Raw genomic sequence first — 138,248 nt, 5'->3', positions numbered from 1 at the left:
TGTCACAACTGTGTCTTCACGGCTGGAAGGCCACATGCAGGTCGTGGCTGTGAAGACCCCGGCCATGCCACTGACAGGCCAGGCCAGTGACTGGACACATCCGAGACTGTTTCCTCATGGGTGGGGCCGACTCAGAAAGCGCTCAGCCACCGAGAGCCGTTACTGCTGCACGCGTCTGACTCATGCACCCGACCCTTCTCCAGTCGTACGGGGCCATGCACAGCTCTTTGCCACTTACTGCCCAGGTGTGGGTGCAGATCCCAGGAGGCTCCATTTTGTTCTTTCTAATTGATGCGAAAATTCCATGACACAGAGAGTAAGATTTCGCTTTCCATTTCCTTTTGGAGGAAACGGGGGCGGTTTGACAATTTCTAGAACAACACACCGCCCAGGAATCAGCAGAGTGAGGGGCTTCCGGGAGGGTAGATGCCTAAGAGAGGGGTCATAGGAGCAGGGAGAGGTTTTTGGCGCGCGCGCGCGCGTGTGTGTGTGTGTGTGTGTGTGTGTGTGTGTGTGTCTTGGTTTGGGAGCCACTGCCAGCAATACTCAGGGCTTACTCCTGGCTCTGTGCTCGAGGATCACTCCTGTCAGAGCTCAGAGGACCTTTTGGGGTGCTGCAGATCAAACCCGAGTCAGCCATGTGTAAGCACCCACTGTACTATTGCTCCGGCCCCCGAAAGTTTTATAGACACTGATAAGATGCTCTTTTCACAAGGTTGTGTCAGCTGTGGTACCTCCTCCCCGTATCCCTTCATCTGCTTCTTTTTTGTGGGGAGGGAAGGGAAACACACCCAGGGATGCTCAGAAATTCCTCCTGGCTCTGTGTTCAGAGAGCGCCCCTAGAGGGGCTCTGGGGACCACTTGGGGTGCCGCGTGGAAAGCCATTTCCCCCCTTCTATCCTACCTGTTAGCCCCTCCACCCCTGTATTTCCTTAAAATACTTAAATATTCAAGTATATTCAAGCACTGTTTGTTCAGTGCATCCATCTTGAATCTGTGTGTGTGGTGTGAGTGTGTGTGTGTGTGTGTGTGTGTGTGTGTGTGTGTGTGTGTGTTATGTGAGGCGGGAAGACCCGGTTGCCCAGACAGTCTGCAGTGATTGATTCAACCTCCCTGGCTGCCTGGCGGTGCCCTTTGCCAGCTGCGTGGCCCTGAGCTTCCTTGTTGCGACTGGCAAGGGACGGTGTCTGCTGGTGTTGACTGAGGGAGCAGCTGGCGACTCAGTGCAGCGAGCGGGAGAACCTGCTGATAAACGCGGGAACTTGCCATTGGATTCTCCTTTGGTTTTTCAAACCAGCCTCATTTTTCAGTTCTTTCCCACCCAGGTAACGTGCTGGAGGGTGACACAGAGTCTTGTGGCAAATACCAACCCCCCCAACCACCACCAATCTAAACATCGTTTATCGCTCCAGCAAGTCCCTTTTATGCTGCTTTGCAGTTCCCCACATCTCCTCAGCCCATGATTTTTAATTTGTTTTTGGGATCATACCCATCAGTGTTCAGGACGTATTCCTGGCTCTGTGCTCAGAGATCAATCCTGGTGCTCCGGGGTCCATCTGGGGTGCTGGGGACTGAACCTGAGTCAGCAGCATGCAAGGGAAATGCCCCACCTGCTTGTTGTCCTGTCGCTCCAGCCCCCTCACTGTCATTATTGTTGTCTGCATGCTTGCGGTATCCAGACAAGCATCATTGTATCACTGTATCACTGTCATCCGGTTGTTCATTGATTTCCTCGAGCAGGCACCAGTAATGTCTCCATTTGTCCTAGACCTGAGATTTTAGCAAGTGCCACATTGGAGGCTCTTTCAGGGTCAGGGGAATAGGACCCATCATTGTTACTGGGTTTTGGCATATCGAATATGCCACAGGGAGCTTGCCAGACTCTGCCGTGCGGGCAGGAAACTCTCGGTAGCTTGCCAGGTTCTCTGAGAGTGAGAACTAGACTATAAGAGGTCTAGTTCCAGGACCTTGGTTTTATAGTATCTGGATCTTGGCCGTTGATGGGATTACATGGTGCCAGGGCAGTTGGTGGATGTAACTGTCTAGCTATTGGAAGATGAAGGATCCGGGTGGAGGAGGCCCAGTCCTGATCCAAGCAGGCTTAGAGATATGCATATGCAGAGAAATAAATAACCTGGCTGAGGAAGAAGGATGGTCAACTTCCCCTCAGGGAAAGGGCTTCTCTCTTGAGGCTAACGAAAGCCTCCCCAGACCTGTTTGGTGAAAAGAGGTGGGTCACCCACACTGTGTCTCCCTAACTTCAGGCAGAGAGTTCTGGTCTCACACGTTTGTTCTTTTTTTCCCAAGTCTAGAAATCAAATCTGCCCAATGTTGGCTTAAAGTTTTCTTTGAGACGTATGACTCTTTTGTACCATGGTTCAGAATGATTGTTTTTCACAAGATGGCACCATATCTCTGGGTCACATAATTAATGAGAGGCAAGTCATGAGGACAAAACCCAAAATTACCTCTCAAGATAAGGACAAGAGAGAGGAAGTGTTAAGGATGTTCAATGAGCTCACAGAAGCAAGGGGGAGATAAAACACAGGAAAGTACGAGAAAACAATAATCAGAAATGACAAAACGACAATTAGAAATGGCCAAAACTAAAGCATTTAGGAGGTGGAATGAAAAACTCAGGGGAGGGGCTGGAGTGATAGCACAGCAGGTAGGGCGTTTGCCTTGCAAGCCGCTGACCCGGGTTCGATTCCCAACATCCCATATGGTCCCCTGAGCACCACCAGGAGTCATTCCTGAGTGCATGAGCCAGGAGTAACCCCATGTGCATTGCTGGGTGTGACGCAAAAAAAAAAAAACCAAACCACCTCAGGGGAAGGCCTCTGCAGCTGATGATAAAATGAACAAATTCCAAGATGAGAAGTAGAAAATCTCTAGAAAACAGCAGAAAGATTGGTGGGGTGGGCACGAGGGGGACACCTCAAAATAAAAAAAGAGCAGAATGAACTTTGGGACAAATCCACGAGGCAAAACAAGAAATCGTCGGAATGCTGGTGGACCAGGAAAGGCAATTCCAATGAAGAAGCAACAGTCAAAGAAATCGCTGAGAAGATCCAGAGTTGAAGAACGCAGGCACCCAGACTTAAGAGGCCCAGAGGGTACCAGCTGAAAGAGACCCACCCTGCACGGCTCACTGGTATGTCCTGGCACCCCCCGTCCGTTTCTGCTCCAGCCTCAGTTTCCCTGCTGGTGAACCAAGAGGAGACAACCCGTCTCCTGCCTCCAGGTGGGGTGTTCAGAGTCACACCCCTACAAATTGTGTGACATGGGGGACTGTGGTGCCTGAGGTTACCCCCAGGACTCTAAAAGACAGGCGGTGGGGGGAGGCAGAGGAAGGATGAAGCAAAGCCGACTTCCTGGAACCCACATGCTGCTGTACCCCCAGGGCTTCCGAGGGCGGTGTTTGTGGCTTCCCAAGGAGGAGGAAGGGGTGCACGCCAGTGCAAGAGGACGGTGCCTGGGGCCACCCCAGAAGGCTTTGAGCCCCCCTTGGCCTTCCTCCCCGGGGTTGGAGCCCAGGTCTGCCGTGTGCAAAGCCAGAGCCTCACCCGCTGGACTCTCCGTCTCTTCCGTCCCACATGCAACAGTCATAACACGGCTCAGGTGGGCTCCATTGGGCGCATTCTGCACCAGGAACTCTCCTCATGTCTGACAACTAAGTAATACATGGCATGTCCTCTCAAATCCACGAACCAGCCACTTACTGGGATCATCCCCACAGACAGCAGGAAACTAAGCACAGAGAGGTGTGTGTGGGAGGGGGCACACCTGGGGTGGGGGGACCCCACCAGCCAGCTTGGCTTGAGTTCATGCTCCTACCCAGCTTGCACACAGCCTCCTCGAAAGCCAAGCGAGGTGGAGGAGGAGGGGGAAGACGAGGAGGGGAGGAGCAGGAGGAGGAAAAAGAGGAGGAGGAGAGGAGGAGGAGAAAGAAGAAGAGCAGGAGGAGGAGGGAAGGAGGAGGAGGAAGATGAGGAGGAGAAAGGAGGAGAAGGAGGAGGAGGAGGAGGAGGAGGAGGAGGCGGCTCGGACACCGTACAGGGCACAGACACACACAGGACAGGATGCTGGGGCTGGAGGGATGGCACAGAGGGCAGGGCACTTGCCTTGCACACAGCTGACCCAGGTTCTAGCCCCAGCACCCCATGTGGTCCCCAGAGCCCACCAGTGATCCCTGAGCTCAGAGCCAGGAGTCATCCCCAAGCACTGCTGGAGAGTGGCCTCAAAACAAAACAGAAAAACATAAGAGAAGATACTGAGAAGTAGCTGAAAAACTTTCCCTTTGAGATTATTAGCAAGAGTTGGTGAGGGAAGGGAGACCCCGTTGCTGGTGCCATGAGCACAAGCCTCGAGAGATGAGGCATGGAGTTCGATTCCCGGCACCACTCATAAGAAGACGAATAACAGCAACAAAATTTGTCCTATACTAGCTGCCAGCCACCACCATGCTGAGACCACTCTCCGCACACATGAAGGTACTGGCAGAGGGACAAAGCCACGCGGGTTCCGGGGCCGAGACCTCCAAGCCTATTCGAATTGGAGTCGAGCATCTTCCACCCAGATCCTCCAAATTCCAGTAGGCGGGGGTCACACCCACCACCTGGCCCCCTGGCGCCGTGTAATCCCATCAGCGGCCAAGACTCAGAGACTATAAAATCCAGATCCCGGACGAGAACAGTGCAGTCTCTGCCCCCGCGCCTGGGTGTCATCTTATTGCCTCATTCCTACTTTGGACAAACTTGCAGGCTATCGAATGTAGCCTGCCCACAGGGCAGAGTCTGGCAAACTCCCCGTGGCCTACCAAATATGCCAAATACCAGTAACAATGATGGGTCTCATTCTCCTAAAGAGCCGTGAATATAATCTCAGGGCTAGGATGAAAGAGACGTTACTGGGGCCTGCTCGAGGCAATCGACGATTAACAGGATGATGAAATGAAAAAATGAAAAACTAGCTGCCAACCCAGAACACATTTAAAAAAAAACAAAAACAAAAATCAATACTAAAAACCTCATTATGCAATACCATAGGGGACATCACTAGAAAATGTTTTTTTTTTTAAAAAATGACTGGCAGGGGTCTGAGAGATAATGCATTTGAGGCACTTGTCTCACACGCAGACAACCCAGGTTTGACCCCTGATACCACATAGGGGCCCCCAGGAGTAATACTAGGAGAACAAGAAGACAATGAAACAGAGTTGTCACTTCCAAGAGCACCTCAGGAGAAGATTGTGGCTTCCTCGTTGGTGTTCCGTCTCCCTCTCGCTCTCTCAGGACTTAGGTTTCCTGTGAAACCCGACCAGGTCATCAACTCAACAGAAACATCATGAACGGCTTTAAGGAGAAGCACCCTACTTAGGCCTCACACACAAAACGTAATGAATGTGTGTTGTGTTAACCACTAAGTATTGCGGCAATCTGTTACACATCCACAGGTACGTAACACTGCAATTACTACTCAGCAAACCTCCCCGGAGAACTAGTCCAAACATGATTTACCATCCTTCCAAAGACATCAAGCGCAGAGAAATAAATCTAGCCAGAAAGGTGCAGCCTTCAACTCTGAGTCTCAGGGTAGAGTGAGTCCTTGCATGGCGGGGATGAAATGAGAACACTCGCCAAAGGTCACCTCTACTGGTGGTCCTGCGTTAGGAATGGGGGAACCCTGAATTGAATTGGCACTTAGACTCCTGAGCAAGGTCCTTCTGGGTTTAAACAAACCAACCAACCAAAAGCCAGCCAGGCACAGTGTTTGCAGGTAGCTGGCAAACCCCAACTGTGAAAAGCTATAAAACTTCCCCAGCAACTCAGAGGCTGTCCTGACTTTCAGGCAGGGAAAGTCAAAGTTTATCAGCTCAGACTGTATTAAGCTGAAGGATTTCTGTTCTCCAAAAGGCTTCAGCATGGGAGTGGCAGGTGGGGGGGGGCGGGGGGAGCCCTGCGGCTCAAAGGGTGGGAACACAAACTCCTCCTGGTCTAACAGGAGACCCAGCAGGACACTCCCCCAGGCTGAGGGGATGGGAATTTGCCCAGACACTACTGCTAACTGAAGATTCTGATCCCCTGGAACCCAAAAGTTCTACCCCCAGATAGAGATTGGACAGGATAATGTGAGATTATGCCCCACTGCCTACAGATCCCTGACAATCGCCCCAGGCTTGGCTGGAGCCATAGCAAACAGGGGAGGGTGTTTGCAGGCAGCTGACCCAGTTCGATCCTCGGCACCCCATCGGGTCCCCCAGCACGGCCAGGTGTGACTCATAAGTGCAGAGCCAGGAACAACCCCTGAGCATTGCCAGGTGTGGCCCCAAAACTACATAAATCGAGGAATTCATTTAATGAAATAATGAGGGGATGAATGGGACCAGAGAGACGATGGGAGGGTCCAGGCGCTCACCAAGGCCACAGCTGCCATGGGGGTCCAGCTCCTAACACGGCATGTGGCCTCCCCCAGCACCATCCGGCATGGCCCCAGAGTACAGAGCTGGGTGTGAAACCCCCAAATAAAACGAAATAAAAGAAATGGGATTTCAGTCCTCCTGTGGCTCCGTGATGTCGCTGAGAGCCGGCTGACACTTGAGCCCCCCTGGAGAGCTGCCGTGTATGTGTGTGTGTGTGTGGTGTGTGTGTGGTTGTGTGTGTGTGTGTGTGTCTCCGCTGCCCATGGTGCCCTGTGGTTTTTCTAAGTGGGCAAAGTGCATCTTTTCTCTCATTTATTATGCAGAAGCTCCTGGCTACTGCGGGTCTGGCTCAAGTTCCTTCTGGAAAACTCGTGGCCATCTGTCCTCAGCCGTACCGTTCTCCACGGCTGCTGAGCTCTCTCTGGTGCCCCCACAGGTAAGACTGTCTCTGGCTCTTCCATACTATCCGCCCCCTTCTCTCCCGGTGCCGCATCCTCACTGGTCAAAGATCTTCCAGCTCCCTGATTTCCACATCCACGTCTCCCTATTCATTGAGTTTTTGGTTTGGGGGCCACACCCAATGATGCTCAGAGGCTTCTCCTGGCTCTGCACTCAGGAATTACTCCTGGCAGTTGCTCAGGATACAGTATGGGATGCTGGGAATTGAACCCGGGTTGGCCATGTGCAAAGCAAATGCCCTCCCCGCTGTACTATGGCCCTGGCCCCAGATTCATTTTTCGGGGGTGGTGGTGGTGGGAGCCTGAGTGAGAGCTGAGTTGAGAAGTAGCAGGTTGACAGCAGCCAGAGAGATGAGGAAGACGACCCCCCAGGTGTGCGCAGTCCCTGACAGGAGCAGAGAGACGCAGGGGAACACAGACAGCACCTCTGAAAATAAACGCAGCAATGCTCAAATCTGGAAGGAAAAAAAAAATACAGGGCTGAAGCGATGGCTCAGTGGGGAAGGTGTTTGCAGGTGGGAGTCAGTCCCCTGGCCGTCTTGGAGATTTTGCTTCACTCCACAGAGGATCTTACTTGGGGGGTGGGGGTGGGGCCCTCGTCCTCTGGGTTTGCTTTATTAGAGGGGACCTCGAACAAGCCCTCCTGCACTCATTTGTGGAATATAAAATAACGTGATATGAGACAGACACCCAAGAACAGTAGACACAAGGGCCAGGAGGATTGCCCCATAGCTGGGAGCCTGTCTCATGAGCTGGGGGAGAAGGCAGCTGGGATAGAGAAGGGATCAGTAAGTCAGGGAGGGTTGGAGGGATAGCTCAGGATGGGAGACGTGTGCTGAAAGTAGATAAAGGACCAAACGTGAGAGCCTCTCAGTATCTGTATTGCAAACCATAATGCTCAAAAGTAGAGAGACTATAGGGGAAACTATCAGCCATGGAGGCAGGGGGGAAGGTTGGGATGGAGAGAGTATGGTGGTGGAGAATGTGCACTGATGGAGGGATGGGTGTTTGATCACTGTGTGATTGAAACTCAAACATGAAAGCTTGTATCTGTATCGCATGGTGATTCAATAACAAAAAATTATAAAAAAAAATTAAAAAGAACAAGTCCTCAATAGGTTAGTCTCAGAATAGACACAGCTTCCCACCGTCACACCCCAGAAAAAATCATGAGCGAGACCACTGCAGGGCCACGGCCTGGAGAGTAGCTCCCAGCACCCCAAGCCTCACTGCTGATGCTTTGGGGCCACACTTGGCAGTGCTCAGGAATCACTCCTGACTCTGTGCTCAGGGTTTACTCCTCTACCTGCTGTACTGTCTCTCCAGCCTTGCAGCCCACAGGGTGAGGCCCGGGAGAGTGAAGCTTCATATCCTCAGCCCCAGGGCAGAGCCAGAGAGCAACGGGCCCCTACAACTGGGGTGAGGGACTAATGGGAATGGAATACAGCAGGCCATCATGTGCTCCCCACTGTGAGTCCCAGACAGAGGGGTGTACAGGAAAGCAACTCCCGGCTCTGGGGGATGGGCCGGGGATTGGAACTGAGAGCAAGCACCTCCCTGGGTTGGGGGTCAGGAGAGGAGCTCTCAGAGAAGGACTGGGGCCCAGGGCTGGGCATGGGCTGAGCCACTTACTGAGCCCTGAGGGGCTGTCAAAGGACCTGAGGCTGAAGGTGATTCCCTGTGCAGGGCCTGGGGAAGAAGAAGGGTGGAGGGGCCCGGGCCAGCCCCCTCCCCACCTTTGTCTCCATTGGTGGGAGGGGGTGCGGAATTAGTAGTGAGAGGGATGGAGACAGGTGCCAGGTGGAGGGTTCCCTCAGGCTCTCGGGTAAGCTAAGGCTAGAGCTAGGCGTGCAGGGGGTTCTATGAGGAGACCCCCAGGAGAGAGACTGAGGCGGGATCCTGGGCCAGGCTGGCGTGGCGGGGATGCCATCAGCCTCACTCCTCACAGGCCTGGTGGCGTCCATCCGGGGCTGGTCCCTGAGCTGAGTCAGAAACGTGTGGACCTGAGAGTGCCAGGCAGCAGGTGTGGACTGGCCTGGAGGGTTGGGGGAACGCGTTTCCTGCACCCCATTTCTACACTCCTTTCTAACAGGGCTACTAACCAAGAACAATAAAGAAGGTGGCAGGACCCTGGGGCCAGAAAGGGAGCAACAGCACAGTGGGGAGGACGCTTGCCTCACGTGCGGCTGACCCAGTTCGATCCCTGGTATCTCAGACAGTTCCCCAAGCACCACCAGGAGTGACAAGCCCTGAGCACAGAGCCAGGAGTAACCCCTGAGCATGCCAGGTATGCTCCCCGCTCCCCCCCCCCAAAAAAGAGGCAGAGCCTTTTTTGGCCAAGTGTGACCCTGGGATCCAGCCGGGCCCTGAGGACCCAGAGGAAGAGAGAGGTGGAGAGATGAAGCCACTCCTGGCTACACCTGAATCCAGGATTTATTTTACTGTGTACCTCCCAATTAGTTACTCTCTATTTTACCCAACAACCCTACTTTCAACACCCTCCCTGACACAGGTACAGATGTGTGCCTGCACGTACACACATGTGCACACACAGCCCGTGGCTCTCCCAAATAACAGCCATAAAAGAACGTGGGATGCCGAGTCAAATTCACCAGGGCACCCCAGATGCAGCAGGTGCAGTCTCCCCGCCTACTCCAGATGGAATCCTGGGACCAAGAGCTTCCACAAGCAAGCAACCCCCCTCCTGCGCCCCCCCCCACCCACATGTGGGTTCCAGGACTAAATCTCCAGGCTGCAGGGCGGCAGAGGACCGGGCTGTCCCTCCCCAGGTCCCCACCCACCCAGTAGACTGTCTGTCACGCCCACAACTTCCCTCTGGGTGCCATATCTTAGCCCACCAACAGCCCTGGCCCAGAGACTCCCAATTGAATCCAAAATGGGTTAGTGTCATACAGAGATGTCTCTGGAACCCAACCATTTACAATCTAGAAATTTACACTTCTATACCCGGCCGTGCGAGCTCCCGTGATATTCAAAATGGGCAATGGAAAAAAAATAAGTTATTTCGCATCTGCCCCTGGCAGGTAGGCTTGAATGGTGGTGGGAAACTTCAAGCAAAACATAATGCTCAGGGGCTGGAGTGATTAGCACAGTGGGTAGGGCGTTTGCCTTGCACATGGCTGACCCGGGTTCGATTCCCAGCATCCCATATGGTCCCCTGAGCGCCGCCAGGAGTAACTCCTGAGTGTAGAGGCAGGGGTAACCCCTGTACATTGCCAGGTGTGACCCAAAAAGCCGAAAAACAAAAAAGAAAACCCATAATGCCCAAAATGAGAGAGAGAGAGAGAGAGAGAGAGAGTGTGTATTGGGGAAATTGTCTGCCATAGAGGCAGAGTGAGGAGGACCAAGATGTGGGTGGTGGTGGAAAATGTGCACTGGTGAAGAGATGGGTGTTACCATCATTGTATGGCTGAATCTTCAGCATGAAAGCTTTGTGACTCTATGGTGATACAATAAAACATAAAAGTAATGTGAAGTTCATGCCCAATTCAATTAGCTTAATCAATGGCTGAATAAATAACAGTACTCCTACATTATTAAATAAATAAAATGACATGCATATTCCCAGCCTCAGGCATCTGCATTCACTCGTCACTTTAACCAAGCCCCTCCGGGACTCCCAGCCCCCGTCGGTGGCCCCCACACTGCACTGGCCCCATCTTTACCAGCCATCTGGAAGCCTGCTCTGCCAAGATTGTGAGGGGTGCTGCCACACATCCCACCCCACAGCCCAGGAGCATTTCCAGGAAGTGGTCCCTGCCCAGAGCCCACCCCAAACAGGCCTGGGGCCACTTGTTGGGCTGTTTCCTGGAACCCCAGAGCCAGCCTGAGTCAGGGCAGCCACATCCTCCCTGAGCTTGGCGTGTGGGGCTGTGGGGCTGTGGCTCGGGGTGGGGGGTGCAGAGGTGGGCGGCAGGAAGACCCCACCTCACGGGGCTGCAGGCCCCGCCTGGGCCACCCCTCCTAGCACTGCCTGGGAGAGATGCCAGAGGCTCCCTGATCCTCAACATAGGACCGGGTCTCCACCTGAGGCATTGCCCTGCTCAGGGGGGTGCGGTGGGGGGCTCTGTGTGCAGCCAGACGGGGAAAGGGACCTGAGCCTGGGGGAGCTTCCAGAGAAGCCCCATGGGAAGGCATCAGAGGGTTTGGGGGACTCAGGTCTTGGGAGCAGACACCGCCCCCTGCAGGCCACACGGTGTGGGACAAGGCCAACAGGGCTGGAGCAGAGGCGGCCACTCTGGGACGTGCGGCAGGAGTTGACAAAGTCAAGGGACAGCGGGATGTGCCTAGCCAGCAGCTAGGCCTGGCCATCAGACCAGCCAGCCTCCGAGACTCACGAGCGGTGAGCAGACACCTCGTACGAGCAAGACTCCCACCGCCACCACCAGTGGCCACTCACTCAGCACTAACTCTAGGCTGGACTTCTCCCTATGGCGGACTCTGCTTGTCCCAAAGCTGCTGGGCAAACCCAGGCATCGTACACGCAAGCCAGGTGCTCGACCGCTAAGCGACATCACGGCTCAGAGAAGGGTTGTTTTATTCCATCTTCCAGATCGGCGCTTCCAAGAGTCAGAGAAATAGTTTGGGGCTTAAGGGGCTGTGGCTTGGCATGCGCCAACCCCAGTTTGATCCCCAGCATGATAGGTGGTTTCCTGAGTATCACCAGGAGTGACCCCTGAACACAGAGCCAGGAGTAAGTCCTGAGCACTGCCAGGTGTGGCCCCAGAAAGCACAAACCACACAGGTGATTCCGGCTGGAGAGACCACAGGAGGTAAGACCTTTCCCACGTTGCTTCTACCCCAACCCTAGCTCCGTGCCCGATACCGCATGGGGTTCCCCAAGAAGCACCCGGGGCCACTCCTGGCCGGAGACGCCTCTGAGCACAACCAGGTGTGGTCCCAAAGTTCTAAGGGAAAAAATTAGACAAGTTTCTGTCACTCCCCTTATCCAGGTGGGAAACTGAGTCACAGAGACACTTTACGGAGGAGAGAGCTGGCGAGAGGCAACTGCAATCAGAAAGCTGGCCCCGGAGTCCACACTGCTGGGCACTGACCAAGGGCTGTTAGGTCAGGCGTTGAACAGAGGCTTCGGCTGGGACGATCTGGTTCCGATTCCTGCACGGTGGGAATTCCTGCTCTGGGCCCACAGCCAGGGCAGGCTGCGCAGTCAACCTCCGTTAGCCCCAGTCATGACCCTGAGCTGCCAGGGATGCGCAGAGCACAAGCCCCTGAGTAGAGCAGGCGTTTGAAGGGAGAGAAGCCAGTCCCTCCGCACCCCCCGCCCGCCCCCCGCAGATGCAGCCCAGGACGTGGTGGGTCAGAGCCCGGATCAGAGCACTGATCGCCGCGGTCGCAGACGCAGGTTCCCTCTGCGCACGGGCCGACTGCGCCCCCTGCTGGGTCACCTGGAGAAGGCACTGAGCGCTTCGCTGGGTTTGAGACCCAAGGCAAGGGCAAGAGATCCTCGGAGCTGAGTCGCTGAGGCTTGGGATTTAGAACACACACCCTCCCTTCTCCCAAGGGGGCCTCGATGGCTGGAGTGATAGCACAGCGAGTAGGGCGTTTGCCTTGCACACGGCCGACCCGGGTTCGATTCCCAGCGTCCCATATGGTCCCCCAGCACCACCAGGAGTGATTCCTGAGTGCAGAGCCAGGAGTAACCCCTGTGCATCGCCGGGTGATACCCAAAAAGAGAAAAAATTAAGCCAAGGGGCCTCTAGCTGTGGGCATGGCACAAAAGGCTGGGGCACCTGCTTTACAGGGTTTGACTGACAGAGCTGAGTAGCCCTCAAGCCCTGCCAGGGAGTGACCCCCAAACCCAACACCAACATAGGCTCCAGGACCACTAGCTGTGACCCAAACGACAGAAAGGCACAAAGGGCCTCAGGCATGGCCGGAGGGACCTGAACAGAGTCCTGGAACAAGGATCTCCAGAATAAAAAGCAGTCTGACCCTCCCCAGGGGGTTCGGGGAGCTGTGTCTGAGACCCACCCCCAGATGGGAAGCAGAGGAAACAGGGTAAGCCTTGTTGGGGAATCCCCCCTCTCAATCGACCCTCTTCGTCCTCATTCCCCAAGTCCTTGGAAGCACTGTGCTTAGTGGAACCGAGCATCCAGTTCTGCCATCCCCGCCCCGGAGGCCAACAGCCTTGAGAAGTGACAGGTCAGGGCAGGGTTTTGAGTCTATTCGAAGGCGCGCTCCTGACTCCAGGCCGGCGGGGCCCGGCACTGAGGAGGGTGTGCTGCACCCACTTCACCCCATGGTGGGTCAGGTCTGTCCCAGAGCAAAAAGCCAAGGCCCCTTCAGCCCGGGGAAGCCTCAAAGGGAGCCGGGTCCCCGCAGGGCACGGCGGGCTTCGAGTGTCAGCAGCTGGACAACACCTCTGGGGGCAGAAGCTGGCATGAGACAGTGGCTGAGGCCTCGAGGTTTGGGCTACTGAATAATCCGGGAGGTGCTGACCGTCTCCATCTCCGTCTTGGCCTTGGCCTCCGAGTGCCACCTCTGGCAGCAGAACCACAGGAAGAGGAAGAAACCTGTGGGGACAGGGCCAGTCAGCTGGAGCATCAGGGCCTCCTGTGGGTGGGGGGTGGGGAGGGGGCAGGAGGAATCCTCAGATCCCCTCACAGGGAAGGGCTGGAAAGTTGTGGGGAGCTCTCAGTGAACCCCTGGAGTGCAAACTCCAAGGCAACACCACCCCAGACCAGTTTGGCTGCTAGCTGACTGTGGGCTTAGTACCCTCTCTCTCTCTCACACACACACACACACACATTCTCAAAAACACACATTCTCTCTCACACGCACATTCTCTCTCACACACATTCTTTTTGTTTTGTTTTGATTTTTGGGGGCCGCACCTGACAATGCTTGGGGGTTACTCCTGGCTCTGCAGTAAGGAATCCCTCCTGGCAGTGCTCAGGGGATCATATGGGATGCTGGGGATCAAACCCAGGTAGGTCACATGCATGCAAGACCAAGACATACCCACTGTACTATCGCTCCAGCCCCCCTCCCCCCCCCACACACTCACACATTTTCTCTTACAGGAGATCCTACAGAGCCGAGGAGGGAGCTGCAGAGAACTGGTGGTCTGAGCCCACCCTCGAGACCTCCCTGAAGTTCTCCCACCCTTGGTCTCTCATACACATTCTCTCACACACACATTCTCTCTCATACACATTCTCTCACATTCTCTCTCACACACATTCTCTCTTTTACATTCCCTCTCACATATTCTCTCTCACACACATTCTCTTACATTCTCTCACACACATTCTCTCTCTCACACACATTTTGTCAAACACATATCCTCTCTCACACGCACATTCTCTCACACACATTCTCTCTCACACCCTTTCACACAAATTTTCTCTTACATTCTCTCTCACATTCATTCTCTCTCACACATTCTCTCACACACACTTTTTCTCACACTCATGCATTCTCTCACACACATATACTATCTCACACACATCCTCCCATATTCTCTCTCACATATTCTCTCTCACATTCTTTCTCACACATATATTTCAAAATAGACCATGTGGTAGGCCACAAAATATACCTCGATAGAATCAGGAAGATAGAAATAGTATCAACAATCTTTTCAGACCACAATGCACTGAAGATATAAGTGAATCACACACAGACACGGAGAACCAAATCAAACACCTGGAAATTAAACAACTCAATGTTGAACAACGAGTAGGTCAGGAAGGAAGTCAAGGATGAAATCAAAAGATACCTGGAAACAAATGAGAATAAAGACACGAGTTACCAGAACCTATGGGATGCAGCTAAAGCCGTGTCAAGGGGAAAATTTATAGCTCTGCAAGCATTTCTCAGGAAGGAAGAAAGGGCCCACATAAACAATTTGACTTCACAGCTCAAGATCTTAGAAAAGGACCAACAAAAGGAGCCCAAACCAGGCAAAAGGAAAGAGATCATAAAACTTAGAGCAGAAATCAGCGACATGGAAACCCCCCCCCCAAAAAAAAACAATCTAAAAGATCAATGAAACCAAGAGCTGGTTCTTTGAGAAAATAAACAAGATAGATAAACCACTAGATAGACTCACAAAGAAAGAGAGAGAGAGAACCCTAATAAACCAAATCAGAAATTAGAAGGGGGATATCACAACAGAAACCAAAGAAATTCAAAAGATCATCAGAGACTACTTTGAAAGTCTCTATGCCACAAAACAAGAGAACCTAGAAGAAATGGATAAATTCCTGGATTCCTATAATCTCCCAAGACTGAATCTCTCACACATATTCTCTCTCACATTCTCTCTCACACACATTCTCTCTTACATTCTCTCTCACATACATTCTCTCTCACACATACACATTCTCTCACACACACATTCTCTTTCACATTCTCCCTCACACAGATACTATCTCACACACATTCTCTGTCACACACATTCTCTTTCACACATTCTCCTTCACACACATTCTCTCTCACATACATTCTCTCTCCCACATCCTCTCTCACACACATACTATCTCACATACATCCTCTCACACACATTCTCTGTCTTTGTCTCTGTCTCTTTCTCTCTCACACACTCACACACTCTGATCTCCCCACACCCTTCATCACCCCCCGACTTACCATAAAGCGAGTTGATGATGGTGAAGAGGAAGAGCTGGGGCACCAGAAAGACGCCGAAGGAGAAGAAGCCCAGGATCCAGGTGGTGCCCAGCAGCACGGTGAGGCCCAGCACGGTGACCGCGTCCCGCCGGGCCTGTGCACCCAGCGCCTGCTCCTGGGCCCGCAGCCTGTGCAGGATCCTCAGCGCCCAGCCCAGCACCACCAGGTTGAAGAGGCACGTGACGCCCCCGTAGCCTATGACCAGGACGGCGTGCACCTTGGGACTGCACACCCAGCACCTGCGGACAGTGGCAGCCCAGTGACTCCCACAGGGGTTCACAGTCCCCCCGCCCAGACCCTGGCCGCGCAGCCCTGCCCAGGGGCCACTGTGCAGCACGGCGGGGATTGTGGTTCCTGAGTCGCCCCCTTCCAAGCTCCACTGGGCACCACTCACACTCCAAGGCACTGCACATCACTGCCTGCAGGGGGCGCCCCTGTGAGCGGATTGAGGAGCAGAGACCCACAGTGCCAAGGAGGGAGCTGCAGAGAACTGGTGGTCTGAGCCCGCCTTGGTCTGAGACCTCCCTTGGGTCTTGAAGTCCCTTCTAGACAGGCGCCATCCACAGTTCCCCAGACTCTGTACCGTGTGCTTTTGTGCATCAGCCCGCATGGTCCTCAGAGAGACTCAACAAGCCTGACACAGCATGGGCCCATCCTAGAGATGAGCAAACTGAGGCTCTGGACAACTACGTGAGCCAGGTCAGACTTGAGACCGTGAACCCAGAACCGATGCCTGCAACTGTCACCACCGGCTTCAGGGGGAGACCTTGACACAGCAGCCGTAGACTCCACCCGAGGGGTTGGGGGTGGTCATGCCCGCCAGGGACAGCTGGGCAGTGTGATTTAGCCACCTTCAAGCCAGGGGATTGGCGGGTTTCTGGGTTCAGCAGCCTTTAAAATCAGTGCTGTGTTTCAGAATTCGTCACCTCTCACCTGTCAGGTGCTGTTATCAGAAAGGCCAAAAAAACAAAAAAAAATTGAAAGTTGCCAAGGACACAGAGGGCAGGATGGTGGAGCCAGGAGACTGGGGTCCCAGTGGGGGTGTGGCTCAGCCCCTGGAAGCACAGCACCTCCCCACCACCACCCCCCCACACACACACAACACACCCTGTCCCAAGCCAGGACAGCCCCCCACCGGACACACTCACAGGGACACATTGCGGGAGGCAGAGCTGTTGCCCTGGCTGTCGGTGAAGGGCACCATGTAGCGCCCGTACGCGGACTTCTCGATGCTAAGGACCAGCAGCACCAGGAAGGCCGGGAGCCCTGGGGAGCGGAGACCGGAGGGGATCTGGGCCAGCCCAAAGCTGCCCGTGCCCCATCCAGGGGAGGTTGAGGCAGCAGGGTCCTGGTGGGCTGGTAGTGGCCGAGGCAATGGGTACCACTCTCTCCCCTTCCTCCTCCTCCTCCTCCTCCTCCTCCTCCTCCACCTCCTTCTCCTTCTCCTCCTCCTCCTCCTCTCTCCCTCACTCTCCCTCCCCCTCCCCTCCCCCTTTCCTTCCCCCTTCCCCTTTTTCCCTCCCCCACCCCCTCCCCATCTCCTCTCGCCTTCTCCCTCTCCCTCTCTCTCTGGGAGCCAATGGGGCAAAGGCTTGGAGGGGCAGGAGAGAAGATATGCTAGAGGGGCTAGCATGGTGGCAGAGAGACCAGACACGGTGGTGCATGAGGGGGCCATGGTAGGGGGGAAGTGGCAGTGATAAAAGGGTGATGGAGTGATGTGGACGGGGAGGGGGGGGGCAGATCCATGGCGGAGGTGATGGTGGTGTAGAGGTGATGGAGGTAAAGGGGGAGGTGGTTCATAGGAGCTAGACGTGGAGGAGGAAGTGATATGTAGGAGGGGCAGACATGGTGGAGGTGAAGGTGGTCATGGAGGTGGGCGGAGGTAACGTGTGGAGGTGGACAGGAGGAGAGGGTGATCGTGAAGGTGGGATGGAGGAGAGGTGTTGGAGGAAGCCATGGCGGTGACACCGTTGATGAGCCGGAGGGGAGGTGATCTACGGGAGGCAGCGTGGAGGAGGTGAGGGTGATGACAGAGCTGGGAATGGTGGAGGTGAGGACAGGGACGGCCGGGCTAAAGCCCGTGACTTGGGGAGCAGCGCTGGGTGTGGGCAGGGAGGGCGGCCAGCGGTCCTATGGATGATGAGGTACGACAGGTGGGGGTGGACGCCCAGTCTGGCTGGAGCCCTCCGGACACCCAGGGGTGGGGGGCGGCACTCACCCCAGCCCACCACGCAGAGCTTGAGCACGTAGCGGCGGAAGTAGCTGTTGTAGACGCGCCCCAGGAGGATGCAGAGGTTGAAGCCCTCGATGGCCATCCAGGAGAAGCAGCTGAGCAGGGCGCCGTGCAGGACGGCGCCCAGGACCGTGCACATGATTTCGGACTCCTGGTATGTGGCCAGCACCGAGCTCAGCAGGAAGGAGACGTTCAGGAGCAGCACGGAGCCGTGCAGATTCATGTGGATGCTCGTCAAGGACTCACCCTGCTTCCTGCGGGCGCGAGCGTGGCCCTCCGTGGTCTGGGCACACCCCCGGGCAGTGCCACCCCCCCCCCACACACACACACGCGGTCAACGGCCACCAGCAAGGCCGGTGTCCTGCCACCCGGCCACCACCCTCTGACAAAGCCTCCCCCCTCTGGGAAAGAAGCGGGGTCCTGTGCAACTCCTCCCCCCCTCCGGGGAACCTGGTACGGAAATGCAGCAGCGCCGTGACCAGCGAAGACACGATGGAGATGCTGCAGCCCACGATGCTGATGTAGAAGAGAGGCTCGAGCACTTCCACGGGGCCCGGGGTGAGCTGCTACGGGAGGGAAGGGGGCATGGGGGAGGGGCACTAGACGCGCGTCCGCGTCCAGGCTCCCTCCCAGGCAACTGCCCTGCCATCCTAGCATCGTCTCGGCCATGTGACAGCGCCACTCCCCGCAACTACCACCCCCCTTCAGCTGTGAGGACCGCCCTCCCTCCCTCTCTGCACAGGCTCCCCCCAGCAGTCTCCCCTGCATGTGGTCAGGAGCACCCAGCCTGGCTGGCCAGAGCCCGCCCTCCTCCCGCCTGGTGATTGGCCAAGGGGCGGGCATGAGTCATGCATGAGCCAATGAGACTCCACGCAAGTCTCTGGCAGTCTTGGGTTAAGGGAAGCTCATTTTTAAGCCCAAATGCCGGTCAGATAGGAGTCTAGAGCTTCGAGGTGTCATTACTCCCCCAGGGGGAGACATCCCCCCACCAGCCCAAAGCGAACACAAGTCTGAGGGCCAGGACACAGCTCCGGGGTCAAGGAAACATGATTTGCACGTGCCAGGACAGGACCTGGGTTCCACGCACTCCATGACCCCTTTCCAGCACTGCCAGGTATGGCCCTGGGGGTCCCTAGCACCGCTGGGCCCAGGTGGTGCTGCTCTACTAGGTCCCAGCAGTGGACCCTCCAGCCCAGTTAGCCTGGTACTGCCAGAAGTCTTGCCCCAAGGACTCTGGAGCACTTCCCATCAGAAGGACACAATGGTGAGACAGGATCCGGGCGCCACAGAGCTCCTGAATCAAACCAAGACTGGGGTCCTTACAGTGGGGGAAGTTGTGGGGGCCACACCCCGGGGTGCTCAGGGGTCACTCCTGGCAGTACTGCACAGCAAAGCCAGGGAGGCTGAACACAAGGCAAGCACCGAACCTCTGTGCGCTCTCTCTCTCTCTCTCTCTCTCTCTCTCTGGGCCGTTGCTTTCTTTTCTCAAAAGCCCATTTGAGGGGCTGGAGTGATAGCACAGTGGGTAGGGTGTTTGCCTTGCACGCGGCCAACCCGGGCGCGATTCCCAGCATCCCATATGGTCCCCTGAGCACTGCCAGGAGCAATTCCTGAGAACAAAGCCAGGAGTGACCCCTGAGCATCACCAGGTGTGACCCAAAAAGCAAAAAAAAAAAAAAAGCCCATTTGAGCTGGATGTTCTGTCCCTTGTATCAACCTTTGTCCATGGCATGGTTGTTCCCCGCCCCCCCAACACACACACACACACACACACACACACACACACACACACACACACACACATACCAGCTAGACGCACACTTACCATGAGAACTGCAAAGTAGCTGAGGTGGTAGCAGCGACAGAGTACTTGGGACTGGGAGGAGAGCTCGGTGTCACAGCCCTCGGGGCTCCACTCCCCCCAGTAGTCTTGGCTGTCTTTGGACTCGTTCCAGAACACACAGGTTACTGTGTAGCGTTCCTGGGGGGAGATACTAGAGTTGGGTGGAACCCAAGGGGTGCAGGGGAGCAGGGAGGGGGGTTGGAGGGGGCAGTGTCTGAATGCAATGAGGTCTAACAGACTCAACTAACTGGCCCTTCGTCAACATTCCCCAGGACTCTGAGGGTGACTGAAGGCTGTCTTGGAGCTTCTCTGAGCCTCAGTTTATTCCTCTGCAAAATGGGGTCAGGTATTCCTCGGTCCCTCACAAGAACCATAGACAATCCAAAGGTGACAACGCCCATCTCTGGTCTCTCTGGTAGGTGCTCTGTAACCAGCCGTCGAGGGTGGCACATGGGAACACTACCCAAGCCCATTGACTGCAATGGGCACATGAGCACACATGCAACTTCAGTTGAGCACCACAACCCAGGTGTGCAAGCCTCCCTCCGCTGGTACCACAGCATCGGTGCAAAGGGAAGCGACAGGATAAAAACAAACAAGAGAGGGAGCTGGAGCGATAGCACAGCAGGTAGGGCGTTTGCCTTGCACGCGGCTGCCCCAGGTTCGACTCCCAGCATCCCATATGGTCCCCCGAGCACCGCCAGGACTAATTCCTGAGCGCAGGACCCAGGAGTAACCCCTGTGCATCGCCAGGTGTGACCCCAGAAAGAAAAAAAAAGCAAAAAATAAAAACCAAACAAACAAGAGAGACTCCCGCTGTCCAGTCTCCTCTCAATCCCAGGGCGAGCAGCACCAGTCCAGGCCCGACTCCACGGGGAGTAGGAAATGAGGAGGAAGAACTCAGAGGCCGGGGGTGGGGGTGAGGGAGTCTGGGTAAGGTGGACTAGGAGCACAGAGGCTCTGGGGTTTTTCAGCAATATCAGGGCCAGACGCATTTCAGGCATCAGACTTGTGCCCATAACAGCCCTTCTTCATTCGAGGACCCGCCCCTCCACCGCCCCTCCACCAATGGCAGCGCCAGAAATCAGGCCACATGACCTGAGCCTGGCCAATCAGCACATCCCATCCCCCGGGGGCCGGGATGGGTACCCAGGACTGTTAGACTGAGGAGATTCTCCTCCCCTGCCTGGTGAGAAGGAGGCTGCTGGGATAGAGGGCAGATGGTTCAGCCAGAGGCTAGAGGGACCACTGCTGACCGGCTCGAGAACAAGTCATGAAGGCGCTCTCGGCGCCCTAGGTCCAGCCTCGGGGGAAGCTGGAGTCATCCGGGAGACATTCCAAACCCCACCGGGTTCACTCCAAGCCCCCTGGCTTATGATGCGTTTCAGCTCCAGGAAGCCCGCTGCAGGCTCCGAGTGCAGTGTCTTTCTCCTGTTTCTTTGACGGGAGTTTTCTACGGGGGATAGATTCCAGAGTGTGTGTCTAAGACGGGTTCCCCGGACCTAGGTCTGGCCAGATCAATGCAGGGGGTCGAGGGTGGCAGGGTGGGGGTGGGTGAGTAAGGGAGCGGGGAGAAGGGGTGATGGAGACGGAGGAGGGGCTCCCCAAGAGTACCAGGCTTTGGTTGTGGCTGAATCGGATGTCCACCGGCTCCATGAGGCCATTCACATGTTCGCGGCCCAGCTGGGCACCAAGCACATAGTTATTCAGCAGAGATGCTTTGCTCTCAGACTGGAAGGATGGGCAGAAGCAGATGCAAGGAGATCCTGAGTGACGACCCAGGACGCCCACGGCAGCTCCCCGTGCTTGGATAAGGACAGCAACAGGCCGCCCATCCCAGCCTTTGTTCGCTGGGTTTCGGAGAGGCCGCCCCTGACCCTAATCCTGGCAGTGTTGGGGGAACCAGAGGTGCTGCCAAGGATGGAACCCCATTCGGTCAGGGGCACAGAAGTGCTTTAACCCCCGTGCTCTCTCTCCAGTCTCGGACCCAGCCTTGAGGATCCACTGTCCCCTCCCAAAGCTGTCACCGCCACCCCCGCGGGCCTCACTTGCCTCGTCTCCATCTCTGCCCGGCCTCCTTGAGACCCCAGCTCATCGGCAAAGCCGGTGCCTTCTCCATGAGCATCCTGACTTGGGACGCCCTGAGCACACCCCCTCTCCCACCCTGTGAAGTCCTAGAGGGTCATAACCCGCCTCGGGTGGCGATTGAGTCTGGGTGGAATGTTCTAGAGAGTTGGACAGTCATCAATCAGCAGGCCCAGAGCAGGTTTCCTCCAACCCCTTTGCCCACTCCAAGTGCCCCCCTCCCACCAGTCCACTCAGCGATGCCCCGAGAGGGACGGCCACCAGCTTGAGCTGTGCTCAAATCAGCAAGCAAGCTGCAGGTTCCCTTGACCCCTGGCCGTGGCATGCCTCCATGGCATGCCCCCTCTCCCGCCCAAGTCTCTGACCTGGAAGAAGAAGGACATGAAGAAGTAGATACAGATGAAACGCATCTTCTGGGGACCGGCCTGGCAGGCATTCCGGGCCACCTCGGCTGGGAAGTCCACGGCATGACTGGCCTGGTCCTGTATGGGTGTGGGGGGTCACAGGCTGGGCCACCACTGTCCCCCCTTCCTTCACCCCAGGGCCTCTACCCTCGTGATCCCCACCCCCACCCGCGTGTTACCCCGCTCCTCCTGGGTCCTGCACAACTTCTGTGTCTCCCAAGCCCAGGCTCCTGCCCTGCCTTGACAGCGGTCACCAACCCCGCCCAAAAGGGGCCCAAGGGTGGAGCATCCTGGCTCCCAGCCCCTCAGGGGCCAGCTTCTTCTCCTGCTAAAGGTACCCTCGGGGGAGGGAGGCTGGAATGATAGCACAGCGGGCAGGGCATTTGCCTTGCACGTGGCCGACTTGGGTTCGATTCCCAGCATCCCATATGGTCTCCGAGCAGCGCCAGGAGTAATTCCTGAGTGCAGAGCCAGGAGGAACCCCTGTGCATTGCAAGGTGTGACCCAAAAAGCAAAATAATAATTTAATTAAAATAAATTTTAAAAAATAATAAAGGTACCCTCGGGGGCTCTCAGAGACCCCCCCTTCCGGTCTCTCACCCACGGTTAGAGACAGCAACTCTCCTCCCCATAGGGCAGGACCTGGAGTTTGGGGGCGAGTCCTGGAACCCAGAAACCCACTCCTGAAGCCCAAGGGGATTGCTAGGGTGAGGCCCGTCTGCTGCTGACCGTAGCGAGAGAGAGGCCTGTGAAGTTGGTGCAGGACAGGTCCACGGCCACACTCTGGATTCTCTTTGTCTTGAAGGTGTGGGTGGAGCCCTGAAGGTTGACGTTCAACAGGCTCCCCGCTAGGCTTTGGATGTAACTGAGGAGGAGAGAGGGGGTCGGAGTCCAGAGGCGGCAGGGGCAAGATGGGCTGAGACAGCAGGGCCTCCCTCCACACACCCGGTCACTGCTACCGCTGGTCTTTTGTCCATGGAGTCCCTGCTAGCTCTCACCTTCCCCCATGTTCCCTTCTCCCAGTCAGCTCTGGTACCTTTGCTGCCACCTCCTCCAGGAAGCCCTCCTTGGCTGCTCCCTGCTGACTATGAGAGATGTCCCGCAATCTCGGTACTTTCCTAGCCTGCTCAGCATTGGCCTCTCACCCAGAGCTCTGAGACCCGGACCCCTGGAGAGTCCAGACTCTCAGGCTCTTAGTGTCCTTGCCCGGATAAAAGGTTCAGAGCACCCCAATTCGGCCCTGGCTCTGGCCTCTGTGGTGAAGCGCCCCACCGTGGATAGTCCCCTCGCGGGAATCCCCAGTGTCGCGTGAGGCCCCACAGGAAGGACTCCGCGTGCGCTGCATGCGGGAAGGTGTGAGCTCACACTGGACCTGGCGCCTGATGCAGGGGGGAGCTGGAGGTAAGCAGGGGGCGGCTGGCTCTGGGTGGGCGAGCAGGGAGCCCCCAGACTCACAGACCAGAAAGCCGTCCCAGTTTTCGTCCCTTCAACTTTTTGTCCATGTTCTCCATTTCGTTCATCAGTTCCTGGGGGTCTTGGCTCCTGCCTGGGGAAGCATCAGGCCTCAGCCTCTGTCTGGGAGGGGTCCCCTCTCCCAGCCCCTGAGCGCCCCTCCCACCCCAGCCAGCTGAGGCCCCCACTCACTCCTTTTGGAAGAGCCACTTACCCCGACCCCCACTTTGGGCAGTTCCGAGGCACAGGAAGAGCAAGACGATGTGGCAGAGATCCATGCCGGACCCGCGTGTGCCACCTGGGGAAACACAGCCACACCGGGGTGAGCAGTGGTCACTTCACTGTGGTGAACAGCGTCACTGCACTGTGGTGGGCAGGGGTCACTGTGCCATGGTGGACAGGATCACTGCACCATGGTGGGCAGAGTCACTGCACCATGGTGGGCAGGGGTCACTGTGCCATGGTGGACAGGGTCACTGCACCATGGTGGGCAGGGGTCACTGTGCCATGGTGGACAGGGTCACTGCACTGTGGTGGACAGGAGTCCTGCACTGTGGTGAACAGGGTCACTGCACCGTGGTGGACAGGGGTCACTGTACTGTGGTGGACAGGGTCACTGCACCGTGGTGGACAGGGGTCACTGCACTGTGGTGGATAGGGTCACTGCACCATGGTGGGCAGGGGTCACTGTGCCATGGTGGACAGGGTCACTGCACCATGGTGGGCAGAGTCACTGCACCGCAGTGGGCAGGGGTCACTGCACCATGGTGGGCAGGGGTCACTGCACCATGGTAGGCGGGGGTTGCTGCACTGTGGTGGGCAGGGGTCACTGCACCGTGTAGGGATGGGGTCACATCTCACAGAGGTCTCTGCCCCACCCTCACCCCTGCATCTCACAGATGTGGACACTGAGGCTCAGCAAGCCGAGGGCCTTGCTCTGCCTGAAGCCAGGTCCCCTTGAGCTGGGTCCCTGACTCCGCAGTGATGCCTGCCCTAGGACTCACCCGACATCATTCAAAGAGGGCTTCTCTGTGGGGCAAGACATCCGCAGGCCCCTGGCTTCAACCAAGACTTTCGGCAAGGATTTGTTCCTCTCTACCCTCATTTTCTTTGGTTTTTAAAATGAACTAAGAGGACCCAGAGTGACAGTACAGTGGGGAAGGCGTTTGCCTTGCACGTGGCCAACCTGGGTTCAATCTCCAGCATCCCATAGGGTCCCCTGAGCACCACCTGGAGTGATTCCTGAGTGCAGAGCCAGGAGTAAGTCTTGAACACTACTGTATGTGGCCCAAAAAGGCAAAAAAAAAAAAAATAATTAATTAATTAAACAACCAAATGAACTAATAGAATGCTGCTTCCACAGAGTATGTTCACAGGCCCGAGAGCTCTGTGGGCTGGAGCACATGGAGGAGACCTGGGTTCTATCCCTGGCACCCCATGGTATTCTGAGCACTGCCAGGTGTGGCCCAAAAACAAAATGTTGGGCTGGAGAGATAATACAGGGGGTAAGACACTTGCCTTGCACACAGCCAATCCCAGTTTATTTCCTGCCACTGGCAGTGCTCAGCACTGACTCCTGGCTCTGTGCTCAGGGTATGTGATACCACAGATCGAGCCAGATCAAGTATGTACAAAGAAAACATCTTACCTGATGTACTATTGCTCCAGCCCAGAGAAATGATTCCAGAAATCTTGCAAATGATGGGCTGGAACAACAGAACAAACAGCAGGTAAGGTGTTTGCCTTGCACAAGGCCGACCTGAGTTCTATCTCCGGCATTCCATATGGTTCCTTGAGGACCGCCAGGAGTAATTCCTGAGTGCAGAGTCAGTGGTCAGCCCTGGGCATCGCCAGACATAGATCCCCCTCCTGACAGACAGAAAGAGAGAGAGAGAGAGAGAGAGAGAGAGAGAGAGAGAGAGAGAGAGAAAGAAAGAAAGAAAGAAAGAAAGAAAGAAAGAAAGAAAGAAAGCTAATGAAAAACAAGAAAAGGATACTTATTTCAAAAGAAAACAAGTTGTACAAGGAAGGAAATAAAATGTTGCCACACAAATTAACTTAATGGGGAATAAAACGCAAACAGCCAAGGGGCTGGGGAGAGAGTGCTGAGGTCACGGCCCTTCTGCCTACATATAGCTGCAGCAGTAATAACGTTTCATCCCCAGCGTCTCATAGTTTTCCCCCCAAGCACCACCACAAGTGACCCCTGAGCACAGAACCAGGAGGAAGCCCTGAGCACCCAGGTGTGGCCCAGAACCTAAACTAATAATTATTATTATGCAGAGAGGCACAGTCACAGTAGAAACATAAATGCAATGTAGGCAGCCGCCAGAGAACACAGGGTTCATCAGGAAATGGAAAAAGCAATTGTGTAAAGTCTACATTTCCCATTCAGGAGCGAACAAAAGCCGCGGCCAGCCAAGGACACGGACTCCCGGTGCCTGGGTGGTCGAGGGAGGATTGAAGGAACTCAGTGAACAGCTTCACCTTATTTTTTTTTCTTTTTGGGTCACACCCCGGCGATGCTCAGGGGTTACTCCTGGCTTTGCACTCAGCAATTATTCCTGGAAATACTCAGGGGATCATATGGGATGCTGGGAATCGAACCCGGGTCGGCCGCGTGCAAGGCAAACGCCCTACCCGCTGTGCTCTCGCTCCAGCCCAGTCCATGGCATGCCCTTTGACACGGGAGGAAGAGACTGTGTCAAAAGCAGATGAGAAAACAGCTGAAGCCTCAGTGAGTCATCTGAGACTGGGTTAAGTGCCCCCAGGAGCCCCAAAACATCAAGAAAGTACCTACTTAACTTGCCCCACTGAGGATCGGGGGCTGGACAGGCTCCTGAGACGCCCCTGGCTGGCATGGGCAAAGAAGACCTGCAGGCTCGCAGAGGTCCTCGGGTTCCTGGAGCAGCCGTCCGAGCTCCAGAGCATGCTGAGCGCCCAGAGCTATAGGCTACCACCAGACTCACGCCCGCAGCCTGGCCCACGAGCTTCCGCCCGGCAGCGCTCCAACCCCTGAATTTCCTGATTTTAAGCAGAAGCTTCTTAATGAATTCGCAAATAAGAGAAGAAACTGCTTTCGGGCTCAAGGATGTGGCTCCGTGTGGAGTCCGGCACTGGGGCTAATCAATTAATTAGGTTTTCTTGCCTTTATTATCTATCTGACATAAAAATGACCAGATACTGGGCCGGAGTGGTAGTACAGCGGGTAGGGTGTTTGTCTTGCACACGGCCAACCCCGGCATCCCATAGGGTCCCCCAAGCATCACCAGGAGTGATTTCTGAGTGTAGAAGGAGGAGTCATCCCTGAGCATCACCAGGTATGACCCAAAAAGCCAAAATAAAAAGAGACATGGGGCTGGAGTGAGAGCACAGCAGGTAGTGCTCGCGCGCGGCCCACCCGGGCTCGATTCCCAGCATCCCATATGGTCCCCTGAGCACTGCCAGGGGTGATTCCTGAGTGCAGAGCCAGGAGTAAAACCTGTGCATCGCCAGGTGTGACCCCCCCAAAAAAAGCAATAAATAAATATAAATAAAAATAAAAAGAGACCAGATACTGAGATCATGATTGATGTAGAAGTGAAAAATGCATGACAAAATACCACAAAGGTCAGGAGATAGTGCAGTGGTTAGGACACATGCCCAGCGTGAAGTGGGCCTGGGCACCCCAGAATCCTCTGAGCACCTCTGGGGGCAGCCTGGAGGTCCCCAGCACTGCAGGGGTGGCCCAGGGATCCCCAACACAGCAGGGCCCAGGCAGCAGCACCTCCTTAGGCCTTCCAAAGGCCAAGAATGGCTGGTGGGGTCCTGGACTCGCTAATCCTAACTGCTTGGGCAGCCCAGAATATATAAATAAACCACAAGGGGCAGGAGAGGAAGTAAGGGTCACTCGTGAGTGTCTTACACTGTATTTTAAGCATTGAAATGTAAGGGTAATTGTATTCAAAGGTCAATTATGGCAAGTTAAATACGTCTATTATAAACCCTTCTACAACCACAAAGGAAAAAAATAAAACCATATAATATAGCTAATAATACAGTAGCAGGGCTAACAGAATATCATGAAAGCTACACCATCCCAAAATAAGATAGGTCACGAAGTACAAGAAATTAAGAACAGCTGGAATAAAGAGGAGGACAAACTGCAAAATGATCGCTTTTACCACAATTATAAAAATTACACTAAATCGAATATACATGTCTTGTAAAGAGAGAGATTGACAATTGGGATTATAAAAATAAGATCCAATTACATACTGTCCCCCCAAAAGACATTATTATATATAAAGACATCAATACATTCAATGCTACTCACAAGTAAGATGAAATAGCTATTTAACAGCTGAGAAAGGAAAATTTCAGATAAAGTATACTGTACGAATGAAGATGATATAAGGTCAACGGAACCAATTTTCTGAAGAAAGATAACAATTTTAAAAGTCAATGCACCTAACAGCGGGGCTTGAAAAATAAAGCAAGAAGTCGTACCGAGAAGGAGAAGGGACCACCGAGTAAATGATGCTTGGAGGGCTTGCTCAGGATGGTAGACGCGTGCTGAAAGTAGACTATGGACTGAACATGATGGCCATTTAGTACGTGTATTGTGAACCGTAACACCCAAAAGAGAGTAAAAGGGAATGTGCCTGACACAGACGGGGGTGGGGTGGGGGATGGCGGGAGGGACACTGGGAACATTAGTGGTGGAGAATGGGCACTCATGGAGGGATGGGCACTCGATCATTGTATGACTGAAACATAATCACAAACATTTGTAAATCTGCAATTGTATTTCACGGTGATTCATTTAAAAAAAATTTTTTTAAGTAGTAAAACAGAGGGAGGTGGAAAAAGAGTACAGAGAGTAAGGCTATTGTTTTGCACAGAGCAGACCTCCATTTGCATCCCTGGCACCACATAGGTGATGTTCCAGCAGAGCTCACTCCTGGGCACAGAGCCAGCCATAACCCCACCCCCACCAGCAACAAGAGCAAAAGAATGTATAGAACTGAGAAATAGATAAATCCATCATCAAGTTGCAGAATGCATATTTCTTTTCATTTTTGTTTTTGGGCTGGAGCGATAGCACAGCGGGTAGGGCGTTCGCCTTACAAGCAGCCAACATGGCCGACCCGAGTTCGATTCCTCCGCCCCTCTCGGAGAGCCCGGCAAGCTACCGAGAGTGTTCGATATGCCAGACACAGTAACAACAAAGTCTCCAATGGAGACGTTACTGGGCCCGCTCGAGCAAATCGATGATCAACGGGAGGGCCTTTACTTTTACTTTACTTTGTTTTTGAGCCATGCCTAGCTGTGCTCAGGACTTACTCCTGGCAGGGCTGGGGGACCATATGGGATGCCGGGAATTGGACCAGGTCAGCCATGTGCAAGGCAGCATCTTACTCACTGTACTATCTCTCCAGCCCTTTCTTCTCATTGTTATTTTTTATTGAATCACCGTGAGATACAGTTACAAAGCTTTCATGATTGAGTTTCAGCCACACAACGATTGAACACCCATTCCTCCACCAGTGTGCATTTTCCGACACCAATGTCCCCAGTATCCCTCCTGCCACCCACCCCATCCCATCTCCAGCCCTTTCTTTTGATACAAAAAACAGACCAGCACACAAATGTGAAAACGTAACAGATCTAAGTATTTGTAGGATTTAGCTAACTCAAGACTTGAAGAAAATCTACAGCATCTCATCATTCTGTTAGAAAGACGAAGCATTTGGGAGGCTGGAGAGATAGTACAGTGGAGAAAATCTACAGCATCTAAGGATTCTTTTAAAAGATGAAGCATTTTGGAGCTAGAGAGTTAGTACAGCAGGTAGGGTGTTTGCCTTGTACACACCTGGCCTGAGTTCAATCCCCAGCATCACTAATGGTCCTCTGAGCCCCACCAGGAGTGAGCCCTGAGCACAGACAGGTGTGGCCCCGAAGTAAGCAAAAAAACAGATGATATCTAGAGGCTGAAAGGTTGCCTTGTGTCATTTCTTGGGCAACCCTCTCTCCCACCCCTTGGCATTGAGTGATTCACTTTCTATACAGGAGTGAGGGTTTTTGGGGGGAGTATGGGGGGTTATATGGGGGGTTGTTTTGGTTTGGTTTTGCTTTGGGGATACATCCAGCCCTGAGTACTTACTCCTGGAGGGACTCAGTGGACCATATGTGGTGCCAGGAATCAAAACCTGAGTAGACTGGGTAAAGGCAAGTACCCTCCCCACTGCACTGTCTCTCTAACCCACAGGTTTTTTTGTTTTTTTGTTTTTGTTTTTGTTTTTTGCCTTTTGGATCACACCTAGCCCCGGAGCGATAGCACAGCGGTAGGGCGTTTGCCTTGCACGCAGCCAACATGGCCGACCGAGTTCGATTCCTCCGCCCCTCTCGGAGAGCCCGGCAAGCTACTGAGAGTATCTCGCCCGCACAGCAGACAGAGCCTGGCAAGCTCCCGGTGACGTATTCGATATGCCAAACACACTAACAACAAAGTCTCCCATGGAGACGTTACTGGGCCTGCTCGAGCAAATCGATGAACAACGGGAGGACAGTGACAGTGACAGTGACAGATCACACCTGGCGATGCTCAGGGGTTACTCCTGTCTCTGCACTCAGGAATCACTCCTGGCACTCCTGGCAGTGCTCAGGGGACCATATGAGATACTGGGAATCAAACCTGGGTCAGCCGGGCACGTGCAAGGCAAACGCTCTACCCGCTGTGCTATCGCTCTTAACCCACAGTTTTAACCTGTCCTGATGACTAGGCAAAAGGACTCATTCAGGGTCTGTAGCCCTTTGTCCCTGGTGCCTTTCACTTAGCAGAGCAGTTCCAAGACCTAGCCACATGGCATCTCTATCAGAAGCTCAGCCTTTATTTATTTACTTGTTATCTGCTGAATAGCATTCACAGTTGCTACAAATAAAAAGCAAATATACTTTCATTATAATTTTTTTAAATAGCGTATTCCATATTCTTGTTTTTTTTTCACTTGCCAATGCATTTTGGAGAGCTTTCCCTAACTGTGTACAATTTTCATTTTTTAAATAACTGCATAGTGTGGGGGTGTGGGGATAAGCCCGTTTGCTCTAACGGTCCCCAGTCCAGGGCCCTGGCACTGGTGGAATCCCTGCGTCTCACAACCGGCACGCACCACTCTGTACAAAGCTTTCTCGCCCGTGTAGAGTCAGCCTCTTACCATGTTCATTAGACTATTTCTCATCACCTTCCAGAAACATGTTTTCTTGTCTGCCAGAGTTTAGGAAAGTTTGGGCATGTGCAAGTTTTTTTTGCATATATCATCACGATCATCCTGTTTTTCATCGATTTCCTCGAGCAGGCACCAGTAACGTCTCCTTCTACCTAGCCCTGAGATTTTAAAAGAGCCATTTCAATGCTCTTTCAGGATTAGGAAGATGAGACCCATCATTGTTACTGGTATCTGGCATATTGAGTATGACATGGGAAGTTTGCCAGACTCTGCCGTGCGGGCAGGATACTTTTGGTAGCCTGCCAGGTTCTCCAAAGGAAAGATAATAAGATGTCGCGCTTGCGGCCGCACGCTTCCAGGAGCTGGGTTGTATAGTCTCTGCATCTTGGCCGTTGATGGGACCAATCTGGCACTGTTGGCAGCTGGTGGGTGTGACGCCTACCTACTGGAAGATGGGGCGTCTGGGTGGAGAAGGCCCAGTCCCAATCCGAGTAGGCTTGGAGACCTCAGCCCCGGGACCCACATGCCTGGGTTCCTCTGCCAGTTCTTTCATGCATGAGGCCCGTCCAGATGTGTGGAGAGTGGTCCCAACATGGCTGTGGCTGGCTCCGGAGGTCCTCAGCTGCTGGGGCTCTGCTTGGGGCGGGGGGGAGGGGGAGAAACTCAACCCTCCCCCCTCCAAGGGGCCCCGTTGAGGACAGCCAGGCACCGGGGCATGTGGTTTAAAAAATCACCAATAGGGGCCAGAGTGTTAGTACAAGAGGCTACAGTACTTGCCTTGCATATAACCAAGCCAGGTTCCATCCCTGGCACCCCAAATGCTCCCCTAAGCACCACCACGAGTGATTCCTGAGCATGAAGCCAGAAGTAACCTCTGAGCATTGTCAGGTGTGGCCCAAAAACCTAAAGGAAAATAATGTTCAGGTCTTAGTCCTGGCTCTGTGCTCAGGTATCACTCCTGGTAGGCTTGGGGGACCAAATGAGATGCTTGAGATCGAACCCAGCTGAACTTCAAGCAAGGCATGTGCCCTACCTGCTATACTATCTCTCCGCCCCAGTAAAAGACTTTTTATGTATATATCACTTTATGCAAAAAAAAAAAAAAAACCAGTATTTTTCCTTTGGGTTTCTGGATTTGGAGTCACCGTAGGAAAAACTTACTCATACCTACGTTATAAAGGAATTCTCCTAAATTTTTCTTTAGCTTTCTTAGCTTTGCTTTGGGTTCTTACCAGCTGTGCTTGGGGGTTATTTCTACACAGTATTCCAGATTTGCTCCCAGCCGTACTCAGAGCACCAGTGACCATCAACCCAGAATTTCCACGTGCAAGCTGCCCTCTAGCCCTTTGGGCTATCTCCCTGTCCCCCTTCTAGGATTTTTGAGGTTTCTTTCCTTTTTGGAGGGGGTGTCACACCCAGAGGTGCTCAGGAGTCCCTCCCAGTGATGATCAAGGGACCATAATCAATGCCAGGGACAGAACTCCCGGTTGCATGTAGGCAAGGCAGGCACCTTAACCCCTATACCATCTTCCAGCCTATAAAGTTTCATTTTTGACAGAGGCGACCCAGTTCACTTGCCCCAATCCTAGAACATAGCGTGACGTGTGGGGTCTGTGTTTCTCCCTGGCTGCTCGCCCATTTATTTTAATACTATTGGAGCTGGAGTGATAGTACAGCAGGGAGGGCTTTTGCCTTGCGTGTAGCCAACCCAGGTTCAATCCTCTAGATCCCATATGGTCCCTCGAGTACCACCAGGAGTAATTACTGAGTGCAGAGCCAGGAGTAACCCTGAGCATCGCCAGGTGTGATCCCCACCCACGCACACACACACACACACAAAAACACCACCAACAAAAAAACCCTCTAGATATTACTGTATGTGTTTATTTTGAAAGAGGCTGGAAGGTTGGATTGTGGCTTTACTGCAAAGTTCCTGCTTGCATGGGATACGAGACCTGGGTTCAATAATCCCCAGCAGAGAGGCCAGAGAGACAGAAAGACACAGAGAACAGAGACCTTGGCATCAAGAACGCTGTTTCTTGAAGCCAGAGCGATAGTACCGTGGGGGAGGGCATTTGCCTTGCACGCAGCCAACCCAGCTTCAACCCCCAGCATCCCATGTGGTCCCCTGAGCACCACCAGGAGTAATTCCTGAGTGCCCTACTAAAAGTAAACCAGGACCATCCCTGGGTGTGGCCCCCACACAAAAACCAAACAAAGCAAAAAGAACTCTTTGTTTCTCTGTCTTGCTGAGTGTGTTACCTTAGGGGATTCACATTTCCTCTCAGAGCTCAGAGGACAGAAGTGAGCATCAGAGGGAAACCACATGATAACCCCACTTGAAGTGTTCCTGCGACAAAACTGAGGGTCTGACTGCTCAGGACCTCCCTGCCAGCCATCATGATGACCTCTGGCCTCACCAGTGGGGAAACTGAGGTGGTGGTGTGGTGCCCAGGCCCTTGTCCACCCTGCTTCCAGGCAGGCACGGAGGAAATGAAGCCCACCCCCACCGCCACCCCACACTCCACCACAGCTGGGAATCAAAACCAAAGTGGAAGTGGCCCCTCCCCCCAGCACCCCAACTAGCTGCTGCGTCCTCTGCCTCCTTCCAGGTGTGAACTTTGAGCTTCACTTCTAGTTGACCTCCAAGCCTCCTCCCCATTCTCGAGTGACCACAACCTCGGGGCTTTCTTCCTCCGCCCTACAATTCCTTCCAGGGGTTCTCTGGGAACCCTCCCCTAACTTCCAAGGCGGTCCCAATGGACCTTGGGCTCCAGGCCCAGTTTGCCCCACTCTGCACACTGGGGTCCCCCAGAGATGACCATGTGGCTGCGTGAGACCCCACGTCAGGGTAGAGGAGACGGCTAAGGGTCCAGAGAGCCTGCCCTGCCCTCGGCTCCATCCCCAGCACTTCATGGTCCTGAGAGAAAACCCTCTTCAGGTGCAAACAGGGAGGGGCCTTCGAGTGTCCAGTCCTGCAGCTGAGACTCAGGGCAAGGAGCCTGGCCTCCCCCTTCAGGTTTGCTCGTGGTCCAAGGGAGCCCAGTTTCCCGAGGACTCCCAGACTCCCAGGCATAATGGGGCTTGGGGGTGCAGCCTTCCTCTCCACAGGTGACCCGATACCCCCACAGCCCACTCTCCTCAGAGCCGTGCTTTCAATCCTCTGTGTTTTGAGGGGGGGAGATAATGGGGGACCCAGCCCTGACCTCGCTGGCTGCGAGCCCAGGGATGGTCTGTTCTTAGCCCCCCATTCACAGGGAGGAAAGCTGTGGCCACAGCTCAGGGTGACAAAGGTCCTGTGAGTCCCGTCTCTGAGACACACTGTCCCCTGCCCCAGTCAGGGGCACCGGGAAGGAGTGGCCGAGACCCTCACTCCTGCCCTATGAGGTGTGAGGTATCACACTAACCCCACTTTACAGATGGGAAAACTGAGGTCCAGAGGAAAGACATCTACTCACCTGCCGTGGGTGGTGTGGAGGGACCGGACTGAACACCCCAGGGTCTGAGGACTCATGAATGGCCCGTTTCTGTCACTCACCTGGAGAGTCCCAGAGGGCCAGAGAGGGTCGGCGTTGACCGAAGGAGCTGTCCCCTGCTGTCCCCTCGACAGTCTGCAGGGAAAGGAGGAAGTCAGGGACCTTGCTGCTCCCTTCACCCCTTATTCTCACTCCCCCACTTCTCTCTGCTCTCTTCACCCCGCACGCCGCACGCCACACTCGCTTCACTTCTTCTTTCCGGGGGCCCCTGGGCTTCCTCTAAGAGCCACACCCATCCCCCCACTCTGGCTCCTTCCCTAGGGGGTGGGCGGTTTCCCCTTTGCAGAGGGTGCTGGGGGTGTGCCGGAGGAGGGCATGGGAGCCTGCAAGACCCCATGTCCTTGGGCCTCAGTTGTCCTTGGTTCTCAGTGTCCCCATCTACAGAAAAGGAAAGAAGTTTCCTGCTCCACCTGTGCATTGAGGTGGGTGATGGCGAAGCCCCCAGGCTGGGGCACCCCACCCGCCACGCCTAACCCTTGCAGGCTGGGGGTCTGGAGCGAGCACAGAAGCCCTCTCAACCTCAGTGACCTTTCTACCTCAGTGATCTCTCAACCTCTCAACTTTCAACCTCAACCTCCATCTCTGTGGAGATGACGCCAGTGCGGTGTCTTCACGGGTGGGCTGCCTCGTCACTGCGAGGGTCCAGAACACCTGCAGGTTTCATAGGGCAGAGACCAGGGTCTGGTCCAGGCTGGCTCAGAGCAGAGCCTGCAGGATGGAGCCTGACGGAGAATTCCCAGCTGAACGTTAGATGGTCCATGCCAGATGCTCCCTCACCATGGAAAAGCGGGAGTGTCTGGGGGCGGGACAGTGGCCCCCTCTGGGAACCCCTCTGGGCTTTGAACCTGCCAGGGGGCTGGAAAGGTTCCAGTTGGAGTGAAGGGGGGAGGGGGCTGCTAGCAGTGAGGTTTCCTGCATCCCCCACAACCCTCAACTCAGGTTTCTCCACCTCCAGGGTCAGGTCTTAGGCTTTAAAGGGATGTCGGGCTGCTGAGAGAACATTTTTCACTTCACACCCAGCGATGCTCAGGGGTTGCTCCTGGCTCTGCTCCAGGAATTGCTCCTGGCAGTGCTCCGGGGACCATATGGGATGCTGGGGATCGAACCCAGGTCGGTCGTGTGCAAGGCAAAAGCCCTACCCTCTGTGCTATGGCTCCAGCCCCACACTTCTCTCTCTTTTCACCAGATCCCCAGCTGACTCTGAATAAGGTGTGCTTTCTTCCTTCCGCCCTTTATCCCGTTTTTGGGCCACACCCGGCATTGCTCGGGTCTTACTCCTGGCTCTGCACTCAGGCATCACTCCTACCAGGGATCACAGGAGCATATGGGGTGCTGGGGAGCAAACCCGGGTGGATTGTGTGCAAGGTAAGAGCCTTGCCCACTGTAGCATCGCTCCAGCCCCTCCCTGAGAACGTTCTGACTCAGGAATATTCTGCCTCACCCCTAGGATAGGAGGGGGTGCAGCCAGGTGCCCCCAGAGTTGGGGGCCATCCCATCTTCTCGGCCCCCACCCGGGATTTCCAGCATCAGCCCAAGTCTCTGTGCCAAGGGAGCGTGTTGGGGAGAGAACCGGTCCAGGCCAGTCGGAGCAAGACCAGCACTGTGGCCTCCTGGGGGCTGCTGGGAAGTGGGGGGTTTTAGAAACAGGCAGGGAAAGCAGAAAGTGAAAGACGGCCTCTGGGCTCAGACCTGCTGCCCCGTGGGCCTGGGCCTTCTTCACTCCCATTGGACTCGGGGCTGATACCACCCAGCACTGCGAAACAGGTAACAGTGCAGGTCATTGATCATTGATCACGGTCTTCCTGTTCATCGATTTTGCTCGAGCGGACCCAGTAACATCTCCATCATGAGACTTGTTGTTACTGTGTTTTGGCATATCGAGTACGTCACGGGTAGCTTACCAGGCTCTGCTGTGCAGGCGAGATACTCTCGGTAGCTTGCCGGGCTCTCCGAGAGGGGCGGAGGAATCGAACTCGAGTCGGCCAGGTTGGCTGCGTGCAAGGCAAACACCCTACTGCTGTGCTATTGCTCCAGCCCAAGGGCGCAGGGAAACTGCTAAATCCTAAACTGGCAGTCTGTGCCCAACCCGGCTCCTTGAATGGACAGACCTGCCCTCCCCGTCCACTCAGTCTGCCAGGAATGATCCCTAGTACAGAGCTAGGAGTAAGCCCTGAGCACCACTGGGTATGGGCCCCAAGCGCCCTCCCCCCCACACAAACACACACACACACACACACACACACACACACACACACACACAAAGACAGTCTGGCAGACCAGAGAGTATATATAGTGGTAGAGCACTTGCCTTGCAAGTGGTTGGCTCAGGTTCAAATTGCTGGCACCACATACGGTACCCTGAGCCCTGCCAGGAGTGATCCCTAAGCATAGTGCTAGGAGTAAGGCCTGAGCACTGTGGGGTATGGCTCCTCCACCCAAAAGGCAAAGAGAGAGAGAGAGAGAGACAGAGAGAGAGTCACTAATTAAAAAATAAATTATTGGGCTGGAGCTATAGCACAGCAGGTAGAGCGTTTGCCTTGCACGTGGCTGACCCAGGTTTCGATCTCCAGCCTCCCATGTGGTTCCCCAGCATCACAAGGAATAATTTCTGAGTGCAGAGACAGGAGTAATCCCTGAGCATCGCCGGGTGTGACCCAAAAAAGCAAATAAATAAATAAATAAAATTTAATTAATTATAGAGAGAGTCTGGGACACTACTTTTGCTTCCTCTCTTAAGAACCAGGGCTGGATTACAGTGGGTAAAGTGTTGAGTAAGACTGGGTGTATCAAAAAAAAAAAAAGGGTGTGTATGTGTGATGGGTGATTAGTATCTGGGTTCCACGGCCAGTCAGCTCCTGGCCCCCTCCAGGAATCCCAAGAAAGAAAGCCCAGATGTTCTGGGCTCTCAGACTACAGGTCAGTCAAAAACTTTCCCAAGCATCTCCCCCGCTGTCGAATGTGGAGCTGGTTCTCTAAGGACTCGTATCAACATCTCAGCATCCCGGATGCACAGTAAGCAAGGGCAGCCCAGTTCCCTCTCAGACACCACGCTCAGACCATCCGCAGACGCTCTCAAGCAATGGTCCATGCAAATGAAGGGACCAGTGAAACTGCCCGTTTTTTTAGGAAGTGTGGCATTTCCCCGAAGTGGACGGGGTGAAGAAGCACACGCTGACCACAGAGGAAGAAAACATTTGCAAGAGAAATACTCCAGCCCTGTGCCCACCCAAAGCACCCAAAGAATGACCCTTGGGTATGAAAACCTCAGATTTTTTAGAGGAAAAGGTCCCTCTGGCTGCAAGGGGCCAATTCTTCCTCCAACTAGAGCATGCAAGTTGCAATCCAATTCCAAATACTGCCCATCATGGGCTCACACTAAGCTCTATTTTCTATTCCCTGCAGTTTATTTTTGGTTTGGTTTTTAAATATAAATTGTGAATAAAGTAGGGGCAGGAGTGATAGTACAACGGGTAGGGTGTTTACCTCGCACGTGGCTGACCCGGGTTCGATTCCAGGCATCCCACATGGTTCGATCCCTGGCATCCCTCCACCAGCAATGCCAGGAGTGATTCCTGAGTGCAGAGCCAGGAGTAATACCCCTGAGCATTGCCGGGTGTGACCCAAAACGTAAAAAAAAATTGTGAATAAAGTGTACGTGATTTGATATATGGGATATCAAATAGGATAGGGAAGTGATCACTGCAAATAAACTAATTAATTTCATACTGTGTGTGTGTGTGTGTGTTTGTGTGTGTGTGTGTATGTGTTGTAGGAAGCACATGAAATCTAGTCTGAGTCAATTTCCAGGATTCAATCCACAATTAGTTACTGGAGCCATGGATACAAAGTAGCAATTTGTATCCCCACTTCTCTCAGTTCTGGTATCTAATTCCCAGATCCTGTTTTTTTGTTTGTTTGTTTTTTAAACGCTTTATTTTCCAGGCTAAGTCCCCAATCAGGAAGGCTTTCCCCACACCATGACCGGGAATGCTCGGTCCTCTTTGTGAGTAAACTGACTGCAGGAAGCCGTCCAGGACATGGGACGCAGAGAGGAGACGCCATCCCAGCGCCGTCCCCCACCCCCACCCCACTCTGGACTCCCCGAAACCGCAGACACCCTTCCCCCAGGGTGACCCCTAACGTCCCCTGGGAATTCCCAGGGCAGTGGTTTGATAGGGGGTGGGAGTAGCCTGGCCAGCCTGGAGCACACTGAACCGCACGCTGAAAAATCTCCACCCTGCGGGCCAGCCGCCCGGGTCTGCGTCTGCACGGTCGGGTCGTGCCTGGGGAAACTGAGGCCACCTCGGCCCTGCACTCTGCGGCTCTACGCGTAATCCAACGAACCCCCCCACCCCTCGATACCCGCGGCCGGGAGTCTGCCAAGCCGCGGGAGGCCCCCAGCCCCGCGCCCACCCCGCTTTCAGGCCCGGGGCCCCCGGCGGGGGCGGAGCCTCAGCGCCCCGCAGCCCGCCCGCGCGCGTCCCTACAACTCGGCGGGGCGCCCCCCAGCCCCGGGCGCGCGGCGGCCCGGCCCCTCCCCGCGCCGTGTCCCCGCCGTCCCCTCCCGCCCCCGGAGGGAGGAGGAGACTGGCTGGCCCGGCCCGGCCCCAGCAGTGCCCCGGCGCGAAGGCGCGGACGTCCGGAGCCCGCGGGTGCCCCCGGCCGAGGTGAGCGCGGGGGGCGGGCGGCCAGCGCGTCTCGAGCGGGACCCCCCCCCCAACCCCTCCAGGCCGCTGGGTCTGCCGCGGGACGGAAGGGGTTAAGGGGGGGTGTGCTGCTCAGACCCCCCGAACTCGGCAGAACTTTCCAGCCCCCGGCCCCCCCCCCACGTCCAGGCCCTCGCCCCAGCCCAGGGGGGGTCTCGCGCCTCGAGGGGCTCCCGGGATGGGGGTGCCGCGGGGGGAGGCCCAAGCCGCCTCTGGAATGCGCCGGACACCCGGGAGGGGGGCGGCGGGCGGAGGCGGAATTTGGAACCTTCCCGGGGGACCCAACGTGGTCTCCATGGCGAGCGCGGGACGGACGGGCAGCGCAGCCAATCGGAGCACAGCGCCGCTCGGGAGTGTCCAATGAGAGGCCAGTGTCGGAGAGTGGGCGGGACTTCGCGGCACTGGGTCGGGAACCCCAGCCGCCCGCCGCTGGGGGCGGAGGCGAGGGCGGGGGGGGGGACCCGGGCGGCCCGCTGGACCCCGCGGCTGGGGCAGGGGCCAGGAAATGAGCTCTGAGGTCACTGGCGGCCGGGGACGCCGGGAAAGTGGACTTCTGGAAGCAGATGGGGCTGATGGGGCAGAAGCTTGGTTGTCCTGTGGAGTTCTGTTAGGCGCTGGGCTGCCCCTCGCTCGTCCGGGCTGGGTTTTCTCGGGGTGTGAGTGCTCCCGGCCCCTGGGTGGGTTGCATGGGTTCGGGGCCACACAGCTCGTTTGAGGTTCAGGTTGCCCACCTGTTGCACAGAACTTGCGGGGATCCTGTTCCGGGCTCGCCCCATCCATCATGCGGGTGAAGGTAATCGGGCAGGGAGGAACCTAGAGGGACGGTCACCTGCACTTTGGACCAATGGTCTAGAAGAGTTGGGCTGATGCCTAAGGAGCCGTGATGCAGGAGGGAAGCATCCATCCCTGCCCCCAGCCGTGTGTGTGGTGGGGGGGGGGGGGCCCATCTGAGACCAGGCAGGGGTGAACAGGCCAAGGTGCCCCTCAGTGGATTCAGGTGGTTCCAGAGGGCTGCTCAGGTCTGCCCCTCTTGGGATGTTGTAGCTGAAGCCCCAGCGTGGGTCAGAGGGACAGGTGTCCACAGTTTGCGGGCTGCCCGGCCATGGACCCTGCACTTATTCAATCAGGCTGCCCTCTGCGGTTTCCTGCCGGCTCTGCTCCCTGCCCACAGCCAGGCGTGAGGCCAGGGGACAGCCCCAGAGCCCCACCTTGAAGGTCCTGGGTGGACAGAGCGGGGAACTGTTCAGGAAAAATGGGGGTGTGTGGTGAGGCCCCAGGTCACCCCCACAAATCCCCTTTGCTGGCCCACAGACAGGCCTCAGTATCACTCAGTGGACACTGAGTCATCTAAACACGCTTAGGGTAGGACACCGTTATCCATCTGTGGGCCGGTTAAGCTTCTGTGTCAGAGGCCCGAGATGGCACAAACCTCCCTGGTCACTGGGCTTCCCTCCCAGTAGCATCTACCCAGCTCCCGACCCCCCCCCCCCCCCAGCCTGGAAGCATTTACGCAACATTTGCTGCAGGCTGGCCCGGGCTGTCGTGTCCCCCCCACGCACCTTCCCCTGAGGCCGCTGCTGCTGAAGAACTGGAGGGGGTGCAGGGCCCAGTGTTTGGGTGCACTCACTACGGAGTGGAGCCCGGAGATCAGAGAAGGCTTCCTCGGGTAGGGGAAACCCCGCGGGTTCAGAAAGATGTGTAGGAGCTTGCAGATAGGAGAGGGACTGGAGGGATTAGCACAGTCGGGAGGGCTCTTGCCCTGCAATGCAGCCTACTGGGGTTCAATCCCAGCATCCTGCACAGTCCCCCAAGCACCACCCCACCCGGAGTACTTCTGGCACCGCCAGGTGTGGCCCACAAAAGGAGAGAAGAGACGTTGAGGACAAGCTCAGGAGCTGCAGGAAACAGGTGCCTTTCTGCCGGCAGGGCTGCTGCGGCCAGTGTCAGAGAAGGCTTGTCTCTGCCCTGCAGAGAAGACCAATCTAGGGCACACGAGGGACCAGGGTCCAGGCGCTGAGCCCCACTCCTCATGCTACACAGCCAAGGGGAGTTGGGGCCCGAGTCCATCCTGCCAGCCCACGGAAAACAAACCCTGTTCCTGTCCCAGCCGCTCTGGGTAGCAGAGAGGTGGCTAGTTCGGGAGAGGGCGGTCGGGGAGCGGCCACACCGCGGCAGGATGGGCCAGGGAGATGCAAGCGTGTCCTGGAGGTGTCAGGGTTCTGAGTCCGAGGAAAAGCGGGGAGCAGCTGAGCTGGAACCCAGTCTGGGCTAGGAGGGGAGACAGCTCCTTGGGGCCTGTGTGGCTGAGCCTGGGAACACCCCCCCCCCCATCACACACCTGCAAACTCCCTGGGAAAGGCCTGAGTGAAAGTGGTGGATACCAGGGCCCTAGACCTGTGCACACCCCCGAGGCTGTGCAGGCAGGGGGGAGGCGGGGAGGGGGCAGTGCTCAGTGGATGGAGTCTGACTGCCCTTGAGGCTCTGGGTGTACAGGATTTCTGGAGCGCTCACCGGGCCTAGGGGTCCCCCGGAAAACCAGCCTTGGACCCCCACTCCACTCAGAGGACAGGCAGGCGGGCTGCTGAGGCTTCCGCGACGGGCTGGGCCAGGCTGCAGGAAACGGGGGCTGCTCCTGGAACTGCCCTGCACCCCCCACCCCCGCCTTCACCTCCCCCCTGTTTTCAGCAGGGGCACCTGGGAGCCATTAGGGCTCTGGGTGGTGCCTGCCCAGCTCCTGCAGCAAACAGGGAATTCCTGGAAGGAGCCGCCCGCTCCACGCCACCACGCCTGGCAGTGCCCACGCGGGGGCTCCCTCTCCGCCTATCCAGCTCAGGGGCTGCCTGGGTGGGATCCCCTCACCACCCCCACTCACAGCTCGGCCTGCCGGGGCGTCCGGCTGGCAGCGGATTTCCTGCCTGCCTCCTCCGCAGAGCAGACGCTCACATTGTTTTTCTTTTCCAAGAGCATCACATGGGGACGCCTGGCGGGGAAAGTCTGGAGAGGAGGAATGGGAGTGTGGGAGTGTGTGTATGTGCCTGGACGTGCTCATTGTGTGCATGTGTGCGTGTGTTTGCGTGTATGCGAGTGTATGTGACTCTGGATGTGTGGTGTGTATGTCAGTGTGTACCAGTGTGTGTGTGTGCATGTGTGCAAGTGTTGATGTGAGTGAGTACATGTGAGTGTGTCCGTGCATGTGAGTGACTGGATGTGTGAGTGTATGTCATTGTGCACCTTTATGCGTATGTGTAGATGTGCGTGAGTATTGATGTGTGTGAGTACATGGGAGTGTGCGTGTGTGTGCACGTGAGTGTGTACATGTGTGTGTGTACGCCTGTGTGGAGCGTTTGTCACTGCCTGTGCTTGCAGTGATCACTCTACCTTCTATTTCTTTTGCGTCACCCAGAGAGCAGTTCTAGGCCTGGTTCCGTCACCACACTCATGAGCCCGCAGCTTCTCCTGCGCCTGTTTCCCTCCTGTCAGAAGGGGATCGGGGTGAGGGGAAAGCCAATACCAACCCAAGGGTCTTAGGCTCACCCGGACGCTTGTTTAAAACAATTCTTGGGGAGCAGCAAAGGAACACAGGCACAAAGCCCCTCCCCGACAGAGCTGTGGCCAATCAGCTTCCTTTTCTCTGTGTCCCACTGACTGCTGAGGGACCCCTGACAGGTAGCCTGCCTTGTGGGACAGGGGACAGGAGTCTCCTCTGAGTGTGCTCAGGAGCCCGTGGCCACCTGGGCCGGAGAATCAGTGAGAGGCAAGGAGGCGGTGCTGGCAATTCCGTGGGCCAGCTCTGTAGTGCTTGGGGCCTTCCAGGACTCACTTCACAGTGCTCAGGGGACCAGGCAGGGCCAGGGAGAGAACCAAGCAAGGTCTGTGCCTTAGCCCCCACAGTGAGGCCCTTCCTGGGCCGGTGAAGAGACTGCTTGGTCCCAGTGGGCTCACAGCTGTGGACCAGCAGCAACCACGCACCCCTACTCAGACTCAAAGCACCCAGGCAGATGGCGCGTGCTCAAAGGCACACCATGGAGAGATGCAGAGATGGTCTCAGACACGTGTGCCAGATGGGCACACACAGACTCAGCCCCACCTCTGCACAAGCAGGCAGGTGTGCACACACGCACACAGGCTTGCGAACTCACATGCACACGCCCACATACATACACACTGCCCCCTGATGGTGCAAGACAGACACTGGCCGTGCCTGCAGGGGGAGGGGAGCCCTGGGGCAGGGGGACGGCTGAGGGATGCTGGCATGGGCATGTTGACCCCGAGGCTGGCACATCACGTGTGAACTGAGCCCAGAGGGGGCCTGCTGGGTGGCGCAGGCAGAGCTCAGGGTCAGGTCAAGGACCTGGTGGGGATTGGGCTAAAGGACGTGCAGCTGGAGCCCCCTAGAGGAGAGTGTGGCAGTGACACCCGAGAGGAGTCATCACCACTGGCAGTGGCTGGGGGTGGCCGCTGGTGTGACCAGCACTATATATTTGTACACTCACTGTGGTTGCTTTTTTTTTTTTGCATGGGGACACCCAGTGGTTTGTGCTCAGGGACCACTCCTGGTAGTACCATCTCTCCGGCCCTACCCACCGTACCATCTCCAGCCCCCTACCTGCTGTGCCATCTCTCCGACTCCTGGCTGCTGCTTTGTTTTGGTTTGGGGTCACACCCCAGCGATGCTCAGGGCTTACTCCAGCTCTCCCCTCAGGGATTGCTCCTGGCTCAGGAGATCATACAGGTGCTGACTGGGGTTACCCATTGTACTATCACGCTGGTCCCTCCTTGGCTGCTGCTTTTGGCCCTCGGCACCAGGAATCCCACATGTGTTCCAGCCCTGTTGCCGTCTCCCGGCCCTGGAGAATAGGTTCGGTGTCTTTGCCGCTGCTGCAGGCATTCCCGCCCTGTGTGCCACTGTGAGTGTGTGGTTCTCTGACCCCTCCCAGTGTTTGCATTTGGACTCCTGACACCACATCCGGTCACGTCCAGGCTTCACCTGCTGAACCCTGTGGTCCTGGGTGCCTAGCGTCAGTCCCCTTATGTCTGCCGGGACAACGGGAGGTCCTGAGCCTGGTGGCCGGCTGAGGGCAGCCCTCCTCACATGGCAGCCCTCCTCACATGGCGTCACTGCCATGTGGCCGTTAGTGCTGGGACTTAAACAGTGTCTGGGAGCCAGCCCCAGCCTTCTGCAAATGCCTAGTCTGACGTGTGGGATGGGGTGAGAACAGAATCACAGACAAGTAAAGGGTACCGCAAATTCGGCCTGTGCGGTGATGAAGAAACCAATCACCAACCGCCTGCGGTCCAAGAGGACTTCTAGGAGGCAGTGATGTCTCAGATACCCAAGGCTGACAAGAGCTAGCCCCATGCAGGAAGAGGCAGGGCCAGAAGCAGCATGGAGCAGTCAAGACTGTGAGCTGAGCCAGAACGCGGGGACAGCTGCCGCGCTGCAGGGGGATTCGAAGGGGAGTCTGAGAGCCTGCAAACGGAGAAGCGGTGGCAGCCCCCTGCCCACCACTCCAGCTGTTCGCCCCTCGGGCCACCCCATGGGTTGGTGGGGTGTCCAAACAGTGGCCACAGCCTAGTAACTCGGTTCTCCCACAGGTCCGAGGAGGCACCCACGCGGAGAGAGGCGACCATCATGCGCCATAGGATCGCGCCCGCCACGCGCCCCCCGCACCGCGCCTGAGCCGGGCGGCGAGTCCTCCAAGCCCAGCCCCTCAGCCCGCGCGCGCGGCCGCACCATGAGCCACGGGCCGAGCCCGCGCCTGGCCGAGTCCCCGCAGCTGTCCAAGGGCAGCCTGCTCACCATCCTGGGCAGCCCGGTGCCGCCGGAGCGCAGCGGGGACTCGCTGCCGCCCACGCCGCCCAGCGGCACGCCCTCGCCGGGGCCGCTGCCGCCGCCGCCGCTGCCCCTGCCCCTGCCCCCGGCGCCCCCGCTGCTGGCCGACGGCGACTGGGAGAGCCGCGAGGAGCTGCGGCTGCGGGAGCTGGAGGAGGCGCGCGCGCGCGCGGCGCAGATGGAGAAGACGATGCGCTGGTGGTCGGACTGTACGGCCAACTGGCGGGAGAAGTGGAGCAAGGTGCGCGCCGAGCGGAACCGCGCGCGCGAGGAGGTGCGCCAGCTGCGCCAGCGCCTGGACGCGCTCACCAAGGAGCTGGCGGGCGCGCGGCGCGAGCGCCAGGAGGCGCAGGGAGAGTGCGAGGCGCGGGGCCGCGAGCTGGCGCGGCTGCGGGGCGCCAGCGACGGGCCCGCGACGGAGCCCGAGACGGAGCACGAGCCGGTGCGCGACGTCGGGTCGGAGAGGCCCCAAGGCAGCCAGGTGAGCGCGGAGAGGGGCGGCGCGTGGGGAGTGCCCAGCGCATCTGGGCAGAAGCGGTCGCTGGCAACTGGGAGTTTTTTAAGGTCCGCGCCTCGTGGGGGGGACCCCCAGATCAATCCCTTCCTGAGGACACCCCCCCAGGGGAGAGACTCTCAGGTTTCGGAGGGCGGGGGTCCCAATCGAACAATCTGTTCGTTCAGCCAACAGAACCAAGGGCTCCGAGATAGCATCCATCAGAACAAAACTAGCAGGAGCCATAGCACGGAGGGGAGGGCGTTCGTCTTGCACGCGGCCGACCGGGGTTCCATCCCTGGCATCGCATGTGGTCTCCCAGCACCGCCAGGAGTGACTCCTGAGCGCAGAGCCAGGGCTCAGTAAGAGCTCAGAGGAGGTCCCGGGTCCAAGGTGGCATGCACAAAGGCGCGAGGGCTTCGTGAAGTTTCCCTGAAGGAGATACTGAGCCCTGAGAATAGAGGGGTGTGGCGGAATGGCTGTGGGCGGTGCAGGAGGCACAGGAAAGCGTCCTCGTGGAGCAAAGAAAATCTGGGGCTCAGGAAACTGGAAGGAACTAGAACTGGTAGCTTTCTCCTGAGGTGATGCAGAAGGAGCACTCGTCCCCACATGCATTGTCTAGTGACAACCCCCAGACCCTCTGAGTCAGAATTAAATTCTCAGCTTTCCCCGCAGGTGACTAAGAGGGTAGCTGAACCCCGTGAGGTCCGGAGCCCCAAGCCCTGAGCAGAGGACAGCCATGAACCGCGGAGGGGCAGAGCCGGACTGGCTACTGAGTTTCCTGCTGTCTTTCTTTTCTCTCCCCCATGGGCCAGCGTGCTCTTGCTTTTTTTTTTTTTGTTCCAAACTTCTGGCTCTGTGCCTGTCTGGGGGGTCAGCTCGCTGGCCCTTTGGGGCCGTGACCTGTCTCTCCCAGGTTCCCTGTGGGTGAGATGGCTTCCCAGACACCTCCAGACAGTCGCAGATGCTGGGAACTGGAATCTCAGTCCTGGGGCGGCCCACGGCCCATTCTGGTCTGGATATGGAAACCCGGGCCAGACTCTCTAGAAGGGTGGGTGCTTGGGAGAAGGTCCGAGCAGAGCTAGTGGTCAGAGGCCCACCTTGGGGCGCAGGAGGGGGTAAGGGAGCCAGGGACCCAGCCTTGAGCTCCCATCACTGCGAGCCTGCGGTGACACTAGCCTATGACTCCCCCAGCCCTGATGTCTCTCCAGGGAACAGGGACCCTTGGTGGCTGCAGGTGGTGAAGATGGACAAGCGAAGGAGGGAGGAGGAGCGGGGACATGGGGGCCTAGAGGGCTGCGTAACGGACCCCACAGCGCTGCCGTCAGACCCTGCGCCCCACGGAGGCCAGAGGGCGGGGGATCAGCCAGCGGGTCAGCCTGTGTCTCGGTGCCCACAGGAGCTGGAGCTGGACGCCCTGCTGAAGAGCAGAGCAGAGGAGCCAGACGGCGGCTGGGAGGTGAGCGGGCTTGGGGCCGGGGCCCGCCGGGGCAGCACAGGCCGCCTGGAGAGAAGCCGGTTGCCATGGGAGGACACTGTGGCCACTGAGGAGGACACCTCCAAGCTGACCGCCCTGCGGCTGCGGCTAGATGAGTCCCAGAAGGTGCTGCTGAAGGAGCGCGAGTGAGTCCTAGTGGGCGGCGGGGAGCAGGGTCAGGGGCTGTGGTGGGGCGGGGTACCCTTGAATCACAGGTGAAAGTGGGTTCCCAGGGGCCCAAGCCAGGTCCTATGGGGGGGGGGGGCGTGTTGGCCTTGCGTGTGGCCAGCCTGGATTGGATCCCGGCATCCCATTTGGTCCCACAAGCACCGCCAGGAGTAATTCCTGAGTGCAGAGAGCCCTGAGCACCTCTTAAGTGATTAAGTGATTAAGTGATAAGAGAGCCCTGAGCACCTCTAGGTATGACTCAAAAAAGTCACTGTCTCTGTCCTTCCATTGTTCATGGATTTGCTCGAGCGGGCCCAGTAACGTCTCCATTGTGACCTATTACTGTGTTTGGCATATCAAATATGTCACGGGGAGCTTGCCAGGCTTTGCCATGTGTGTGAGATACTCTCGGTAGCTTGCCGGGCTCTCCCAGACCCCAAAAAAGTGAAAAAATAAAAATAAAGGACAATGGGTTTCCTGGGAGGTAGGCTCACTGAGCTGTTTGGGTCACAGCCTTGGACCCTTTGCGGCGCACACAACCCCAGGGCCCTCCCTGCAAGCTTTTCCTTTTTTTGTAGTGTGGAGGGAGCACATCCTGCCATGCTCAGGGGTGACACCTGGCTCTGCACTCAGGAAATGTGCCTGGTGGTGCTCAGGGCACCATATGGGATGCCAGGGATCGAACCCAGTTGGCCATGTGCAACACAAGTGTCTTACCGGCTCCAGCTCCGACTGCTTCTTCTTTTTAAGAAAAAAAATTTAGACTCTGGGTGTTGAGGCATCTGCTCGGGGCTGGGCTCTGTGCCAGCCATGAGGAGATAACCATAAATAAGACCAAATATGGCCCGAGTGGTCAAGCCCGGCCTGGCACGCACAAGCCTTGGTTCCATTCCTGGCATCACGTGGTCCCCAAGCACTGCCTGGTACCCTGGTGGCTCCCAGCAGCACCCTGGTAGCTGCCAGGCTGAGCACACCGGGTGTGCCCCCTCCCTCCCCGACACACACACACACACACACACACACAGTAATAAAACAAACAAGTCCCTGCCTTTGCAGGCTTTAGTCTCGCGGGGAGAGGGGACCGTGGGCTAAGAGGAGAGGCTAGAGGGGGGACACAGCAGGGCAGCTGGGCCATGAATGAGGGACCTAGCGAGATGGGGTGGGCTGGAGATAGAAATATGATACTGAGGACAGTGTGTGAGACCCCCAGGCCAGGCAGGCCGGGAGAGTGGCCAGGGAGGAACGTGGGACACGGAGCCCCTGGGAAGCAGCCAAGGACACAACCCTGAGACCGCTCTGCCAGCTGGCCGAGCGTGAGCAGGACAGAGCTGTGTCTGTGGGTGAGACAGGTGGTCACTGTCACCTTGGCCAGGGCACGGCCTCCCTCTCAGAACTATTTGCAGTGCCCTTTTTTTTCTGCCACACCCAGCAGTGCTCAGGGCTCACTCTGAGCTCTGTACTCAAGGATCATTCCTGGTTGGTGCTCAGGGCACCAGGTGGGGTGCCGGGGACCAAACCCGGGCCAGCTGTACTCAAGGCAAGTGCCTGACCTGCCGTGCTCTGGCTCGGCCTCTGCAGTGCCCTCTTTCTATCCAGAGAGCAATTTCCCAGGTGCCGTCAATGGTCCCTGTGCACCGCTTTCTTGGCTTTGTTTGGGGTTCACACCCAGTGGTGCTCAGGGCTTGCTCCTTGCTGGCTCAGGGGACCATGTCGGGTACCAGGGATTGAACCTGGGCCAGCTGCATTCAAGTCTCTTTTTAGAAACTTGCTTTGTGAAGGTCGGCTGGAGCAATAGCACAGCGGAAGGGCATTTGCCTTGCATGCAGCCAACATGGCCAAACCGAGTTCGATTCCTCCGCCCTCTCCGAGAGCCCGGCAGTATCCGAGAGTATCTCGCCCGCACGGCAAAGCCTGGCAAGCTATCCATGATGTATTCGATATGCCAAACACAGTAACAACACGATGGAGACGTTACTGGGCCCGCTCAAGCAAATCGGTGAATAATGGGAGGACCGTGACCGTGACCGCTATGTGAAGGTGAAGGCAGGATCAGGGCGGTGCTTCTGTCAGCCACAGAGCCCCCATGAGTGCCAGCAGACACTCCCACCCCAGGAGCTGGGGGCCAGCGTGGAACAGATTCCACCTCAGCCCTAACCCTGCCAGTCCTTGGGCTTCAGGTAACTTCCAGCCACAGGCCCTACCTGAGGCAGACAGAAAGGAAAGGAAGGGGATCAATGATGAAGCAGAAATCATCCCTTTTTGCTTTATCCTTTTTTTCTTTTTTCTTTGTGTTTGGTTTAGCCCAGCCGGTAGCTCACCTGGCGCTGCCATTGGGGTGCTGAGTGCTGAGTGCGCGCAGTGCTGCTCTGAGTCGGCTGGATAGAGCGTGTGGGAACCAGGACAGAGCTTGCAGCGTGGCTCGCCTGTCCCCACTGACAACGGAGTGCCTCCAGCACTTAGTCTCCTCTTGGTCGAACTTTATTTACAATTTGTGATTTTTTTCATTTCCTCAATGGACTGGAGCGATAGCACAGTGGGTAGGGCGTTTGCCTTGCACATGGCCAACCCAGTCGGCCCAGGTTCGATTCCTCCGCCCCTCTTGGAGAGCCCGGCAAGCTACCTAGAGTATCTCGCCCTCACGGCAAAGCCTGGCAAGCTCCCTGTGACGTATTCGATATGCCAAGCACAGTAACAACGAGTCTCACGATGGAGACGTTACTGGGCCCGCTCGAGCAAATCGATGGTCAACGGGAGGACAGTGCTACAGTGCTTGGTTTAGCACACCCGGCAGTGCTAGGGGTCACTCCTGCCTTGGTGCCCGGGGGTGAGGGGGGATCACTGCTGTGCCAGGCCCGGAGCCCAGGCCTCCTGCATGCTCAGCACAAGCTCATCACCCAGACCCCAGAAATGACCCCAGAAATGTCATGCGTGTGACACGGATGTGCTGGACCCACCCATCTCCACACCTTGTAGGGATCAGAGTTGTCGGAGGAATAACAGCGGCCTTGGTGCATGCTGGCAACACTGAGCTGCAGGGGCTCAGGCCAGGCGTCGTGCTGAAGCTCAGTGTGTGCTTTAGCTTTGTGTGTGCTTTAGTTCTGTGTGTGCTGAAGCTCTGTGTGTGTGTTTGTTCCGCTCAGTCCCTCCCAGGATGGCTGCAGAGGCAGAGGCAGATGGGCGGGGCTGGCAGTGTACAGGAGCTGGGCGGCCTGGGACCAGGTTTCCCGAGCCCTGGGCAACCTTAGACCATGCTGGGAAGAGGCCAGGGGTGGACTTCCCTCCTCGGCCAGCGCAAGGCTCGCTCGGATTCTGGAAAATGCCCCCTATAGCACAGAGGGTCCTTGGCATGGAGGGGCTCGGAGTAGGGAGGGCTCCAGTTTCAAAATCAGCGATGTCCTGGGTGGGGAATGCGGGGGCACAAGTCCTGGACATGTCAGCCAAGTTGGTACCCCCGCGGCCCCTCAGTCACTCCCTGTGAAAGTGATGACCAGAAACACCCCAGGTTCCTAACAGGCCCCAAGAGGAGGTTTGGGCTCCTCTGAGAACCCCCATGAAAGCGTGAGCTGCTGCCTGGGGACTTAAGTCAGTGGGTAGGCAAATTATCTGAAATTTTGGAGTTCTAGGAGCACGTGGCCGCTCTTGTGGCCAGGCGACATCTTATGCTATTCATGACAAGCAATATGAAAGGAAGTGTGGGGGAGATTGTCCGCCATAGAGACAGGGCAAGGGGTGGGATTGGGGTGGGGGGATACTGAGGTTCTTGGTAGTGGAGGATGTGCACTGGTTGAGGGTTGGGTGATTGATCATTGTATGACTGAAACTCAAACAGGAAAGCTTGGTAACTGTATCTCACGGTGATTAAAATATTAATAATAATAAAATAATATTTACATTTTGAATTAGAAAAAAGTAATGTGGAGTTCATGCCCAACTCAATCAGCTTTATCAATGGCTAATAAATAGCAGTACTCCTACATTAAAAAGAGAGAGAGAGAGAGAGAGAGAGAGAGAGAGAGAGTAGGTAGGGCGCTGCCTTGAATGCAGCCAACACAGGTCTAATCCCAGATCCCCTGATCCTGCCATGAGTGAGCACAGACCCAGGAGCACCATCAGTGCGTGCTCCCCACTCCGGGAAAAAAGAAAAGAACAAGAAATGCTGGACTCTCTGAGGGGGGTAGCACTGTAGGCTGTGAGGGGACGAGCCCCCCCATGCAAGGCTGGGACACAGACTCGTATTTGTGGCTCAGGGCAGAAGATGGGGAACCCCCCCAGTGAAGAGGGCAAGAGCTGACCCCTGTCCAAGAATCCTTAGAGAAAACATTCCAACTTTTAAAAAAATATTTTATTAGTGAAACACCATGAGATACAGTTGTAGACTTACAATTTTTTGTGCTTGGGTTTCAGTTATACAATGATTGAGTACCCATCCCTCCACCAGTGCCCATTCTCTACCACCACTGATCCCAGTATCCCTCCCATCCCCCCAACCCCCCACCCTACCACCCCACCCTGCCTCTGTGGCAGGACATTCCCCTTTGTTCTCTTTCTCCTTTTGGGTGCTGTGTTTTGCAAAAGAGGCATTGAGTGGCAATCGTGTTCGGTCTATAGTCTACTTTCAGCATGCATCTCCCATCCTGGGAGGATCCTCCCAACACCCTTTATTTGGTGCTCCCTTCTCTATCTGAGCTGCCTTTTCCCCTAGCATGTGCGGCTGGCCCCCAAACCATGGAGTGAACCTCCTGGTACTTATCTCGGCTATTCTTGGGTGTTAGTCTCCTATTTTGTTACTTTTGAAAACATTCCAACTTTGAACCCCAAGTTCAAACCAAGCCTCACAGACATCCCTTGGTGACGAACTCAGGACCAGGCAAAGCAGACACGTTCTTAGGGAAGCCCAGTGCCCTGGGCACCTGGTTAGCCCCCTAACTGTGAGTTGGGGGGGGGAAAGGGGGCCTACTTCTGGGAGAAACGCAGATGGGGTGCTTGACCCCGGGCTTTGAATGCTGAAGCAAACACCGTGGGCCAGACGGGGTCAGACTGCGCCAAAGTCCTGTGAGCGGGTGGCAGGGGGCTCGCCCCAAGTGTGTCCCTGTGTCCTCCCCAGGGATAAGCTGGCCCTGAGCAGGAGCATCGAGAAGCTGGAGGGGGAGCTCAGTCAGTGGAAGATCAAGTACGAGGAGCTGAGTAAGGCCAAGCAGGAGATGCTCAAGCAGGTGAGTTTGACACATGGCCTGATGCCAGCCATCGAGCCCCTACGCCTGCCGCCACTGTCAGACATGGGCCTGCCGCAGGGACCGGCCAGCACAGAGCATGAGGACCAACAAGAGGCAACAAGAGGGTCTGCCAGAGCAAGAGGCAGGGTCCCCCGCATCACCGAGACAGCTCTGGGGGTGAGGCACGGGCCTGGCCTGTGCAAGGGCCCAGTCTCACCCCTGACACTACCCAGCCCCTGCTCCTCCAGATGCCCTGGAGGTCCCCGGCATCGTCAGGCTCAAGCACTGGGCAGCCTGAAATGTTCCCGCAGCTCTGCCAATAGTGGTACACGGGGCCCCCGAGCTCAGTATGGCTGGGGAGACACCGCTAGGGAAGTGATGTAGGAGGCAACCCTGAAAGCACAGGGAGGAGAGCCAGAGAGATGGTGCAGGGGAGAGGCACTGCGAGCAGAGAGATGGTATCATGGAGAGGCACTGGGGAGCTGAGAGGTGGTGCAGGGGAGAGGCACTGGAATCTGAGAGATGGTACAGGGAAGAGGCAGTGGGGAGCAGAGATGGTGCAGAGGAGAGGCACTGGCCTTGTGTGTGGCTGACATGGGCTAAATCCAACACCCCATATGGTCCCCCGAGCTCCACCAGGAGTGACCTCTGAGCACAGAGCCAGGAGTAAGCCCTGAGCACTGCCAAGTGTGGCCCTACACCCCACCAAAATGGGTAGAAACCCCCTCGAGAGCTTTTGAGACAATGTGGGGCAGATTTCCTGCAGAAGGCACAGCAAGTGCAGGGCTCCTGGGGCTGGAGTAAGCAGAGAGAGAGAGAAAGAGAGAGACAGAGAAGGAGGAGGGAAAGGGGGAGTGAGAAAGGGAAAGGGAGGGAGGGAAGGAGGGAAGGGGTAGAGAGAGAGGGGAAAGGGGAAGGAGAGAGGGGAGGGTATTGAGAGAGCCGGGCTGGAAGGCGGAAATAGCCAGAGGAGCCAAGTCTCTGTAGATCAGGACCGAGGAGAGGATCCTAGAAGGAGCGTTCACTGGGCTTCTGCAGTGTGCCAGCTCTCAGGGAATCTCTTGGCAATTAAGGAGGCTGGTTGTGTTCCAGATTCCACCTCTGCAGAGTGGAGACTAGGGGCGAGTGGGGGTTCACGCCACCTGTGCAGTTCTTCCTGGCCACCAGGGGGCGCTGCCCCTCCAGAGAAAGGCGGGCCGGACCTGCTGTTTTCCAGGTGGCCGAGGGGATCTCTAACCTGTCTGCTCTGTGCCCTGGGAGAGACAGACACTTACTGGAGAATTCTTAGCTTCCCACACCCCGCTTTTCCCCCCAGAAGAATCTGCATTATTTCATTGGTTTTTTTTGGGGGATTGAACCAAGACCTCTGCCTGCAGAGCCCATGCCCCTGCCTTTAAACCGTCTCTCTGATCCCAATCTGCATTATTTTATGCTTTGTTGCATTCTGTTTGAGGCAACATTCAGCTGTGCTTAGGGCTCGCTCCTGGCTCTGCGCTCAGCGACCGCTCCTGGTGGGGCTCTCCCTATGGGATGCCAGAGATCGAACATGGGTGAGCCACACGCAAGACCTGCACCCTGCCAGCTGTTCTGTCACTTCTGCCCCGACTTTGTTATTTTTAAAGCACCCCAGGGCTGGAGAGATAGTACAGTGGGTAGGCCGCTGGCCTTGCACACAGCCGATCCAGATTCAATCCCCAGCACCACGCATGGTTCACCAGACACCCCCATGAATGATCCCTTAGTACAGACGCAGGAGTAAACCCTGAGAACAGCTGGGGGGGACTCAAAAATCTTTTTTTAAGTAATGAAAAATGAGGGGGCTGGAACGATAGTACAGCGGGTAGGGCATTTGCCTTGCACGCTGCCGACCCAGGTTTGATTCCCAGCATCCCATATGGTCCCCCGAGCACTGCCAGGGGTAATCCCTGAGTGCAGAGCCAGGAGTAGCCCCTGTGCATTGCCGGGTGTGACCCAAAAAAAAAAGCGAAAAAAAAAAAGAAGAAGAAAAATGATTCTGATGTGACTGCAGGCCCTTGTTGAGATCCGCTGAGGGCTGGCCGGTGCCCAGACCAGAGACACATGTTACCAGGTGCTGCATGATGAGGAGCAGGGGAGGGTGGGCGAGTCTCCCACAACTGAGTCTCCTCGGATCTGCGTCCTGCAGAACGTGGCAGGAAGAGGAGGCAGAGCGATAGTACGGCGGGGAGGGCATTTGCCTTGCGTTCAGCTGACCCGGGTTCTATGCCCAGTATCCCGTGGGGTCCCAGGAGTGACCTTGAGTGCAGAGCCAGGATAAGCCCTGAGCATCATAGAGTGTGACTCACCCCCCCAAAAAAAAACCACAGGTAGACCCCGTCAGCCCTACCAGGGACAAGAATGGGTGTGTTCCCAGTATAAGGCCGGGCTGTGCTCTGGACCAGGTGTAGTGAACTGAAGAAAGAGGGGCAGACTGAACCAGGGGCGCCTACTTAAGTAGGGGTGGGTAGGTCCATCACTGTTCTGTAAAAGCTCGAGGGCCAGGCTGTGGGAGCTGTAGGGACGTCACTGAGAGGCAGGAGGCTCACTGAAGGGTCTTTGCTGCATGTCCAGCATAGCCCGACAGGCCCCTTGCAGAACCCCCAACACACCCCAGAGCTGGTGCCCGGCTGGGTCCCTCCCGCCAGCCCCATCACTGGCCGTTTCTGTCCCACAGCTGAGCATCCTGAAGGAGGCCCACCAGGACGAGCTGGGCCGCATGTCTGAGGACCTGGAGGACGAGCTGGGAGCCCGGTCCAGCATGGACAGGAAGATGGCCGAGCTGAGGGGTGAGGTGAGGCCCCTGCCCGACGCCTGGGCGCCCCCAGGTGCCCCCGGCCGGGGTCCCCGCCCAGAGGCCAGAAGGGCCTCGCATCCTGCAGCCCAGGGCGGGGCAGGCGCTGCTGGAGGACAGTGGCCTGCCGGCGCAGGGGTGAGGGCGGAGGCGCGATGGCCAGGCCCTCACCCCATCCACGCTCGCAGATGGAGCGGCTGCAGGCGGAGAACGCGGCCGAGTGGGGTCGCCGCGAGCGGCTGGAAACCGAGAAGCTGGGCCTGGAGCGGGAGACCAAGAAGCTGCGGGCGCAGGTTGGGGATCTGGAGGAGGCGCTGGCCCGCCGGCGGCGGCAGGCCACCAGCGCCCTAGACTGTGACCTGCGCGCCAGCCAGGCCGCACTCTTCGAGAAGAACAAGGTGGGTGCAGGGACCGCGGTGGGCGGGGCGCGGGTCTCTGTGGGCGGGGTGAAGGGACCACAGTGGGCGGGGCGCAGGCCTCTGTGGGCGGGGCGAGGAGGCTGCAGTGGGCGGGGCGCAGACTTGACATCCAGGGGTCCCCCGGCTCCATCCCTGGCACCTCATGGTCTCCCACATACCACCCCAGGAACAGAACCCGGAGGAGCCTCGAGCAGTTGACACCACACACACACACACACACACACACACACACACACACACACACAGCAGAGCCTAGCACATCTCCAGGCTTCCAGCCTGCACTGCCTGGGGTCTCCCTCCACAGCCTCAGTGCCTCTCAGACAGTCGGTGGGAGATGCTGGGGCAGGCATGCCACACCAGCACCCTGGACCCTCCCCACGTGTGTCCGCTGACTCTCAACACCACCCCAGGAGCTGGCAGACCTGAAGCACGTGCACGGCAAGCTGAAGAAGCAGCTGCAGGAAAAGGTGGCTGAGCTGGCACATGCCAACCGGCGGGTGGAGCAGCACGAGGCCGAGGTGAAGAAGCTGCGGCTCCGGGTGGAGGAGCTCAAGAAGGAGCTGGCCCAGGCTGAAGACGAGGTGAGGGCCTCTAGGACTGGGGGGTACTCTGGGTGCTGGACCGGGAGCTGGAAGTGTTGGGAGGAAGGAGGTGGGTTTGGAAGGGAGGGGAGCAGGGGTAAAAGGGGGAGCATTGGAGGGAGCAGTGGTGGAGGGAGCAGGGGTGGAGGGGGCAGGAGTAAAGGGACCAGGATTGGGGGAGGCAGGGGTGCGGGAAGCAGGGTGAAGGGGGGAGGATTGGAGGGAGCAGGGGTGAAGGGAGCAGGGGTGGAGGGAGCAGGGGGAAGGGGATTGGAGGGAGCAGGGGTGGAGGGGGCAGGAGTAAAGGGAACAGGATTGGGGGGGACGGGTGCAGGAAGCAGGGTAGAGGACGCAGGGGTGGAGGGAGAGGAGCAGGGCTGGAGGAGCAGGGGTGAAGGGGGAGGGTTGGAGGGAGCAGGGGTGGGGGAAGCAGGGGTAGGGGAGCAGAGATGGAGGGAGCAGGGATGGATGGAGAGGAGCGGGACTGGGGGAGCAGGGCCGGGGTTCTTCACGGCCTAGCTCACGGGAGACAGTTCTGCAGACGGGACCCCCAGGGAGAGATGACAGGAGTTGCGGGGCCCCCAGCTGGTGGCCCCAGGTGACCCCAGGCTCTTGGCTCTGCTCACGTGCAGCTGGACGAGGCCCACAACCAGGCACGCAAGCTGCAGCGGTCGCTGGACGAGCAGACGGAGCACGGCGAGAACCTGCAGGTGCAGCTGGAGCATCTGCAGTCCAGGTGCCCGCCGGGGAGGGGGCAGGGAGGACCAGGACAGACAGCCCCCCAAGGCCCAGAGTCCTGCTCCCGGGGAGCACAGAGGAGGAAGCGTCTGGGGCAGCCTCCTTCCCTCCCTCCAGACAGGAAAGGCCACAGGGGGGGGCCCAGAAGCCAGGGATGGGAGCACAGGAAGCAAGGCCGGCTGGACCCCTGGGGGACGGGAAGGACACTGGAAAGGCAGACGTGGGCGGCAGGCAGCGTGTGGGGCCAAGGCTCTGGGGTGTCACTGATAAGCCTGTGGCCCTTAGGGGCCCCCAAGCTGGTTAACCCCAGGCCAGTTGGGACCAGGGCAAGCCTGACCGTGGGTGGCAGACGGACCATGGCAGCCTCCTTGGGGGCCTCGGAGGACGCACCGGACCCTCCTCCCCAGCCAGCACCTGTGAATCACACCTCTCCCTGCAGAGGCAGGCCGGGCACCCGTCCCTACCACCCCATCAGGGCCAGCCGCGTCACCACAGCTCCTGCGGGTGCTTCCAGAGCCAGAGCCCGGGCAGGCCCTCACCCGCCTTCACCTGTTTGACAGCCCTGGCTCTGCCACTGGCTGCCTGGGTGGCAGGGATCTCGGCGTGCTGTGAGGTCCTGGGCCACTGACTTAACCTCTCTGTGTCAGGGTTGTTGTTGTTTTTTTTCCCCTTCCTCGTCTGTAAAATGGGTATGATAGCAGCGCTTCCTTCCCCCTTGGCTGCAAAGAGCTTAAAGACGCTCGTAAAAGGGCCGGGCTGGTCCTGAGTGCTGAGCCAGCTCCTGACTCAGCCTGGGCTGCCTGCGCTCCCGGGGGCGGCTGTTTGGGTCAGAGACAGGAGGGAAGGGAAGGGCTTTTCTCTCGGGGCACCAGGCACTCGACCTCACTCTGCACCGTGCTGAGGATCAATCTGTGGCCCAGCCTTCTTGAGAGGCTTAAACCAGCCTCAGTTTCTCCACCTGCCTGTCATGCAGGGGTCCGGGGAAGGCTCCCAAGTCAGTCAGGCTGGAGCAGTAGCACAGTGGGTAGGGCGTTTGCCTTGAACGTGGCCGACCCGGGTTCGATTCCCAGCATCCCATAGGGTCCCCTGAGTACCGCCAGGAGTAATTCTTGAGTGCAGAGCCAGGAGGACCCCCTGTGCATTGCCGGGTGTGACCCAAAAAAAGCAAAAAAAAAAAAAAAAAAACCAAGTCAGGCTCACTGTCTGGCCAGCGCTGCCCACTCCAGGGCCACCCACTCCCACCCCCAGGACCCCCGCTCCCGCTCCTCCTGAGACCACTGAGGACCTTCTTCTTCCACACGGCGGCCGGCGGGCTCTGTTTGGCCTCCAGGGCCTCCATGGGGTGGGCGGAGTCTCCAGGGCCGAGGACTCCTTTGATTTCCCAACTTTTGTGCTTTAATGTTCGGGGACAGGGCACTAAATCACGGCGCGGTAATGGAGGCGCGGCGGCGGCCCCCCACCCCGTGTTAATAATTCATGCCTTCCAGTAAGAGGCGGCCGGGGCCTGCTGCGGGGGGGAGGGGCAGCCTGTTTGCCTCATAAATTTTGGCTTGAGGGACGTCCACGGTCGGAAGGATTGGGGGCTTTCTCCCGGACACGGTGCTGGAGGAGCCTCGGCCCCCTCCCCTCGGTGTTCCCGGGTCCAGGATCTTCGGAGCCCAGCGACAGAGGGGCCTGGGACTAGAAAATTCGTTGACTTCAGCCCGGGATGCTCCTGGCCAGGCCATCTGCAGGGCAGTGGGGGCACCCCGTCTCCTCCCTCTGCTCCGGATGAGCAACAGTACCCTGGAAACGGCGCTTCCCTTGCCTGCAGCCGACCCCGGTTCGGTCCCCCAGCATCCCAGAGGGTCCCCTGAGCCCCACCCTGAGCGCAGGAGTGAGCCTTGGGCACAGCTGGGTCTGGCCCCAAAACCAAACAAAAAATGAGATGAGGTCATGGGGAGCAGGGCCCCACTGTGCCAGGCGGCCAGAGGCGCAGGGGTGACCCCCTGACCCTCCCCCGTCACTCCCCACCCCAGGCTCCGCCGGCAGCAGCAGAATGCCCCGCTCTTTGGGAAGATCCGCGGCGCGCGCTTTGGCAGCGAGGAGGCCGCAGACGGAGCCAGCGACCTGGACGAGGATGAGGACCTGCAGCTCCAGGTGGCCTGAGCACCCCCTTCACCGACCCCCGTCCCGTACCCCTTCCTCCCAGGGGGCTGTCCAGGACGGAGCTGTGACCCCCCCGCCGGGTCCCACATGATTTCTCTCCACCAAAGCATGGAAGCTGGGCAGGGTCCGTCAGTGCCCGTCATAGGTGGGAGGGCCCAGTCCCGACGCTCGATTCGGGGTCACAAACACAGGCTCTCACGCCTGGCCTCAGCGTCCCCCACTACCCAGCCCCTTTCTGTCTGGGGAGAGAAGCGGGTGTCAAGACCCCACCCTGGGCTGTGGGATTGGGCGGGGCCCCTCCTTGTACAGTGTGATCAACACAGCCTGCAATAAAAGGACTTGAGGCCAAGGGCTGCATGCGTGAGGCTGGGGGTGTGTGGGAGAGCACTGGGCCAGACCTCGGGAAATGCATGCATGAGAACGTCACTGGGTGAAGGGCCTTCTGAGATGCTGAATGGCCCCAAGCTAACCTCTGGGAAGGGAATGAGCCCAGCCTGGTCCCGGGGCCTGGTGCAGTTTCCTCAAAGGAATAGTTCTCAGTTCTGTCGTCAGATGGAACCAGGTCTCTGCTCGACCCATTACTGGTGGTCTTCGAGCCTCTGTTTCTCCATCTCAAAGCTAGAGCCTCGCTATAAAGGAATTCATCCGGAGCTCAGCAAAGATTAGCTGGTACTGAAGTGGTCGCCGCTGAGCCCAGGAGTACTGGCCAGCCAGGCTCGGCTGTAAGGAATAATAAAGTCCCACAGGTGGGGGCCAGAGAGATAGTACAGTGGGCAGGGCACTTGCCTTGCACAGGGCTAACTTGGTTCGCTTCCTGGCACTGCGTATGTTCCCCCCAAGCCCACTCAGGGAGTTAGCCCTGAGCACAGAGTCAGGAGTATGTACTGAGCTTTGCCGGGTGTGACCCCAAAACCAAAAATAGTAATAATAATAAAAACTTCTAAAAAATAAAGTCCCAGGGGCTGGAGTGATAGCACAGCGGATAGGGCATTTGCGTTGCACATGGCCTACCTGGGTTCAATTCCCAGCATCACATATGGTCCCCGAGCACCTCCAGGAGTGATTCCTGAGTGCAGACCCCAGAGGAACCCCTGGGGTTCCTTTTTGGGTGTGACCCAAAAAACCAAAAATGAATAGATAAATAAGGGGCTGGAGCAATAGCACAACGGCTAGGGCATTTGCCTTGCATGCAGCCAACCCGGGTTCAGATCCCAGCATCCCATATGGTCCCCTGAACACTGCCAGGAGTCATTGCTGAGTGCAGAACTAGGAGTAATCTCTGTGCATCACCGGGTGTGACCCAAAAAGCAAAATAAGTAAATAAAATCCCACAGCTGGTCGTTCATGCAGCCGCGGGTGTGAATCTTTTTACCTGTCACCCAGACCTGTGTAGGGAAATTACAGGTCATTTTTTTAAAAATATTTCATTTCTAAGCCTTCTATGGCCAGCATCTTGATATTAGATCTGGTGGAAGTAGTTATTAAAACACAGAAGCCCGAGCTCAGGCAGCGAGGCCCCCTGAGCACCGCGGGGAGCCCCGGGTGACCCCTGAGTGTCACTGAGCCCACGCAGAGGGCCATCAAACCCGCACCGCCGGGAGTGACCCCAGCTGCCCCCTCCAGCACAGCCCGAGACGTGCCGTCCCTGCAAACACATGCACCGTCATGTGCATTTCAGCTTTGGGGCTATGACGGGCAGTGCTCAAGGATGACTGCTGCTCCCTGGTGAGAGGAGGTCGCTCCGAGCCATGTGGCAGGGGCACATGGTGCCAGGGAGGGAGCCCAGGCCTCCTGGGGCTGCACTTCTCCCCCTGCCCTGCAGACACTCTCCAATCCGAGGGAGGACTGCAGCTGCCTGCTTGCTGAAGGAAGGGGCATTGGCAGAAGCGTTCCAGCGTGTGACAGGTAGTGAGCTCCCCGTGTCAGAGGCATGCAAGGAGAAGCAGGCATCAAGAGAGTCTTCGGAGGGGAGAGGCATGTAAAGGCATTCCTTTCTCTTTTTTTTTTTTCCTTCAGATTTTGGGCCCTATATGGTTGTACTCAGGTGTTGCTCCCTGTAGTGCTTAGGGAACCACAGTGTCAGAGATGGAACCCAGACCTCCTGCATGTAAAACACGCACTCAGCCCTCTGAGCTGTCTCTCTGACTCGGGAGCCACTTGTAGTCCTGTTACGAGGGACCCCCAAGGGGCCAGAGCGATAGCATGGCAGGTAGGGCACTTGCATGCAGCAGATCTAGGTTTGGGTCCCCGATATCCCCTATGGTCCCCTGAGTGCCCCGAGCAGCATCAGGTGTGGCTCAAAACACACATACACACGCACGCACCAGTGCCGGCACAAAAAGGGCTTTGGGAACCCTTTTCTACCCAAGTTCTTTCTGTTTTTCCCTCCCAAGCAGGAAGCTGGGCAACCAAGCTGCCCTTTGACCCCGGGAGCCCGGAGCCAGGCCCTCCCTGACAGCGGCAGTCCCAGGCCCTCAGGGCTGACCTGCCGCAGCAGACACAGAACAGACCCTCCACCACTGCAGGCTCCCCCAGACTCCCTGGCACCTCCAGCGAGATAGTGCAGGGGAGGGGGCAGCGCGGGGCCGACGGGGCGGGCGGGGCCCTCCCAAGAATGTCAGCCAGAGCCGGCTCCCCTATCCTGGGCAGGAGGCGCAGCTCCCTGCAGAGCACACGCAGGTACTGGGGGCTGCTGGCCGGCCCTGCCCTCCCGCCAGCCCTTCCTTCCCCCACTCCCCCACTCCCCGATGCCTACAGCAAAAGACACCCGCCCTGCCGGCAGCCGCTCTGGCTCCCCCTAATCTCTGATACCTGGATGGACGCTGCCCCCCTGATCCTAGGGACGGGCGTGCCCTCCCCCTGGGCTGAGGAGTAGGCCTCTGGATGCTCCCGCACTGGGCCAGCCTCCCCTCCGAGGCTGTGGGGGTTGGGGCGAAGGAGGAGGAGGAGGTGACCCTCCCAAGGCCACTCGGGTAGTGGACCCCGCTCAGGCAGCCCACTCTCCTGTGGGCGAGCTGCCCCGCAGAGCCCCACCTGGCTGCATGGTACCTTGGCCATATGGAACTGTGTACACACACACACACACACACACACACACACACACACACGCACACACATCCGCCACAGTCTTGCCTCTCCCATGAGGTTTGTGTTTAGAGCACCCTCCCCTCTCAGCTCTCATTCCCCTCCCCCTCCCCCTTCCTTTTCTCTTTTTCTTTGGGGTGTGTGTGGGGGAGGCTGGAGTGATAGCACAGCGGGTAGGGTGTTTGCCTTGCATGCTGCCAACCAGGGCGACCCAGGTTCAATTCCTCCAGAGAGCCCGGCAAGCTACCGACAGTGCGGTGGGGGGGTGGAGGGGAGAGGCACACCAGGCAGGGCTCAGGGGCTGCTCATATCTCAGTGCTCAGGGACTGCTCAAAGGACCATCCAACCTGGGCTTCTGCCTCCAAAGCTGGTGGGGTGTCCCCCATCCCTGTTTCTATTTTGATTTTTCTTTGACGTTTCTTGGTGCCGGGGGTTGACCCCAGGACCTCACCAGTGCTAAACCACTGAGTCAGCTTGCAGACTTCTTTTTTCTTTTTGCTTTTTATTGGTTTTGTTTTTTTGGGCTGGAGCAATAGCATAGCGGGTAGGGCGTTTGCTTTGCTCATAACCGACACGGCCAACCCGAGTTCGATTCCTCCGCCCCTCTTGGAGAGCCCGGCAAGCTATTGAGAGTATCTCACCTGCATGGTAAAGCCTGGCAAGCTACCCGTGACGTATTCGATATGCCAAACACAGTAACAATTTCCACAATGGAGATGTTACTGGGCCTGCCCGAGCAAATTGATGAACAACGGGAGGACAGCGACAGTGACAGTGACAGTTGCTTTTTTGGGTCACATCCGGAGATGCACAGGGGTTACTCCTGGCTCTGCACTCAGGAATTACTCCTGGCGGTGCTCGGGGGACCATATGGGATGCTGGGAATCAAACCCTGGTCGACCTCATGCAAGGCAAATGCCCTACCTGCTGTACTATCGCTCCAGCCCCAGAAATTTTTTTTTAGCTGAAAAAAAAAATGTAGGGGCTAGAGCAGTAACACACAGGTAGGGCGCTTGCCTTGCACTCAGTTGACCTGAGTTCGATTCCCAGCACCATAGAAGGTCCCCCAAGCGCTGCCAGGAGTGACCCTATTCAGAGCCAGGATCAGTCTGGAGCATAACTGGGTGTGGCCCAAAAAACAGAATTTAAAGTAATAAAAAAATGGTGGGGGTTCAGATCATACCCAGTGGTGCTCAGTGGGGTTGCCCCAGGGAGTGCTGGTTGCTATATGCAGCCCCTGCTTAAACCCCTTCTTTGAGCTCTCCCAGGCCCCCAATTTTTTTATATTTGTCTTGGGGGAGCCACACCCAACTCAGGGGACTATGGGTGCTGGAGATGAGACCCAGACCTTCCACACGGCCAACTCTGCCCTGGGAGCCGTCTCCAGGCTTCCCGTGGGCATCTTTACAGGAGGGGAAGAAGAGGGGCTGGAGCGATAGCACAGCGGGTTGGGCGTTTGCCTTGCACACAGCCAACCCGGGTTCGATCCCCAGCATCCCATATGGTCCCCCGAGCACCGCCAGGAGTAATTCCTGAGTGCATGAGCCAGGAGTAACCCCTGTGCATCGCCAGGTGTGACCCAAAAAAGCAAAAAATAAAAAAAAAAAGGAGGGAAGTGGGGGACAGGCAGAAGAGTGGGAATCAGCTTCCCTTAGCCTCAACCCCAGCCCCTGCCAGTGCCCATGGGTCCCTGGCAGGCCTCTCTCAGGCCGGAAGAATCCCCCTGAGGGACCCGAAGTCAAGGCAGCCCAGGCCAGCGGTGCCAAGGCTTCTCCTTCCAGGCTGGAGAACCGGCTGGACCAGATTGGCCCCTCCCAGCCCTTCCTCCCCACCAGGCCCCTTTGGGAACTGGAGTGTGAGCCCCCTTGCTACCCTGCAGAGGGGACCCTGCACTTACCCCACCAGGCAGCCTCTAGAGACCCCTGCCTTGAAATCCATGCCCAGGAGTCAGCCGCCATCCTCACCCCCGGCCCTTGGGACACTCTTCATTTCTAGACTCAGCTGCTTCTTGGTTCTTCCGGTGTTTTCTGCTGTTTTCTAGCAAACTCCTGTCTCTCTCAGGCTTTCATTTCTCTAAGAAATAAGGACAGGGACCAGAGAGATAGTTCAGTGGGTAAGGCGCTTGCCTGGCATGTGTTCAACCTGGGATCAATCCCGGCCATCCCACATGGTCCCCTGAGAACTTGACGGGGTAATTCCTGAGTGCGGAGCCAGGAGTAACCCCTGAGCATTGCCAGGTATGGCGAAAAAGAGGAGGAGAGGGGGAGGAGAAGGAGAAGAAGAAAGAGGAGGAGGAAGAGGAGATGATGATGGGGTCAGGAGTCAGAGATAGTACAGCAGGTAATGCTCTCGCCTTGCATACAGCTGACCTGGGTTGGATCCCAGCACCCCATATGGTCCCCCGAGCCTGCCAAGAATGAGCCCTGAGCTCAGAAATTAGCACAAAAGGGGCCAGGAAGCAGTAGGGGGGGCACAGGGCTGACTCCAGTTCCATCCCAGATACCACGTATGGTTTCCTGAACACCACCAGAAGTGGTCCCGAGCACAGAACCAGAAAGAATCCCTGGACGCTGCAAGGATGGCCCCCAAACTAGAAAAAAAATTAAAATAAATTGGAGATGAGTAATTGGGCTGTCTGCACCCACACCCAGTGCCCACTGGGCTCTTCCAGTTCTCTTTCCGGCTTTCCCTGTGCTCTGCTTCCCAGGACCCTGGCACCCTATCTTCCTGGGAACCTGCCAGCCACCCTGGGCACCCCTCTGGGGCAAAGGGAGGGGCGGCGGTAGAGGCAGCCCCTGGGAGCCAGCTGCAGTGCTCAGCCCCCACCCCGCTCCTCTGCCGACTAATTGCAGGTTACACGATGCCAGCTGCCACCCAGGCCCGGGGCGGGCGGGCGGGCAGGCGCCTCCCTGGAAAGCCTCCTGGCGCCCTGCCTTCACAGGGCCCAGCTCTGCCCCATGGTACTCAGACCCTGCTGCCCTAACAACACGTGACTCTTCGCCAGAGGCTTCCCAGATGCCCACCTCAGTGAGGAGCATCCTGCCCCCTTTGGATAGAGCAAGGGCACTGAGTCCCCACTGCCGGCTGAGTCACGGCTCCCTCCACTTCTGGGCAACGCAAGCAGAAACTCGTGCTGCACAGGTGACCCCGCTTCGAACCCCTGCCCCGGGGCCAGCGCCTGGACAGACCCCACCCCTGGGACCACATCTGGACAGACCACGGTCTTCCCAGCACCACTCTGTGTCGTGGCCAGAGTCTCTGTGGCCTACTCAGCTCTGCACAGCCTCGGGGACGCCTCATCTGCCGGCTCCTCCTGCAAGCCAGGGGCCTGCCCGGCGGGGCACCCAGGCCCCGGGTCTCCCAGGGAGACCCTTCCCATCACTCTGCAAGCCCCCTCCCCCCACCCCGGCCGCTCTATCCTCCTGAGCTAGGGGAGCAAGCAGGTCTGGAGAGCAAAGTGTCTCGACAAGGAAGCCCTGCTCTTCCTTTCTCTTTGGTTTTTGGGCCACACCCAGTGGTGCTCAGGGCTTATTCCTGGCTCTGTGCCCAGGGATCTTTCCTATTATACCCCTTCCAAGGTAATAACTCCAGAGAGATTTGCCTCAACCCTTCACGAGGCACAGGTGCCAGCCTCCCTCCCCAACCACAAGCCCCCCAGCTTTAGTTTCCACTGATGTGACGCAGAGGCAGAGGGTCTACCGGAAAGGACCACCGTCAAGTCTCCAGTATGGATGTCTGCTCCTGCGGCACATTTGTACCAGGACACTCATCTGTGTATCTGTGAGAGATAGATCTCTTGGTCAGGAGAGCAGCTGGCCAAGCCTAGGGGAGCCCATGTGTGCACACCCCCCGCCCCCCGTGAGGCTCCCCCTGCCCCCACTCACTCACCACCCGGCAGCCCAGACGCCGGATCCCAGGTTGGAAGAGGGGATGGCGGGGTCACTCTTGATGAGCAAAAATACCTGGGTTTGCTCTTGGACCACCAAACCCCACCTGCACCCCGTTTGCCTAATAAGCTGGAGCTCAGTGTGAAAGCAAATCCCTTGGGAACTTGGCTGGTGGGAACCCTTTTATCTGATAACCTTTATCTGATCAGCCCCATCCCTGAAGGGTAAACTAAGGAAGTTGCCAAGCTGGGGGAGGGAGAGGGTCAGAAAGGAAACAAACATGCCTGCCCAGCAGACCATCCCCTGGAGGTGCTCAGAGCTGACTCCTGCCTCTGTGTTCAGGGAGCACTTCTAACTGGGCTCAGGGGGCCTCTGGGGTGCCAGGGATCCAACCCAGGTTGACCACAGGCAAGGCAAGCTCCGTGCCCGCTGTACAATCTCTCTGGCCTCCGCCCCTGCTATTTCTTCGGCTGCTGCGTTCAGCCCCGTGAGGGAAACTGGGGCTTACCCCGTCTGCAGGCTTTGCAGGTGAGAAAGCTGAGGGGTTTCTGAGGCCTCAGAACCGAGAAGCAAAATCTGAACAGAGGGTAGCTCTCTGCAGACACCCAGCGGCTCCTGGGCAGTGAGCCGGAGGCCCCCAGACCTGCTATCTGGATCGGGTCTCCATGCAGCACTATTTTTTCCTTTTGGGGTCACACTTGACAATGCTCAGGGGTTATTCCTGACTCATGATCTCAGGAATTACTCCTGGCAGTGCTCGGGGGACCCCATGGGATGCTGGGAATCGAACCCGAGTTGGCTGCGTGCAAGGCAAATGCACTACCTGCTATGCTATCGCTCCAGCTCTATATGCAGCTTTAACTCTCTTCCCTTATAACCGCCCACAGGCCCGCTGGCCTCTTTATTTTTGTCTGTTGTTGTTGTTGTTGTTGTTGGGAAGCCACACCCAGCAATGCTCTGGGGTTCCTCGTGGCTTGGTGCTCATTAGTGAGCCCTGGAAGTGCTCAGGGGCCAAGCGTGGTGCAGTGAGCCAGGCCAGAGACCACTGCAGCCACACGCACAGGAGTGGGGGGTGTGCCTGATGGCACTGCCACAGCCCAGAAGCCCATTGGGGGCTCCCTGCACACTGTACCCTCCACCCAAAGCCTCTTTCCAAAACCTCTTCCCCAGTGAGACCTTCCAGACTCTCCCCCCGCCCCCCCCGCCCCGCGCACCCATACCCCATTCCTCACCCACCGCCTGTCTCGGCAGATTCTTGCCAGATTGCATCTCCTTCTGCACCTGCCCACTGGTTCTGGTGCTGGTGCTGACTGCCCACTCCCGAGCTGGCCCCTGAGTTCCCCGAGGGCTAGGAGTTGGTGTGGGTCGTCACTTGGGTGCCCCCAACCCCGGGCCTGCCCCCACGCCCAGAGCTCAAGCTCACTGCCAAGGAATAGTGAAAACGGGCACAAGAGAGTGCGAGCACCCCCTGCCTGGCCAGGCTGCCCCTCTCTGCTGCCCCTTGGGGCCCTCCCTGCTCTGGGCACCCCCAGGCCTCGACTCACCCCCAGGCCTGTCCGCAGAGGCTCAGGTCGGTCTAAGGCAGCAAGAGCTGAAGTTATAAATTCGGGCAGGCAAATGCACTGCACAAAGTTTTTCTTTTCCTTTTTTTTTTTTTTGAGAGGAAACTTAAAGATGCAGTGCTATTAAAAATTGATATTTCAATGAGATAATCCCTCTCCTAGGCTTTTAATTGATTGTCTAAAAAGCCTTCCTCTGTTGTTATGCTTCTTTATTTGCAGGGGCCATTAATTTTTTTATGGACGATCAAACCCGGATGGAGTGGAAAGGGCTACCACACAGCAGACTCAAACGGGAGCGGGGGGTGCCCGGCATGCATCGGGGGGCAACCAGCAAGGGTGGCCCGGCCAGGAAGCTGGTCTCCCTCTAGATCCTAGGGAGAGGGGAGCCCCCTGCCTGCCCAGGACACAGTCCCCGCCCCCAGCCCGAGCCTTCATGAAGGGGGACCGTGAGAGCCCTTTGGCTGGGGGCGGGGGTCCCTGACTACTTGCTCCCTTGGCCTGGGCCCCGCCTCTCCCTCACAGGCTGAGTCTAGAGACAGACGACGACGATGAGAGCAGTAGGAGCTGGACCCCAGGCTTCTGCCACACTCCGCCTCTCTTGTGTCCAGTGGTGTGACCTTGAGGTTGGAGCAACAGAGCGATATCCCCTCCCCCCCACACTCCCCATGAGAGAGCCTCAGTCCCCCCTCCTCATCTCCTTTTGGGTGACTCGGTCAACCTTTGGGTTCTGCTGCCACAAAGGTGCTCTGCGCACAGGGTTTTGTCTGCTGGTCTGTGGGAGTCCCTGTGAGCACCCCACCCCAGCCATGCCCTGGGCAGAGCAGGAAGGGAGGCAGGCCGGGCTGGCTGGGCCTAGCCTTCCTTCGCTGTCCTCCCTCTGAGCTGCTCAAGCTCAGGACCCCACTTGTCTGGGTGGGTGAGACTTGCTAAGCAGGGCTGTCTTCACATTTGTGTTCTGACCAGGCCTGCAAATCATGAGTTGATTTATCTGTCTGAAAATAAGCTACAGCGTCGGAGGGATGGGACGACAAGTAGGGTGTTTGCCTTGCACGTGGCCGACTTGGGTTCATTCAAATGCCTGAAATCCCTGAGCACTGCCAGGAGTGATTCCTGAGTGCAGAGCCATCGCCGGTTGTGACCCAAAAAGCAAACAAACAAATAAATAAAAGTAAGATACAGGGTGACTTCCCAGGGCAGGGAACCCCTGCATTTAGCCATGATCTGTATCCCAGGACCCCAGAGGCCCGCAGCACGGGAGTGATGGGCTGGAGCGATAGCACAGTGGTAGGGCGTTTGCCTTGCACGCAACCAACATGACCGACCCGAGTTCGATTCCTCCGCCCCTCTCGGAGAGCCCGGCAAGCTACCAAGAGTGTCTCGCCCGCACGGCAGAGCCTGGCAAGCTCCCCGTGACGTATTCGATATGCCAAACACAGTAACAACAAAGTCTCCAATGGAGACGTTACTGGGCCCGCTCGAGCAAATCGAGGAACAACGGGAGGACAGTGACAGTGACTGTATCCCAGAATGGCCCCACCCCTCCTCTTCCTCCTTCCCTCTTCCTTAGCGGCGTTTCCCAGCTCAGACACCCTGTGTACCCTCTCCCCTCTGCAGGGGTCCCCCAGAAGAGGAGGAAGTGAGTGGCGAAGGATTTCTCCAAGCACCTGTCTTGGGGAAACGGCTTTGAGGGAGCAAAGGGACCCTCACTCAAATCTGCCCCAACCGGGTGGGTACAATCCATGTGGAGAGGAAGCGTGGGATTTGCTGAGTAGCAGAGATATCCGGGCATTGAAACGATCTGTCCAGTTCATAACCGCCTTTGGTGAACGTGAGTTTTTATTCAGGCAATGGATAGAAAGCATACAATTGTTTTGACCTTCGAGGTATTGGCAAGGCTTTCTCTGCCACTCACGCTGGGCAAAGGGGTCGGACCTCCCTCACACCCCAGACACACACGGGGCAACCTGGCCAGAAGCAGCCGAAGCACAGACTCTTGACAGAGCGGGAGCGTGTGCGGAGGAAGCCTTGGATGCAGACGCCGTCTGTGGGTAAGTGGCCAGCCTTCCCCCCGCCGCCTCCGTTCCCCGCAGCACTGTTTGCAAAAGCAAAAATAGAGACAGCTAAGTGGCCAGCGGTCTGGGGTTGGTTAGAGAGGTGACAGTGCATTTCTCCAGGGGGACGCGGCCCGCCAGCAGCTTTGACCTTGTCAAAGAAGAGGGCGTGGGGGCCCAGTGGCGCTGGAATCAGACACACCTCGGACCCAGACCCCCACGTTCAGGCTAGCCCCTGGACCCGGTTTCCCAGGGCCAACACAACTTATGTTTATGCTCTGCGGTAGCCTATTAATTGTGTGATTAGCATTATGTCTGAGAAAACAAGGACACACCTTAATTAAATGGGCCCAGAGACAGGAAGTGGGCACCTGCCCTGGGAAGAGGCGCCAGGAGACTCAGGTGCCCACCTGGGACTGGTGAAAGGCAGGAGCTGCCCCGCGCCCATGACGCGTGGCACGCCCCTGCAGGGACAATGCGCCTTTGCTTTCTTCTCTGTTCTGCTGAGAGCACCAGCACCGCCACACGCAGCACCTCGTGTGGGCCCCAGAACCACTGATTCTGTCGGGAGACCACACCCAGCAGTGCTTGGGGAGGACTCCCAGCTTGGAGTATCAGTGTTGCTCCTGGCGGTGCTCAGGGGACCACGCAGTGCCAAGAGTGGAGCCCGGAGCTTCTGCAGGCAAAGCCACCTAAAGCCATCTCCCACCACCCCCAGGCAGGGGCCACTGTTTCTTCTTCTTTTTATTTTTTTTCCTTTTTGGTTCACACCCGGCGATGCACAAGGGTTACTCCTGGCTTTGCACTCAGGAATTACTCCTGGCGGTGTTCAGGGAACCATATGGAATGCCGGGAATCAAACCAGGTCAGCCGTGTGCAAGGCAACCGCCCTACCCACTGTGCTATAGCTCCAGCCCCAGGCCACTGTTTCTTCTTGCTGTCCCCTTACACTCCTGGTCCCCCTGTTATCAAGGAGGCAGGGACACTTGACTTTCTGAGTCTGTCAGATCTGACCCTTCTCCCCACGCCGCGCGCCCCCCCCCAGAACCCAAACCACACCCTCTCTCTCCTGCACCATTTGCCTTCACTTCCTGTTTTGCTCCCCACAATTCCATCGAGACCTTCCATTTCTTCTCTAAGGGCAGCCAGGGGAATTTTTTTCAAAATGCGAATCGGCTCCTGTTCTCAGTCTAAAACGCCTTCTCCGGCGCTCCGTGTCACAAGCAGAGACCAAGTCCTTGCACGGGTTTTCAAGACCCTGCACGGTGGCCAGTCTCACTGAGCTGGTGCTTCCTCTGCTCCCTCTGCCTTCTGGCCACCCCAGCCTCCTCTGGTGCCCTGGGGCAGGGCAGCTCTCCTCTGCCTCAGGACCTTTGCATCTGCAGGGGGCCAGTATGGGGGCACTCCTCTCTGCATCCTATTACTTTTTTTTTGTTTTTTTTTTTTTTTGCTTTTTGGGTCACACCTGGCGATGCTCAGGAGTTACTCCAGGCTTTGCACTCAGGAATCACTCCTGGCAGTGCTCTGGGGACCATATGGGATGCTGGGAATCGAACCCGGGTCGGCCGCGTGCAAGACAAATGCCCCACCCACTGTGCTATTGCTCCAGCCCCTGCATCCTATTACTTTCATCTTAAAAGTCATTTCTGGGGAGAAGGGGTGGACAATGAGGGGGCTGGAGCCATAGTACTGCAGGTAAGGCATTTGCCTTTCATGGGGCTGACCTGAGTTCAATCCCCAGCACCCCCTATGGTCCCCAGAACACCACCAGGAGTTGTTCTGGAGTACCGAGCCAGGAGTGAGTGACCCCTGAGCATCGCCAGGTGTGACCTCAAAAGTTAAAGTCATTTCCTGAGTCAGGCTTCGTGGACAACCCATATCTCTCCCAGCCCCATTTAACTCCTTCTCTCTTGCTATTCAAGTTCTTGGGTCAGTGCCTGGCATTTCCCCTCGAGGACACAGGCTCTCTTCCTGCGGACGGTGTTCCGAGTGTCCAGGACCAGTGCCCCATGGGCTCACATAAGGCAGGTCCCCAGAAGTTGGTCAAATCCAGGAATTCGTGAGGAAGGAAAGGCTGGCCACCCCAGGGACCCCCACTTTGCAGCTGGCTGGCACAGGGACCAGCAAACAGCTTGTCAGGCTGTGATTAGCACCTCCCAAGTGCACTCAGGAAGCTGTCGGGGATCTGCCGCAGGCCAGGAGCCAGGGAGATGGGGCTGGAATGTGGCCTCCTTCCTGCACGGCTGCTGGCCACCGCCATAGGAAACAGGCCCCCAGCCGGCCTCCTCCCAGAGGAAACAGAAGGAGGGGGGTGGGGCCCACTCCTTCCTGCCCTCTGCCCCAGGTCAGTGTCCTTTGATGTGAAGGTTCCTGGGGAGGCTGGTTTGTGTCACCGTGGAGCAGGGAGAGTCCTCTGAATGGGGGAGCTGGCCCAGATCTCCCCAGACAGGGAAGGGAAGCTGGCTCCCACCAGCCATATGTGCAAAGAATTCCCCAATCTGTTGGCTGCGGTGGGTGGGCTCTCCCAGATTCCTAGAACTCTGGCCGACCCATATTTTATCTCTGGGGCCACATGAGGATGGAAGGAGGCGCCCCAGTCCCAGAGTCCCTTAAGAAGCCCCATCCTGTGTACCTACGATCCTTAGGTGTCAGCGTCATGTTATGCTGTTTTATACTCCACAAATGAGTGCAGTCCTTCTATGTCTGTCCCTCTCTTTCTGACTCATTTCACAAACCATAATGCCCCAAAGTAGAGAGAGAGTATGGGGAATATTGTCTGCCATGGAGGCAGGACGAGGGTGGGAAAGGGGGGGGGTATAACGGGGATATTGGTGGTGGGGAATGTGCATTGGTGGAGGGATGAGTGTTTGATCATTGTGTGATTGTAACCCAAACATGAAAGCTTGTAACTATCTCACGGTGATACAATAAAATTAAAAAAAAAAAGCCCCTCCTTCTTAAGACGGGGCAGGGTGGGTGGGTACTGACTCTCGGTATTCCGTGATGTCTAGTTTAAGCCCTGGCGCTGTGGAGATAGTACAGCAGGCAGAGTACTTGGCTTGCACGTGGTCAACTGGGGTTCAATCCCAGGCATCCCCTATGATCCCCTGAGCACCCCCAGGAGTGATTCCTGGGTGCAGAGTCAAGAGTAATCCCTGAACATTGCTGGATATGGCCCCAAAATTAAAAAAATAAATAAATAACAATTCATGACTAGTTCACACCCCTGGAGTGTCTGCATTCTACTTGCCAGGCCTCAGTTTCCTTGTCTGTGAGATGGAATGGTGTGAGCCTGAGTGCTCCTGCCCTCGACAGCCCCACGCAAGAGCCCCCCCCCCCCCCACAGAGGCTCCCCCCAGCAGAGTGGCCCCACCTGATGCTCTCCCTTCCAGACCTTCCCTGTTTGTTTTCCTCTTCACCCCCTGAGGATCGTCCAGGCGGAAGTTGGGGTTCGCCTGTTCCTAAATCTGGACTCCTTTTCCTTCCAGGAAGGAGGGATCCCAAGCAGAGGCCAAGAGGTTGGTGATTCAATGCAAGAGTCCTGAGGATGCAATGCTGAAGGGGTCCTGAGGTACCCGAATACCTGGGACCACCCTGCTAGTGCTGGGGACCTCCAGGGCTACACCTGGTGATGCTCACAGGACCAGGTGGTGCTGCGACTTGAATCAATGTCACATCGTGCATGGTCAGCATATGCCCCGAGGCTGTTCTATCTCCTATCTCCTTTACAAAATTAATATATATATATATATATATATATATATATATATATATTTGTTTTTGGGCACACCAGGCAGTGCTCAGGGCTTATCCTGGCTTCGGGCTCAAGCATCTTTCCTGGCAGTCTTGGGCGACGATAAAGGATGCCAGGGATCAAACTGCAGTCAGCCACTTGCAAGGCAAGTGCCCTAGCTGCTGTACTATCTCTGGCCCTGACATTTTATTTTAGGTACAGTGATTTACCATTGTATAGGATTTCCCCTACACAAGGTTCCCATCCTACACCTCCACGGAGGGTAGGGGGGTGGTAAGGGGGCTTGTCTCACTAAAACGCCCTGCCCCTAGATGCTAAGCTCTGTTCTGCAGTTTTCAAGAAAGCCCTGGCGCTGTGGGGAGGGGGCAGCGCTCGTCAGCACACAGCCATGCATTTGCTTAATTTGCAACATATTTTATTGATGCAGTTTGTTCCGGAGGCAAATAGAAAAATCAGGAGATTTAAAGAGAGGTTTTTGAGCAAGTCATTTTATTAGAGAGGCTTGAAGGTGACAGTAATCATGTAACAGCTGGGGTGACTGGGCACAGAGGTAGAATAGGTAAGAATACCTTAAAATTGTCTTGGGGTGCTGGTGGGTGGGGGGAGGGGCCGCAGCTCTGCTCTTCCTGCAGACCCCAGGGCGGGTGGGGGGTTCGGGCTGTTCTTCCTGATTTCAAAGCTCCCTCCTCCTGTGTTCTGAGCAAGGGAAGACACTAGGCACGCAGATGTTATTTTGTTTCATCCTTATTGTTCTCCTTTCCGGAGGAGGAAATTGAACCTCCGTGCTATGAAGGGTCCTACAGCCAAATCCGGGCTGGACCCCCCCACCCCCCAGATGCTTCCCTGTCCCTGGCCTTGGTGAGGAGTCTCCGGGCTCAGCGGACACTCCTTCTTCCTCTTCATTCCGCCAGGCCTAGGAGATTAGGTCCAGAGGCTTGGGTTGCACTCAGCACCCAGAAAACCATCCGCATCCAGGGTGGATCTCTCACAGAGCACCACTGCCACCCTCTCGGCACCCTGCCACCATGCCACCCTCCAATTGCGCAGTTGGGAGAGTGGGTGGTGGAGGGTGTAGCAGTTACATCCCTTTTTCCCTCCTGGGGGTTTGGGGTTGGGCCACGCCCAGCAGTGCTCAGAGTTTCACCTGCTCAGGGATCATTCCTTAGGGTTCTTGGGGTGCCTCATGGTCAAGGTCAAACTGTGTCCACTAAGAGTGAGACTAGTGTCTTGATCCTTGCACTGAGCCCCTAGTCCCATAGCTCCTAATTTAAGGTGGCAAATTTGCACTTAAACATTTTTGGGGGGGTTGTTGTGTTTGGATCATACCCAACTGTGCTCAGGGATTACTCCTGGCTCTGTGCTCAAGGATCACTCCTGGCTGGCTCATGGGACCATCTCAGCGATTGAACCTGGGTCTGTCGTGCGTAAGGCAAGTGCTTTATCCACTGTACTATCTCTCCTGCCCCTAAACCTTGGTTTCAATTGAAAATGTTTTCATAGAGCCATTAGAGAAAAGTTAGAAAACTAATTATAAAGAATTGAATACTGTGGGGGTGACTGCCCTGCTCTAGGTACCCCCCACCTGCAGGTCCTCTTTCAAGGGTTTGGGGTGTGTTTTCTTATAAGCAATCACTCCCACTTTTCAGAAGACAAAACAGACCCAGAGAGGCTAGGAGTTGCCCAAGGAGTGAACCAGGTGTTGTGTTTCCAGCACCCGAATGCCTAAGTCCTTCTCTGCCTGGAGTCCTCCAGTCTGAGGGGGAACAGTCTCTCAAGTTATCTTCCACCCCCATTTCCAGAAGGAAATAGAGCCTAAAGCCAAGTTTACACACATCTACTCTTTGCCCCTTATTCGGTGCCTCAGTTTCCCCAGTCACCATATCCTGACTAGTGGTACTGACTAGCTGGTGCTTCTAGCATATCAATAATTACTTTGAATGCACATGGTCTAAATACACCAATTAAAAGATAATTGTTGGCAAGATCCAATTATATGCTATCTCCAAGAGACTCACTTCAAATATAATGACACAGGCAGGTTGAAAATGAAAGAATGGAAGATAGATCGTGCAAACACTAATCAAAGGAAAGCAGGAGTGACTATATTAATATCAGATAACGTAGACTTCAGAGGAAAGAAAATTACAGAGACAGATGGACACTATGTAATAATTAAAAGGTCAATTTACCGAGGAGACATAGCATCCAAAATGTGTAAACACGGAGCAACAGATTCGTAAACTATGGGCAACAAAAGCAGCAGAAGCAACAGGAGATATGGTCAGATTCTCTGCAGTAATCAGAGACAACAGCTTTCTCTCCACGAGTGACAGAACAGTTAGAAGATGGACAAGTAGCTGGATGAATTCAACAGAGCCATTGGTCAATAAGACAAGACTGATTTTTATAGAGCATTCAAGAAAACTTGAATTGAACCCAGACAGAGTCAGGATGTCTCCTTTTGCTACTCTTATCCAACACAGTGCTGAAAGTTCTAGCCAATGCAATAAAGCAAGAAAAGGAAATAAGAGGCATATGGAGACTACCGAGAAAGTTCAACAGGCTGAGCCAGGCTTGAACCAGGCTCAAGAGACCTGGGTTCCAATCAGGCACCACGTATGGGCTTCCAGGAACCTTCCAGATCCACTTCCAAGCACAAAGCTATATACTATATTAGTTTGGGAGATATTCCCAGTGATGCTCAGGGGTTACTCCTGGCTCTGCTCTCAGGACTTACTCCTGAGAGTGCTCAGAGGACCATAAGGGATGCCAGGAATTGAACCTGGGTTGGCCACATGCAAGTTCCCTACTTTTTGTACTATCTCTACAGCCTCCTAGATATCATAGATACTATATATATATATGTATATGTATATATTTCCCCCTTTTGTGAGGTGGGGGCACACCTGGTGATGCTCAGGGATTATTTCTGGTTCTGCACTCAGGAATTACTCCTGATGGTGCTCAGGGGACCATATGGAATACCAGGGATCAAACTCCAGTCTTCCACATGCAAGACAAGGGCACAACCCAGGTACGATTGGTCTGGCCCCAGATAGTATATTAATTATTTATTTGCTTATTTATTTTGGTTTTTGAGTCACACCCAAATATGTTCAGGGCTTACTCCTGGTTCAGTGCTGAGGAATCTATCTTGGCAGGCTCAGGGAGTCATATGGGATGCTGGGAATCAAACCTGTATTGATTGCATGCAAGGCAAATACCCTACCTGCTGTCCAGATAGTATATTTTTCAAAAGGGGAAAATAAGACAGTCTCTCTGTGCAGATGACATGATTATCTACATAGATCATCTCAAGGCCCCTGGATGTAGTGGAAAAGGCTTTGCACACAGAGATCTGGGTTTAATCCCTGAGACCACATGATCCCCCCCCCAAGCACCATAGGGGCTCATTCAAAGCTGAAAGTGGCACAAGCCTGACCAGGTGTGGCCCCCAAATATCTCAAGGAATCTAGCCCAGTGCCCCCTAACACCCAGAACTAATTATTGCATCATTCAAGGTGGCAAAATGCAAGATGCATATGCAAAATTGTTTCTTTATATATACTGGAAAGGAAACTGTGAGGCTGGAGTGGTAGTTTAGTGAGTGGGGTTCCTGACTTCTATACGACTGACCAGGGTTTGATCCCTGGCACCATACATGATCCTCCTCCCCCCTCCCTCAGCTCACCGGGGATGATCCTTCAACACAGAGCCAGGACATCACACAAGGCAAGATGGGGGATGGGGCTAGGACCATTGAGGAGGGTATTCTTCATACAGGGTTTGGTGTTGGAACATTGTTTGCATGAAGCCCTATCATGAACAGCACTATAAATCAGGATGCTGAAGATTTAAAAAACAATTAAGGGGGCTGGAGTGATAGCACAGCGGGTAGGGCGTTTGCCTTGCATGCGGCCGATCCAGGTTCGTTTCCCAGCATCCCATATGGTCCCCTGAGCACTGCCAGGAATAATTCCTGAGTGCAGAGCCAGGAGTGACCCCTGTGCATTGCTGGGTGTAACCCAAAAAGCAAAAATAAATAAATAAATAAAAATCAATTAAAAACAAAGTAAGACCTGGGCTGGAGTGATAGCACAGCAGGTAGGGTGTTTGCCTTGCACGCGGCCAACCCAGGTTCGATTCCCAGCATCCCATTTGGTCCCCTGAGCACCGCCAGGGATAATTCCTGAGTGCAGAGCCAGGAGTGATCCCTGTGCATCACCGGGTGTGACCCAAAAAGCAAATAAATAAATAAATAAATAGAAAATAAAAAATAAAGTAAGACCTAGAGAGATAGTAAAGTTTGCCTTGGAGGCTATCTACCCAGGTTTGATCCCCAGCACTTCATATGGTCCCCCAAGCCCTGTCAGGAATGATCCCTGAGCAGAGAACCAGAACTAAGCCCTGAGCATCACCAGGTATAACCCAATCCTCCCATCCCCAGAAAAAAAAAGTCTTAATAATTAAATCAATTTGACATTTAAGTATAAGTTTAACAAAATGCATAGGATTTGTATGCAGAAAAACTATATTATGCCAATGAAAGAAATAAAATATTTAAATAAGTGAGAAATATTTTGTGTTCTTGAACTAGAAAACTCAACCTCATAAAAACGTTAACCCAAACTGATAAATAGATTTAATGTAATTTCTACGAGAGTCTTGGCGAGATTTTCAATGAATGTAAATAAGGATATTCTGAAATGTACATGTACTGTCTTAGGAATTAAATTAACTAAAACCAATTAATTTAAAAAAGGCATGAAAGTAGACTATAGACCAAACATGATAGTCACCCATTGCCTCTTTTGCAAACCACAACACCCAATAAGAGAGAGAGAGAGAGAACAAAAGGGAATGCCCTGCCACAGAGGCAGGGTGGGATGGGGGGGATGGGGGGTGGGAGGCATACTGGGATCCATGGTGGTGGGAAATGGGCACTGGTGGAGGGATGGGTATTTGATCATTGTATAATTGAAACCCAAGCACAAAAATTTGTAAGTCTACAACTGTACTTCATGATGTCTCATTAATAAAAATAAAAAATTAAAAAATTTAAAAAATTGCTTAAAAAGAAAAAAGGCATTGGGCTGGAGCGATAGCACAGCGGGTAGGGCATTTGCTTTGCACGCGGCCAACCCGGGTTTGATTCCCAGCATCCCATATGGTCCCCCAAGCACCGCCAGGAGTAATTCCTGAATGCATGAGCCAGGAGTAACCCCTGAGCATCACTGGGTGTGACCCAAAAAGCAAAAATAAATAAATAAATAAAAATAAACTAAAAAAAAAAAGGCATGAAGTAGGAGGAGGTTCTTGACGTTTTTTGTTTTGTTTTGTTTTGGGGAGACCATGCCCCGCAACGTTCAAGGTTTACTCTTGGTGTTGCTCAGGGGACCATATGGGATGCTGGGGATCAAACCCAGATCAACCACGTGCAAGTCAAATGTCCAACCTGCTGTACTATCACTCTGGACCCAAGGCCCCGATTGTTTTTAATTTTTTATTAAAAACATTGTGATTTACAAAGTTGTTCATGCTACAGTTGTCTCAAGCATTTAGTGTTCTAACACCACCACCAGTGTGATCTTCCCTCCTCCACCTACAGTCCCAGTTTCCCCTCCCAATCCCAGTCTGCCTCTTAGGTGCATATCAGATTTACTTTATATTGCTTGTTCCAACAAAACTTTAAGAAACAGCAAATAGAATGATCAGAAAATAACTTAGTAAGAGCCGATCTGTGATTACTACGCTATTTTAACCTATGTAAATAAGGAAATTAAAACCATTTAATGCAATAGAATATAAAATGCCTATTTTCATTTACATAAGTAAGTTTTCAAATCTGGAGTTGAAAGTATATCGCATTAAATTTTATTTTATACTTGGATCTCATTATGGTAATAATCATGTCTTACCTGTCACTAATTAAACTTTTAAAGAGGGGCTGGAGTGATAGCACAGTGGGTAGGGCATTTGCCTTGCACGCGGCCAACCCGGGTTTGATTCCCAGTTTCTTTTATTTTTTGCTTTTTGGGTCACACCTGGTGATACTCAGGGGTTACTCCTGGCCCTGCACTCAGGAATTACCCCTGGCGGTACTCAAGGGGCCATATGGGATGCTGGGAATCGAACCCAGGCCGACCGCATGCAAGGCAAATGCCCTACCCGCTGTGCTATTGCTCCAGCCCCCCTCCCCCAAAATACTTTTAAAGAAATTCTGTGCTGATATATTTGGAGTTTGCATGAATAGGTAAAGACCTACGTTATGTAAAATTTCCACCTACACTTTGTAGAAATACTGTGGTTTACAAAGTTGTTCGTGACGATTTGTTAAAGACATTCACCAATCCCACCACCATTACCACCTTCCCCAGACCCTGACTTCTATCCCGGCACTGCCTGGCCTCCCAGTACCCCTTGTAGAACCCTGAGCTGAACCGGGAGACTTGGCAAGCTGGTTGGGCATCGAAGCCACCTTGGTGTCACGGGCCCTGGCCTGACCTGACCTGAGCACCACTGAGAGGCACTTGTGTCCAAAAGAAAGTGTTGGCGGCCCCGTGGTACATTCTGAAATGCACAGGTACAATCTTAGGAACTAAATTAACTAAAATCGATTAATTTTGAAGAGGCATGAGTGGGAGGGTGGAGCCAAAGGTACAGTTCAAATGGCCAGATCACATGATTGACAGGTGAGGCCCTGAGGGTGAGACACTGCCTTGCACACAGTTGACTGGGGTTTGATTCCTGGCATGCCCTATGGCCCCTCAAGCACTGCCAGAAGTGATCCCTGAGCATAGACCCTGAACATGGCCGAGTGTCGTCCAAAAAGCAAAACAATGCCAAAAGAAGGAAAAAAATAAAAAGTGTTGCCCAAGAGATGAGTCTTGTGGCCATTGAGATAGTACAATGGGTAGGGTGCTTGCCTTGTATGCCACGGACCCAGTGTCAGTCCCCGGCATCCCATATGGTCTCTCAAGCCCTCCAGGGCCATTAGCCACAGTCCTGAGCACCTTCAGATGTGGCCAAAAACCAAAAAAAGAGATTATACAGGTCTTTAGGCACTTGCTTTGCTTGTCCTGGCTCTGCCTTCTCTAAGCACTGCTGGGCGTGGCCTCAAAATTAAACAGACACAGACACACAGACGGAAGTTACAAAAACCAAATTATGTTTCTCCAACTTGCAAATGGAGTTTGCTGGGGAAAAGACCATTCTTAACAGATGGTGCTGGGAAAACTGGACATCCATTAATTTTATTTCCCAAAGGAGAGAGAAAAAAAATAAAAAACAACAACCCTACAACATCAATTTATAGTCACAGACTAAAGTGTAAAACATCAAACTCTTAAACTCTTAGAATAAAACCTAGGAGAGAAAAATATTTTGTTTTTCTTCCCCTGGAGGAGGGGAAGAGAAAATCTTTAGAGTTTGGCACTACACAAAGAGTTCTTAGACTTGGCTCTGAAGGCACAAACCATGAAAAGGGAAAATAACTTACATGAATGTCCCTGAAATGAAATGGGTTTATTTTGGGAAAATCCGTGTAAGAAGAAGAACAGGGCTGGAATTGCTACACCACACACTTTTATAATAGCCACACAGCCCAAATAGAACTAATATCTAGAATATATACAGAGCTCTCAAAATTCAACAATGTAAAAGCAATGATTACAACATGGACCAAACCAACCTTTTACCATACCCAGCGTGTTTTGTGGAGTGGGAACTCCTGTATGCAAAACATGTGCTCTCAGAAAGAAACTTTATATTGAAGAAGATACACAGGCAGCAAATTAGTGCTTGGAAAATGGGCCAGCATCAGCCATGAGGGCAACTTAAAAGAAAACCACAAGGAGATATAACTAAATTACTTACCAGAATGGCATTAAAAAAAAAAAAAAGAGGTTGCAACAAGAAATGCTGGCAAAGATGTGAAGAAACTGGTTGCTGGTGGGAAAGTAAAACACTACAGTTGGTCTGGAAAGAAGATGGGTATTTTTTTTTCCTCCCTTTGACTAAATGTGCAATTACCGTAAGACCCAGTGATTGTGCTGCTAACATTTATCCCAGAACAATAAAGACTTGGGTTCACACTCAACCTATGCATGAATGTTTATAGCAGCTTCATTCATAATAGCCCCAAACTGGAAACAACTCAGTTGTCTTGCATTGGATGGATAATAGACTGTGTGGCACACCACGCTGTGGAATTCTACTGGGCAATAAAAGGAACAAAGTCTTAGTATGGGCAGCAACTTGGGTGAATCACCAAAGAATTATGCCAGTTAAAAAAAAGCCATCTCCAAAGATTGCATCCTGGTATCCTGGTATCCTGGAGAGAAAGTACGGTGGGTAAGGCGCTTGCCTTGCAAGCAGTGACCCAGATTCAAACGAGAGGACTGACCTCTGGCAAGAGTGACCCCTGAGCACATAGCCAGGAGTAGTCTCTAAGCACCGCAGGGTGTGGCCAAGAATAAAACAAAGTTTAGGTACTGAGGGTCCCAATTTTACAACACTCTGGAAATGCCTAAAGTAGAGAATTAGCAGACAGATGAGTGGTTGTCAGTCTTAAGGAGACGGGGGGGAGGGAGGGAGGGAAGTGGGTTTGTCTATAAAAGGGTGGCATGCGGGATCTCTGTGGTAATAGAAATATTGGATTTCATCAGTGTTTCAAGGTCAATATCAGGGCTGCAAGACTGAACTCTAGTTTCTCGAAGGTCTTATCATTGGAGGAACTGGATGAAGCAACACACAATTAGACTATCACCGTTGGAGTGAATCTACAAATAGCTTAAAATAAAACGTTTAATCAAGGGTTGGGGAGGTGGCTCACTGGTCAGGCCTATGCCTAGTGTGGAAGAGACCTAGGTTCAGTGCCTGGCACCACAAAACAACAACATCAAGTTTAATTTTTAAAATAAGTGGGGGGGCTGGAGCGATAGCACAGCGGGTAGGGCGTTTGCCTTGCACGCAGCCAACATGGCCGACCCAAGTTCGATTCCCAGCATCCCATATGGTCCCCCGAGCACCGCCAGGAGAAATTCTTGAATGCATGAGTCAGGAGTAACCCCTGAGCATCGCCGGGTGTGACCCAAAAAGCAAAAAAAAAAGTGGGAAGGGGCTGAAGCAATAGCACAGTGGGTAGGGTGTTTGTCCTGCACGCGGCCACCCGGGTTCGATTCCCAGCATCCCATATGGTCCCCCAAGCACCGCCAGGAATGATTTCTGAGTGCAGAGCCAGGAGTAACCCCTGAGCATCGGCTGGGTGTGACCCAAAAAGCAAAAAAATAAAATAAAATAAGTGGGAAAATGAAGTTATGAAATTCGCTTACAAATGGATAGACATGGAGAGTATCACGCTGAAATGAGGCAGAAGGAGAGGGACAGACATAGAATGACTGCACTCATTTGTGGGATATAAAAACACATCATATGAAACTAATACTCAAGGACAGTAGAAACAAGGGCCAGGAGGATTGGTCCAGGGTTGGAAGACTGCCTCAAGTGATGGGGGAGAAGGCAGTTGGGATAGAGAAGGGACCGCTATGACAAAGATAGTTGGAAATGATCACTCTAGACAAGAATCGAGTGCTGAAAGAACAAACATGGTAACTTCTCAGTATCTGTATTGTAAACCATAACGTCCAAGAAGAGAGAGAGAGAAAGAAGGAAAGTGCCTGCCACAGAGACAGGCTGTGGGATGGGTGGGGGTTGGGGAAGGAAACAGGACGATGGTGGTGGGGAAGAACACTGATGGAGGGATGGGTGTTGGAACATTGTATGACTGAAATTGGATCAAAGACCGCTTTGTAACTGTGTATCGCACAGTGATTCATTTTTTTAAAAAGAGGAAAAAAATGTATGTGACCAAAGCGCAGAGAAAGAGAGCGTGGGGGTGAGGAATGACAGGGATGAGAGAGAACCGAGAAGCTCATGCCAAAGAAGATGCTTTTTTTTTTCTTTTTTGGGTTGTGAAACTTTTTGCCATTGTTGAAAAAAACTCTCTCTAGGATTTTGGTAGTTCGCTGGATTGGGTCGTGTGCTGAGGACTTTATAGGCTTCAGTTCAAGCAAAGCAGGAAGGGTCAAGTTGGAAGTTGCATGGGGATGTCAAGAGGTCACGTCCCAGGGCTGGAAGCCGGCTGACTCCTCCCCTGGGAGGCCAGAACACAGTCCCTGGGGCTCCCTCGGGTACTGGAGAAGCCAAATCGGCTCTCTGAAGTTCTGGGGCAACCCTGGGCCAAGCCGAGGTCCAGAGGCTGTGAGTCAGGGACTGTATGTATGAGGGAGGGAGTCACTCTTGGTTCCTGAGAAACCTGGACTGGGATTGCACTTGGGGGCATTTACATTCTCAGAATTTTTTTTGAACCACACCTTGGGGGTGCCCAGGGGTTACTCCTGGCTCTGTGGCCATGCTCCTGGGAATCATGTGTGATGCTGGGGTTGGAACCTTGGTTGGCCATGTGCACTCCACTCTGTACTGGGTCTTCAGGCCCTTTTGTCTCAGGATTTCATTGCTTCGTTATCTATGGATCAGTGTAAAGCCGGGGGCCAGGCTGGTGCGTATCAGAATCCCCCAGGGGCTTGTTTGAGAACAGATTTCAGTGGGGTTTCTCCCAGACATTCTAATTTGCATTAGTTTGTGTTTGTGGGTCCCACTCGGCAGTGCTCGGGACTTACTCCTGACTCTGTGCTCAGGCCAAGTGCGAGGTGAGCTGACTCTGGGAGAGGTTATGGGTTTTTTGGGGAGGGATGCCAGCTCCGGGGAATCAAAGTGAGGATGGGGGAGGCGGGGCACAATGGATGTGTGTCTCATTGAGATTGAGGCTTTAAGATTGACCGCCGATTGGGGTCTAGCAGCTTCCAGCGGCTGAGAGGCGGTGTAAGATGGGGTTCTGGGGAACAGGGAGGGAGGGATGGGGGTTCCACAAGCGGCCGAAAGGAAGGAGACCGGGAAACGTGCGGCGCGGGACCAGGGCAGAAGCGCATGCCCCGATGCTCGGAGAAGTACGGTCGCGACGACCGGGGGCGTGTCCGGGGCGTGTCTGGGGCGGGGCCGGGGCGGGGCCGAGTCTGGGCCGAGTCCGGGCCGGGCCGGAGCCGGAGCCGGAGCGGAGCCGGCGGCCGCGCCTCCCCGCTGTCGCTGCTGTCCCCGCCCGGAGTCCGGCGCCGTCGCCCCGCAGCCCCCGCCGGCCGCGAGCTGACGCGGGCATGAGCCTGGCCAGCCGTGCAGTGGACCCAGCGCCCCCGGGCCGGGCCGCGGCGCCCAGGTAACCGGGGGTCCCGGAACGGGGGTGTGGGGGGCCCTGGGCCGCGCCGGAGACCCGAGAGCGCCCCTAAAGCCCGCCGGGGTCCCGGGAACCAGTCCCCGAGCCCGCCCTCCCCGCGCTGCCCGGGCCTTCCTGGCCGGGGGTGGGGGTCCACCCCGATTGCGCTGACTTTATCAGAAGCCAGAGGCCCCCCCCCACGACCAGGCGTGACCCAGTCCAGTGCAGGCCCCCCCCCCTCCTGTCCCCTCCTGCCTACTTTCCTTCCTCCTGCAAATTCCAAATTCACCCCGGGTCCCCAACCTGCAAGGGCCTCCTCCTCCCTTTCGGTTCCGACTGGCCCGGGATGGTGGGGGGGCTTCTTGGTTCCCCTTCTCCTTCGGGGTCCCAGAGGCCTTGTCTCCTGCTGCCGGTCACCGCTCGGCCCAGGAGTGGGGCTCTGGGTGCCCCACAGTCTCCAGGGCACTTACTGAGCCTTGGGGGTGGAGGGCAGGGTCAGTGAGGGGTCCGCAGGGTTGGGGGGCGCAACCCCACACTCCAGAGAGACGCTGGCCCCGGGCCCCTTTCCTCTCCTGTCCTGCTAGGGCCACAAGGGTTCCGTGCAGACTCTTGTCCTTTTTCTTTTTTTTTTTTTTTCCCTCCCAGTGGTGGAACTCGGGTCTCAGTCCTGCGCTCACCAGTCAGCCCGGGCCCAGCCTTCTTTTCTAGCTCCCAGCCTGGACGTGGCCACAGCCTCTGGCCAAGGCTCTGCCCTCTGGGCAGGGTAACAGGGCTGGGCACGAGCTCACCCAACCGCCTGGGTGAAGGTGGGAGCCTGGCCTGGACTAAGTATATGCCACGCCCTCGCCCCTGAGGCAGGCTCTGAATCCCACTGGGGGGTGGGGGGAGGTCTGGAGAGCCTCCCCCCCCCCCCATCCCCACCACCACCACCAAGGCCCTGGGGCCTATTTCCAGAAAGGATGAAGATTAGTCTCCCAGGAGAATTCCCCCCTCCCCCCCCTCCCAATGTCCAGCCCCAAGTGTCCAGCCCCGGCGCTGCACTGGTCCCTGTTCTGAGTTCTGGGAGCAGCTGCCCAGGGGAGGAGGCGGGGAAGCCCCCCCACCCCATGCCAGGCCCCCAATCACAGGTGAATGAAGGTGGAGTCTAATGGGGCAGGGCCGGGAGCTTCTGTGGCCAGGGTGGGCCCAGGAGGCCGCTCTGGGAGGTGACCTTTGAGCTCGAGTGGCAGCGAGAACCTGGGGACCAGGTGAGGGAAGAGTATTTCCGAGGGGCGATGGCGAGTGGTCCCCTCTTGCTGCTGGGTGCCTGGGAAGTTGGCAGGTGGGCACGTCAAGGAGGTAGAAAATATGCCACTGGCAGGGCAGGCGTTGGCAGGACAGAATAGCAGTGGTTTGGGGGCTCTGGAGACTGACGGCACCCCACCCCAGCGCTCCACCCAGGGGCTGTGGGATTTACCTTTGCACCCCGGTGGATGAGACCTGCGTGTTCTAGGCTTGGGGAGGTGGGCTCCCCCAGGGGGTTGGCGGTTTTGAGGGGGCCGGGACCCCTCCCGGCCCTTGCTAACGAGGGTTTGGGGGTCGAGAGGGCTGGCCCACCCGGAGGCTCCCCGGCAAGCAGCAGCCCCGACTCTGAGGGCTCAGCTTGGGCCATCCCTGAAGGCCTGATAAGATCCGAGCTGTCAGGGCTGGGGAGGCCGGGGCTGGCGGGCGGCGCTGCCCAAGCTCCCTCATTGGCTGCTCGCTAGGCCGGCCGGGAGGGAGGGAGCGTTTGTTCGGGAGCCAGAGCCTAGGGGCAGAATCCAGGTGTGGAGGCTGGGCTGGAGGTGGTGGTGGTGGGGGGGTGGTATGGAGAGCTGCAGGGATGGGAGGCAGGGGGGGCCCAGCCCCTTCCCTCTGTGCCCACCAGCGAGCCCCCTGCTCCACCCCACGGCATTGCCCTCCTGGGGAGTGGGCTGCTCTGGAGCCTGCCAGCCTCTGGGAAGCAGTCTCTAGTGGACAGACAGACAGACAGACAGGCCTGTAGATAGTTGGGAGACAGACAGTTGGGTGCTCTGTTGGGTTGAGAAACTGACTGCATGTGGGGTGCGGACACAGGGGTGGGTGGTGAGGGGGCATGCTCCCACCTCAGGAGAGGGCTTTCTGATTGAGATGAGGGAGGCCCAGAGCCGTGGTCAGGGTCCTCTTTTCCTGGGGGGACAGTGGGGTTCCTGGAGGGGACAGCAGGGCTGGCTGCTGAGTCCCACTGCCCTTCTCTCCTCGTTGCTGCCCTCAGCCTGGGGGTCTCGGGCCGGCCTACGCAGTGTAGCCCCTGGGGAGGAGCGCGATTCTGGGCCCCCCCACCACCTTGATCCCCGCCTTGTCCAGTTGTGGGGCAGCCGTTGACCGTTCCCCTTGTTCCTTGCCTCCCCGGTTCCTGGGCAGTACCCCTGGGAGTCCCGGATCCACGTCGTGGCTTGTGTGTGGACGGACTATGTTCGGGGCTGCGTGCAGCCCAGGGCCTGGTGAGCCTGGCGTCCCCAGGGCTGCTCCTCTGTGGGCCAATCTGAGGCCCTGGCCATGGGCGCTGCCTCTTCCCCAGCGGTGCAGGGTGAGCCCTTGCACGCGGCTGGCCCGGGTTCGAGCCCCGGCATCCCAGATGGTCTCCCAGACCCCGTCAGGCGTGATCCCCGAGTGCAGAGCCAGGAGTGAGCCCTGAGAACCATCGGGGTGTGGTGGCTCAAACATCAAAATGGAAAAAAAAAAAGACAAACGCAGAGTGCTCCCCAGAGCTGGGTGGTCGGTCCCGGGGACGGAGCGTCACGGGGCCTGGGGGGACCTAGGGGGTTGGGGGGAGCAAGCCTGCTGGGCTGTGGTGGGCTCCCCTGGCCCTGGCCCCTTGGCACCTGTACCCGGTGCTGTGACCACATCACGGGCTGCCTTGGATGCTCCCAGGGAACCTCTGGGTGGCTTCTGACCTGGCCATCCAGGATGACCTGTCGGGCGCTGGCGGCCAGCCTGCTAGGGGACTCCTACCAGGAGGCCAGGTGGGGTGGGCGCCCCAGGGGGGAGGGAGGCAGCCCCTAGAGGTGACAGGGTGACATTGGACAGGGCCTCTCCCCGGAGGTGTGTGTCCTCTGGGGCAGCTGCCTGGTCCTAGGTTATGGGTTCAGTAGTCAGATGGCCAGGAGGTTCATCTCTGTTGGCCCCAGACCCCATGACCCCATGACCCCAGGAGTCACCTCTTTGGTGGCTGGAGACTCGGGTGGGGGGGCACTTGGCCGGCACCACCTTGTCCCCGAGCCCACCATGGTGGGGACCTACCAGAGACACTGCTCAAGGCCTGCCCGAGTCCCTGGCTGTGCCTGGAGCTGCTGTGTGACCTCAGCCAGGCCAGTCCCCTCTCTGGGCAGCTTCCTTTCCAAACCACCTGTGATTGTGGCACTGGGTCACGGCGTGTCTTCCTGTCTGTTGGTGCGATGAGTGACCCCTGCTGGCACCGCCCTGCCCTGCCGTTGCCTGTGGACTCGCTGGAGGTGTTTCTCCCCTGGGCCCACCTGGCCCAGCTCTCGCTGTGATGAACTCTGGGCTGGTGCCAGACCAGGGGTTCCTGGCTGGCTGGGCCAGGTTCCTGGGCCCCCGACCCCCCAGACCGCCCAGTCTCCCCCGCCCCCCCCCCCCCCCCCCGCAGGCCCAGCCCAGCTCGGGCTTATCTGGGGGCCCCGCCCCGCTGGACTCTGGCCTCTCCCACCCAGGAAACAGCACCCAGAGGACTTGCAGGGGAACGCCTGAGAGGCCACCCCCTGCCGCCCCGGGGTGGAGGCGGAGGTGCGGCTGTGCCCGAGAGCCCCCCTGTGGGGGAGACCTCAGCTGGTGTTCCCCCTCCCCAACCCTCTCTGGAGCCCCCTCCAGCGCGCCGCCCTGAGTCCGGTCCAAAGTTGGGACAGGAGATGGGGCGAGACAGCACCTGCGGGCGGGCGGGGGCAACCCCACCTTGGCGAGGGAAGCAGCGCCCAGGAAAGGGTTAACCGCCAGCCCTGCCGCCGTGAGGGAGGGGACTGGGCTGGACCATTTTCCTCTCTGCCGCCCGCCGCTGTCTCCACCTCGGGCTTTCCTGAATGGTTCTGCCGTCCCGGGGCGGGGAGGGAAGGGAAGGGAAGGAAGAAGGGAGGGCGGAGGGCGGGAGGGAGGGTGGGAGGGAGGGCGGGAGGGGTGTGGAAAGGGAAAGGGAAGAGAAGAACGCGGCAGGCAGCCGGGGAAAGAGAGAGAGAGAGAGAGAGAGAGAGAGAGAGAGAGAGAGAGAGAGAGATGTCACCGCCGCCGCCTCCTCCCGCCTGCAGGTGCCGGGCAGGGCAGGTGCGGGGACAATGCTGAGCTGACGGCCGCCCCGACGGTGGGACCTGGGACCCGGACCGACGGGATCGCGAACAGGTGATCGCAGGCGCTGGAAGCCCGGGCTGCCACCACCACCACCTCCACTGTCGCTGCTGCCACCGCCGCCTCCAGCGGGCGTCCTCCTTCCCCACGCGCCCCCCGACTCCGGGGAGCGCTGCCGCCGACCATGGCGACCAATTTCAACGACATCGTCAAGCAGGGCTACGTGCGGATGAAGAGCAGGAAGCTGGGGGTGAGCGCCTCCCCTCCCCAGGGCTGGTCCCCGGGCATGCGACGACGACGCCCGATGCCACGATGCCACGGCTGCCACTGCCGCCGCCGCTGTGCGCCTGCCCCATGGGGGGCGGCCTGGCATGTGCCCGTGCCCCCCGGCAGTGCTGGCCGGCGTCCCTGCCGCTGGTGGCAGCGGTGGTGGTGGTGGCAGCGAGCGACGGGCAGGCGGCGCCCGCCTGGCTATTGTTGAAGTTGTAGCTGCCGCTGGAGCAGGGCGCCAGCTTCTCCCCCCCTCCCCGCCCCTCCCACCCGTGTCCCCCCATTCGGGCCCCCACTCCTGCCGCTGGAAAGTGCAGCCCCCCACACTGCCCCCATTAGTGCATGCAGGTCTTTCTTTGCTGGGGAAATGCGGGCATGGGAGAGGGGCTGGGTGGCGGGGGGGGGGGTACCCCAGGCCGGTGGGAATCAGGTCTGGGGGTGAGGGTCCCCTGCTCTGGGCCAAGGCAGCGTTCCTCCAAGTTGTGGGGGGTGTCCTGCAGCTGGGTGGGTGGGGAGGGTGCAGGGGCCCCGAGGATACCCCCAGCCCCCTGGGGAGGCAGGAGCAGGGCTTCATGTTCTTGGTGAGGGGGCCTGGCCGCTGCCCCACCCCGAGGAAAGAGAGCCTGGTGAGCTGGGGTTCTGGGGGGGGCTTCCTTCCTCCCCTCCGCCACCACTCCCTGGGCCGAGGGGGCTCCGATACCAGGCCTGCCTCAGTGCCAGCCAGGGAGGGCACCCTGAGAGGACCCTCCTGCACCCTGTGGGTCTCCCTGCTGCCGGTACTGAGCTGTGGGGTGGTGTTTGGCGTGTCTGAGAGTGGGGGGCTTGCAGCCCAGCTGTGGGCGCCTGCCCGGGAGCCTGGGTCTTGCCCTGAGAGAAGGACGGAGCCCCCCTAGAGCAGAGAGCAGAACCTGGCCCAGGGGCCAGCACCCACCGGCTACCCTTGCTAGCAAGGCACCTCAGTTCTCTGCAGGAGGAACCCGGTACCCCTCGGGGGCATGGCGGGGCGGGGAGGCTGTGATGGGGCAAGGCCCCCCGGGGTGCCCCCACACCCTCACAACCTACAGCTTCTTGGCCACTGAGGGGACGGGCAGCTCTGGGAGAGTGGGGCGACCCTCCCACCTGGCAGGCCTGTGGCAGTGAGGGCGTGTGACAGTGAGTATGTGGCAGGAACTGTGTGAGTATGTGACAGGAGCTGGCAATGTGTGACAGTGAGAGTGACAGTGTATGTGACAGGAACTGGCAGTGTGTGTGGCATTGTGGGACTGTGTGACAGTGTGTGGCAGTACCTGACGGGGTGATGGTGTGTGGTAGTACCTGACAGGGTGACAATGTAGTACCTGACAGGGTGACAGTGTGTGGTTAGTACCTGACAGGGTGGCAGTGGTTATTTGACAGGGTGACGGTGTGTGGTAGTACTTGACAGAGTGACAGTGTAGTACCTGACAGGGTGACAGTGTAGTACCTGTCAGGGTGACAGTGTGTGGCTCTGTCTGACAGGGTGACAGTGTGTGGTAGTGCCTGAAAGGATGACAGTATAGTACCTGACAGGGTGACGGTGTGTGGCAGTTTCTGACAGGGTGACAGTGTGTGGCAGTGTTTCTGAAGCTTTGATTAAAGACTGTGGGAAGTGGAAAGGGGGATTCTTGAGTGATAACTCCCTGGGGTGGTGTGTGCACACGTGTGTGTGTGTGTGTGTGTGTGTGATGACCTGGAACCAGGCCACCAGGGCACTCCCAGCCTTCAGGCCTTCTGCCATGGGAAATGAAGGATGAGTGGAGTCCAGCCTGGCGGGGCCATCTGTCCATCTGTCCGTGCCTCATTCCATCCGTCTTTCCCTCCACCCGTGTCCCTGCTCTCCCTCACTCCCCCCTCCCTCCCTCTCTCCAGTTCATGGGGGCCCCAGGGTGTGGGTGAGGATTCTGAGGTGACAGTCCCAGTGTGTTGAGGGGGGTCGAGGAGGGGCGTGCCGGGGTCCTGGCACACGGGAAGACATGCCCGCGGGCTGAGTGACTTGAGGGAACTGAACTGGCACCTCTGGGTCCCTCTGGGCTGCCAGAGATTTGTCAGAGCAGGACTGGGAGGGGTTTGGGGTCTTGGGCGGTGGCCCCGAGACTGCCCGCGTGCCCTCTGCCCTGCTGATGGCTGCAGGGGAGCGCGGGGTCCCTGGAGGGGGGCTGTGCGGCTGCAGGCCCAGGTGTGGGGGAGGGTTGCCCGTCGGGAGGGGGAGGTCAGTCAGATGCCAGTGTGCCCCTTAAGCCCTGGAGAATGAATGGCTGCCCCTGCCCGTCCCCTTGGGGGAACCCATGAAGCCTTCGTGAATTGGGGTGAGTCTAGTGCCCCCATTGGGGTGGGTCTGGTAACCCCAGCTTCTTGGCTCCTCCCTTCTGTTTTTTTTTTTTTTTGGTCTACACTCTGTAGACCATGAGTGGGCCATGGCTGGTGGTGCTCATGGCTCTGGGATTACTACTGACTGGGCTTAGGGAACCATTTGGGGTAGGGAGGGATTGAACCCGGGTGGGCCCTGTGCAAGGCAAAATGCCCTCCCTGCTGTCCTATCACTCCCTTGTATCTTAGAGAATTTCTGTTATTTATTTATTGATTGATTGATTTTTGCTTTTTGGGTCACACCCAGCAATGCACAGGGGTTACTCCTGGCTCTGCACTCAGGAATTACTCCTGGCGGTGCTCAGGGGACCTGGGTCGGCTGCGTGCAAGGCAAACGCCCTACCCGCTGTGCTATCTCTCCAGCCTCTTCTTAGAGAATTTCTGGCCTAGGATGGGATGGGGAAGCCCCCTGGGACCCTAAACACCAGCGGGGTGCGATGGAGAGAATGGAGAGGTGTTTATGAGAGCTCCCGGAGACCAGAGGGCTCCCCCAGCCTAGCACCCACCCAGCGTGGAGAGCAGGGCTGTGGGCACGCAGCCCCTGGATGCTGCCCCAGGGCGGCAGGCCCCCAGGTCGCAGGGCGGTACTCAGGCACCTGGACAGCTGCTCTTATGTATTGTATTTTAGTTTTAGGTCTGGGGACCATGGCTGGTGGTGCTCATGGTCATGACTGTGACTCCTGGCTCTGTACCCAGGGATCGCTCCTGGTGGGGCTCGGAGATCGAACACGGATCAGCTGCATTCAAGGCCAGCCTTGTCTTGCCCGCTGTATTCCTTCTTCTTTTTTTTTTGGGGGTCACACCCAGCGATGCTGCTCAGGGGTTATTCCTGGCTCTGCACTCAGGAATTACTCCTGGCGGTGCTTGGGGGACCATATGGGATGCCGGGGACCGAACCCAGGTTGGGCAAATGCCCTACCCACTATGCTATCGCTCCGGCCCCCTGTATTCCTTCTTCAACCCTATTTTGTTTTTGTACTTTTGGGTTTTGGGGTCACAGCTGGCAGTGATTAGGGGGTCACTCCTAGTTGTGCCGTGGGGGCCATTCATTCTCTGCTGGGAATTGAACGGGGGTTGGCCACATCCAAGGTGTGCGCACGCCTTAGCCCCTGTAGTCCCTCTGTGATCCCTTTATTTTATTTTTAAAGCCCGTGTCAGGGACTGGAACAACAGTCCAGCAACCCGTGTTCTATCTCTGGCACCCCATATGGTCCCCGGAGCCCCGCCAGGAGTCATTCCTGAGTCCAGAGCTGGGAGTAAGCCTTGAGCATCCCTGGGTGTGGCCTCAAACAAAACAAACAAAAACCTTGGGGCCTAGTCCTGCCTCAGTACTTGGCTGATGCTCCTGGTGAGGCTTGGGGGGAATCATCCGTTCAGGATCAGACCCCAACTTCCTGCGTGCAAAGCGTGTGCTCTAGCCCCTGGAGAGCCTACTTTAAAGAGCCTCCCTACACTGATTAGTTCCTTAACTTTTGGGTGCCTCAGTTTGACCTCTCTGTCCACTGGGGATGGGGACGCCCCTCTCACCCCCAGCTTCCCATCCCCGTCAAGTGTCGGTCTGGACTGGGGTTCCAGGAGAGGCAGTGTGGCACTGCCCCCTGGCGGTTGATGGGGGAAACTGCAGGGCCGAGCTGGCGGGTGGGAGTGGCCCAGGTAGGCTTGATTCCGGTCATCCTGTGGTCCTGCAGATCTACCGGAGGTGCTGGCTGGTGTTCCGGAAATCCTCCAGCAAGGGGCCCCAGCGGCTGGAGAAGTATCCCGATGAGAAGTCGGTGTGCCTCCGAGGCTGCCCCAAGGTGAGGGGGCCTGGGCCCTATTGAGAGCCCGCCCGGGGCCGAGGGCACCCTTCTGGGGTGGCTGTGGTTCGAGCCGGGGGAGTGAGACACTCCTGCCTGGCTGAGTCCCCTGTGGTTGCCGCCCCAGGTGACAGAGATCAGCAACGTCAAGTGCGTCACACGGCTCCCCAAGGAGACCAAGAGGCAGGCGGTGGCCATCATATTCACCGATGACTCTGCCCGGACCTTCACCTGCGACTCAGGTGAGGGGTTGCCCCGGGCCGCAGGTGTGGTGGGGTGGGGGGGTGAGGCTGAAGAGAGCAGACAGACCCCCAGCATATAGTGCAGGTGGGGTGGGATGGGTGGACCGTGGAGGAGGCCCCCAGCGTGCCTTGGGGGTGGGTGAAGGGGTGGGGGTGTGAGCAGACCCCCAGCATGTCTGTGTTCTCCAGAGCTGGAAGCTGAGGAGTGGTACAAGACGCTGTCCGTGGAGTGTCTGGGGTCGAGGCTCAATGACATCAGCCTGGGGGAGCCGGACCTCCTGGCCCCGGGGGTGCAGTGTGAACAGACAGGTGAGACCAAGCGCCAGACAAGTGGGTTGGGGGGAGGGCCCTCCTGCCACCCCCCCCGCCCACACGCCTGGTTCCCCCCCCCCCCACTCCAGATCGCTTCAATGTCTTCCTGCTGCCCTGCCCCAACCTGGACGTGTACGGCGAGTGCAAGCTGCAGATCACGCACGAGAACATCTACCTCTGGGACATCCACAACCCCCGCGTGAAGCTCGTCTCGTGGCCCCTCTGCTCGCTGCGCCGCTACGGCCGGGACGCCACCCGCTTCACCTTCGAGGCAGGCCGGTAGGTGCCCCTGGGCCGCCTGTGCGGGTCAGCCCTGTGCCCCGTGCCTAGAGGGGGTGTGCGTGCGTGCGGTGGGGTCCCAAGGTCCCGGGAGGGAACCGTCGTGCCTGCCCCGGGCAGGCGGGTTTGCTGGATGTCACAACTGCCCAGGGCTCTGGTCAGAGGCTGCCACTGCGTTTACCAGCTGTGTTTAGACCTGGGTCTCGGGATTTAGAATAGGGGCTTGGGAAAGTACCGTGGGACAGAACATCTGTGAGCATGGTGAGGGGAGGCACTCCAACTTGAACTCCGCAGCTGACGTGCCTGGATTTAAATTCTGTCGAATCCTGGAGCTGGAGCGATAGCACAGCGCTCGGTAGGGCTTTTGCCTTGCACGTAGCCGACCCGGGTTCGATTCCCAGCATCCCATATGGTCCCCCGAGCGCCGCCAGGAGTAATTCCTGAGTGCATGAGCCAGGGGTAACCCCTGAGCACCCCTTTTTTGGGTGTGACCCAAAAAGAAAAAAAAAGTTCTGTCTAGTCCCTCATGACCTTGGCCACCGCCCGCTGCCTGCCGGCCTCAGGTTCCTCGCCCGTGAATGGTTTGAGGACACCCACGGTGGGAAGCTGGTGTCGCGCAGGCCGGCGGGCAGGGCGGGACCCCGGAGCGGAACCCCAAACCCCAGACCGTCTGTCTGGCACACGAGGCCCCCCCGCAAGACAGCCCTGCTTGTGCTCCCGGGGGCCCAGGGTGCGTGTGGCCTGCTGGGCGGGGGACTCACTCCTGACGGGCCCCATCTGCAGGATGTGCGACGCGGGGGAAGGACTCTACACCTTCCAGACGCAGGAGGGCGAGCAGATCTACCAGCGGGTGCACGGGGCCACGCTGGCCATCGCCGAGCAGCACAAGCGCGTCCTGCTGGAGATGGAGAAGAACGTGCGGGTGAGGTGGTGGTGGTGGTGGGGGTCCGGGCGCATGCACTGCGAGCCAGGGCGGGAGGCAGGGGGCGGCCCCGGGCTCACCGACGGCCCTTCCTCTGCCCCCCAGCTGCTGAACAAGGGCACGGAGCACTACTCCTATCCCTGCACGCCCACCACCATGCTCCCCCGCAGTGCCTATTGGCACCACATCACTGGCTCCCAGAACATCAGCGAGACCGCCAGCTATGCCGGTGAGTGGCTGCCGGGGGCCCCTGCCTGCCTGCCTGCCTGCCTGGCCTCCCCCCGACCCCGAGGTTCCCTGGCAGGTGGGACTGAGCGGCCGGGGCACCCTCAACACTGGCCTTGCGTCTATGTCCACAGGTGAGGGCTACCCCGGGGCAGCCCAGGCCAGCTCAGAGACGGACCTCCTCAACAGATTCATCCTGCTGAAGCCAAAGTCCAGCCCCGGGGACAGCAGCGAGGCCCAGACCCCGGCCCAGTGACGGCGGGGTGGGGGAATGCCAGAGACAGACTGTGGACGGCCCCGGGGGGCTGGCGCCGAGAGCCCGGAGAAGGGGAGCAGGCCTGTCCCTTCCTCACCCCCGAGAGTGAGGCCGGACCGAGGCCAAGGGCTGGCCCCGCCGCCCGAGCATGTGAGGGGCTGGAGCTACCGTGGGACTCTACTGTTGATGATTTAATATATACAGCTTATGATATATTCTCTATTAACGAACTCCCCCTCCCCCCACAAACCGCTTCCAATCCCGGGACCAGGCCGCAGCCCAGGCTGTGCGGGAATGGAGGGGACCCTTTTTTGTCCTGTCCTCCGTGGCCTGGTCCACCTGCTGCCTGCCTGGTCCGAGGAGTGAGACAATCTGAACTCGAGGCCGCCCCCATGGTCAGTCCCCAAGCAGCCTGGTGGCCGCGGCGGCGAGGTGGCTTCTCGGTCCCGGGCCTGGCGTGGCACTGGAAGGATCCGAACTTACACCGCAGCTACCCGGCAGCCTTGCGCTCGGGAGTTTTAAGCAGAGGTGCCATCGGGCTGGTACCTCGGGGCGGGGGAAAACCCTTTGGGTTTTTAAAATGTCATTTCTGCCCGGGGCCCCTTCCTGCGTGGCAGGCGGGGAGGCCCCGGGGGAGGGGGCCACAGGCTCTCCGAGCTCTTCCCTGCACGGGGTAGGCTGTGGCGGGCGGCGCGGGGCGTCTGGCCCACCTCCCGCCGGCCACGAGCACTCTGGACCCTCCGTGTCCTCCCCATGGTGCTGAGGCTCACTGCTGAAATGCAATTAAAGCAATTGATTTTCTAGTGCTGGTATTTACTGACTACCGTGCAGAAGGGCTATCTTTCTATCACATTGAACCTTTGGTTGCGTGTTTTTTTTTTTTTGTACTACTTTAGGGTTCTGACTTGTGGGAGCAAACCTTGTTGTAAATAACCACTGTTCAAGTTGTGGCAGGAGAAAGCCAGAGGCCCCCTCCTCCCCCACAGAGCCCTGATGCCAGGGAGGCCCCCCCGCCTCCCCCAGGCTCAGCTCCTCACGGTGACCCTGGGCCTGGTCACCCCACCCAGGAACAAGCTCGCCTGGGGGAGGGCGAGGCCGGGCTGACTGGCCGGCCGAGCGGCACGCTGACGCATGAAGGAGATTATGTTGTGCTCTTTTATTGCCAAAAAATAAAAACTTTGAAAAAGATGACGACTCCTGTTCTCAGTAAGTGGCCCTTCCGCGCTGTTCCGGACCTCCCGGCCTCTCCTCTGGGTCAGCTCAGACTTCTGGGTTTGGGGCGTCACGAAGGCATCCCTTCCCGCCACCCCCCTTCAAGTTGGGCTGCTGGTGGAGCCTGTCCCCACTGCCAGAGCACAAAAGCGGGTTTATTGGAGGAAGGCTGCCGGGGGCAGGTGGGCTCTAACACCATTCTTCGAGGGGGGGGGTCTCAGATTTGGGGTTCGAAGAAGGTGGCATGTGCAAGGAGCAGACGGCTCAGAGTTGGTCTGAACGGGGTCTGAGCCCTCCATTGACGGGGGAAACCGAGTCTAGCCACACGTGAGAAGCCTTCTCCTCGGGGAAAGGGGTTGGAGATGGTGAAGGGGACTGGGAGAGGGAGAGTCCCTCGGGACTCTGGCTGGTTGCCAGTGGCCCGTCGCAGGAGCCCCGAGACCCTCTCTCTGGGGGAGGAGGTGGGGGGCCGGCGGCTAGTTTATGGTGAGGACGTCGCTCTGGATCTCGTGGCTCAGCTGTGTCTGGAGGTCACTCAGCTTCTTCTTCAGCCCGGACAGGGCCGAGAGGACAATGGTCTCGGGGCGCAGAGAGCCACACGACTCCACGTTGTAGTAGAAGCTGGGAGGTGGAGAGTCGGGAGAGCCCTCAGGGGGCAGGCTGGCCGGGGACCCCCCCTCGCCTGCGCCTGACCTCGCCCCAGAATCAACCTCCGACCTGACACATGGGGTCCCCCATTGCTCTCTGGGGACCAGAAGGGCGACACCCCAACACCCACCGGGAAAGGAGCAGGATGCTGGCCGCCCTCCACCCACGAAGTCCCCTCTTGGGGGGCTGGATCTTTCAGTCTCCCCTGTGGAGACTTGTGGGTGGGGAAGAGTTTGGGCCACACCCAGCGGCTTATTCCTTCGCTCCTGGCAGGGCTTGAGGAACTGAACCCAAGGCAGCCAAGTGCCGACAGGGGCCCTTCCCACCACACTCTCTCCCCCCCCCCGCCCACAGGGTTGTAGATTTTCACAAAACGGCTTCGACCTTAGGGCCGGAGCGAGAGCACAGCGGGGAGGGCACTTGCCCTGCACACAGCTGACCTGGGGTGGATCCCCACCACCTCATACGGTCCCCTGAAGCCTGCCAGGAGTGATCCCTGAGCAAGAGAGCCAGGAGTAAGCCCTGATCTGAGCCGGGTAGGGCCCGAACAAAAACGAACTGTTTCGACTACAGCCCCTTTTCCTCAGTGACAGCAGCCGGCAGCTCCTGTCTCTGGCCCAGGGTGCGAGGAGAGGGTGTCAGGAGCCCCGCTTACCGCTCTGGCTTGCCGTTGGGGTCGTAGGGGGCCTGCGACTCGTCCTCATCCAGCTCTGAGTACTCGCTCTTGGGCCTGCAGCCGGACAACCGTGTCAGGGAGGGCGTGGAGGGGACCGTGTGCCCAGTGGGCCAGCTGGCTGCAGCCTGGTCACAAGGGCCCCCAACAATCCCCCCCCGGTACCTACCATTCCTCGGGCTTGGGGTACACGGTGTGCCGCAAGGCGTTGTCGGGGTCGTACTCGAAGGCCACCCCGGCGGTCGGGTTCCACTTGGCATGCTCCTTGCCGAAGCCCTTCTTGGCATAGGCGCGGAGGCGCAGCTCCTGGCCCTTTCGCAGCTTGACGATGAGGATGTCTGGGGGGGGGGGGGGGCCCTCGGTCACCACCTCCCTGTCCCCTGGACACCAAGGGTCCGAGGCCAGCCATCTCCCCCGGGCACCGGCGCCCACAGGCCACGACTCCTTACCATCCTGCTCCACGTAGTCGTTGGGGTCATTGTCCCGGTTCCGGGATGTCACCTGCAGGTGCCGGAGCAGAGGGACCGTCAGCAGCCCCCCGCGGCCGCTCCCCGCGGTCCCCACAGTCTGCGCTCGCTGGAGGCTGGGCTCTGGCAGTGCCCGGGCCCCGGCTGGCCAGGCAGTTCAGTGAGAGGCGCCTGCCTCTCTCCGCAGCAGGAATGACACCCACTGGGCCCGAAACAGCAGGTTGCGTCCCACAGCTCCAACCTCCCAGCCCGAGATGGCCGCATCCCGCCCTCCGCACATCCCTGCCTTTCCCGGGTCGAGACAGCTACATGGATGTCACCTCCCTGTCCTCCTGGGGATCCGAGACAGCCAAACGGATGTCACCTCCCCGCCTTCCCCGGGATCCGAGACAGCCCATGGATGTCACCTCCTCGCCTTCCCCAGGATCCGAGACGGCTCACGGATGTCACCTCCCCAACCTCCCCAGGCCTGGGACAACTGCATGGATGTCACCTCCCCGCCTGGCCGTGGGTGCACACTGACCGGGATGACGCGGGGGCTGTTGGAGATGAGGTCCCGGGACGTGACGTGGCGCGTCTGGTCCTCGTTGCAGCGCACGTCCAGCGTGAACTCCACGGAGCACTCAGGGCAGAACTCCTCGCACGTGCAGTCCTGCGGCAGGGAGCCCAGCCCCCCCAGGCTGACCATATGCCACAGGGTGGCACCCGGCTGCCACCCCCTCCCAGTGCCCCCGGGGCTCTCCCGCAGAGACTCAGGGGAGGGTGACCTAGGACGCTTTCTCGCTGCCAGGTGTGGCCCCTCCCCCTCCCCCAAGTCACACACAGAAACGGGTGCCCAGGAGCCCGGGATGGGCAGCTGGGTAGCAAAGCGCCGGCCCTGCCAGCATGAGGTCTGAGTTGGCCTCCCGGCAGCACTGCCCAAGAGATTGCTGGCCTGTCCTGGTTTAGTGCAGGCACCTACCACTATACAGGGCCCGAGCACAGTGGCCCCGTGGGTGGCCACCAAGTGGGCAGTGCCTCTGGTCACAACATCAACAGGAAGGGAAGGAAAGGAAAGACCTGGTTATAAGACTTAAAAAAAAATCAACTTAAGGGGCTGGAGGGATAGGACAGCGGGGAGGGCGCTTGCCTTGCGAGGGGACTGACCCAGTTCAATCCCCGCCACCCCACCTGCCCCGGAGCACGGCCAGTAGTGAGTCTTGAGTATAGAGATAGGAGTAAGCAGTAAGCTCTGAGAATGGCCAAGGATGGCCCCAACACAAAACAAAATGATTAAAAAGGAAATTAAGAAATGAGCATAGGGGCTGGAGCAGTAGCACAGGCGGGTAGGGCGTTTGCCTTGCACGTGGCCGACCCAGGTTCGATTCCCAGCATCCCATATGGTCCCCCAACCACTGCCAGGAGTGATTCCTGAGTGCATGAGCCAGGGTGTGACCCAAAAAGAAAAAAAAGAGAGAGAGAATTGTGCTTAATCTGGGGGCTTCCCTACCTTATTCTCCCCTTCCTTTCTGTTTCCCAAAATAAATAAATAAAACCAACAATCTGGAGCCAGAGAGACAAGGTGCTCGGCTTGTCTGTGGCCCACCTGAGTTGGACCCCCAGCTCCACCAGGAGTGACCCCTGCATGTTGAGCCAGGAGTGAGCCCTGAGCACCAAAGGCTGTGCCCCCCCAAACAAAAACCCCGCTGTCCCTGCACATTCCATGCACTTACGGGCCAGGCGGCCGCAGCCTTAGGAACCCGGAGGGTCACTGGGAAAGGTGGTGCCGGCCATGGCCTGTGTTGGTGCTGCTGGGGGTCACGCCTAGTGGCACAGCATCTGCAGTCCTGGAGCTGCACACGGGGGGGGGGGGCACCCCTCTCCCCTCCAGGGGCTATTTTTTTTAATTTTTTCTTTTAAAGTAGGAATATTGCTATTTATTCAGCCACTGATTATTGCTGATTGAATGGGCATGAACTCTACCTTACTTTTTTTTTTCCTTTTTTATAAATTTATTTATTGAATCATCATGAGAGCAGTTACAAAGCTTTTGGGTTTTGTCTCAGTCATGCAATGATGAAACACCCGTCCCTTCATCAGTGCCTGTTTCCCACCCCCAACAACCCCAGTAAACCCCCATCCCACACCCTCCCCCTACCTGTGGGGCAGATGATTTCCACATTACTCTCTCTCTACTTTGATTACATTCAATATTTTGACACTAGACCCACTATTATTATTTGGGATTTTACCCCAACACTCAGATCTGCCGAAAAGGGAAGAGTAGACAATTTGTTTTCTATTGCTGGTTATGAATAACATATGATGCAACGGCCCTAGCTGGCCAGTGTGCAGGCCACCCCCCCCCCCCCCCCCCCGCCCGGCCAAATGGGAAGGCAACTCAGATCCCCCTGCAAGCGAATCACACAGAAGAGAAACAGAAGGGCCGGAACTTGGTTCTCTGAGCACCAGCTGTGTGGCCCCCAAACCAAACTATGACACAGAACACAGGCCTGGCGGGGTTGGCCCGAATCACAAGAGACTTATGAGGCAGAAGGCGAGACTCCGGGCCGGGCCTCAGACCAACAGAGAGACCAGGTATGGCAACTAGAACCCTCAACACGGGCTTCCCAGGGGAACCACAGACCCCTGCTGGATTTCTTAGGCACGGGGGATGAGGGGTGAAGCTGGGGGCAGGGGGGATTCTTTTTTTTTTTTCTTTTTGGGTCATACCCAGTGATACACAGGGGTTACTCCTGGCTCATGCACTCAGGAATTACCCCTGGTGGTGCTCGGGGGACCATATGGGATTCTGGGAATTGAACCTGGGTCAGACATATGCAAAGCAAATGCCCTACCCGCTGTGCTATCAGTCCAGCCCCGGGGTTCCTATTGATTCAGGATGCACAGGCTCACGGAGTGATGGACGAAGGATCACCCTATCAGCAACATTCTCAAGTCGCTCAGCAAAACCAATCACATCTCCACAGTCTTTCTAGGAGATTGTGAAGAGGAAACTCCCCCGAGAACAGAAGCCCCTCACCCTACCCTACGCGCCCCATGACACTACTTACTCGGGAGTATTGCAACTTGTCCACGATGTCATCACTGGTGAGTGGGATCAAGCCTGGAAGACAACGAGAAACTCCTGGACGTAGGTCAAACCAAGCACCCTTGGGAGTAAGGCGGCCTCCTGTGCTGACCTCAGGCACAGCCGTCTGCGGCCACTCTCCCGGTGCCCCCGTGACCAACCTCCCCGTGTCCAGCACTCACCCAGCCGGTGAGCGATGAACTCGTCGTGGAGGACAGAGGAATTGGCATCGATCTGAACCCAGTCGATGGCTAGAAGATAAAGAGACGTGAACAGTTCAGTCCTCGAATTCATCTCACACACGGCACTGTGTCCTCTGGGCAGGGCCGGGCTGCCGGAGCCTCTGCCATCCACAGCTGCAGAGACCCAGCCCCGCTCTCTAAGCCTTCACAGGCACGTAGAAAAATGCCCCTCGGAGAACATTGTGGGGGGGGGGGGGGAGGGAGGGCTGCAGCAGCTTCTTCCAGCTGAAGACGCCCATGACAAGCACTTGAAGCTGGTACTCGTGCCAACGCAGGGCAGAGAGCAGGAAGCGTGAGGATGCGACCCACGCTCCCCTACTACAGGAGTGTAAAGGTAAAGGTAAAGGCCCTCCCGTTGATCGTCGATTTGCTCGAGCGGGCCCAGTAACGTCTCCATTGGAGACTTTTTGTTACTGTGTTTGGCATATCAAATACTCTCGGTAGCTTGCCGGGCTCTCCGAGAGGGGCGGAGGAATCGAACTCGGGTTGGCCATGTTGGCCGCTTGTAAGGCGAACGCCCTACCCGCTGTGCTATCACTCCAGCCCGCTACAGGAGTGTGGGGGGGACAAACTCCTTGGGCGATTTTAAGTCCCACAAGCCATACAGAAGGAACATAATCTTAGGGTTCGGAGCTTGTGGTCAAGTGACCCGATTTCATAAACGCTGGAAACAATTAATTGCCTTCCATGGGGCAAGGCAAACATAAAAGCCAGAGCACACCAGGAATGGGTTTGTAGAGGGGTAAGGACTCTATTCTCACACACACCTGCTCACAAAAAAGCCACATGGAATGCAAGTCAACCCATAAAACAGGGCCACGGACCCTAGGACAGCTGTCAGAAGAGGGTTAGACACAGCTCGGTGCCTCCGGGCTGGCTCTGTCTGTGCCAAGCTTCCTCCACTCCCTCACACCAAGTGAATCAAGGACAGCGAGACAAACTTCTATACACTGGGCCAAGCGTCGCTGCTTCTTTACATCCCTAATCAGTGTTATGTGCTGGGGTTGGGGTGGGGGTGGGGGGGAACAGTTAAACCAGGGTCGGCTGCATGCTGTGCAAATGGCTTAATCCTTGCACAATCTCTCCAGCCCTGCCTTGGCTTCCTGCCTGGCATCCCCGTCCTCGTCCCATCCCACAGTGGGTGCAGACCTTCTCCTGCACGGGTTCAAGTCCTTGCAGCCCCCAACACGCTGAGTGTTGTGGGCTGTACTGGTGACAGGACCACCCTCCCTTACAGATCAAAGATCCGCCAGCACGCGCTAAGGACACCTGATGGAGTCTGTCCTGTCCTATCTATACGGGTTGGCCGGGGATCCGACTCAAGGCCTTGTGCACGTAAGGCCTGTCCCCACTGACCCCAAGAGGGCAAAACTGTTGTTTTCTTAATGTCTTCTTGGTTTCTGGGCCGCACGTGGCGATGCTCAGGCATCACGCCTGGCTCTGCACTCAGGAATTACTCCTGGCTGCAGGGGCACCATATCGGATGCCGGGGTTGGAACCCAGGTTGGCTGCGTGCAAGGCAAGAGCTCTACCAGCTGTGCTGTCGTATTCTTACTGCGGTCTGGCGGGCAGCAGGTACTACGACCTGCAGAACTCGTACCAATTGCAGACGTTGTCATAAGTGGCGGCATTCAGACCCTGATGGTAGGGACTGCACTCTGAAACCCCACTCCCTCGCTGGACATTCCAGGCAGGACGTCGAGTGGGAAATTCCTGAGAACTGAGGCTGCCCGCTGGCCCACATTCGACTGGGTTCTAGGAGAACGCCCCTCGCTGACCAGAGACCAGAGCCATGCCCCGAGACGTGCAGAGATGCCCAGAGACCAGCCTGTGGGTGGCCCAGGCGCACAGCCCAGCCCAGTGAGGAACTGAGCAGCAGGACACCCGGGAGCTCGGCAGCCAAGTGCTCTGGGGGACCCACCCTCCTTTTCCCCCGGGGAGCAGCAGCTCGGCTCTGTTCTGTCTCTGCTACTAACCCACGAGCTGGGAAGGCTCAGAAACTCGGGTATGAGCCGAGGGTGCCAAACCCACGGTGGAGCTGGGTGCAGGGAATCTGGGCAGAAACCGGTGTGTGTCCCCCTCCCCCCCATCACCACAGCAGGTTTCTCTCCCACAATGCCCTTCACGGGGAGACGGCGGGGGTCCCCTCTCTGGGCGCTGGGCAGCCCCACACTCACTTCATCCTCGGTGTCACCCTGCTAATGATGGGCTGTGAGTGTCCGAAATGTCCCAGATCTGCAAAGGCAGCTCAGAACATCGCCCGTGCCCCGCAGAGGTATCGAGACCCCCCCACCCTTCCCCCCACACACACTAGGGGGCGGGAGTGAGGGCACAGCGTGTCAGGGCACTTGCTTTGCACACGGCCGAGGTGGGTTCGATCCCCGGGACCCCCTCTGGGAGGGTGCCCCAGGCACCTGCAGGAGGGACCCCTGAGCGCAGAGCCAGGAGTCCGCCCGGAGCACCGCTGGGGGTGACCCCCCAACACAGCCCACGGAAGGTGCCCCCCCCGCCCTCTGCTGTGGCCAGGGCCGCTTACCAATGATGGGCACCTCGGCGATGAAGACCCTGCGGATGGAGTTGGCCACCCTGCGGAGGGAGGGCAGCGGGTGAGCGCGCCCCGGGCCCCGCCCCGCCCCCGCCCGCGCGCGCCTCGGCCTTACGCCAGGTCCGTGTTCTCGATGATGAACTTGACGTTCTCGTCCGTGAGCTCCGTGATGCGCACGGTGGGCTGGTTGGCGTACGGCATCGCGCCCGCCGCCCCGCAGCAGCGCCCCGCCGCCGCGCCGCCGCCGGAAGTGGCCCGCGCCGCCCCGCCCCGCCGCTTCCGGGGCGGGAAGACGCGCCCGCAGCGCCACCTGCTGCCCGGAGGGCGGCACCGCCGCGTGCCCGCCCGCCGGTTAAAAAGGCCGCGTGGGGGCGGGGCCCAGGACGGTTGGTCTCAACCTTTTCAACGCTTACAGAATCCCCCAAGCAGAGAGAGAATTGTCCCGGGCACAGAATACTGTGGTACCTGAACGAAGTAGGGGCGGGGAGAAAGCTCAGGGCTGTGGGGCATGGTGGATCCCCCAAAGAAACTTGGGGGTTAGAGAGGTAGTACAACGGGTAGGGCGCTTGCCTTGCACGCGGCTGTCCCAGGTTTGATCCCTGGCATCCCATATGGTCCCTCCGGGAGTGATTTTTTTTTTCTTTTTGGGTCACACCTGGCGATGCACAGAGGTTACTCCTGGCTCTGCGCTCAGGAATTACCCCTGGCGGTGCTCAGAGGACCATATGGGATGCTGGGAATTGAACCCGGGTTGACCGCGTGCAAGGCAAACGCCCTATCCGCTGTGCTATTGCTCCAGGCCCCAGGAGTGATTCTTGAACACTGATCCAGGAGTAACCCCTGGGCATTGCTGGATATGGCGCCCAATTTTTTTTTAAAGGAAATTTGCTTATGGGAAAAGTATTTTTGGGCAGAATTTAAAATAATTTATAATTAACCCCCTTCCACTCCCAAATCTGGGACAGAAATGGGAGACATTAGACTTTTTTTTTTCCTCTCATAATTTTTTATTTTTATGGCTTTTTGGGTCACACCTGGCTCTGCACTCAGGAATTACCCCTGGCAGTGCTCAGGGGACCATATGGGATGCTGGGAATCGAACCTGGGTTGACCGCGTGCGAGCGAGGCAAACGACCTACCCACTGTGCTATTGCTCCAGCCCCTAATTCTTTTATTAATTCACCATGAGATAGTCACCGTCCTCCCATTGTTCATCGATTTGCTTGAGCGGGCCCAGTAACGTCTCCATTGTGAGACTTTGTTGTTACTGTGGCATATGAAACACATCACCGGTGGCTTGCCAGGCTTTGCTGTGCAGGCGAGATACTCTCAGTAGCTTGCTGGGCTCTCTGAGAGGGGCGGAGGAATTGAACTCGGGTCGGCCATGTTGGCTGGGTGCAAGGCAAACGCCCTACCCGCTGTGCTATCGCTCCAGCCCACCGTGAGATACAATAACAAAAATTTCATGTTTGAACTTCAATCATACGGTCATCAAACACCCATCCCTTCACGAGTGCACATTTTCCACCACCAAAATCTCCAGTATTCTCCCGCTCCCATCCCATACTTTCCCCTGCCTATGTGGCAGACAAGTTGCAAAGTATTCTTTTTCTACTTCAGTTATCTTTGATATTCTGAGACCACCACTCATCCCTGCTGAGAATATAATTGCTAGACAATGTGTTTTGTTATTTCTTGTTATGGATATAATATAATGTTGTGCGGCCGCAAGAGCGGCCACACACTCTAGAAATTCTAAGATTTTAATAATTAGGGTCTGAAGAAACTACTGCCACAAGTTGCTTGGGTCCAAGATTCCTGTGTGAGAGAGACTAGACTTTTTTTTTTTTTCTTTTTGGGTCACACCCGGCGATGCTCAGGGGTTACTCCTGCACTCAGGAATTACTCCTGGTGGTGCTCGAGGGACCATATGGGATGCTGGGAATCGAACCTGGGTCGGCCATGTTGGCTGCGTGCAAGGCAAACGCCCTACCCGCTGTGCTATCACTCCAGCCCCGAGACTAGACTTTTTAATGGCATATCTGCGCTTCTTAGTAGCTGTAGAGATAGCACAAAGGGCAGGGCACTTGCCTTGCATGTGGCAGACCCAGTTTCCACCTCTAGCATCTCATATGGTCTCCCAACACCATCAGGAGTGATTCCTGAGCATAGTGCCAGGAGTAAGCCCTGAGCAGCAGTGTGCCCACCCCCCACCCCCCAAAAAAAGCCAAAAAGAATTGCTAACCAAAGTTCAGAGATAGTACAGAGGGGAAAGATGTTTGTCTTGTATACGGCAGCCCTGGGTTTGACCCCCAGCACCCCTTATGATCTCCTGAGCACCTCAGGAGTGATTCCTGAGTAAGAACCAGGAACTCTTGGGCACCATCTGTGACCAGGAACAACCTTTGAGCACTGTCAGTATGAGAAACTGCCCCCCCCAATAAATTGCTAATGGTGCTTAAGATACAGCTCACACAGGAGCATGTGCTTTATATACAGGAGGCCCAGGTTTGATCTGGAACCCCCCTGGTGTGCCCAGTACCAGCCTGTGGTACTCCCCACCACCATCTCATAAGCAGCTGGGAAAATTCTGTGTGGACTAAATAAGGTGGCAGCTGCTCATATAGGGGCCCTAGAAATAGGACTTGGGCAGAAGGGGACTCAGAGGACATTGTTTTGGCAGGGAAGGGGACTCTTCCTGAGACAGAGAAGGGCATGACTATCCTGGCTCAGCCCATTAAGGTGTGCAGAGTGGGAGCTAGAAAGGACCAAACGGATGGGGATCAGAGGGCCTAGAGAGCACGTAGAAGGTAGGGTTCCTGCCTTGCACATGGCTGACTGGGGCTCAATCCCCAGCATCCCATCTGGTTCCGTGTCCTGCTAGGAGTGAGTCCTGAGCATTGCCAGATGTGGCCCCCCAGACCAAAAAACAAAGATGGGGACCAGAGATGGTCCAATGGGCTGGCCCACACGCTCTGCACGCCAGAGGCCTTGGTTCAATCTCTAGCACCATCTGGTTCTCCAAACCAGGAGCCATGTTCGAGCACTGAGCCAGGAGTAGCCCCGGAGAATCACTGGGAATGGGTCAAAAAGATGGACAGACATTCAGCCCCTGACTGCAGGGGCCTTGGGGTCATTAGCTGAAAAGAATCGGAGCTGCAGAGAGAAGCCACAAGGAGACCGCAAACTCCCACTGACCACTGTTTGGTCAGTTCAGGGAAGATGCAGCCAAGGGGAAGACAGATGCTATGAATCTTCCAACATGTTGAAGCCTGACCCCAATGGGGCAGTGTTTGGAGATAGGATGAGACCCTTGGGGTGGAAGTGGAGGGGCTGGTGCCTGCAGGAGGACAGGTGAGATGCCAGTGTGTGCTCTCGGCCTGGAGAGAACACAGGGCAGCTGTCAGACTCCCCTCCCCAGCCCAAGGCTGCCCAGCCTCCCACATCTGCTGCTGGGGCCACTCCAACTCTGATCTTGGGTTACAGCTGCACAAACCCCAACAGGAGTGACCTGGCTTGGCTGAGCCCAGTCGGCAGGGAGGCAGTGCAGAGGGTAAAAGCCAGAGCATGGACTGGCTGAAAACCTGGGTGAGGCCCAACAGCAGCAGCATAGGGAGCTAGTGGAGAGGGGCAGGCCACTGGGATGCATGCTTTACTGACGGGACCTAGGGACGCAGATGGTTGGAACTGCCCAGTGGCAGCTCAGATCCGGAGCTCAGGCTGCTGGCCCCAAGCCTTTCCACAACCTCACACCTCCCTGGACATCTGCCGTGGGCCAGAGTTGAAGTAATGACACGTACGTCAGGAAATGGCTGTAAGTGTTTATTACCCTGACTGAGTCCAGGTCGCCCAATAATCCGGCAATGCCAGCAGAATGGACTGAGCATCCAGGAACCTCCTCTGCTGGCTGAGCACCTGTGCCGGACTCTCGGGGCTGGGCTGGGGTGCCCGGGCAGTCTTTCAAGACGTGGGAGAGGCGAGGGTCCCCAGAAAGCCAGTGAAGTGAGCCTCTGCTGTGCTGGGCATGAGGAGCCCCAGAGTCTTCCTAGGAGGGTTCAGACATGAAGGAGGTGTCAGGGTCCTGTCGGGTTCTGTCACTGAAGGCGTTTTCCGTGGCACAACTGAAAGGCTGTAAGGCAAGAGAGGGCCGGGCCTGGCGTTTGGATTGTAGAAGGGGCCCAGTCCCAGTTCAGCGTCTCAGCAGCTGCCCAGGGGTGTTCAGGGGCAGTGGTGGAGGAGGCCGGTGTTCCCCTTTTCCGTGGGGGGCACCACGTGCTTTCCAAAGCCCCTTCTCGTGAATCCTCCGGGGCTCACTTCTGCGCACGCACACCGCCGGTCCTGCTCAGCGGCGCTGGTTGAGGCCCGACAAGTTCTTGAGCTGGGAAAACAGAAACTGAGTGTGCTGGGGTCCTGCCCTGCCCAGAGGCCTTCCCCGCTGGGGACATAGCAGGGTCGTGGCGGTGGGGGGCTGGGAGAGTCGGGGTGGAGTGGAGAGAACAGGCACAAGCACATCACTGCCCCTCAGAATCAAGGCTGTTTCTTCTTCTTCTTCTATTTTTTTTTTGTTTTTTTTTTCCAGTCACACCCAGCGATTACTTAGGGAATCATGCGGGATGCTGGGGATCAAACCAGGTCTGCTGCCTGCGTGCAAGGCATATACCTTACCCTCTGTACTATTGCTCCTGCCCCCAAGATGGGTTCTTGAAATGGTGAAACAGAAAGAGCTTGTGTTTTTAGGATAAAGAGACAGACTGAACTTCTGCTGTATTATTTTGTTGTTGTTTCTGTGTGGGAGCCACACCTGGTGGTGCTGGGCACCATACGTGATGGAGGGATGGTACCTGGGCCCACGTGCAAGCAAGGCAAGTGCCTTCCCTGCTGGACTGTCTCCCTGGCCCTGGTAAGTTAATTATTTGCTTCCTGGTTAAAGGCTCAGAGATTACTGGGGTAATGCATGCTTCGAGGCTCACAGGGCCCCAAGGGGCCGGGGCACTGGAGGAGATAGGGGTGTCACTGGAGACGGGGGTGGCAATGGGAGAGGGAAGGTGGGTGGGCCGTACTCACCGTCACTGCTGCGCCCATGAGTCCCTGCACCAGCGCCTCGCCCGTGGACTTGACCTAGGAGGAGTCAGTCAGGTTAGGAGGGAAGGGGACACTGTTGAAAGGATGGGTGCCCGAGCACTGAAGGCCTGAAACTCAACCACGTGTCACTTTGTAACCTGGTGGTGGTAATTCACAGTGATTCAGTTAAAAAGAAAAAAAAAAGTTCAATTTTTTTGGTTTTCAGGCCACACCTGGTGATGTTCAGGGCTGACTCCCAGCTCTACACTCAGAAATTACTTCTGGTGGGATTTCACATAACATGTGGGATACCTGGGATTGAACTGGGGTCATCCACGTGCAAGGCAAGTGCCCCATGTACTGTACTATCTCTCTGGCTCTCCTAAAAAATGCAGTTCAAAGGTGAGCTGGATGAGGAGCTTAGGAGCCCCAAGGAAGCCAGAAGGACCTGGGGACGAAGGACGGGTCTGGGGATGCACGGGCAAACAGGCCAAAGGCTGGTAGCAGGAAGCAGCAGCCAGATTATCTCCGGAGCCCTCAGGACTGTTGGCTGAGGACAGGGGGTCAGCTGTGGCCCTAGGAGGGCACTGTGCTCTCTCTGTCTGGAAGCCCCCCCCGCCCGTGGCTCTGAGCCCCAGCTACCTGCTTGGCGGTGTGGCCCATGTTCATGGCGTCGTTGATCCGGTTCTCCAGGAAGCGCCAAGTGTCCTGGAAGTCTGGGGACGAGTCCTGCATCATCACCAGCTCGGTGGTGTTGTAGATGCCAGCCAGCACGGCCCGCCGTGTATACCAGTTAAACTATGGACAGGACCACAGGAGCATGGTTACCATGACTGCTAGGGTCTGGGCTGGCCCAGCCCCCCACTAACCTGACCTCCCTCCCGACAGCCTGCCCTGTTGGGGCTCTGGGGACCCCACCATTGCTGGCCTTCCTGGACTCGCCTGGACTCAGAGACCAACAACACGTACTCGTGGGCCAGACCTCTCGGAGTTCAGAGCCCGTGGGTCAGGAACATGGATGGTGAATGAACAGGGGGCCTGGCTCAGAGCCCCCTTGTTTGAGAGCTATTGGGGCAGTCAGAAGGCTAAGGTCTGGGCTCCTGGTAAAGTGGGCTCGGAGGGGGCAGTGGCCAGATTAGGATGCCTGGTTTGAGGACTCCAACACTTGTGCCTGTCCCGGCAGGCTGGTCTCCAGAGCCCCCACTCAGCAGCACTGAGCTTTATTCCTTTCATTTCTTCACTTCTTAATTTCTCCGTTGGCAGTATATTCCCATGGGGGGGGTGGGAGTTGATTAAAGCACTTCGTTAGGAATGTGCTAGGAATAGCTTTCTGTCTCCCCACCCTGGATTCTAACAAAGCACCATCACATATTAATTTCTTTTATGACGGTCTCTCTCTTTTTTTATTTCCTACCAGAAATATGATAGCATTAACAAGTCAGATTCTTTCCTGGTGCCTGTTTAAAGGCTTATTGATCTTTCAGTAAAGCAGGTCAGATGGGCTGGTGGGGAGGGGCAGCTGCTTTTTAAAGCCTGGGGAATCTCCAAGGCATCTTTAAAAAAACAGTTCCTTGAAAGCCCTCGGAGGCTAGGGAGGAACCACGATGAAACAGCACTGCCATGGTGGGCGGGGGGGCCTGGAGCCCCGCAGGAAGCAAAGGACACCTCCAGCCTGAGTCTGTCCTCCCCAGACTGGAAGGACACAGCAGGGCTCCTCAGGGGACGGGGGAATCAAAGACATGACACCGACTTCTTAAGAAACACAGGCCCCACTCTGACCGGGGTCTCGGGGGTGGGAGGCACTCACGTCAGTGGACTGGTCGCCGGCGTAGTACCACATGTCGTCCACCATGCTGGTGAGCAGGCGTAGGCCTGGCGGGATGTTGTGTGGCAGCAAGAGGATGCTGAGAGCCTGAGGAGGGGACAGGGCAATGGCGGAGTGCCCGAGGCACCAAAGGGGTCTCCTGTGGGGACTCATCACTGCCACCCACTTGTGTGGGTGCCTGGTGATGGATCGACCCTGACTCTAGCCAAGAAGGGCTGGGGGGCACATTCTCCCCACAGCAGACCCAGTGAAATTCTTGGTCCCTGTCCCATGCACTTGGGAGACAGAGGTGAAGGCACACAGAAGGAAAGCCTGGCCTGGCCCGAGACAGCAACGCAGGAGGGGAGTCTGGGGGTCCCTCCTAGGCCCTGCAGCACCCCTGCCTGGGAGACCCTCTGCAGCTTCCCAATGGATTCCCCACCCCCATCCCCACCCCGGCTTAACTCAGGTTGATGCCCATTACCCGACCCCCCAAGTCCTTCTTCTAATACGAGTAATGGCACAACCTAGAGATGCCCCATTAGCGGGCACCACCTCTGGAGAATAGATGGTCTTGCCACTTGGCCTCCACGAGAGCCACTGGTGGGAGGCCTGTGGAAGGTGGTTGAGAGGTCCAGGCTGGCTGGATTCTCTAAGTGGTAAGACCATTTCCTATTGACTGGGACGTGACCTGAGTTGGGGCTGGAGGTGTGAGAACCCAGCACAACTGTGAACAGCACTGGGTTCCCGGCTAGCCGTCTCCCCTGACGGGAGCAGGTGCCCTACAGGTGTTCAAACATGTCTGTCCACTGATGGCAGTGACATGCCAGAAGTTTCCCAATGAAAGGTTGGAGCAATTGCACAGTAAGGTGGGAGCTTGCCTTGCATGTGGCTGACCTATGTTTGCTCCCTGGCATCCCATGTGGTCCCTGAGACCCACCAGGAGTGATCCTTGAGCACAGAGCCAGGAGCAAGTCCTGAGCACTGTTGGGTGTGGCCCCCAAACAAAGGAAGACTGATGCGTGCTCCCCAGGGTCTGGGCAGGGCCCCCGTACCCGAGGCCAGTGCTCAATGTAGGGGATCAGCATCCTCAGCCGGGTCTCCACAGTGTCCCTCAGAAACTGGTCTGTCTTCTTCTTCCTAGAAGGAAAATAACAGCGAGACTGGTCAAATGCCTGGGCTAGGGATGAGACTGATGACTGCCTGGTGGAGGTGACCAGAGGCAGGTCCAGGAGACCTGCAGTCAGACAGCAGCTGAATCAGCCTCACCAAGGCCGCGGGGCTGCTCAAGGCTGCCGGCCTCAGGCCCTGCCCTGAGCAGGAATGCCAGAGACTCACTGTCTGGCCCAGCTGTGTCGGGCTGTATTGCTGAGACTCACTCTGTTTGGCCCAGCTGTATCAGCTTCTGCTCCTCCTCCAGCAGCCGCCTGAGCTCCGAGTTGCACTGGGTCACAAAATGCAGTATCAGCTCACCGCCATCACTCCCAAACATGCCAGCGGCTGCCCTGGAGAGCCCCAGAGACTGCAAAGGGACAGAGAGAAAACAGTGGCTGACAAGTGCAGGGTGACTGGTGCCTGCTTATCACCTGCTTATCACAAGCTGCTTGCAGGTCTGCAGAGCTGGGTTTCCAGTGGGTCACTCACATTTCTCCAGCCCCTTGGGCCTCCAAAATAGGGATCAGGGGAGTTGGGGGCCACACTCTCCGCAATACTTAAACAGTGGGGTTGGGACAGTTCAGTGCTCAGGCCCAGTGGAGCTGGGGGACATCTGGGTCACACCCTGCGGTATCCAGAGATCGTCCAGGTCTGCATTTGGCAGTGCTCAGGGGGCCGGGGGAGGGTGCAGGGGTTTGAACTGGAGTCCCTGAGTGGGCAAGGAAGGCGTGTGCCCCTGACTGCTGCACCCCCCCACACCCACTCGTCATGCCGGGTCCAGGTGAGTGGGGTGAAGCTGACCCACCAGAACCATCCCCACCCCGCCAGGCCTGGATACCAAGTTCACTGATGACCAATCCCGGCCCTCAGGGGATCATTGCCCATGCTGACGGGAAAGAGGGAGAGGTGTTCTCGGGGCTGCTGAGCTGTTGTGAGTCCTGCCTGGGAACCCCCAATGAATGAAGCAGAGAGGCCAGTTTGAGAACACTGTGCCCGAGGTCCTGACTATTAACCCAGCTGCCCAGAGCTGCGCTTGCAGGGACAGTATTGTCCCTGGCCTTCTGCCAGCTCATCCTGTTCCTTTCTGCCCTTAAGCGTCAGAGTTCCTGGAGGACGGAGAGTTCTCTCCCCCGACACTCACTCTGTGTTTCGGCCTCACTAATTCTTGGGGGCTAATTAAGCATAGATGAGTACATAGAAGGCCCAGATGCAGGCCTCTCCTCTGCCAGGAACTAAGGGTTCAGACAGACAGAGGAGAGGACTGGGCGGTCTCTGGGGCCTTTCACCTAGAATGCCGGCGCCCAGGCGGGGGTCCTGTAACTGCTCTATCTCTGCTCTTTCTCCCGGAAGACTCTCCCCTTGAGATAAGCCTATTTTAAAGACGTGTGTCCCGATATAGTAAGGCCCTTGGAAGTGATAAAGTCAAGCCCAGACAAAGAGAATAAGGCACTTGACCAAAGAATGTTCTCCTTCTGGAGGTTACAGGTCGTAGCAATAAATGTTGTATGTGAAGGACAGAGGCTGTGAGCCCTCTGGTTCCATAATTTTTTCTATTATTTCTGTCTTTTCTTTTTTTTTGGTGTTTTTTTTGGGGGGTGTGCGTGTATGTGTGGGGGTGTGTGTCATAGTCTGCTCAGGGATTACTTCTCACGGTGCTTGGGGACCACATGGAATGCCAGGGATTTAACTCAGGTCAGCCATGTGCAAGGCAAGCATCTTACCAGTTGTTGTACTATTGCTCCGGCCCCTATTTCTCTCTTAAGTCCTCTGTGGTGTTCCTGCTTCAGATCTGTTGATCTGGGATTGGTCCCTGGCACTTCTCCAGAAAAATCCTCCCAGTTTCAGACCTGTGTGAAGTCACTCTGTGCTTGACCCCAAGAACTCACCTACTCATCAAAGCTCAAAACTACCTGTGGACTGGAGTGATAGCTCAGTGGGGAGTATGTTCACCCGCCAGTGGTGATCCCTGAGCACACCGCATTGATCAAACCATGCCCCCCTGCACCCCTACCCCCACTAGCAATGTGAGGAGGGCTGGAGAGAGGGCTCAATGGGCTGGAGCGTATGCCTCGTACACAGTAGGCCCAGGTTTGATTCGACCTCTCGACCAAACACTCTTAGGATCAACCCCAGAGCTGGGAGAAAGCCTGACCACTGCGAGGTGTGATGCACGCCCCTCCCCCCACAAAACCAAAGTAAGTAGATTAAAATGTGAAGAATAGGCACCAGACTGGCAGTAATAGGCTCTCTGGAGTATCACAGGTGCTTTTTACAACCTTGCCTGTGTCTGCAGTGTTCAGCCTTCACACTGGGCATACAGTACCATCACAAAGTACTTCATGTAACTGAGGGGCTAGAGAGGTGGGAGAGCTGGGAGGGGGTTGGCCTTACATGCAACTGACCTGGGTTCAATCCCCGGCACTCCATAAGGTCCCTCTGAGCACAAAGCCTGGAGCATGCCCTGAGCACCACTGGATGTAGCCCCCAAACAAAATAATCACTGATAAGTTACCATACATGTTCTTGGAAGAAGCGGGGTGGGCGGTGAGAGGGGGGAGTTAAATTTCGATAAAGCAGTCAAGGCTGAGAACATGGCTCAGGGGTGGAAGCAGCTGTCCCACAAGCGAGAGGTGATGGGTCTGACCCCCTGTGCCACCCTCATGTGCCGAGCACAATCCTAGTGGCTGTTTTGTCTGGCACCCCCCCGCCCCCCCAGTGGGTGTCAGCACCTCAACTGAAGAGTGTGATTCCCTTGCAAGCACTGCAACTAACAGAGATGTGAGCGCCGCAGTGAGGAGTCGAGCCCTGGAGAGCACTGTGTGAGTGCCATAGCGAGCCCTGACAAGCATGGCAGAGTGTTAGTGCCACAGCCAGTGTGGGATCCCCCAGTGCCAGTCACAACCCAGATGTCTGTGAGCGCCAGTCATCACAACAACAGCATAAAGGAGGCCGGAGTTGCCATGCACAGCCTTTGCATGTGGGAACCCCGTGTGCCATCCCTGGTACCTGAGCCCCTGTAGTCCAACACACGCAAAAGGAAAAAACCGAAGGGATTGGGAAACAATGAAAATGTTAAAGATAATACTAAGTAAAGTGGCATGGCTGTCCCATTTCATGGTTTGGGGGACACACCTAGCAGTGCTCAGGGTTTTCTCCTGGCTCTGGGTTCAGGGCGCATTTCCAGAGGGCTGGGAGGGACCATATGTGGTGCTGTGGCTCATACCCGGGTCAGCTGCGTGCAAGACAAGTGCCTAATCTGCTACTGTCCCATCTCTCCAGCCCTGTTTCAAGAGCTAATGTCTGGCAGTGAACTCAGGATGGGAGACACGGACCTGCGACTTGGGAGCATCACAGAAGTAGCACCTGGCCTCACTCAAGGCCCTGGAGGAACTATCACCCAATCTAAAGCAAGCTAGCAGAAGGGAATACCATTTGACTCATTAAGGGAGACAGGGGGCTGGCGGCTGAAATTTTCAAGCACCATGGTGTCACCAGTTCTGAGATACACGTGACGCGGCATTTTAGAACCAGCTTCACTGTTTCAGAGGCGGCATCCTTTATGCAGGGACACACAAACTCACCATGATTCTTAGAGCATCCTAGACCTAGTGAAAGGCAACAGTTTTGATAACAGGTGATTCTTTGTTTTTGCACTACATCTGGCAATGCTCGAGGCTTACTCCTGGCTCAGTGCTCAAGGATCACTCTAGCAAGGTTCTAAGGGGTGCCAGGGACTGAACCCAGGTGGGCTGCCTGCAAGGCAAACGTCCTCCCCACTGTGCTATGGCTCTGGTCCATATAAAAGGCAACTTCTGTCTCGAAGGGCTGCTTGCTCTTTGAACCTAACTCTCAAGTACCAAGTTCCCGGTCCCAACATTTAACATTAAAAAAACAGAGCACTGGGATCCAGAGAGATAACAGGGGGGTTACAGCTGCTCTTGCTTTCCATGGTTCAAAACCCAGCATAGCACTGCCTGCAGCGAGACCCCCATCCCAGCATCAAGGGCTGTGGCCCCCAAACAAAAAAATAAAGCAGGCCGTCAGACAAAGAGGGAGGTTTTGCCTAAGCAAGGCCCTAGTGTTTATTCCCAGCATCATGAAAAATAATGACTTTTTTCCTTTGGCTATTTTTTGGGGGGCTGTGGGTGGAAGTGAGGGTCACACCAGAGATGCTCAAGGGTCACTCCTGGCTCTGCACTCAGGAGCGATGCCTGGTGCTACTCAGGGGACCACATGGGATGCCGGGGATTGAGCCTGGGTTTGCTGCATACAAGGTAAATACCCAACCCACTGTACTGTTTGCTTCTATCCCACCTTTTTATTTTTTTTTTCAAATCTACTGGGGGGAAAAAAAAACAAACAAAACCTTCAACAAGGGCAGCAATGCAGGGCCCCAGGCTGAGCTAGCAGCAAGCCTGAGGCCCTGTGTTCTGGCCCAGGGCACACACCTGGGCTCCTTCCGCAATGGCTTCTGCTGTCCACCCGTGGGTGGGCACGAACTCCAGGGCTGCTGTCAGGATGCGCTGCTGCAGCTGCTCCTCACTCTCGTAGTCCTCCTCTTCCTCGCCACCCTGATCTGTGTACCTGAGGCCCAAAGTCGAGACAGACACCGGGATGGAGCCCCACTCACCTCGCCTTCCTGGACACAGACTGTTTCCACCCAGAAACCAGAGGCCCTGTGCCTCCTCTGCACCCGTTCAAAGGGTGTTTGCTCAGGGTGAGTACTGGTGCTCGGTGTCTGGTGTGAAATACAGTTGTGGGAAAACGTTAATGTTCTAGCAGTCTCTGGACTTCCCTGCTTTCAGGGAAACTGCTCCCCTGCAATTGGTACCATCATTTGCTGTGGGATGCAGCAACAATTTCTGTATGGTCCATAGCACGGATCAATATTAATACATGAAATGATATAACTGAACTGTTGCTCTTGAGAGCCTCATTAAAACTTTTTTTTTGGACACAACAGGTGATGTTCATGGCTTACTCCTGGCTCTGTGCATATAGGAATCACTCCCGGTGGGCTTGGTAGACAATATGGGGTCTGAGAGATCAAACCCAGGTTGCAAGGCAAGTGCCCTACCTGCGGTACTATGGCTCTGGCCTCATCTTCTATTTTGTTTCTTGGGCCACACCTAGCCTTACTCCTGGCTGTTTTAGGGATTACTAAGTGGGATTGGGACCATACGTGGTGCCAGAAATCGAATCTGGGGTCCCGCTCGCCCGCTCCTCTCTGGAAAGAAAGATGGCGGCCGCACGGAGCCTTGTGGACAGCAGGTTTGAGCCGGGGGTGGTGGGAGCGGCAGGGACCTCATGGGAAGGGGGGGGGTTCTGGGCCATCCTCCACGCCCGACCGAGGTCGCCAGCTGCCCCCCACGAGCGGCTCTCCGGCACGGCCACGACTCCAGGGCACAGAAACCAATCTCTTAACTATCTAACTTTTAATAGAAATTCTTCCAGGGTTAATAAGTAAAATAGCAGAAATCCAAAGTCGACATCATTTTACTCTTAAACCAAGCTGTAGAAAGCAAATCATTTCACAACGCTGTTTCAGCATGTATGATTGGGGGGGGGTCGTAAACTCTAAACAATAATTGTGCATCTTCTATCGAAACAATGTATCTAGTCAAAGTAGATAGAGTATTAACTAGAACTCATCTGCCTCACAGGAATTGGGAGGGGTGGGAGGTGGGGTTCTATTGGGGTTCGCGGTTAAAAATAAGTATTGGTAAAGGGAAATGTGTTTGATATTTACATGACTGAGATCTAAACCCGAAAGCTCTGTAACTTTTCCCACAGTGATTCAATAAAGAAATAAATTATAAAAAAAAAAAAAAAAAAAAGAAATCGAATCTGGGTCGGCCATGTGCAAGGCAAGTGTCTCCCAACTGTTCTATCTCTCTGGTTCCTAAAAGAGTGTATCTTATCTAGATGATGAAAGATAGTAAAACATACTGTTAACAAGATGTACCTGTGAGTGGGAAAGCAGTTTCAGTAACAACATGCACAGTGTAATGTAAGGGATCATCTTGGATAGAGGCTTTTTGTTTTTTAACAGGGGAGGGGTTGGGCCACACCTGACAGAGCTCATAGTTTACTCCTGGCTCTGTGCTCAGGAATCACTCCTGGGAGTGCTAAGAGGCCCATATGTAGTGTCGGAATCGAACCAGATTTAGCCTCAGGTGCCTTTATTATATATTTAGCCTCAAGACCTATATTATATCTCTGGTGCTAGATACAGATCTAAATATGAAATACGCTCACAGAAATATCTCAAAGAATAATCAGATTAGCCTGAGCAATAGTAAGGTGGTTAGGGTATTTGCCTTGCATGGGGCTCACCCAGGTTCGATCCCCAGCATCCCATATGGTTCCCCGAGCACCAACAGGAGTAATTCCTGAGTGCAGAGCCAGGAGTAACCTCTGAGCGTAGTTGGTTGTGGCCCCTCCCTCTGAGGGAAAAAAAAAAAAAGAATAGCCAAATAAATAGCCTGATAATTTTCGCTTTTGGGGGGGTTTGGCTTTTGGGCCACACTCAGCTGCACTTGAGGATCACTCTTGGGAGAACTGGGGAACTATATGTGGTAAAAGTAAGTAAAAGTAAAGGCCCTCCCGTTGATCGTCGATTTGCTCGAGCGGGCCCAGTAACGTCTCCATTGGAGACTTTGTTGTTACTGTGTCTGGCATATCGAATACTCTCGGTAGCTTGCGGGGCTCTCCGAGAGGGGCGGAGGAATCGAACTCGGGTCGGCCATGTTGGCCGCATGCAAGGCAGACGCCCTACCCGCTGTGCTATCGCTCCAGCTCTCACTATATGTGGTGCCAGGGATTAAAGCCAGGTGGTCCGCGTGCAAGGGAGGTGCCTACCCACTATCCTATGACTCCAGCCACATTTCTGTAAATATTTTAAGAACACACAAGAATAACTTTTTACAAACGCCAGATCCCTCTTAGAGGTATCACAAGAGGAAAGGAGAGTCAAGCATGCGAATGGACAAGCACTTGTGAGTGGGCTACTGAGGCCTACCTGGGGGGTGGGCGAGATGATGCCGGATTGGGTTCTTCGGCCCCCTGTGTCTCAGAATGTTGCTGAGAAAAGTTGTGGGGTGGTGGCTGCTTCTGCTCATTGGCAGATCTGAGCTGCAGAGCTGAAGCGTGGAAGGCCTGGCGCCCCAGGGCCGGCTGGCAGCGGGACACTGCAACACAAATGGGCTGGTCAGTCAGGGACACCGAGCAGAGAAATCCCTCTGTGAGCAAGCAGGGATGTAAAAGAGTGAGGAAGACTGGCACAGCAGTAGCCAACTCAGAACCAAGCATCCAAGTGTTGAGTTCTGGACAAGAATCTTGCGAGTTGGCAGGTGGGTGGTGCGATGTGGTGACAAAAGTCTGAGGTCAGGAACAAGCCCAGGTTTTGAGGTCCTTTCCTATAATACATTAGCTGTGTGAGTTATAAGCCACTTTTATCCCAAAGTGTACATCGGAGCGACAGCAGAGCAGGTAGGGTGCATGCTTTGCAGAGGGCCCACCTGGGTTCTACCACTGGCACCCCAAAAGGGCCCTTGGGCACCGCTAGGAGTAATCTTTGAGCACAGTGCCAGGAACTTGCTGGGTGTGGCTCCAAAACAAAATAAAGTGCATGATTTGAAAAACGAATGGAGTCTATTTTCTTAGTGGAAATGCTGCGGAGCCTAAGAGAAAGTTGGGCCAGGGACAGCTTGGGGGTTGGACGCCAGCTCTGCGCGTGGTTTGATCCGCGGCAAGAGTACTGGCCTAGACACGAGAAGACCCGAGTACTGACTCCCGCGCCGGTCTGTGCGCTGTGAGGAGCACATCCCGGTGTTTCTATGGCATCTGCTCAAACCTCTCTCTCTGCTTTCTTTTTTTGCTTTTTTTTGGGGGGGATCACACCAGGCAATGCACAGGGGTTACTCCTGGCTCTGCGCTCAGGAATTATCCCTGGCGGTGCTCAGGGGACCATATGGGATGCTGGGAATCGAACCCGGGCTGGCTGCATGCAAGGCAAATGCCCTACCTCTTGTGCTATTGCTCCAGCCCCTCTCTCTGCTTTCTTATCTGCAATGCCTGCTACACCCATTACTTTTTGGGTCACTCTGGGCAGTGGCCAGCGGCTATTCCTGGTTCAGTGTTCAGGGGACATGTGGTTCAGGAAACTAACCCTGGGCCACTTGCATGCAAAACTCTCTCCAGCCAGTTGTGTTTTCTGTCCTCCTGCACCTCATTTACTTTCCCACTTATTTCTATTTCAGTGTTTGTGGGGCACTGGAAATTTTTGGTGGTGGTGGGGTACAGTGGGGCTCTGGGATATACACAGCAGTGCTCCTGGTGGTGCTTGGGGGACTACATGTGTTGTCATGGACTCAAATAGGGTCAGCCATGTGTAAGATGTCTCCAGCCCTGGTGCTGGGGATTGAACCTAGGGTCTCACATAAGCAAGGCATCAAGCTCCATCTTGCTCCAACTCCATTTCCTTTTGGGAAGTGCTCTGGAAAGGCTCATGGTTTTTCTTTCGGTATCTTTCTTTGTAGTGCCAGGGGTCAAACCCAGGGACATGTTCAGGCAAAGTCAGCACTCTGCCACTGAGTGGAGCCACGTGCCTTCCCTTCCCTAACATTCCACTACACTAAAAACCTCAAAAAGAAACAACAAAACAATGGCAAATGCATTGCCTTGCATGCAACTGACCCGGGTTTCATCCCAGCACCCTGTATGGTCCCCTGCGTACAGAACCAGGTGCAAGGCTTAAGCATTACCGGGTATGGCCCTAAAAACAAAACCCCCAAAATTCCAAATTACAGACAAGTTGAAAGAACTGTCTTAAAGACCTTCATACCCAGGGATGTTCAGGTTTACTCCTGGCTCTTATGTTCAGGAATCACTCCTGGGGGATTAGGGAGCCTTATGAGGTGCTGGGGATCCAACCAGGGTCAGCCACATGTGAGGATAAGTGCCCTACCCATGGTACTATTGCCCCAGCCCACTAGGCACTTGGTTCTGACGCTTCTGTAAATATGCTGGATAAGTATTAATAGAAGTTCCCATTTTTTGTTTTGTGGGCAACACTGGAGGAGCTCAGGGCTTACTCTTGGCTCTGCCCGCAGGGATCACTCTGCTGGCTTAGGGGACCCTATGAGATGTTGGGGATGGAATGCGGGATGGCTATATGCAAGGCAAGAGCCCTATCCACTGTACTGTTCCTCCAAACCCTGAAGTCCAATTATTTCCTCTTGAGGTGACATTTAGATACTATGTACAAAATTTAAATGTGTCAATGCTGAATTTTGACAAATAAATAGACTTGCATAATCTCACCTCCTCTCCATAGATTACTACTGCCTGTTCCTCCTGGGATTCCTACCCACACTCTTCTGAATTTTTCAGCTTAGCTTCGCCTTTCCTTTTGCATGTCATCTAGAGAATCATACAGCGTGTCCTTTTTTGTGTTGACTTAGGATCGTTTTCAGACCGATGCCTATTTTTATGGAAGTCAGTGCTCATTTTCTTATTGCCTCAGAATACGAAGAGACAGTATTTTATTGGTGGACATCTGGTCTGTTTCATGCTATTATGAATAAAGCAGCTAGTGACAAACTTGTACAAACCTTTTTGTGGACATAAGCTTTAATGATCTTGAGCAAATACTGAGAGTGGACTTGTTGTTCACAGGCATCACTTTCATGAAACATATGTAATTTAGTTTTGTATATGAATTTTTTTAAAAAGGGCTTCCCATTGGGCCACTTTGGTAACAATTTGAAAAGTAACAGAATGGTACATGTAAAATCATCAATATTTTCAGTGTACAGGGATTAAGTGAGCAAATATTCAAAAACCAGAAAAGAATGAATGGGGACGGGGTGGGGAGGGTCCCCAAAGTACTAGAGTGGCACCACTGTGGTTCCTATTATACTAGCGGTACAGAAGAGTATTTACGTCAGTAGTTATATATTGATGCTAATGTGTCCATTCTTACTTCTATGTATGGTAGGTGACAGTGGTTAATGTTTCCTCTGGTAAGTAGAGTTCCTATTAGGAAGAATTTGCACATGTCAACAAAAAGAGTGGCTAGATAGTAAGACGAGGGTATCAGAGGAGTCCAGATGTGGTGGGGAAGTAAGAGGTTCATACAACAAGGGACAAGTTAGTAAGCAGCCCTGTCTGTCTGTCTGTCTGTCTGTCTGTCTGTCTGTCTTTCTCAATGGAGGAGTGGAGACAAGCTGTAAGTTAGTAAAGCAACGTTCCCTGTCTGTCTGTCTGAGTCTGTCTGGGAGTAGAGACTGGAGACGAGCTGTGTGCAGGCTAGTAAACAGTGTTCTCTGTCTGTCAGTCCATGCATGTCTGTCTGTCCCTGCTGGGGAGTGGAGACAAGCTGTGTGTCAGCTAGCAAATAGCGCTCTCTGTCCGTCAGTCTGTCTCTGTCAGGAAGTGACAAGCTGTGGTGTCAGTGAGCAGCGCACTCTGTGTGTCTGTCTCTGCTGGGGCATGGAGACAAGCTATACGTTAGTAAGCAATGCTCTCTGTCCGTCCGTCCGTCTGTCTGCCTCTCTCTGTCGGGTTGTGGAGACAAGCTGTGTGTCTGTTAGTTAGCGGTGCTCTGTCCGTCTGTCTCTCTGTCGGGGGGAGTGGAAACAAGCTGTGTGTTGGTAAACAGTGCTCTCTGTCCTGCAGTCCAGACATCTGTCCGTCTGTCTCTGTCAGGGAGTGGAGAGCAAGCTCTAAGTTAGTAAACAGCGCTCTCTGTCTGTCAGACCGACAGTCTGTCTGTCAGGGAGTAACAAGCTGTGTGTCCTTTAGTAAGCAGCTGCTCCATCTGCCTGTCAGTCTGTCTGTCAGGGAGTGGAGACACCACTAGTAAGCGGAGCTCCGTCTGTCTGTCTCAGCTGTCACATAGTACACTGCGCTTTCTGTCCGTCAGCCCGACCGTTTGTCTTCTGTCAGGGAGTCACAAGCTCCGGGCCCACTAGCAAGCAGCGCTCCGTCCGTCTGTCCGTCTGGGTGTGGAGACAGGTAGTGCGCCCGCTAGCAAGCAGAGTTCTGTATGTCAGTCCGTCTGTCTGTCAGTCTCTGCCGGGAAGTGGAGACGGGCTGTGTGTCCGCTAGTAAGCGGCGCTCTGTCCGTCTGTCTCAGTCAGGGAGTGGAGACATGCCGTGAGTACACCAGCGCTCTCTGTCCGTCAGTCCGACCGTTTGTCTTCTGTCAGGGAGTGACAAGCTCTGTGTCCGCTCGCAAGCAGCGCTCAGTCCGTCTGTCCGTCTGTCTCGGTCAGGGAGTGGAGACAGGCTGTGTCCGTTAGTCAGCGGCGCCCCGTCCGTCCGTCAGTCCGTGCGTGCGGTGCCCCGGGCGCCCCGACCGCTCTGACCCCGGCGCCCGCCCGGCCGCCCCCCCCACCACGCGGCGCGCGCCCGCGCCCTTCACCTCACCTTGCCCGCGGGCACACGGGCCCGGCGGCCTCCCCGCCCTGCAGCCCGCCCGGCGGGCCTCGCGCGCCCCCGGCCGCGCCCCGCAGCCCCCCGCGCGCGGCCGCCCCCTCACCGGGCAGGCACCGCAGCGACAGCAGCCTCCAACCCGCGCGGCCGAGCGCGCCGGACAGCGCCGCCGCCATCTTGGGAGCGGGCACGCGGGCGGCAGCGACGCGGCTTCCGGAGCCCGGCGCCTGCACTTCCGCCCGGCTCGCTCGCGCCGCCTCTCGCGAGACCCTCGAGGCTCCCGAGCCGGCGGCGGCGGCGGCGGCAGCGGCGGCGGACGGTCCGGGAGTGGGAGCGCCGGGCTGCAGGTGAGCGCTGTGCGGTGCGGGCGGGCGCGGGGCTTCCCGACTCTCCCTGCGGGCCCGCCGGCCCCTCGGACCCTCTCCGCGCCGGTGCCCGGGCGCCGTGCCCGGGAGGAGCCCGGGGGTGGGCTCCGGTGCGGGGCCCCTCGCCGACCTGCCCGGCCGCCTGGGGCTCCGGCCGCTGCTGCTGGGCTCGGACCCGGAGCCGGGGCGCGGCGGGCCCTGCAGGGCTCCGGAGCGGTCAGCCGGCGGCGGCGGCGGCGACCTTGGGCCTCCGTCCCTTCTCTCCGGCTAGCGCTGGAGCCCCGGGCGGGGCCCGGGCCGGTACCGACACGCCGGGCCGGACCGTTGTTGGCCAGCGTTGAGCCGGCAGGTGTGTGGCCGGGTCCTCCCTGGACCCGTCGGGGATGCAGGTCTCAGCCGGGGCTGCCCGGGTCCACCCCCCACCCCCACCCCGCCCGGTAGCCGGGACCCGGGACCCGGCTGCAGCCCCCGATGGCTGGGCGCAGGGGCCCGGGAGGACCGGGAGGCCGGGATGGGGGCGCCGGTTCCGACGGCCCGGGCGGGTGCCCGTGCTGAGCCCGGTCCGGGCGGGGGATGCCCGGTTCTAGATTTCCTATCAGTGGAACCTTTGCAGATGGCTTGGCGGGGCACGGATAGCCGCCCTGGGTTTGGTTTGGGGGCCACACCCGACGGTGCTCAGGGTTGACTCCTGGCTCAGTGCTCAGGGAGCAGCAAGTCCTGGTGGGGGGCTCAGGGGACCGTGATGGTGATGCCCGGATTGAAAGCACCCAGGTGGGCTGCGGGCGGGCCAAACGCCCTCCCGACGCTGTACTGTACTGTCGCTCAGGCTCCGGATTCTAGTTTTTCTAACCCCGAGTGAGTGTTAGGACACCCTCCCCGTCCCCCCACCCCCCCTCCCACCTCCCGCTCATCACAGGCAGAAACTGCAATTAAACCTGCAGGTTCTCTCTGTGCTGTCTGTCTGTTGCAGTGCACGCTGTTCTCTGCGAGGTTTTTGTTTTCGGAGTGCTATCCAGGCATCTTTGAACCTTTCCCTTGGAAAAGCTACTGTTTGGCCCTTTCTGGAGCCTTCTGGAGTCCTTAACTCGACCTGCCTGATTCTTGGAGAGGGCCTTCCCATTTCCTTTCCTTGCTGATTATCTACTCCCAGCCCCCCACCTTGTGTCTCTGAACAAGAGTCAGCTCATTGAAACTAAAACTTGCCGTTATTTATTTGTTTATTTTTAAAGGCTTTTGGGCAACACCTAGTGATGCTCAGGGGTTATTCCTGGCTCTGTGCTCAGGGATCACTCCTGGTGGTGCTTGGGGGAACCGTATGGGGGTCCCAGGGAAGGAACCTGGGTCTGCCGTGTGCAAGGCAAAAATGCCCTCCTCCCTGTACAATCGCTCCAGTCCCAATCTCAGCCTGTTTAAAGCACCTGGTTTAAAAGAATTCAGCCTCTTGTCTTGATGCCTGGCCCCGCTCCGTGTTTAGGAGGCCACAGATGCCTTCAGATATGATGCCTGCGTGAGGAATCTTAGAATAATCCGATGTGGCTCCATAAGTGATCCCAGACCCTTCCCTCCCTGCCCGTCAGGCTGTGGTGGTGCCAGGGGCTTGTTCCTGCAGCGGTCACAGCTGGAGAGGTGCCCGACAAACAAGGCCAGTGATGCGACAGTGACTCTGCTCCACCTTTTCTGGTTTGTGGAACTGGACTCTGAGTCACAACTTCTAAGTATGCTCACTTAGGTGCCAGATGTGATTGCCTCATGGTTTTTGTTTTTATTTGATTGTAGTCTTTTAGGTTTTGTTTGTTTGTTTGTTTTCTTTTTGGCTCACACCCAGGGATGCTCAGGGGTTACTCTTGGCTCATGCACTCAGGAATTACTCCTGGCCGTGCTCAGGGGACCACGTGGGATGCTGGGAACCGAACTCGGGTCGGCTGCGTGCAAGGCAAATGCCCTACCTGCTGTACTATTGCTCCAGCCTCTAGTTTTTTAGTTTTGGGGTCATACCCGGCCTGACTTCCGACTCTGAACTCGGGGATCACTCCTGGTGGTGCTCAGGGGGATCATATGTAATGTTGGAACCCAACTGGTGTCAGCCACTTGCAAGGCAGTCACCTTAAACCCTGTTCTATTTCTCTGGCCCACAGTGCTTTTAATTTTAAAACTATGAAAAAAATTTTTTGTCTTGTTTTGTTTTTGGGTCTCACTCAGTAATACTCAAGGGTTACGACTGGCTCTGCACTCCTGGTGGTTCTCTGGGGGACCATATGGAATCAAATCCAGGTTAGCTGTATGCAAGGCAAGCTCCGTACCCACTGTGCTGTCTCTCTTGCTCCACTTTTTCTTTTTGGGGGGGTGACTTTTTGGGTCACACCCAGTGATGCTCAGGGGTTATTCTTGGCTCTGCACTCAGAAATTACTCCTGGTGGTCCTTGGGGAAACCATATGGGTTGCTGGGGATTGAGCCCGGGTCAGCCACATGCAAGGTAAACGCCCTACCCGCTGTACTGTCGCTCTAGCCTATCTCTTACCCTGCTTTAAAATTATTATTTTCTAATTTTTTTGTTTTTGGGTCACACCCAGTGGTGCTCAGGGGTTACTCCTGTCAGACTCGGGGGACCATTCAGAATTCTGGGGGTCAGACTTGGGTCAGCCTCGTGCAAGGCAAATGCCTCCACGCTGTACTATCACTCTAGCTCTGACAGGTGCTTTGATGGAGGACTGATTTTGTTTTGCTTACCTTTAAGATTCCAAGGTTCTTTTCTCCACATTCTACGAGTTAAAAGGTTCAAGGTTTCAGTTCTTGAGCGTGTGCTTGTTAGGGTTTTGTTTTAAACGTCACAGGTCAGTGACTAAGGAGGCCTGCTCCTTGGAGACTTGTCCTTGAACTGGACTTTCCCTGCGGTCAGGATCCACATGGAAGGGACTGGAGGAGGGGTGTCCCGGAGAGTGAGGGGGTTCTTCCTGACAAGGAGGGATTCCCTTTCGAGTCAGGAGACACCGGTGGAGCTGCCTGGACGGTGGAGTTTGTTTGGCTTTTGCAAACTTAAACGTAAGATCTTCAGCAAATGAATTCCTTTAAGAAACTGAGTGACAGACTCAAAGTACCCTAGTGTGTAAGGATGCCAGGCTACCCGGGGCACGTCCTGTAGGCAAAGAGGAGCAAGTGGGGAGAAGGGATGTTTTTAACCTTCAGTGGTGCTGGACATAGGACCCAGACTCATATGGGAGACACGTGCTCAGAGGCTGAGTTCATTCGGAGCCTATAGGTAGGAGCTGTTATTTGTTTGTTTGTTTGTTTATTTGTTGCTTGGGGGCACACCTGGCAGTTCTTCAGGCTTACTCCTCACCTTCCTCACTCCTGACTCCTGGTCACTCCTGGTGGTTCTCGGGAGACCATCTCATGACTGCCGGGGATGAAACTCCGATGCGTTTCTAAAGAAGGAAGAGCATAGTAGTGGACGTGGCTTGTCTTGGCCTGGCACGATTGTCAGTGAGTTCCCGCCCCCGGGAACACTGCCCTGTCCAGTCTGGCGGGGCTGAACCAAGCCGCATCCCTCTCCCGCCAGCTTCTCTCTTCTCTCGTTTATTAGGGACGTTTCGGGCTGGGAGCTGAAGCATTAATGTTTAAGAAAGGAAGAACCGAGCAGCGGGGCGCACTGTCTCCTGACCTAGTTTCCTCATGAGCACAGTCTAGACTCACCTGAGTATCAGGTAGAAGAGAAAGCTTACCCCCAGGGAACATTGCCGTAGGCTGGAAGCACAGGGCTTACTGTCAGATAGGTTTGGGTTCACACCCCAGCTCTTTATCTATCTAACACCTGCTTGCTGTGGGATCTGGGCAAAGCCAGTGACCACAGTTTCCTGGCTGTAAAATGGGAATAAGATCTAGTTTAAAGGTGTCTGGAGGGGGCCTGAGAGATAGTACAGTGAGTAAGGCCCTTGCCTGGTATGCAGCCAGCCCAGGTTCCATTCCTGGCATCCCATATGGCCCCCCAAGCCCGTATGGGATGATTCTTGAGTGCAGAGCTAGGAGTAACCCCTGAGCATTGCCAGGTGTGGCCCCAAAAAAACCCAGAAAAATAAAAACTGAAATAAAGGTGTGCTGAGGTTTCATTTGAGGTAATGCATATGAAGTGCTTGGAACAGTCTTGCTAATAGGTAAAGGTAAGGTAAAGGCCCTCCCGTTGATCGTCGATTTGCTCGAGCGGGCCCAGTAACGTCTCCATTGGAGACTTTGTTGTTACTGTGTCTGGCATATCGAATACTCTCGGTAGCTTGCCGGGCTCTCCGAGAGGGGCGGAGGAATCGAACTCGGGTCGGCCATGTTGGCCGCTTGTAAGGCGAACACCCTACCCGCTGTGCTATCGCTCCAGCCCAGCCCAGTCTTGCTAATATTAATTAAAACTTAAAAACAATAAGTTTCATTTAGGAAATGAGAGGAGAGAGTGCCCCATAAGAGGAAGTAAGAGAAATTATGTCAGTGGGAAGGAGGTGTGGAGCTGGCGTGTGGAGTTTGCTGGTGTTTATTTATCACCCTCCCTGTGGTGGTGGGGATGAGGTGGTTTTGCTCCCAGCCCTCTGAACTGTCTCCAGGCCTTTTTTATTTTGCAGAGCTGGGATACAACCCAAGTCTCATGTGTGCACAGGGAGCACTTTACCTTTGAGCCACAGCCCAGCCCCGTGAGGTTAAATTTTAAAGAAAGACATAATACATACTAATGCTTCAAACAGTCTTCCTAATAAAAGTCCATAAATGGCATAGTGGGAACTGTTGATCATTGCAGATTGAGCAAAGTTGAATTTGTATATTTTAATAAAAGAGGAAATATCAGTGGGATATTTTATCTTTTTAAAAAGCATTTCAGGGGCTGGAGTGATAGTACAGTGGGTAGGGCGTTTGCCTTGCACGCAGCCGACCCGAGTTCAATTCCCAGCATCCCATATGGTCCCCTGAGCACTGCCAGGAGTAATTTCTTAGTGCGTGAGCCAGGAGTAACTCCTGTGCATTGCCAGGTGTGACCCAAAAAGTGGTCACGGTCACGGTCCTCTCGTTGTTCATCGATTTGCCCAAGCGGGCCCAGTAACGTCTCTATCGTGAGACTTGTTACTGTGTTTGGCATATCGAATACATCATGGGTAGCTTGCCAGGCTTTGTCGTGCGGGCGAGATACTCTAGGTAGCTTGCCCGGCTCTCGGAGAGGGGCAGAGGAATCGAACCCAGCTCGGCCAGGCTGGCTGCGCACAAGGCAAACGCCCTACCCACTGTGCTACTCTCCAGGTCAACCCAAAAAGCAATAATAATAATAATAATAAAACATTTCAGCTTGTGGTTAAATCTGCATGTGTATTTGCCTTCCTGTGGAGTCCTGCTTCCGCCTCCTCAACGTCCTTGTATTGTACTCCGTGCAGGCTAAGTTGCCGCAGGTCACAGGGTAGGCTCCTTCTGCTTTTCACCTTCATTGTCCAGTCAGGATTCTTCCCAGAGAAGGCACCGGCTCGCCCTGGGGGCATTGGGCAGAGGGAACTCGGGTTTGTGTGACCCTGCCCTCTGACCTCTGATTCGGAAGACCTTCCCGAGGTGGTCCGCATCCTCCGGTGGGGAGTTGGGAGCAGGCTGTGTCGCCAGTCACATTCCGTGGCCCGTCCCGGGTGAACCCGTGCTGTTGTCTCTGCAGCTCTCAGGATGGCGGCTTTTGGGATCTCAGCTGGCCAGTCTGTGGCACTGGTCTGGGACAAGTCTGCCCCCGTGGAGGCCCTGAAAGATCTGGTGGACAAGCTTCAAGGGCAGACCGGTGAGGAAGGCCGCGTGTCCGTGGAGAACATCAGCCAGCTGCTCCAGTGTAAGTACCTCCCCAGTCCTGTCGGGGGCAGAGCTCAGGGCTGCTCCTGGTGGGCTTCGAGGAACCATAAGGGACCCAGGGATCGAACCCGGGTCAGCTGTGTGCAAGGCAAGTACAGCCCTCCCCACTGTACTGTCTCTCTGGCCTTGTCCCTTTTAATCCTTTGTCCCTGGGTTGGGCCAACACATGGCAGAAGTGACCCATCACACTATCCGTGTTTTGATTGAGATGTAGTGGACTTCGGCATTCATTAGCTGATGATTTGTATTAAAGTATGTTCTTATTTCTATTAAAATTTTTAACATCCTTTAAAATATTGTGCTCTCTTCGACCTCTTTCCCTGAGCATAAAAAAATTAAGATCTTTGTGTGTGTGTGTGTGTGTGTGTGTGTGTGTGTGTGTGTGGTGGGATGGTTTGAGTCATTCCTGGTGGTGCTTAGGGCTTACTCCTGGCTCTGTGCTCAGGATCACTCCTGGTTAGGGGTTAGGGGTGGACCATATGGGATGTGGGCGATTGCACCCCCTGTGGGCTCCATGCAAGGCAAGCACCCTACGTGCTGTACTATTTTTTGTTGGAGGTTCACATCCAGCAGTGCTCAGGACTTACTCCTGGAGCTGTGCTCAGGGCTCAGTCCTAATGGGCTTGGCGGGGATCCTGTGGGGCTGCCAGGGATTGAACCTGGGTCAGCCACATTCAAGGTGGGATAGTATTGCTCTGACCCCTCCCCCCCAAAAAAAAAGAATTAAAAAAAAAAAACTCCAGTTGCTAATACGCAATTAGAAAGCCAGAGAGAGCTGGTAGCAGCGTCATCATGCTTTTTTGCCGGTAACGGTGACACAATAGTGCTGGCTCCTCATGGGGTGTGGCTTCTCCTGGGGCTTCCAGTTGGGTGGGGTGGGGTGGGATGGGGGTTCGGAGGCGCTGGCGGTTGCTTCTGGGCTGAGGGGGCTGCTGATGACCGTCTTTCTTCTTCTCAGCCGCGCACAAGGAGTCCAGCTTTGACTGTATTCTGTCTGGGGTCGTTCCTGGCAGTGCCACCGTCCACAGCGCTGAGGTGTTGGCCGAGATTGCCCGGATCCTCCGGCCCGGCGGATGTCTCTTTCTCAAAGAGCCGGTAGAGACAGCTGCAGGTAAGCAGATCTTCACTCGGAAGACTCAAGCCAGGTTTGGTCGATGCTTCCCTCGGAGCCAGGGGATAGCATTGCGGAACTTCTCCAGAGGGTTAAAATTGCTGTGAAAATCCAAAGCAGCACATCTCGGAAGCATTGTGTTCTTTGGTCCTTTAGGCAGGAAGCGACCCAGTGAAAAACAGGTGAAGGGTTAAATTCTGAGTGGAAAAATCAGGCAGCCATAAAAAGGAACAAACTTCAGCGGTCTGTCACTCACAAGCATGCATCGATCCACCGCAGCTCTCAGGTGTAACGGTGCTCCCTCCTACAAGCTCTGGGTGCTTGTAGGAGGCGCGCCCGTCTAGGTTAGTCTAGTTACACACTTGGCACATTCACACAGCGACAATCACCTAATGACCGTTTCTCAGAATGTTCCTAGTAATTAGTGACAGACTTTTGAACGGATCTCAAAGGAATCATGCTAAGTGAAAAATGTCAGTCTCAAAGGTTATATGCTGAGGACTGGAACAATAGCACAGCAGGTAGGAACAATTGCACGCGGCCAACCTGGGTTCGATTCCCAGCATCCCATAGGGTGCCCCGAGCACCGCCAGGAGTAATTCCTGAGTACAGAGCCAGGAGTAACCCCTGAGCATCGCCGGGTGTGACCCAAAAAGAAAAAAAGATAACAAAGGTTATATGCTGTAAGATTCTGCTCACTTCTCATTCTGGAATCAGAGTGCCTGAGAACGGGTGGGTATTCGGGTTAGTGGTGGGAGAGAGAGATGCGTGAGAATTGGTCTGAGGGTTCCCTGTGATGTGGGGGAGTTCCCCATCTTCATCATGTGATCACCTGAATAGGCATGTGAGGTAAGATTTGCAGAAGCACACACATGCACACACATGTGAAACTCTGAGTCTGGCCACACTCGGTCACTCTAGTGCTCTGACGAGTCTGGCCAAGTTCTAACGCCAGTGCTCGTTTCTCCACATCCATCTTCCCCTCAGATTGTGGTCACTGGGGCCTTAAAGTCCCAGTTCTGTGTCCATCTTCCCCTGAGATGTTCCTCAGGAGGAATGCAACAGACCGCTCACCGGCTCCCAAGCTTCTCCCCATCCCCCCCAACCTTTCAATTTCCTATGTACCTATGTATTTCTTGTTGCTTCAAGATAAAATGTTAAAATGTTAAAACTTACTGACTAAAAATCTGCATTTAAGGAGTAACTTGATTATATGAAATTCATGCTATATGCAAAGAAAAGCTTTTTTTTTTCTTTTTTGGGTCACACCCAGTGATGCTCAGGGGTTACTCCTGGCTCTGCACACAAGAATTGTTCCTGGCAGTGTTCAGGGGACCGTATGGGATGCCAGGGATTGGATCCCTGACCCGCTGTATTCTGGCCCAGAAAAACTTTTCTTTTTATTTGTTAAGTGGTAAATTGCCAAAGAGGCATTCAGTTCTGAAGTTCTGTCACTTTTTTACAAGACTTTCCCTCAAAGTCTGATGATTCACTCATCAATTAATAGAAATGAAAATATTTTAATGTATTTTATCTGATGGTTCTGATTTTTTTTTCTTTTTGGGTCACACCCAGCGATACTCAGGGGTTCCTCCTGGCTCTGCACTCAGGAATTACCCCTGGTGGTGCTTGGGGGACCATATGGGATGCCGTGGATTGAACCTGGGTTGGCTACGTGCAAGGCAAATGCCCTGCCCACTGTGCTATCACTCTGGCCCAAGGTTCTGCTGTGGAAGTGTAGATGTGATGTCAATAGCAGATACCAGTGGTCCTTTTCGGGGAAGGTTTGGGACACACCTGGCCGTGCTTAGGGGCTGTTCTGGGTTCAGTGCTCAGGAGTGACCTCTGGGCTCAGGAGATGATATGCAGGACTGGGGATTGAACTCCGGCCAGCCATATGCACGACCCTTACCTCCTGCACTGTCTCTCCAGCCGTTATGGGAATTTAAACTTCAAATAAGTTGGAGCCAGGAGAGATAGTACAGGGGTGAAGGTACTTGCTCTGCATGCAGCTGACCCTGGTTTGATCCTGGGCGTTGTATATGGTTGCCCAAGGCCTGCCAGGAGTGACCCCTGAGCATAGAGCCGAGAGGAGCCCAACTGTCCCCTCCCTAAATAAAAGAAACCTCTAGTCACTAAAACTTATATTTTCCTTTCCAGAATTTTTAGGAGAAAATGCTTGTATGCTTAAGATTTTAGGGGCAGGGGGTGAGGGTGGTTTGGACCACACCTGGGCATCCTCGGGGTTGACTTGCTCAGGAATCGCTCTCAGTGTTCGCCAGGAGTCAAACTGCCTTAGCCGCACGCAAGGCAAGTGCCTTATCCCTCCACTATCTCACAACCCAAGATTTTTTCCCCTGTTGTTATCAGTTATTGCCCAACAGTCCTGGGAGGTTCAGTATTTCCAAGAAGCAGAGAGTGAAATAATCCTAAAGGATTTGACACTTAACAGCATAGATAAGAGCACTTTGATCTCACCTGTGCTGGAGATAGGGCAGTGGTGGGGCACTTGCCTGGCAGGCAGCTGACCTGGGCTTGGTCCCCCAGCACTGCATAAGGTTCTCCCAGACCCTGCCAGGAGTGACCACTGCCTCTGTGGCCCCCCCCAAACAAGCAAACGAACAAAAAGAACATTTTACTCAACCCAAAGGATTTGTCCAGTTAAAATACTATCCTTGGGGTGGGGGGAGGTGTTACGGGGGTTCAGGCTCGTGCCCTGCATTGTCGCAGACCCTGGTTGGATCCTCACTGGAGTTCTGGGGGCTCAGCACAGTATCCTTGGGCCTGTGCATTCACCCGCCTGCCTGGTGGGCCAAGAATCACCGGGAATAGCCCCCAGGCCTCCTGAGCACTGCCACGCCGCCCCCCCCACCCCCGCGCCCCGTTCTGCACCCCCAAATGCTGCCTTTGAAGTATGGGCACATGAAGCAGGGGCGGCTATTATTGTCTTAGTGCCTCACTGACTCAGAGAGAATCAGGCCTTGATTATTTTTCCTGCTGTGGCATGTAAAACTTATTTGGGGGTAGCAGGGGGGAGAAGGGTTATTGGAAAATTAGAAGAGAAAGAAACTCCCTAGCTGGGGAGGAACTTAGTCCAGGGCTAAGCGCCAGCAGCGTGTGAACCTGCTAATCGGGATTTTCCTTCTGGCAGTTTCCGACGGCAAGGTGAAGACCCCAGCTAAGCTGTGTTCCGCCCTGACTCTCTCCGGCCTGGTGGACGTCAAAGAGGTTTGTAACCGTCGACTTAGCTGGGACTTGAAGCCCTTGGCGACGACCCCCTTAGCTCCTTGTCAGCTGACCTAGTGAGAATGGGAGGAATAACAGCCCGAAGGTGAGGTGGTTAGTGAATAGGCCAGGGAACCTGTGAGGTATGAGATAGCTTGGGCCCAGGAGGCTGGAGCACCTCCAGCCATGTCCCTGCTGGCGGTCACCACGCAGGCAGGAGACAGTGACGCAGATCTCACCCACGTACATCCTGGGTCAGGGACATGCGCTCACCTAAATCACTGGGGGTTTGGTGGGGGTGTTGAGAAGGTTGGGGGCAAGGTTCCATATTTTTTCGAAGGGGGGAGTGAGGTGGAGGAGTAAAATGGGGATTGGTGCTGCTCCCCTGACTCCGTGCTCAAGGGTCACTCCTGGCGAGCTTGGGGCATCACAGGGGGTGCCGGGGGCCGAACCTGGGTTGGCCACGTGCTCTATCGCTCCCTCCTACCCGCTGTCCTATTACTCCGGCCCGGGGGGTCACTCCTGGCGGGGCTTGGAGGATCATATTTATGCTGACTTCCAAACTGGAGATGGTCATGTACAAGGCAAACGCCTCACCCGTGTACTCTCTCTCTCTCTGGCCTGTGACCCCGTTTCTTTTTCCTTTTTCTCTTTTCGTTTTTGAGTCTCTCAAAGCAGTGGACAGGGACCTCTCTCGGTTCCGTGCTGGGAGGCGGTCACTCCCTATGTGCTTGGGGTACCATGCAGTGCCGGGAACTGAACCCAGGACTTTCGTACGCAAAGCATTCACTCTGTACCTCGGTGCGGTCTCCCCTCCGCCTGGAATCCCGTTTCTGATACGTTATTAGAAATTCTTGTGAAATAGGGGCCGGGGCGACCGTGCAGCCGGGCAGGGTGCTTGTGTCACACGTAGATGACCCAGGTTGTGGCCCCAAAACGGAAACCGCAACTGAAGTGGAGATGTTCATACTCCTACGTGTTACTGTTTCCTTGTGTGAGTGTTAAGTGTGCACTGTGAGAATGGATAGGGGTGTTTGCCTTGCATGCAGCCGACGTCGGTTTGATCCCCAGCACCCCATAGGGTCCCGTAAGCCCTCCGGGAGTGATGCCTGAGTGCAGAGCCAGGAGCGACCCCTGAGCATTGCCAGGGATGACCCAGAAACAAGCAAACAAAAAGTGTTCACCTCTAGAGCCACAAACTGCTGACATGCTGTGTGACCAGGACCTCGTTTCCTTGCGCCCAGCCTTTCTTATTTTTCCTTTTAGTTTAAGGTTTCCCGATTCCTAATCCTAAAATAAGGGATACTCAAAATTATCTAAGAATATAAACTATGAAATGACGTGCCCGCCCATGCCATGCTCACACTTGTCTCTTGAGGAAGCAGCTGACACATGCTTTATTTTGGTGTTGGGACGGGGGGGGGGGGGGGCGTTGGGGCTGCAGCAGCAGAGCTGGGGGCTATTCCCAGCTGTGGGCTTAGATCCTGACTCGTCTTGGGACCCTTCCCGTCACAACCCTTACCAGGACTCGCGCCGCACCCTGGGCTTCAGTGTATTCTCTGAAGTGTCCAGATCGCAGTTATGCCCTAGGTTTCTGATCCATTTCTCTCTCTCTCTCTCTCTCTCTCTCTCTCTCTCACACACACACACACACACACACACACATACACACACACACACACACACACACACACTGCCCTAGGTTTCTGATCCATAGGGATATGGAATGTTTCTATACACACAAACATACACTCTCTCTCTCTCTCTCTCTCTCTCTCTCTCTCTCTCTCTCCCCCTCCCTCCTCCCATACTTAATGCAAAGAAATGAGGATTTGCCCCTGCCAGGAAACCTGGGGAGGCAGTGCCCTGCGTTCTGTGGCCTGTGACTGAGTCCTTTGTGGTGTCTCCCATTCCAGCTGCAGCGGGAGTCCCTGAGCCCCGAGGAGAGACAATCTGCTCAAGAGCATCTGGGTTACCAGAGTGACAGCCTGTCCGCTGTCCAGGTCACGGGCAAGAAACCCAACTTTGAAGTGGGTTCCTCTACTCAGCTTAAACTTTCTTTTGCCAAGAAGTCACCTGCAGGTACGTCCGCTAGGGACAGACTCCTGTCTACACGGGCTGGGAGGAAGTGAGGCTTAGGAGCGGGCCAGAGGGGTGGGTGAAGTGGTGAGAGTTGAGTAGGACTTTTCTCTGTCACTGTCCTCCCGTGGTTCATCAATTTGCTCGAGCGGGCCCAGTAACGTCTCCATTGTGAGACTTCTTGTTACTGTGTTTGGCATATTGAATACGTCACGAGTAGCTTGCCAGGCTCTGCCGTGCAGGCGAGATACTCTCGGTAGCTTGCCGGGCTCTCCGAGATGGGCGGAGGAATCGAACCTGGCTCGGCCGGGCTGACTGCGCGCAAGGCAAACACCCTACCACTGTGCTATCACTCCAGCCCACCTTCCTTATTTTGGGGGGCGGGGGGGTCACACCCGGCTATGCACAGGGGTTACTTCTGACTCTGCACTCAGGAATCGCTCCTGGCGGTGCTCGGGGGACCCTATGGGATACTGGGACTCGAACCCGGGTCGGCCTCGTGCAAGGCAAACGCCCTACCTGCTGTGCTTTCTCTCTGACTCCTCTGTCACCTCCCTTAATGTCCGTCACTTCCCGAGTAGAAAAAGTGCTTCATGACCTGGGCATATTTGGGCCCGAAACTGAAAGAATATGTTGCTGTAAAGCCACTCGGCCCCTTCCTCTGCCCCAGAGGACATGCGTCACATTCTGGAGGCCTGAGTCACAGGCTTAGCTAATGAAGTCTTTGCCGGCCCCAGGATTACACCTCCCTCCTCGAGGCCCTTCCTGTGGTGGAGCTGGAGATGAGACGCCTGCTTCGCCTCTCACGTGGCCTTAGTTCTATTTTGCTAAGGGCAACATTTTTTGGCGTGTGTGAGGGGGGGGTTGGGCGGGCACACCTGGTACTGCTCGGGGCTCATTCCTGGCTCTGCGCCCAGGGCTTGGGGGTCCTCACGGAGATCGAACCTGGGTCAGCCGCCTACGAAGCAGGCACGTTACCCTGCTGTACTCTCTCTGTCTGGCCCACAGTTTTTCATTTTTAAGTTTCCTTTTGTTTTTGTTTCTGGCCAGATGTGCGTGTGCTCAGGAGCTAATGACCCCCGGCGGTGCCTGGGGACCGTGTCTGGACTTGCGCTGGGGCCAGCGGGCGTGCAGGGCCTCAACGCCTGGACAGTCTCTCTGTTCATGTGGAGCAGCTTTTCTTGAATGTGGTCGTTTATGTGATGCCTCACTGCTTGTGTGGTGCTTTCATTTTCTTATTTCATTTTTAAATCTTTTGTGGCTGGTGTCGGGAGCTCTGTTTGCCCCATGTGCTGTAGCTCTGTAGCACTGTCCTCCCGTTGTTTATCGATTTGCTCGAGCGGGCACAGGTAACGTCTCCATTGTGAGACTTGTTGTTACTGTTTTTTGGCATATCGAATACGCCACGGGGAGCTTGCCAGGCTCTGCCATGTGGGCGGGATACTCTTGGTAGTGGAGGAATCAAACCCGGGTCAGCCGCGTGCAAGACCTGCCCACTGTGCTATTGCCCCAAGTGCTACAGAGTGGAAAGTAAGACAGAGAGAAGGAAGCTGTGTGCGGTAGCAGATGGGCTTGCGTCCTTGGGCTTTGGTCGCTAGGTAAGGGTGTTAGCCTGTTTCCTCATCTCCAAAATGAGGACCACGAAATGCTCATCTCAAGAGGCGGTTCACAGGCTAGAATTGAGGTGACGAGTGTCAGGTGCTTCAGAGAGTTCTGTGACTGTCCCCATGACCGGCCCGAGGTCATGCCTTTCACAAGC

At 56.1% G+C, this 138,248-nt stretch overlaps 6 protein-coding genes across 7 annotated transcripts in view; 3 read left to right on the top strand and 3 right to left on the bottom strand.

Annotated features, from left to right (window-relative positions):
• Positions 1-13,332: 13,332 nt before the first annotated feature.
• ADGRG5 (adhesion G protein-coupled receptor G5) lies at positions 13,333-24,580 on the bottom strand. Its single transcript, XM_056136112.1, has 12 exons — positions 24,574-24,580; positions 23,784-23,867; positions 23,390-23,456; positions 22,821-22,982; positions 22,079-22,184; positions 21,243-21,359; positions 19,611-19,766; positions 18,236-18,351; positions 17,771-18,039; positions 16,701-16,818; positions 15,514-15,791; positions 13,333-13,433 (listed from the first exon to the last, which is right to left on the bottom strand). Exons 1-12 carry the CDS (start codon positions 24,578-24,580, stop codon positions 13,333-13,335), a joined length of 1,581 nt encoding a protein of 526 aa, XP_055992087.1.
• A 20,163-nt stretch (positions 24,581-44,743) lies between these two features.
• Positions 44,744-58,930, top strand: CCDC102A (coiled-coil domain containing 102A). The gene is made up of 8 exons (XM_056136614.1): positions 44,744-45,333; positions 46,745-46,968; positions 52,095-52,203; positions 54,896-55,012; positions 55,201-55,410; positions 55,842-56,012; positions 56,645-56,748; positions 58,769-58,930. Exons 1-8 carry the CDS (start codon positions 44,755-44,757, stop codon positions 58,896-58,898), a joined length of 1,644 nt encoding a protein of 547 aa, XP_055992589.1. The 5' UTR covers positions 44,744-44,754; the 3' UTR covers positions 58,899-58,930.
• Positions 49,810-104,670, bottom strand: POLR2C (RNA polymerase II subunit C). Its single transcript, XM_056136618.1, has 11 exons — positions 104,666-104,670; positions 104,515-104,617; positions 104,391-104,440; positions 101,795-101,863; positions 101,596-101,648; positions 99,066-99,194; positions 98,525-98,576; positions 98,245-98,413; positions 98,058-98,132; positions 97,231-97,375; positions 49,810-49,820 (listed from the first exon to the last, which is right to left on the bottom strand). Exons 2-10 carry the CDS (start codon positions 104,598-104,600, stop codon positions 97,231-97,233), a joined length of 828 nt encoding a protein of 275 aa, XP_055992593.1. The 5' UTR covers positions 104,601-104,617; positions 104,666-104,670; the 3' UTR covers positions 49,810-49,820.
• Positions 88,981-95,805, top strand: DOK4 (docking protein 4). 2 transcript variants are annotated; one of them, XM_056136616.1, is made up of 8 exons: positions 88,981-89,105; positions 93,199-93,306; positions 93,479-93,548; positions 93,738-93,857; positions 93,950-94,139; positions 94,923-95,061; positions 95,167-95,290; positions 95,421-95,805. In XM_056136616.1, exons 1-8 carry the CDS (start codon positions 89,040-89,042, stop codon positions 95,540-95,542), a joined length of 939 nt encoding a protein of 312 aa, XP_055992591.1. In that variant the 5' UTR covers positions 88,981-89,039; the 3' UTR covers positions 95,543-95,805. The 2 variants fall into 2 exon arrangements, with proteins under 2 accessions (XP_055992591.1, XP_055992590.1); XM_056136615.1 differs by having other exon boundaries at positions 88,982-89,105; positions 93,434-93,548.
• A 3,538-nt stretch (positions 104,671-108,208) lies between the features above and the next one.
• COQ9 (coenzyme Q9) lies at positions 108,209-124,055 on the bottom strand. Its single transcript, XM_056136423.1, has 9 exons — positions 123,965-124,055; positions 119,441-119,609; positions 116,868-117,003; positions 112,644-112,786; positions 112,320-112,404; positions 111,268-111,372; positions 110,103-110,258; positions 109,464-109,517; positions 108,209-108,777 (listed from the first exon to the last, which is right to left on the bottom strand). The coding sequence occupies exons 1-9, from the start codon at positions 124,032-124,034 to the stop codon at positions 108,742-108,744; spliced, it is 954 nt and encodes a 317-aa protein (XP_055992398.1). The 5' UTR covers positions 124,035-124,055; the 3' UTR covers positions 108,209-108,741.
• Positions 124,056-129,882: 5,827 nt separating this feature from the next.
• The window catches only part of CIAPIN1 (cytokine induced apoptosis inhibitor 1), a 16,315-nt gene continuing 7,949 nt past the window's right edge, over positions 129,883-138,248 (top strand). Inside the window, exons 1-4 of the mRNA XM_056137202.1 lie at positions 129,883-130,054; positions 131,033-131,185; positions 134,337-134,413; positions 136,327-136,492. Of these exons, the coding sequence (XP_055993177.1) occupies positions 129,898-130,054; positions 131,033-131,185; positions 134,337-134,413; positions 136,327-136,492 (553 nt within the window). The 5' untranslated portion in view covers positions 129,883-129,897. The remainder of the gene's footprint in view (positions 130,055-131,032; positions 131,186-134,336; positions 134,414-136,326; positions 136,493-138,248) is intronic.

The sequence above is a fragment of the Sorex fumeus genome, unplaced genomic scaffold, assembly GCF_029834395.1.
Source record: "Sorex fumeus unplaced genomic scaffold, SorFum_2.1 ptg000122l, whole genome shotgun sequence".
In the NCBI taxonomy this organism is placed as follows: Eukaryota; Metazoa; Chordata; class Mammalia; order Eulipotyphla; family Soricidae; genus Sorex; species Sorex fumeus.
The sequence above is the reverse complement of the archived record's forward strand: the minus strand, read 5'-3'. Positions and strand labels throughout refer to the sequence as shown.

Bases quoted from the DNA above. Each gene is read 5' to 3' on its own strand.
- ADGRG5 (XM_056136112.1), bottom strand. The intron at 19,767-21,242 runs GTACTCTTGGGG...ATCTCCCCCCAG, and splicing joins TCAGCCACAACCAAAGCCTG to GAACGCTACACAGTAACCTG. The intron at 15,792-16,700 runs GTGAGTGTGTCC...CACTGTCCGCAG, and splicing joins GCCTCCCGCAATGTGTCCCT to GTGCTGGGTGTGCAGTCCCA.
- CCDC102A (XM_056136614.1), top strand. From the start codon at position 44,755: ATGAGCCACGGGCCGAGCCCGCGCCTGGCCGAGTCCCCGCAGCTGTCC. The intron at 45,334-46,744 runs GTGAGCGCGGAG...CGGTGCCCACAG, and splicing joins AGAGGCCCCAAGGCAGCCAG to GAGCTGGAGCTGGACGCCCT. The intron at 55,411-55,841 runs GTGGGTGCAGGG...ACACCACCCCAG, and splicing joins CACTCTTCGAGAAGAACAAG to GAGCTGGCAGACCTGAAGCA.
- DOK4 (XM_056136615.1), top strand. From the start codon at position 89,040: ATGGCGACCAATTTCAACGACATCGTCAAGCAGGGCTACGTGCGGATG. The intron at 93,858-93,949 runs GTGAGACCAAGC...CCCCCACTCCAG, and splicing joins GGTGCAGTGTGAACAGACAG to ATCGCTTCAATGTCTTCCTG. The intron at 94,140-94,922 runs GTAGGTGCCCCT...CCCCATCTGCAG, and splicing joins TTCACCTTCGAGGCAGGCCG to GATGTGCGACGCGGGGGAAG.
- POLR2C (XM_056136618.1), bottom strand. From the start codon at position 104,600: ATGCCGTACGCCAACCAGCCCACCGTGCGCATCACGGAGCTCACGGAC. The intron at 101,864-104,390 runs GTAAGCGGCCCT...TTTATCTTCTAG, and splicing joins CGCCGAGGTGCCCATCATTG to CCATCGACTGGGTTCAGATC. The intron at 98,414-98,524 runs GTAAGGAGTCGT...CCCCCCCCCCAG, and splicing joins CGACTACGTGGAGCAGGATG to ACATCCTCATCGTCAAGCTG.
- COQ9 (XM_056136423.1), bottom strand. From the start codon at position 124,034: ATGGCGGCGGCGCTGTCCGGCGCGCTCGGCCGCGCGGGTTGGAGGCTG. The intron at 119,610-123,964 runs GTGAGGGGGCGG...TTTGTGTTGCAG, and splicing joins GTCGCTGCGGTGCCTGCCCG to TGTCCCGCTGCCAGCCGGCC. The intron at 117,004-119,440 runs GTAGGCCTCAGT...TTTGGGCCTCAG, and splicing joins TCATCTCGCCCACCCCCCAG to GTACACAGATCAGGGTGGCG.